This window comes from Meleagris gallopavo, chromosome 1, assembly GCF_905368555.1.
Source record: "Meleagris gallopavo chromosome 1, MGAL_WU_HG_1.1, whole genome shotgun sequence".
In the NCBI taxonomy this organism is placed as follows: domain Eukaryota; kingdom Metazoa; phylum Chordata; class Aves; order Galliformes; family Phasianidae; genus Meleagris; species Meleagris gallopavo.
The window spans coordinates 52,574,929-52,699,376 of record NC_139404.1 but is presented as its reverse complement, the minus strand read 5'-3'; the positions used below and the strand labels follow the sequence as shown (position 1 = coordinate 52,699,376).

The 124,448-nt window shown below is 42.0% G+C and overlaps 6 protein-coding genes across 9 annotated transcripts; 2 read left to right on the top strand and 4 right to left on the bottom strand.

Moving 5' to 3' along the window:
* The first annotated feature begins 10,149 nt into the window (after window positions 1-10,149).
* PWP1 (PWP1 homolog, endonuclein) lies at window positions 10,150-24,109 on the top strand. Of its 2 annotated transcripts, XM_085227560.1 has the most exons (16): window positions 10,150-10,299; window positions 10,388-10,446; window positions 11,850-12,034; window positions 12,449-12,534; window positions 13,892-13,988; window positions 14,513-14,623; window positions 15,275-15,405; window positions 16,301-16,374; window positions 18,006-18,102; window positions 18,749-18,810; window positions 19,490-19,601; window positions 20,080-20,170; window positions 21,271-21,392; window positions 21,860-21,965; window positions 22,667-22,806; window positions 22,898-24,109. In XM_085227560.1, exons 1-15 carry the CDS (start codon window positions 10,234-10,236, stop codon window positions 22,780-22,782), a joined length of 1,515 nt encoding a protein of 504 aa, XP_085083686.1. In that variant the 5' UTR covers window positions 10,150-10,233; the 3' UTR covers window positions 22,783-22,806; window positions 22,898-24,109. The 2 variants fall into 2 exon arrangements, with proteins under 2 accessions (XP_085083686.1, XP_019470919.2); XM_019615374.3 differs by having other exon boundaries at window positions 22,667-24,109.
* A 536-nt stretch (window positions 24,110-24,645) lies between these two features.
* On the bottom strand, window positions 24,646-41,991 carry PRDM4 (PR/SET domain 4). The gene is made up of 11 exons (XM_085227538.1): window positions 41,830-41,991; window positions 40,290-40,423; window positions 39,464-39,649; window positions 36,236-37,036; window positions 33,365-33,514; window positions 31,982-32,100; window positions 31,155-31,240; window positions 30,271-30,398; window positions 29,404-29,718; window positions 27,123-27,291; window positions 24,646-25,775 (listed from the first exon to the last, which is right to left on the bottom strand). The coding sequence occupies exons 1-11, from the start codon at window positions 41,838-41,840 to the stop codon at window positions 25,469-25,471; spliced, it is 2,406 nt and encodes an 801-aa protein (XP_085083664.1). The 5' UTR covers window positions 41,841-41,991; the 3' UTR covers window positions 24,646-25,468.
* A 116-nt stretch (window positions 41,992-42,107) lies between these two features.
* Window positions 42,108-49,806, top strand: ASCL4 (achaete-scute family bHLH transcription factor 4). The gene is made up of 2 exons (XM_085227571.1): window positions 42,108-42,245; window positions 45,770-49,806. The coding sequence occupies exon 2, from the start codon at window positions 47,913-47,915 to the stop codon at window positions 48,477-48,479; it is 567 nt and encodes a 188-aa protein (XP_085083697.1). The 5' UTR covers window positions 42,108-42,245; window positions 45,770-47,912; the 3' UTR covers window positions 48,480-49,806.
* Window positions 49,807-67,647: 17,841 nt separating this feature from the next.
* RTCB (RNA 2',3'-cyclic phosphate and 5'-OH ligase) lies at window positions 67,648-79,985 on the bottom strand. Its single transcript, XM_085227507.1, has 12 exons — window positions 79,788-79,985; window positions 79,632-79,710; window positions 78,853-78,920; window positions 77,102-77,201; window positions 75,771-75,927; window positions 75,397-75,553; window positions 74,156-74,315; window positions 73,191-73,366; window positions 71,369-71,557; window positions 70,784-70,894; window positions 69,769-69,888; window positions 67,648-68,721 (listed from the first exon to the last, which is right to left on the bottom strand). Exons 1-12 carry the CDS (start codon window positions 79,878-79,880, stop codon window positions 68,614-68,616), a joined length of 1,518 nt encoding a protein of 505 aa, XP_085083633.1. The 5' UTR covers window positions 79,881-79,985; the 3' UTR covers window positions 67,648-68,613.
* Window positions 79,986-80,268: 283 nt separating this feature from the next.
* LOC100540418 (BPI fold-containing family C protein-like) lies at window positions 80,269-95,277 on the bottom strand. Its single transcript, XM_010712572.4, has 16 exons — window positions 94,842-95,277; window positions 92,980-93,106; window positions 92,617-92,728; window positions 91,409-91,537; window positions 90,593-90,748; window positions 89,718-89,781; window positions 88,727-88,787; window positions 87,858-87,946; window positions 87,100-87,273; window positions 86,408-86,461; window positions 84,713-84,883; window positions 84,174-84,241; window positions 83,102-83,144; window positions 82,423-82,486; window positions 81,287-81,363; window positions 80,269-80,381 (listed from the first exon to the last, which is right to left on the bottom strand). Exons 2-16 carry the CDS (start codon window positions 93,083-93,085, stop codon window positions 80,340-80,342), a joined length of 1,410 nt encoding a protein of 469 aa, XP_010710874.2. The 5' UTR covers window positions 93,086-93,106; window positions 94,842-95,277; the 3' UTR covers window positions 80,269-80,339.
* Window positions 93,371-121,230, bottom strand: LOC104911477 (bactericidal permeability-increasing protein-like). 3 transcript variants are annotated; one of them, XM_085227514.1, is made up of 17 exons: window positions 120,873-121,220; window positions 119,630-119,755; window positions 118,610-118,735; window positions 116,473-116,584; window positions 114,031-114,159; window positions 111,251-111,406; window positions 110,502-110,565; window positions 110,354-110,414; window positions 108,521-108,612; window positions 107,046-107,219; window positions 105,902-105,955; window positions 104,779-104,949; window positions 104,094-104,161; window positions 102,507-102,549; window positions 101,417-101,480; window positions 100,358-100,434; window positions 93,371-99,817 (listed from the first exon to the last, which is right to left on the bottom strand). In XM_085227514.1, the coding sequence occupies exons 3-17, from the start codon at window positions 118,710-118,712 to the stop codon at window positions 99,740-99,742; spliced, it is 1,446 nt and encodes a 481-aa protein (XP_085083640.1). In that variant the 5' UTR covers window positions 118,713-118,735; window positions 119,630-119,755; window positions 120,873-121,220; the 3' UTR covers window positions 93,371-99,739. The 3 variants fall into 3 exon arrangements, with proteins under 3 accessions (XP_085083640.1, XP_085083641.1, XP_085083642.1); XM_085227515.1 differs by lacking the exon at window positions 114,031-114,159 and having other exon boundaries at window positions 120,873-121,230; XM_085227516.1 differs by lacking the exon at window positions 100,358-100,434.
* Between the last annotated feature and the right edge of the window lie 3,218 nt (window positions 121,231-124,448).

Below are 124,448 nucleotides of genomic sequence, written 5' to 3'. Positions count from 1 at the left end.
CAACCATTCTAATTTTAGACAATTTGCATTCCATATCCATCTGCTTAGTGGATCAGTCTGATGTTTACTGTTTTGCATTCAGTAAATTACATTTGATATTTTTTTGTTTAATGTTTCTTCGAGGGCATTGCCTGCCATCGGCTTGATGTAAAATAGTGCCAAGGACTTAAAAATATACCCTTAGGGCCAAACTGTGTAGCTTCACATGCCACAAATAGTCCTATCCAAAGCAAGGAGAGCTGAACTGGGCACATGAACTGCAACCCCTGTGATGTCCAGTTGCTTCATTTCCATCCTGCTTCATTTCATAGAGATTGATGACTTCCTGGAGAAAAAAAAACAACATATGTTGCCAATTCATCCCGTCTGAAATGTATTGAAGACAAAATATATATATTAGATCTGACTATAGTCTACCAAATCAGGTCTCGTGCACAGGGAGAACTCCAAGGGAAAGTAATGGGAGTTTCCATTCCAAAGCTTGCAGAACAAAGCCTACATAGTGAGCTATGACAAAATGTCAACTTTGTGTAAACTCTTCTGATGAGTTTGTATAAAGGTTTGTAAGAAATCTTCACTGGAATACACCAGAGAATAATAAACTTGCACCTTGATAGAATAGCTTTATCTGTATATACTCTATGTAAATTTTTAACCAGAGGAGACGTATCATTCCTTGTACATACCTGACTAGAACAGGGGCAGTGCTGTGCACTGCTGTTTAGGAGATCCAAGTTCTCTCTTCTTGGGTTTCCAACTGTAAAGGCTGCAGGAGACTACTTGGAACCAGCCAAAACACAGGATGGATAGATGCTCACCACTCACTGCTAGTGAACGTAAGAGTAGGATTGGAACAGGCGTTGGCTATGGAGAAGATTGCTTGCCTCCACTCCTGGTAAAGGACAAGTGCTTCCTTCCCCATCATCTCCAGCAGAAGCAATTTATGGTTCCAGATGGTGTGGAGAACATTCAGAGCCCTGTTTGAATGAGTCTTTTGTAGGGACCTGGGCTTATACGGAACCCACACTGCTCGTGTAACATGGAAAGGAAGGTCCACGAAAAAGCAGTGTGTACATACATCTACCTATCTGTCTGTCTGTCTATCTAATATCCCGGTGTTTCTGTATTGAATGGTTTCAGTAACCTGTAAACAAGTGATTGCTCCTGTTGTGTTACTGCTTTGAAATTCTTTGCATGCACTCCAGCATATAATTCTTTAAGAAAAGGTTATACATAATATATATATATATTGTAGCTTGCAAAATATTCATGTTGAAGAGCAATGTTTTGTGCAAATTGTACATTTATGTTGTGAGCAGTATTGCAATATGAACTTTTATTAGTTGTTGGCATTAAAACGTTTTTATTGATAGTAAATTTGTCACATTATTTTTGAGCATATGTACGCATCCCAAGCTTTCAAACTCAGGCATTAGGTCAACTACCGAAGGAGACTTTTCTGTGCAGTAGAAACAGCACAGACTTACTGTCAATAGGCAGGTATGCAATCCCATGCTGTTTCATGCCTGTTGCAAGGCTGATTATTCATAAAGTCTATCTGTTAGGCCAGTACTTCTCTTTTGTCAGTGCTGGAGTTTGTGTCGATAGAAGGATGCTGTTGCCCTCACCTTTAACAGAAGTAAAACCCCAACCTAGCAAAGCAAAGTGCTTAATTCCTACTGCCCTCTGTCTCTGCAGGTGCTTTAATATACATACAGTGAGGTACAATCAGGACCGAAGAAACTTCTAATTTCCTGTTGGATAGCAAATGTTATAATAATTTCAAATGTCCATGCTATGTAGTTTTCAATGTAGGGGCTAGATAAAAGTGTAATACCAGTATGGCTTTAGGAAAGCAACAGTATTTGGAGCTTGACCTTAAAACTTCTACCTGCCTTCTGAACATCATTGGTGGCTTTGTTTGCTCAATGTTTACCTCTGAGAAATGTATGCTGTTGATTTAAATGTTTAATATATTGACTGCCTTTTTGTATATTTGTTATCATAAAGGTTTGGTTTAAACGCTAACAACTGTAGTCTATTTTCAGACTTTAAATTACATATGGTTCTGTATTTGGAAGGCAAACTTATTAATGAATATAGCGATTTGGTATTTTATTCCTATTTTATACAGCTACTCCCATAGGTTATTATCAGATGGGAACAAATATTGCTGAATAGCAGGTGGAATTCTCTGGAGCGTGATAATGAGCCATCTCTGTTCAATAAAAATTCCATTGTTTTCTAGCCTAGGTGATGGCTGCTGCGAGTGTTTTTGTTCCTTCTCCTGCTCAGGTGTTTCTCCATGTGCTTCAGACAGCAGAATGAGGCTCTCCCAAGGAAACACCTCCCAGAAACTGCCTGTGTTTGGTGTTTCACATCTGGAAGATTTGGTGCTCCCACTCACTGCTGTCAGTATAGCTGCAGTGCTTGTGAAGAAGTGACAAAGAGGCCAAAAATCGCCTGAGACCTAATCTGTCAAAAAACATGCATGTAAGACTTGCATAATGGAGTGTCGTGATGCTTAAAATTGAGCATCTGCAGGTGTATGGTAGCCAATCAGTTTGAGTTCATGAAGACCCAAAAATCTGGGAGCTGGCTTTGTTACACAATATTGCTGCAAGAGCAGACAAGTAAGTGGCAAATATGTGTAACAAACTTGTAGCAAACTGAGCTGTCTCCTAAGCAGAATATTGATACTGGAGTAGTTCAATATTTCTGAGCATCTGAGCTAACTCTTCACTGAGAAAATAGCTAAGTTCAGACATACCCACTAATAACATTGTTCTGGGTTCTTTGCAAATTCATCTGTGTTTTTGTTATGGTCAGTTCACATTTTTGGAGGGTTTGTGGGCAATCATAACGCGTAGAGACAGCACGCGTAGAGACAGAGGGCTTTTGCAAGCACTCACAGAACTAATCGAGGCTTAGGACTGTCTTGTCCACTGCCATGTTTCTACCTCTACCAGGCAGAAGTAGGCAGCAATGTCTTAAACCACCGCTGCCACATCACAGACTCACAGAATGGCCCGGGTTGGAAGGGACATCAAGGATCATGAATCTCCAACCCCCCTGCCACAGGCTGGGCCACCAACCTCCACATTTAATACTAGACCGGGCTGCCGAGGGCCCCATCCAACCTGGCCTTGAATACCTCCAGGGACGGGGCATCCACAACCTCTCTGGGCAGCCTCTGGTGTGCCAGAGCCTCACCACTCTCATAGTAAAGAACTTAATACCGGGATTTATCTGACAGGAGCCTAAGGTATAGTCCAAACAAGAGACTGCTGTCCGAAGTGACTGATGGAGGCCTACAAGTGGCATCAGCAGTAAATGCCTCTGTTTAACTTCAAAAAAAAATATATATATAAATAAATAAATAATAATAATAATAATAAAAGCTCATTATATGTCTCAGTTTAAATAACTTAAGTTAGATCATTCAGACAGTAACATCTGATCTACTCAGAAAACACAGTTTTAAAAGTCTGCACAATGGCTTGTACAGGCATATTTCTAGGTGTGTGGCAATATCAGCCAAAAATGTCCATGTCAACAGAGCTTTATACTTTAATGAAAGCTTTTGCAATTACTTTCATTTTTTCTAATGCATGTTTCAAGGGAGATGTTGCAGAATACAAGTTTGGGCTGGCTCTCTGAGCTTTGTTACAAAGATCTAGGCCTGTAAGACAAATGATATCCATGAACACGCACCTTTGGAACTCAGTAAGCTGTCGTACATAGCACAGCCCCACTGCCTCTCTAGAGCTTCTTGGCCCATCTGCTCTACAAGCCCAGAGGTTTGTGTAAGGAGCTAGGATCTTCCTGAAAGCATGGGTATTTGAAACAACCAGAAATGACATATACTTAGACACTGAAGTAGTGTGTCCAACCACAGAGACAAACACTTGTTCTGTATCTCCCATTGCTCCCATGGTGCAGCACAGCTGGAGAGGTGGGAGTCTTTTTGTGTGTTCACAAGTGCATCTGGCTGTGGAGATGTGATGATGTCCTGACACACTCGCATGTGCCCCTTCCTTGCCAAGTGCTCACTCACATGTACACTGAAACAAAGGCACACAAGCTCCACTCCCCACTGTCCGTCTGTGAGAACAACTATAGAGTAAAACTTGCAAAACTGGGCAGAGCTTCAGTACTTGGAGCACTGCCAGTTGGGTTTTCCCATACCCATATGTTTGCTGACTTTCATTTACTAACGAATCCTTCGCATGTTGTATCATTCTATCCTTGTTTTCAACATTCTTCACTCTCTCTGAGTTGGCCAAGAATGGCATGCTTGACTGTGTCCACCTTCATGTACTTCTCGGTTCTTTCTCTCCCACACTCATTTTTTCCTCCCTACTGGATTTCTAACAATATATTTAAAGTCATTTTTCTCAATTGGATGGCAAACACGACTGTTCTCCACAGCCTGCATGCCTACCTCTAGCTTGCTGAGGGAACACTGACTGCATTTCTCTCTTCATGTTGACTCCAGCACTATCTTACAGCAGTTACTGCTGGCATTAAGGGATTCTTACACCTAAACTCTCAGCACACAATTTGGGAAAGCAGATGCTCCATAAGCAATACTTCTCACATAGAATATTTACTGCTTCAGTAGGCATTTAATGTCTTTTATGTGTATCTGGCTCACACTGAGATCATACTTTTTGCTAGACATAGTTAATTGATAAGGAACGGATCTGGTTTATTTCATAAAGGTTAGCAAATCTAAGATTTGGGAGAATAAGCCTTGCACTAAGAATGATTTATCCTCTAATGTGAGGAGGTTAGTGATCTCCCAGACAACTCTTAGAGGAGATGGTGAATGAAAAAAAAAAAAACAACAACAACAAAGCAGCTCCGTTTCAACTACCTAAAACTTTATGCCTAGCTATCACTTCAAGAGTTTTTCCCTCCAGGCTATGCTGCTATGTGCAAGCAGTGTACTTCTCTCCCCTGACAAGATGCTGCCCTATTGAGAACTGATCTTCCTTTGGTTTCCTCCAAATTCATGCTCTTTATCTCATGGAAACACCCAGGGAATGCAAATAGAGAATCAAAAGGTAACCTTGAGGACTTTTGTGGCTACCCTTGGTGTTTCAAATCCACTTGTAAGTAGTTCTTTATGTCTGTCTTAAGTTTCTTGATGTTGTGACTTTGCTTTTAGCTGTTCAGCATACCTGGGACTGCAACACGTATTTTGCAGCTCATTTGAGAATAGGAATTTTTTTCTGAGTGAGGTGGCATGCTTAGTGTGTAAGTCCCTTTACTCTCTTCTCATCTGAAGGGGTCAGCTGAACCCCAGCCATAAGCCTACAGCATAACTTCTCAAAACATAGAAAATTCTCTTTGTTTTCTTACTCTCAGCCTGTATGATTTGCAGTATGCACCATTTCATGGATTCATAGTACCTCCAGCTGTCATATTAGACCTGCTTACAGAGTCTCTGGCAGTTTCACAATTCAAGGTATTTCAAGACCTTTGCAGAGTCTTGGACACTGCAATAGCCTCTCTGCTATTTTCAAATCACTCCTGGAAAGCCTGTGCTTTCTGCATCACTTCTTCACCAACCAGCTCTCTTCTCTCCCCACCCTTACTTAGTGTGAAGAGTAATACTGTAGCTCTCTGGGTTTCTTGACATGTCCCCCCAGAAAAGAAGCTGACCCTTCCCTTAAGAGAACCCATTGATTTTCCTGTCTGATACTGTTTTTCTTGATCTGGTAAATCCATGCCGGAACAAAAGGTCCTTCTGCTCAGCTGGGTTCCATCACCCAGCTGAACCTTGCTGAATGTTTTTGATGCCACCTGGAACAAGACACACATTTCCTATTGATGAGAACTATCTGGCGTTTTCCTCCTCAGATGAAAAGCAGAAGGTTGGGGTGGGTCAAATGCCTCAAATTCTGCATAAGCAGATCCAGAAATAGGGACAGAGCTTTAGTGCTTTTCACTTCAGACAGGCAGGAGGTGCTGACAGCAGAAGAGGTGACTAAACTGAGATGGTGAAACTCATCGGTATCAAGTCTCGCCTTACTTTGCAGAGATCCCTCAGGAGAAAATGAAACTCAGCTCTGCTCATGCAAGGTTAACAAATGGGTCTAAAACAGATTTCAGGTACAAACCAGCTCTGGGGGAGACGTACTGCCATTTCTGATTGATCGCTGATGCAGAGGGAAGCCTTTAAGTTTTAGAAGTTCAGGTTTTGGAAAGGCCAGTCCAGAACATACTGTAGCATAGGAATGTTTGGTGAACATTCTTGTTAGAGTGTACTCACTGACATGGGACCTGAACTTGGTCCTTGCACAGTTTCTGGGACAGCCATTGGAGCCCTTGTCTCCTGTTGTATGTACCAGACTTCAAGGCCATTTCCTGCACCCAGCAGTAATTCAGATTTCTGACATCTATGTATCATTCTTTGTAGTTGAGGCAACATTTTAGGTTCATCCCAAAATTCCCCCAGTGATTGTGTCAGAATTCCATCCAAATTTAAGAAATAAACATCTGCTTTCTCCCATAAGCCTCACACCTCTGTGGACAAGCCATCTTTTGACACTAGATAACAATAAGACCATTTTTACAGCCTGAGACATCCTGGCTGCTTCTTTGGGGTGTGTGGGCCATATCTCACTAGAGCTCAGTCATTGTCCCAAATGACTGTGGGGAACTTCCTGCCTGGGGCAGCACACTTTCAACTCCATCTCTGTAATTGCCAAGGCACTGTGGAACAATGATGGATGTAAAAATCAGTCCAGTCCTTTCTATTCTTAAGAAGACAGAGGACCAGCTCCACATCTCCAGTAACCACATAAGAGATGAGAGTGTTGGAATCATTCAGTTTTTATGGACTGGCACTCAAATAAGAAAAATTATTTACTATTAATTCTACATTTGTTATCTGTAATCCATATGCAGACTTGTTACCTATTTTCCTTCCCACCTTCATCTTTAGATCTCTTTTCTAATATTTCTGTGGCTAAGTGTCACCACAGAATATTGCTGTTTTGTAATTACGTTTGTGCTGAGAAGGAAGATAGAGCATGTGTGCCCCCTCTGGGTATTGCTTTGGTAAAAACAGGTCTGGCTTGAAGGTTTGCTGTGGACCCATGCACAGTGTAAATGAACATATCTGCAAAAAACATATGCAGGAGCCACATTCATTGAAAATAACCTTTCTTCTTTGGCTGCTTAGCACTTCCCTCTGCCTGTCCTTTGGGGATAGCACTGGCTTGTGCAAACCTTGCCTCAGAATCTGGAGGAAGACTGACAGTGAAGCTGCAGCCAACCCATGTGTGGGAGGACAAGAAGGATTTCTTGAACACTGTTAAGACTTGACAAGCAAAACAAATAATAACAACAACAACAACAAAAAAAAAAAAAAAAAAAAAGGAAAGCATAACAAAACTCAAGGCTGGTAAGTATCTGTCAGTCCCTACCACAGACTCCAGGCTGGATGAAGATGCACATGCTACAAGGAACTGATAGCCAGATACAGCTTTTGCCTTGATATATTTTGCTTCTACATTAAGACAAAATACAGCAAATGGGTGAAATGAACCAAGTCAGGCAGCAATATTTTGATAATTATTTTTCTCTCATGCCAGAACCACAGAAGAACCAAACTGAAGAAAATTTAACAGTGGTGCTGTCTAGGGGGCATGGATTAGGTGACATGGCCACTCTATCTGCCAAGTTGAAATTCAGGTATCAAGTCCTCGAGTCACAGAATCACAGAATGGACAGGCTTGAAAGGGACCTCAAGGATCATGAATCTCCAACCCCCCTGCCACATGCTGGGCCACCAACCTCCACATTTAATACTAGACCAGGCTGCCCAGGGCCCCACCCAATCTGGCCTTGAACACTTCCAGGGACAGGGCATCCACAGCCTCTCTGGGCAGCCTGTTCCAGCACCTCACCACTCTCTCTGTAAAGAACTTCCCCCTGACATCCAACCTAAATCTTCCCTCCCTCAACTTAAAACCATTTCCCCTTGTCCTGCAGTTGTCAACCCTTTCAAAGAGTTGATTCCCCTCCTGTTTGTAGGCTCCCTTTAGGTACTGAAAGGCTGCAACGAGGTCACCCTGCAGCCTTCTTTTCTCCAGGCTGAACAAGCCCAGCTCCCTCAGCCTGTCTTCATAGGGAAGGTGCTCCAGTCCCCTGATCATCTTTGTCGCCCTTCTCTGGACCCTCTGCAAGAGCTCCCTGTCTTTTTTGTACTGGGGTCTCCACACTTGGACACAGTATTCCAGATGGGGCCCCACAAGAGCAGAGTAGAGGCGGACAATCACCTCCCTGTCCCTCCTGGCCACACCTCTTTTGATGGAGCCCAGGATACCATTTGCCTTCGTAGCCGCAAGGGCACACTGCTGGCTCATGTTAAGCTTTTCATCTATCAAGACCCGCAGGTCCCTCTCCACAGGGCTGCTCTCAAGGACCACTCTTTCCAGTCTGTATGGGTGACTGGGATTCCTTTGGCCGAAGTGCAAAACCTTGCACTTTGCCATGTTGAACCTCATCAGGTTTACCCAGGCCCACCTTTCTAGCCTCTCGAGGTCCCTCTGAATGGCATCCCTTCCTTCCACCGTGTCAACTGCACCACTCAGCTTGGTGTTGTCAGCAAACTTGCTGAAGGTGCACTCGATTCTGTCATCGATGTCATTGATAAAGATGTTAAAGAGTGCTGGTCCCAAGACAGACCCTTGGGGGACGCCATTCGATACCGGCCTCCACCTGGACATACAGCCATTGATAAATATAACCACCCTTTGTCTGTGGCCTTTCAACCAGTTTCTTATCCATTGACTGGTCCACCCATCAAATCCACATCCCTCCAATTTGCAGATAAGGATGTGGTGGGGGACCGTGTCAAAGGCCTTGCTCAAGTCCAGGTAAATGACATCGGTCGCCTTTCCCTTGTCCGCCGATGCCGTCACTCCATCATAGAAGGCCACCAGATTGGTCAAGCATGACCTTCCCCTGGTGAAGCCATGCTGGCTGTCTCGGATCACACTCCCATTCCTCATGTGATCAAGCATGTCATCCAGGATGATCTGTTCCATGATCTACCCAGGCACAGAGGTGAGACTCACCGGCCTGTAGTTCCCAGGGTCCTCCTTGCTCCCTTTTCTTGTAAATGGGAGTGACATGACCCTTACTCCAGTCATCCAGGACCTCATCAGATAGCCATGACTTTTCAAATATGACGGAGATGATGGACAAGAAATGCTCATTCCCTATCCCTGGATACATGGACACTGGACCAGGCTGCCCAGATGTTGTGGATGCCCTCACCCTTGAGGCATTCAAGGCCAGGCTGAATGGGGCTTTGAGCAACCTGGTCTAGAGGGAAGTGTCCCTGCCTATAGCTGGGGGGTTGGACCTACATCATCTTAAAGGTCCCTTTTAAGCCTAATCATTCTATGATTGATTCCATATGGAAAAACGGCACCCACTGATATTCACTGACGCTTTCTGAACATTGATGGAGACTAAACAGTGGATGTGATGACAGCCACATGAAAGATGAGCCACGTTCCAGCCAGCCACACAGACGTTTATATGCACAGCATGCATGCTCTTGTTCATTGCTGGCAAAAATGCATAGCCTCTGGTGGTGACTATGCCACTGGCTATCAGTTCTTATGAGAAAGTGCTTAACAAATGAGAATTTGCTCTATCAACTACCGTCATTGTGCCCTTTGTAGCTGTTACAATTCCCTTGGAAATAAACAGGAAGCATTACTTTCAAAGCAACCTACACACTCCCCCTAACACTCAGCGAGCTGGAAGCTTGCAGTCAGCGAGCTGCACAGAGCTCAGGGCACGTATGGATGCTGATACACAGATCCTCGTATTAAATCACTGCAGCTTGGGTTTTTTGTTGTGTTGCCTTTAATCGGAGGAGATTATCACTAGAATACTTCAGCGCCGAAGCACAACACCACGGGGAAACACAATGAGAAACTGCACAAGCCATAACACACGTTACAGCTCCCGAGCGAGCAGCGGGGCGCTACCAAAGCCCGGCCCCAAAGGACCGCCCCCAATGAACCACTGCCATTTCCCTTCTTCCTCCCCTCCTCCGACATTCCGGCCACTCCCGGCGCTTAGATATGACGTCGAAAACAAAGTCCCCGCCCCCTCCCTCTTCCCACAGGTTCTGCAGGTGGAGCCCCTCCCTCTGACATCACTCGGCGTGCGCCGCAGCCCTGCGCACGTGTCGCCGCCATGAGCTGCCCGGTGACGTGCGCCGCCTGGGTGCGCCGCGGCGTTGCCAAGGAGACGCCGGATAAGGTAAGGTGGGGGTGGAGTGGGGTTGAGGGACCCCCTGAGGGATCCTTGGTCTCCCCCTCTCTTCACGGTGCTGTGTGTCCGCCCGCAGGTGCAGCTCAGCCGGGAAGAGCTGAGGCGGCTCGTCGGGGAGGCTCGTGGCAGGCTGCGGTGAGCGGGGACCTCGGGGCGGGGGGCGGCTGGTGGCTGGGAGGCGGGCAGCCCAGGGTGCAGGGGGCGGGGGGCAGGAGGAGGTGGGCGTTCCAAAATCATCTTAAGCGTTTGGGAGAGGCTTCCCTTGTTTTCTTTGAATCATAGAGTTGTTAAGGTTGGAAAAGACCTCTAAGATCACCTAATGCCACCGCCAGCCCATCCCCACCATGCCCACTGACCATGTCCTCAGTGCCACATCCACACGGTTCTGGAACATCTCCAGGGATGGTGACTGCACCACCTCCCTGGGCAGCCTGTGCCACTGCAGCACCACAGTCTTTCAGAGAAGACACTTGTCTAATAACCAATCTGCAGACTGAACCATTGCTATGAAAGTTCAGAGTTCTTGAGATGTTGCAAACTTTGCTCTGTAAGGAGTGACCTGCAACATGACCCTATGCAGTGAGCTTTATGTTTTATTATCTTCTAATACAAGTATGGGAAGTATGAGGAAGTGTAGTCTTAAAAATCTTGAAGAAATACAAATGTTATTACCTGTGAGAAGGCCTATGGGTGGGGTGGGGTGGGGTGGGGTGGCAAAAAAAAGAGAAGGGAGGAATTAGACACCTGCAAACATGCAGAGTAGAGGTTGAAAAAATTGTATTCAACAAAAAGAGGGCAAGATAAACGATAAATGTGGAAGTCATTTGAAATCATGCATTGTCACAGAATAACAGAATATCCTGAGTTGGAAGGGACCGGAAGAATCATCAGAGTCCAGATCCTGGCTCCACACAGCATCACCAAAAATCAGACAGTATGCCTGAGAGCACTGCCCAGACACTCGCTGAACTCCAGTACTCAGTGCCATATCCACAGCCCTGGGCATTCTGTTCCATGCCCACCACCCTCCGGTGCAGACCCTGTCCCTGACATCCAGCGGCCCCTCCCCTGACACAGCTCCATGCCGTTCCCTCGGGCCCTGTCGCTGTCACACAGAGCAGAGCTCAGCGCTGCCTTCCACTCCCTGTGAGGAGCTGCAGCCGCCATGAGGGCTGTCCTCAGCTCCTCTGCTCTGTGCTGAGCAAAGCCAGGGCCCTCAGCCGCTCCTCATACAACTTACCCTCCAGACCCTTCACCATGTTTGTCAGCCTTCCTCTGCATGCTTGCTAATAGTTGTCAGGAAAATATGTGAGAAAAATATTCATCACAATTCTCAGGCAGCCTGAGAGAGCAGTGACTTGTATTTCAGGGAGAGGTAGGAAGGGAGTGGATAGATTTCCAAATGATTGGCTTAAAGGTTGTAATACAGTCTGTGTGAACAGCCAGGACTCTATGTGCTGAAGCCTTGCTAGCAGGCTGCTGAGCAGTCTCCCAGAAGCATTCTGTCTGGGTTTCTCAGGGGATGTGTCTTTAAACAGGGAGGGCTCTGATGGCAGCGATGAAGAGGATCAGGGCCAGCCAGCGGATGGCATGGATGTTGCCATTGCTGACAGGGCTGAGTCGCCTCCTGACAATGAAGAGCAGGAGGAAAGTGCTGAAAAACTGACTGATGATGAGCTGGCTGAGTATGATTTAGACAAGTATGATGAAGAGGAAGATGGAGGTAAGAGAAACTGAAATGTCAGATGTGTTGTAACTTAAGAACGTTCTTCACTTCTTTTTATGCTTAGGACACAAGTATATTAAAACCACATAGTGCTTAGTTTAAAGTGCTGGAAATTCACATTTTGAATTCTTTGCTTGTCTCAATTTAGAAAGTGATTTAGTGGGTGGAATAACTCCATGTCCGCTCCTTGCTGTGTTAGTACTGGGTGGTGTTGGAAGGGCTGTTGCTCCCTCTGTTGTTGTGTTGGAGCAGAGCAGCTCTCAACAGTGGAGCTGGCTGAGGTTCTCGCGTTTGAAAATTGGAAGTTCATGTAGCCCACTCCTGATATTTTACAGTGCATGGAGTGGTGCGGGAGTTTCTGACTGGGTGGTCATTGACACGTATGAGAAATACTTTGAAATTCCCACGTAGGTGATACCAAACTTGGAGAGACTTTGGCTGGTCTGGCAGTGTATGGAAGCAATGATCAGGATCCTTACATCACTCTGAAAAACACTGTAAGTACTGTAAAAATGTTAAACGTTTGCAATGGCATAAACTTAGAATTCATTTAGGTTTTCTACCCTCCCAAGCTGCCTTAGGGTGCTTGTGGTCCTTTAAAAAGTTTGCCAGATTTGTGCTCAGATAGAATTCTTTTCTTTTAAGATTGCTTTGTGCAATCCCCTTTATGTGTGCTTTTTATGTTTAAGTTAAATGTTGAGGTGAACTGACTGACGATTTAAGACATGTACTTCTGTATGTGGAGGGGCTTTGTGAGCTAGCTAATAGGACACAGAAAATGCTTGAAGAAATAACAAATCTCAGGTCACTAATGACCCTAATAAGACAGCTTCCCAGACTGCAAGACTCCTACGTGTTCCTTCCAGCCAGATGAACTCAGGCTAGTTTAGAAAACAACTAAAATGCAAAGTAATCATGTCAAACCAGTGTTGTGGCTTGAAGAAATACATCTGTTTATTTAGGATACTTTTTGGTGCTCCAGCATGCATTTTGTTGTTCTTGGTGTTTCCTACCACCATTGTTGAAGAGTTAGGTACTGTACAGTATTAATAGGACCAATTCAGAAAATTGCAATACTTGACAGAATGCAAATATCAAAAAATACTTGGAGTGAATGAATAAGAAATTATTGAAAGCTTGCAACATGGTGCCCAAAAGGTCTCCTGTGCATTGTTTATTTGAAGGATGGCAATCTGTGTAAGGCTACTGACTTTAATATGCAGTTCCTAGTTTTCCACTAACAAAAATTCCCTGAATGCCTTCCATTCCTCGGTAACAATGAGAACTGGATGGAGGCTACATCTGTTCTGGTGCAGCTGAATGCCAGTATAGCTGCAGGCAGTACTTCTCTGGAACTATTTTCCAGAATGTGGACAATGTTTTAATGCTCTGGGAATTGCTTCCTGCTTGTGAGGAGCAGTGCCTCAGTGTACTTATTGTGCAGACCGTTGTTATATGATGTAGATGCTCAAGGCATGAGAGACAAAGGGAAATAAGCTACAAAAGTGGGATCCTGGTGGTGATTTTCTTTTCAGTGATGGGTTGCATCTTGGTGGGCTCAAAAGATGGTTTCATGTGTGGTAATGAAACACTTTTCTAAATCCAATTACGTCCACATTAATGCTATCTCTGTAGTATTCAGAGATACGTTCAGCCTTCCCATGACAGAACCTGTTCTGCTTTTCTGCATTACCATTATATGCTTTTGGGTGGGTGGGTGGGCTGCAGGGTGTTGGTTGTTTTCTGTAACATTTAAAAACTGTTACAGATTCAGCCTTTGGAATTTGTGCAGTTCTGTTTGTATGTGTGTGTTCTTTGCTTAACATGTGTTGGCCTCTCCTTTTCACTGTTCAGGATCAATACGAACAGGAGGACTTTTTGATTAAGCCCAATGACAATCTTGTCCTTTGTGGCAGAGTCGATAAAGACTACTGTAGTTTGGAGGTCCATGGTAAGTAATGTAGGATTTGTGCCTTACAGAGAAACCTGTTGATTTTTTTCCATGTGTAGAAGATGAGGCTGTTTTTTTGGAGTCTTCAGCTTCCTCGGAAGTGAAAACTCTTCATCTGTTACCTGATGTCCCACGTTACTGAATCTGGACTTTCTTGTTTCTGTGAAATGAATGTTTCAAACTTCGTTAGTGTCTCCTCATGTAGAAAATTGAGATCGTGGGTACAGAGTATTTATATTGAAATGATTGTTTAAACAAAGTCATGCACATTGTGATGTCTGAATTTTGCTAACTTTTCACTTTGTCTCTAAAGTATGCAGGGTGGAGTTAGTTTTGTAGGATTTTGTGAGCTGTAGCAGTACTTTGAGGCTATGACTTCTACTTGGAAGCTCTGAACATATTGGAAATTTGCATTTCAAATCTCCTTTGGAATTTAGTATTTGCCATATCTTCTTTCTGCAGAGGTGAGCTGGTTTTCATTGCTTGCTTTTCCTCTTCACTGATGTCACATACATCTTTTTCAGTTTATAATCACGAAGAAGACTCATTTTATGTACATCATGATATTATATTGCCTGCTTATCCTCTGAGTTTGGAGTGGTTGAATTTTGATCCCAATCCTGAGGAGTCATCAGGTAAATGACAAAGGATACTGTAATTGTCCAATGAAAGTATTTGTACTTGAAAAGTACGTAAATGTAATGTTGTTATTAAGTAGTTTCCTTCACTGAAACTTAAGAAATAAACTCAAGATGTTAAGAAGGAAAAACTGAAGATCTTTTTTTTTTTTCTTTCATTTGGTGATAAGTTACCTTAGTGATGCTGGAATAACAAGTGATGCAACTGAAATATTGTCTTAATTAGAAATAGTTCAGTTATTGTTAAATTAGGAGAACAAAGCAAACTTTTTTGATGTTTACAAGTGAAAGGTTTCAAATTCATTATGGCACAGCACTGTTGCAACATTCATCTGTATTTATGTTTTTAGTAACATTTTTCCTGTGGTGCTTTAACAGGGCTTGTTTGAACAGTTACGTGTACTGAAAGGGAAGTGTACTAAAGGAGCACATCAGTTGTTGTTCTGGCAGCATCTGCTTTCAGCAGTTTTAAGCTCGTCCTTGTCAGTCATAATAATCAAAAACGTTGAAATAGAAAATTCTGGCACATAAATAGAAATTTTACTTGAAGAAATATGCAGCAGCTGGGTTGCCAAATACGCTGTTTTATAACTCTAAATGTGATTGCATTTGTTATTGGTTTGTTTTTTTGTGTATGTGTGTGTGCAGGAAATTATGTTGCAGTGGGTAACATGACCCCAGTTATTGATATTTGGGACCTTGATATAGTGGACTGCTTAGAACCTGTCTTTTCTCTTGGGAGCAAGAAAGAGAAAAAGAAGAAAAAGAAAGGGAAGAAAGTAAGTATTGGTTGAATTGAGGAAACTTAGAGCGAGGATAATGTTCTTACTTCTTTCCTGTAATGGAAAAAATAAAACTGTAGGTAGTCTGGTTTAATTCCCTCTGTTGTGTTGAAGGATGATGTCTGGACAGGTTACAGAAGATAGTGTCCTGGCTGTGTACAGGGGGCTGAAACTGCTATTTGCCTGTGACTCAGGGAGTTGAAATGGCATTGAGCAATAAGGGACAAGGTTTACTTTAATAAAACACAGCTTGTTTAGATTCACCTCTGTCAGCTTTATTCATCTGAAACTGAGGCATGTTTAAAGTAGTTATTGAGATAATACAGTGTGGGTACATAGAGGCACCCCCAGAGAGTGACTGAGGTACCAGAATTGCTATTAAAGACAACCATTCGTAAATGTTACTTCAGCTTGAAACACTCATTGCTCTATGCAGGGACAGTTAAAGCCTGGAGGAAAGAGCAGAGAAAGAGTGGGATAACTTATGGGTGCCTTCCAGTTGTTCTAGAAAAATCCTTCAAAGCTTAACCATTTAAAATTAGAATTTCTGGGAGCTGCTAATTAAAGGACCAAAAGTGCAGTTGATGGGGAAAAGAAGTAAATGCCAGGAGAGTTTAGAAAGAAGCTGCAAAAGCTGCGCGTTAGGTGGTGGAAATGAAGTTTCTTCTTCTGTAGCCTGAAGGGAGTAACTGGTTCTGTGAACTCTCCTGCTGTGAATGGAGTCTGAGAGCTGGGGTAAGAGAAGGTGCCTTGTTGCAGCAAGTAAGAGTGATTTTAAAAGTGTAGTTGTTTGTGAAGGCATTAAGGAGTTCATAGTAGTGTGTTGTGCTGCTTCATTTCCATTGAAGCTGTAACGTTCTGAAGTCTGCTTGTGCTGTATCTGCCTATCCAGGGTTCTTCTCAGGAAGGGACAATGGAAGGACATGCTGATGCTGTTCTCGATCTCTCGTGGAATAAACAAAGCAGGTAAAGGAGTATTTGAAAAACAATGCTTGGGTATGCATTGGCACAGTTAATCAGGCATGCTTTTTTCACTAGTTCAAAATCTTATGAAGTGTAGTGCTGAACTTGAAAGCAGTTCTGAAATGAATCAGTTCTCAAAAATATTTGTCCCTTTAAAAAACAGAACGGAACAAAACTAGGACACCAGATTTCTTCTTTATTTTTAAAATAAATGTTTATACACTGCTGCAGATAGCTTTTATTTCCAAGTTGTACAGATGAGGGCAAAACTAAGGTGGTTCCAAGCCATTCAATAAAGCAGCTGCATTTAAGCCAGATGAACAGACTGGAATAGCACAAGGTCTGGGCCAGTCCGCCATTGACCTAAAACAGCATTTCAGCAGATGGAGGTATCTTTATAGAAGGTAGTCCTTGCTGTGTATTATTTTCCTCTGGCTTTTGCCCTAGAGCAGTGAAGAGATAAGGCTGTAAAAACCCTCATAGCACCACTATAGATACACCTCTGACCTGTGGGAATTACCTGATGCCTGAGTGAGTTAGCAATCAAGTAGTGCTGTTGAAGGAACACAAAGCAGGCACATCTATGGGGAGAGGTTAAGGATGATGTGCATGCTGGAATAAAGAAGCCACTCGTTATTGCTTAGGTAGTTTGTAATGAATCAAATGTTAAAGGATTCTTAGGATGGATCTTGAAGTTGTCCCAATGATAGATTTTTTTTTTTTTTTAAATTCTCTGAAGATGCACACAATCAATTCTGCATTCTCTGATCAGCAGGTGTCAGCCTTTACTTAAAGCTCCTCGTCATCTAGGCACCAAAGGAGGAAGCACACTCACAGACATTCAATAAACGTGCAGAAGTTGTGCTCTTACAGTGTGTTGTCTGTTGATCTTAAATTATGCACACGCACGGTGTGGTATCATTCCATCAGTCTGACTCAAACGTAACTTTCACATTACTTAGAAGTGATTGTCTTGTGATAGGACAGAGATAAGTCACAAAATTACAGCTACAAGAGCTAAAGTGTCTGGAATGTACAGTGCAATAATATACTGGGTTATGAACTCCACGATACTGATGGAGCTTTCAGGAAATAAAACTTGTATAGTGTTGGGTCTTTGTTAGTTATATAAACACTCAGATACTGGAGAGCTGAGTTTTTTGTTAAAAATAGATTTGTCTGGATCTTGGCTGCAAGCGTATGCTTACAGACTGAAGTTGCATTAATGCTGAAAAATACCATCTTTATGTCAAATGGAAGGAAGCGCTTGAAGTCTTTCTCACTTTGTTTTGCTTATGAAGTCTTGCAGTAAGTTATATTTTCAAATGCCGTGGGGAGAAGATGTAAGCAGATCTTTACTTGTGATTACATAGACCAGTGTATTTGTGGGTGCCCCATGCCTGGAGGCCAGGTTGGATGGGGCCCTGGGCAGCCTGATCTGATGGGGAGCAGCCTTGCCCATGGCAGGGGGTGAGGCTGGGTGGGCTTTGAGTTCCCTTCCAGCCCCAGCCATTTCATGATTCTATGATACTTGATCTCCAAATCAGATCCTCCATGTATTTAGGATTTCTGACCATTATTAGGTTTTGTGTCTATAAGATTTTTTTAAACCTTATCTTTTGGCTTATTATCAGGAATGTTTTGGCAAGTGCTTCTGCTGACAGTACTGTGATTTTGTGGGATATGTCTGTGGGCAAACCAGCAGCCAGCCTGACACTACACACAGACAAGGTACGTAATAATTAATGTGTTTATTTCAGTGTAAAGCACAGAGGAAAAAAATACTGCAGTTTTTTTGTAGCTGCTCAGTGCTGAGCACATACAACAGCAGCTCTGTGGTTTTCCAATCAACTGTGCAGAGTTCTTTACATTTCTGAATCATTTGCTTTTGCAGACAACTCTATTTAGTTTCAAAAATGTTAATCAACTTATCCATTAGAAAATCATGGGAGACTTACAGCAATTTTGTGGTTTGTTGTTTTTTTAATGCCTTTTGTGTAAAAGCCCAAGAGGTTGGGAATCTAATAGTGCTGTGACGAAGCTTCAAAAAACAGGTCTCTGAGCATAGATCAAACTGTAAGTTTTGCTTAAGGAAACAATGAGTGTTGCCTGTAGTTTGTTCTAAGTAAGAAAGGTTTAAAATAAGCGATACCAAAATTCCATAGTGATGGATATTTGGGAAATGAAGTAATCTTGTAATTAGAATGTGGGAGTTAGTTATTCATAGCTATAACTTTATTTTGCTGTTAGCAAGGGAGGTACTGGTGATAGACAGACAATTGGACTGGATGATCTTAGAGGTCTTTTCCAACCTTGGTTGGTGATTCTATGATTCTATCTCAATGCTTATTCTTTAATAAAATCTTCTGTCACCTAGGTCCAGACATTGCAGTTTCATCCCTTTGAAACTCAGACCCTTATTTCTGGATCTTACGATAAGTATGTCAGAATGTTTTTAAATGTTACACTTAGCCCAATGTTAATGTCCATCTTAAGCCCATTAATTTGCCTCGGGCTTTCTTTTAATTTGCTTTTAAGATTTGAGTAAGATTGTTATTTCTTTCCAGTGAGGTAGCCAGATTTGTACGTGGCCAAAATACAGCTCTCCTTTCTCAGCTTAGCCAAATATTTTAACCATCTGGACTGAAATTTTCTGTGCAGGCATCTGCTCCAAACTGAACTTATTTCTTAATTTGTCTTTTTCTGCAGTAGAAATGTACCTCTGCTCATCCCCCTGTAAACTTCTCTGCGCTTTTCCAAGCTGTAAGACTAGGTCGGGCTTTACGTTGTCTGGCTTGTGTTATGCACTTGCTACGCTGGAGAAGAACCCCATGTTGTTGGGAGCTGGATTCTGCCCATTTTCCTCCCCAGAATTCCTTCTGTAAAAATAAGAAAAAATCTCCAAGCACTCAGACCAACATCCTGATCCATTGTTAGCTCTCTTTGTGACCTCTTGGCCACCTACATGCCAGTACACTGTCTGTTGACCAGCAGACTGCCTTTGTGGATTCATCCTGTAAAGCATCCGAGAACCATCTGTAGGTGCCAGTGGTAAAATGAACTTCACAGAGTTCTGTTGTGATTTTGCTTTTTTCCTTTCCTGTCTGTTTTCCCACAGATCAGCTGTGCTGTACGATTGCAGAAGCCCACAAGATAACCATCGAATCTGGCGGTTTAGTGGTCAGGTTGAAAGAGTAACTTGGAATCATTTTTCACCTTGTAATTTCTTAGTGAGTATACGCTCTTCTCTTCTTGGCCTGTTGGCTGCTTCATTTAACCTGTGTTTTTGTATTTTCTCTCAGTATGATGACACTTAACTTTGTGTAGGTCTGTGAGGCAGCTGTTAGATGGCTCCAAAGTTTGCAATGAGTTTAGAGACAAAAAGCTCAGTATTTCAGTGCTGAGCATGAGTTCTGAGCTCTGCAGCCGTATTCAATGCAAAATACAGTTAAAGAAATTTGCATACGATTAAGATTTCTGCAGAAGTCACTGCAATGTAGCTTATATACACAGAATAGTTCAAGTCCAGATGTATGAAGTCTGACTTTGGAGGTGAAGAGCTGTGTACGGGGGAACACGTCTTGCTAAGAAGCAGTGTAAATTTGTCTCAGATGACAGGGGTTTAATAGAGAATGGGTGTTACTGCATAGAACATTTTTAAACAAATGACTACAGCTGTTTGCTTTCAAAGTATTGTGGTTTCCTTAGGCGAGCACAGAGGATGGCTTTGTGTACTGCCTGGATGCCCGCTCTGATAAGCCGCTGTTTACTTTGAAGGCTCATGACGAAGAAGTATCAGGTAAATTACGTGTGTGTTGTGTTTGCCCCAGTGGGAAGGCTTATCTGGAAGATGTCTTCAGCTGATGTACTGAGATGTGGTGATTCCTTGCTTAACAAAAAAATAAACTAGTGCATAGTAATAGTGAGTAGCTGGCCCATGACACCATCTGTGCTGAGAACCACAGAATCCTAGAATGGCTTGGGTTGGAGGGAACCTTAAAGCCCACCCACTGCTACCCCCTGCCATGGGCAGGACTACCACCCACCAGCTCAGGCTGCCCAAGGCCCCATCCAACCTGGCCTTGAGCCTCCAGGGATGGGGCACCCACAGCTTCTCTGGGTATCTGTGCCAGTGCCTCACTGCCCTCTGAGTGAAATATTTCCTAACATCGAAATTTCTGCTCTTTTCGTTTAAAACCATTGTAAGCAAAGTATTTTAACAACAGTGAACTTGTCTCAGTGAATATCATGAATAATAAGCATTTTGAAACAGATTTGTTCATCTGGGATATGCTCTTTTTGCTTTTTGGGGTAAGAAAAGAACATAACTATGGAATCTGGTCCAGGACTATGAACCAGAACTTCTGTATCCGTAATATTTTATACTGGCATTTCACTCTGATGGTGACTTAGATGGGAAGGTTTCCACATGGGAAGGTTTCCACACAGTCTACTTTAGACTCCTTAAATTGTTTGACCAGTGTAGAAACTTCTAAAAAGCAACTTGAAGAGAATACCTGATTAGGTGCTCAAAATGAGATGTCAATATGTCCCATCATCTCAGATTGCTGAAGAGATGGAGTTGAATGAAGAAAACTGCCTGAGGAAGCCAGGTTATGTCAAGTGAAAAGCACAACAGCAAGTGCTCTGCGCTGTTACTGTCATGACATTGAGAGACAAAATAGGCTTACATGAAATTTGCTCTCAAAAGGTTCTTCTATTGCTGTAGGGAGCAGTGGTAGCACACACAACTGTCATTAACTTTTTGCTTTGTTTTGCTGGAACTGAGTTTAGTGTGTGAAGAATATTAGGTTTGTTCTGCTTTCACTCTAAATGTATCCTCATCTCTGAAACGGTGATTGATTGATGCTCTTACACTGATGCGTTCATATCTTCCAGGGCTACAACTAAGTAGTCAGGTCAAAGGGTGCCTTGTGACATCATCTGCTGACAAATATGTGAAAATTTGGGATATCCTGGGAGGCAAACCAAGTTTAATCCATTCCAGGGATATGAAAATGGTAATCTTTGATTACATTTCTTGCTTCTAAGGAGGTGTATGTATAACTGCTGAATCTGTTTTCTAATTTAATGTTGTTTTGTGTAACGTCTTAAAGAAACAACAACACAAATCCCACATCTGTGTACTCTGGGTAAAACATTCCTCATTACAACACAGTATTCAGTTCAAGACATAATTGGCAGGCTGCTTTGAAGGCTTGGATCTGAATGTCAGATACAGCATTCTGCAGTAGGACTATTAGTTCTCCAGCATGCATCTTTGAGGTTCAAGATGAATACATGATTTGTTAAATACAATTAACAGCTCTTACAATTATTTTGTAAGGACACAAAGTCAAGTTTCAAGAAACAAAGAGCTTACATTTGTTATAACTTGCCCAGTATAAGTATTTTCAGATGATAAAATCATTTTAACATGATATTTAGGAAAAAAAAAAACAAAACAACTTTTCTCCCTCCTTCCCAGGGTGTTCTCTTCTGCGCAGCTTGCTGCCCTGACTTCCCATTTGTTTTTGCCTTTGGAGGAGAGCGAGAAGGGCTGCGTGTCTGGGATATAAGCAGCATTTCTGCAGGTAAGATTCTCGTTTTCTGGGATCTCTAGGCTCTACCCCAGGGTGTATCTGTATATTCAGTAATACAGCGTGGCTCTGAGTGTGACACTTCTAAAGAAGTACACAAAGACTGAATGTTTTCACACTACCAGCTTAAAAATATCTTTTTTTTTTTTTTTTTTTCCACCTTGGAGAGCTGTATTTGCCACAATTTATTTTCTTGTAACTGAAATATAATACCTCATTGCTCGCAGTCTTCCTTTTTTCTTAATGTTCCTGGTATAAACAAGCAGTGCACAGAAGTGAGGACTGGTTTTGATCAGTCGTCTCAGTTGCATGTAGCTAAATGGTGTGAATTTTTTGAGGCTTTTAAGAGCTTGATGGAACCCAGAGAGAGTAAAACCAGAAATAAATAATTTAAACTGTTTTGCTGTACAAAACTCATCCATTTCACAGTGCTTCAGTAAGGGAATTACACACAGGGAAACATCTAGAGATTCTCTGGGGGAGAAATACCATGACTTGTAATTCAATTATCGTACATGGGGAAACAGATTGTTCTGACATGTAAGCTTACAACTCCCTGCTCTGGGTAATGGGGAAGGCTTTGAAGCTGCATCAGGTGAGGATTTCCGTTCTGTTGTATTTGCCTCGCTGTACTTGCTGCAGTGCTCTTGTCTCTGAGAAAGTAACATGTAAGCATTCCCTTACCTGTGTTGCAGTGAAGGAAGTTTTTGGAAACAGAGAGAGACTTGTTCTGGCTGGCACAAACTCTGTGGCTTGCAGCTCCTTGGCTGGTAGTAGCAGCGATAGTTCAGAGATGGCGATGGAATCGTGATGGACCAAACCTCACAAACTCAAAGTAACTGAAGGGACTACAGCTCAGGTGTATTCTACCAATTCCCCTGTTTGGAGAGCGTTTGTGAAAGTGACTCATGTCGTTCAAACTGCAGGCTTCTTTATCTCAAAGAAACAAGGATACGTGGGTCAGCTCCCAAATCTGCAGTTGCGAGTTCTGCCTCTCTCACCTGCTTCAAAAGACTGAATCGCTTCCATATGCTTGAATTTACAATCCCTGGATTAAGGTCTGCTGGGTGTAGAGTTGATATACAAGATGAAACCGTCGCCAGAAAAGCATTCTGCTGCTGTCAGAGGTTTGTCAAATACTGCAAAGAAGGTAAATATCTCTTGATGGTGTTAAGGAACAAAACTACGCAACTGTTGGCTGAAATGTCAGACAGATGCTGGGAGAAATGGCAGCTGTAAATAATCAGATAACTTATCCTTAATTTGAGACTGGATTGACTAAAATTCTAAAACAGATTTTAAGCTTTTTCATATTTAAGTTTTTTTTTAACTTTAAAGAGTATTTCTTGGGTAGTATGTAGTATGTCTGAGTCCCTGAGTAGAATCCTGAAATGTATCACTTGAGATCACTGAAATGAAACCAGAAACATCTCCGCACTGTCCCACCATGACCAAGGATTTCTTTCCTCTGGTTCCTCTTAAGTCAGGGGTTAGGTTGACACTCAATTGACTTGTAGGAGCAGGAACCTCTATAAGGCTCCTCACATTTAAAACGAGTACCAGGTGCCTTACTGTAGGCCAGAAGAAGTTAAGTTAAACGGATACTCTTCCCTTGCCACCTAGTGGAAGGTGTTTATATTAAAGGTGTCTATTAAAGCACTACTGCTGCAAAACCCCTAGTTATTAAAACAGCTGCTCTCACAGACAGTGGGGTCAGTGCACAGTTTACAGGCTGCTACAGCTGCTTTCCACCCTGGCTCATTGTAACTTCCTCTGGTCCTTAGCAGACAAATGATTGGCATAGGCCCCCCTAGGGAGGAAGTGGAGCTGTAGGTTTCTGTCCCAACCCTTGAAATAAGTGCCTGCTTCTAATTTCAACTTCAGAATGGCTTTTTCCAACATAAATGATTCAGCTGTTGCCAGGCTGGTGACAGGTGTTCAGAAGGGCTCTGCAGGAACAAACAAACAATTCTTGCATGTGCCAGGAGCCCTGCCCCACTCTGCCAGGCCCCAGTGAATGGGTTTGTGAATCTGAAGAAAGTCAAAGCACCAGAACCAACTCTGGTCATGTACTGTGCACTGAAAAGCTGCAAGCTTTTCCAAGCTTTATTTGAAATAAATGCTTCATGTTAAGCTCATTTGAGGGTAGTTGTTGCTTTGCCTCTGTAATTACTGGCTGTAGCAGCTGCTTTTTGTTTTAGTGAGAAACTGTGTCCCTACAACTAGGCACCTCTTCTCCCAGCTCTCCCTTGACCAAACAACATCTCTCACTCTGCCTCACTTACTGATCTCTGAGGGCAAGCGTGGTACGCTTCTGAGTTTGAAGCAGGAAGCTCAAACCACAAAGACTTTAAAGAAACCAGGCAATACAGTGTAGAGGGAGAGGTACAACTGAAATGAGGCTGTTCATGGCAAGACTCTAACAGGGTTAACCAAGCATCTTGTCAGGGAACAGTTCAGCTCACTGACCCCCACTTACAGCAGAGACAAACAAGCCATAAAACCAACCTACAAGGTTTAGAGAAAAGTTGTTAGTCTTCTCTTTGTGGAGGCATTGCTGTCCCTGCCTTGTCCCAGGAATGCTTGAGAGAGGCAGATGATGGGAAAAAAGTGCTGGCTTTTTTTTTTTTTCCCCAGAATGCTTAAATATTTAAAAAGAACATTAGAAAAGAGCCACATTTTAAATTTTTTTTTCCAAAAAGAAAACAAGTGAATGAATTACATTTTCATTCCATAAATAGTATTAGCAGCAAACCCTCCCATCACTTTTAAGTGGTAAAAGGTTTACAGCACACAAGGACATACTGTAAACGCTGTCTGATCACCTGTAAGCTTCTTCCTTACTGATTTGTACAGTCCTTACCTCTTCACAACATACCTAATAGCCAATTTTTTGTTTTCTGAACACTGCTGTAGTGGGCTAATTGCTTTATCTACAACTGTTGATTCCACTGCCTCCAAACCAAAGCATTATTTTTTTTAGAAGGAGCCCTGAGCATTGACATTCTTTGCTCTGTGCCAAACCACATCCTTCAGTTAACAAGTATTAAAAAGACAAATGCAACTAACTGCTACCACCATTTTTTTTTTGGTCTTGTTTGTTTTTCTTGCCGTCAGGACTGTGGCAGTTAAGGAAAAGATGGCTTACAGGTCATGGCCGTTACTCAACTACATCTCTGGGTTGTGGCTCTTCCCTCAAAGGACAGTGCAAGGTGTGTTATATATCCTAGCACTGGGTGGGTTATCTGAGTATGCACAGCATGTGTGAAAAAATCTGTTCCTCATGTTCCCTTTCTAGCAACTGTTCAATCTTAAGCACGTGATCCATTCTCATTCAGTGGCTAGAGTTTATTAAGTGGTGGTAGTGGGGAGACCAGAACGAAAGGAATACTCCTCATTTGACAACATACGCTGTTGACTGGGGAAACAAGGAAGAGATCTGTAGTTTTTTCCTTCCCCCGTTTTAACATCCATGAAAATTTCCCTCTCCTTTTTCTTCATTTGTGTCCCGTGAGGGCATCAACAGTTGAGTAGACTCCATTGTTAATCCTACAGTCCTCAGTCCTCAGTGAGTCTATCAATTCCTCCTCTGAATCCTCCTCTTCCTCCTCTGGGGCTGACAGACTGGATGTGGGGCCTTTACATATTTTTAAGTGGCGAGTGAGGTGATATTTGGTTAGATAAGCCTTGGTGCATTTTTCACAGACATAGTCCCTCTTTCCTTCATGTGAGTTGAGATGCTTCTTCAGATGATTCGTCCTCAGAAACAGCTTGTCACACTTGGGGCACTTGATCTGCCGTTCTCTGCAAGAGAAAAAAGTTAGTTTGCTTCTGCAGCAAGGCAGCTGATGTATTAAATCATAGGGAGGTGGGTGACAGTGCAAGTGGCAGAGTCAGCCTTGGTCCTAAATCTTGGTTCTGAAGCAGAAATAACAGCATTACCACAACACTGACATGTAAATGCTGTTTTCTCTCAAAAAGCAGCATGTTCACACAGCCCTTTTTGCTCCCTCCATGCCCCTGGCAAAAGTCAAACTTTTTGGATCAACTCCTAGCCTGCAACCAACCATTTATCTTTTCTGATACTAAATCAGAGAGGAAAAAAAAAAAAAGAATTCTGCAAGTTTTTTTGTTTTTTTTGTTTGCCTTTTAAGTGAGACCAAACTCTGGTTAAGCTCCATGTTTTGGCAGGACAGAGGAGTTGCCATGGTGGAAGGGTGAGCTCCCCCTTCTTTCCACCCTGCACAGACAGGAAGGGAAGGAAAGAAGAAAAAAAAAAAAAGAACAAAGCTGCTGAGTGTTAACAAACCTCAGCTGTAAATACTAAGCTGAGGCTTACCAGACTGCAACAGTCAAATTGCACATGACTGTGCAAAATGCCTCCCACCAGTAGTGTTCCTAGCTCTGGCTGTAAGAACAAGAAAAGCAAATCTTTGTCTCTCTCATGCTTGCTGCACTATGCTGTTTCCTAGGCAGCAGGAAAGCAGCAACAATCTGATTCCAAGTGCATACAAGAACCAGATGCTGAAAATGAAACAAGCAGAGGGATTAGATTTGGGCAAGCAGCCTTTAAGGGAGAGACTCGGGACTGGAAGTAATTCCAAACAGGATGGAGAAAATGCGCAAAGGGAAAGATCCGGCCTGGCAGGGCTGTAGGACTGGGTGAGACCTCCAGAAAAATGGAGGAGGGCCTGGGGGTGGCATCTCCCTGCACAGAAGAGACAAGTGCATGAATGAGAGTTGAGGGGGAAATGGTGGGTGGAAAGAAACAGCTGGGAACAGATGTACTCCCCAGGTGCAAACTGAGTAAGAGAATTAGCTAAAATGTAAGGACTCACGTTGTGACTTGGAAACAGTTCTCAGCATTGAACTAAACATAAATCAGCTGTAGTGATGAGTGCTCCAGAATGCTATTTCACAAGACGGGATGCATGCCTGGAATTTCCTTTGTCATTAAAAAATTGCAAACAAACACCAGAATAGTCCAACAGCAGCAGCAAGCCAGTAACAAGGCATTTGTCCAGACTTATTTCTCCCTTATTTTAGAAGGCGAACCTGTGCTCCCTAGGCCAAAATATTTGCACATTGAATTCTCAGGCCGTTAAGCTTCATTACTGACTGCAGCCCAGCATATCCCCAGAGCTCACTTACTGTGTGTGGGTAAGTACGTGCTGCTTGAGGTCCTGCCTCCGCATGAACAGCTTTTCACAGTAATCACACTTCAGATTCTTCTCTCCGGTGTGGATGACCATGTGTGACTCCAAGTGAGCCTTCTGGGTGAATGATTTGTCACAGAGGGTACACCGATAATTCTTCTGACCTACAGTTACACACATACATCCACAGTCAGCGTGCCAAGAGGAACAGTAAGCAAACAATCCTGACCACTCCTGAAGAATAAAAGTTTTACCCTGAAGAAAGGCAGATTCTTTATGAACAGGGCTTCTTTTCTCTCCTGCAGTTCTTTCAAGACCTCACCAGTTACAATCTCTATTTAGCTATTGGCACCTGACTTCATCATTCCCAAAGCATTTCACTTCCCACTCCAAGTCAAAAAAATGCACTTCATGCTACTGTTTCCAAGCACTGAACCCTTCATGTGGTGTGGGACACTGCACTTGGTAACTTCTATTAAACATAATCCTGTTCTTGTAGGGCTTGCACCCATTCAGTCTTTCCTGCAAGACTCTCTTTCCACTGCTTGTCTACACCAACCCCACCCCCACCTCCCTGGATCAGGTATTAAAGCCTGAACCAATATACTAGGAAATTTTCCAGCAAAGAAGATGAGGGTTTTCCAAGGTAAATTCTTGAATAAAAATAATGGTATCTCCTTTCTAATAGAGACCACCTAGTTACTGCACATCAGTACATTCCTTTCTCCACTAGTTCTCACTGCCTGGAGAAAAGAAGGCTGTGGGGTGACCTCATTGCAGCCTTTCAGTACCTAAAGGGAGCCTACAAACAGGAGAGGAGTCAACTCTTCGAAAGGGTTGACAACTGCAGGACAAGGGGAAATGGTTTTAAGTTCAGGGAGGGAAGATTTAGGTTGGATATCAGGGGGAAGTTCTTTACAGAGAGAGTGGTGAGGTGCTGGAACAGGCTGCCCAGAGAGGTTGTGGATGCCCCATCCCTGGAGGTGTTCAAGGCCAGACTGGATGGGGCCCTGGGCAGCCTGGTCTAGTATTAAATGTGGAGGTTGGTGGCCCAGCCTGTGGCAGGGGGGTTGGAGATTCATGATCCTTGAGGTCCCTTCCAGCCGTGATACCTTACTCAAACCCAAACACATGCATATGATACACCTCATTCTCTGTCTGAAATAAAAAAAAGAGAAAGCTAGCTCTCATATAACACCCATGTACAAAGCTCACTAAGTTTCTCCCTATCCCAGTGAGCTTTCTATGGTCACACACACGATACTTCCATTTCATCCGTTCACCACCAAGCCCACGGCTTCCTATGTTTGATTCAAGTGCACTGAACTCAAGAGTTTTACGCCCCCCTCCAGCTTTGTTATTTGCACTCCTTGATTTCCAACTGATATTTCAACCGTACTGAAAAAACAGGCAAAAATATCCACACTACCTCTTGCTGGACTGTACTTATCTATATCCTCTCCACTCTCCTCACCCTGAGTTAAATACACTTTCTTAATCCCTGTCATCTTCCTACAGAGCTGAAAAATTTCCCATTTTATTTTTCTCTTTTTTCATTCACTAATCTGGCAATTCTTCCTTTAGATCCAAAGGCCCTAGTGATATCAAAATGCACACATAGGCCATCAGCATGTTCAGACTTGGTGAGTTTTGATGAGTGAAACAGCTGAGTCTTACCCACTTCAGTCTGACCCCATAGTCACCAATTTCAGTCTTGTGCCATTTGCTTCAGATGAAAAATGAGTAAGAATGAGGGGAAAACATCTCAGCCCCACATTTAAGTGGGCAACTGTCCACATTACAAACTTTTAAACCCAGTTGGCTTTTTTTCCCTCATAAGCAGAAGGGAGCACTTGTTCTATCATAGCTGCCAACAGCAGAGCTGCTGTGAAGGAACAAGGGGTTTCTGTCTTGCAAATGAAGCCTCACGGTTCTTCCTAACTGTAATGTACTGCAGCTCATCAAATGCTCTTTTAAGCACGGCACAATCAAGCAGAACACAGGGCTAAATACTGTCCTACAAGCACTGAATCCATCTCAGTCCTATCCCACTCCGGTCAGCACTCTTCAGTGATGCCTGGCCATTAGCTGGGTTCAGCACAGACCAGAAATCATTCCTACCCACACTCAGGATGCTGCTAATCTTACAGGAAGGGGGCAAGAGCTCGGTTTTACGGACACGAGTCATACTCTGTGAGCTGGCCCAGGGATCAGAGAACAGGTCCTGCCTCAGTGTTTCCCCTTCAGAGGATACCCATGAAGTCCCCAGCCCTCACCTGTGTGTATCTTGAGGTGCGTGCGTAAGTTGCTAGGATCACTGAAAGCTTTGCTACAGAAATCGCACTTGTGTGGCTTCATGCCCATGTGCCCCATGAAGTGAACGTGAAGCTTGGAAGGGGAAATAAAAGCCTGGGGGCACATGGAGCACTTCCACTTCCTTTCCTTGCCGTGGCCTGGCCCGTGGCTGCTGCTGTGGCCCTGACTGGGGAGGTGGCTGTGAATATGGCTGCTCAAATGGGCCTTGAAGTCCGCATAGGAAGCACATTCCTTTCCACAGTGGCAGATGTGCACGTCCGGATGTTCAGGGACACCTTTGGGCACAAAAACATCGCTTTCAGTGAGGCACAGCCAGGCATAATTGGACAATGAACACGATCCACATTAACACTTTGTGGTAGTAAAACCAGCTGAAGAGGTTTGAAATGAATCACTGAAAATTCCAGCTCCCTTCAGCTCCGATGTTTGCTTTCCAGCTTTTTTCTATATAAGCCATTTCCACTGCTTTAGGGGGCAAGTTTTGGATGGGTTGGAGCACCACTAAATCTACATTAACACAACCAAAGCTGGGGGAGAGCGGGAACACTTTTCAGTGAACAAGACACTCTTAACATCAGACAGATAAACAGAAGAAAATCAGCCCTTTTTCTACAAAGCTCCAATCTTGTGCTCCTGATCAGTGGAATTAGATAATTAAATATTTCTTTCGAGCGATGGTATTCCCTTTGTAATGAAATAGAAACTATAGCGCACACTGCTGACAAGGGACATTAAGCACTCCCAAGTCACAGTACCCAGAGGTGGCACTAAAAGGAATTCATGCTGGGTAGTCCCTGCAAAGCCAGTGAAGGTGAGTGCTTACTTACCAAGCTGTCGTGCGTAGTCCCGACTGTAATAGAAGAACAGCTCGTGCTCAGGTGGGATGTCCCGAGAGGTGCAAAAGTAAATTTTTCCATCGTGAGGATAAGCCACCAGATTCTGCTCTTCCCGATTCCTACAGCAATATGGAGAGTTATGGAAAAAAAGTGCTCCAGGGATATCAGAAAAAAAAAAAATAATAAAAAGGAAACTCCTATAAATAAATAATGGGGGAACCTCAGTGCTTGCCAGCACATTAAAAAAAGAAAAAAGCAAAACGTCTGTCACTTCAATCATTCGTAGATTAGACATTAGGAGGAAACTATTTATTCAGAGAGTGGTGAAGAACTGGAACAGGTTGCTTAAAGAAGGGAGCCATCCCTAAGGAGGTGTTCCAGGCCAGGCTGGATGGAGCCCTGAGCAGCCTGAGCTGGTGAGTAGCAACTCTGCCCATGGTAGGCGGTTGCAATTGGGTGGGCTTTAAGGTCCCTTCCAACCCAAGTCATTCTATGATTCCATGAAAATAAATAAATAAATCAACACTGCCTTCACAAATATATCCAAAAGGAATGGGACAAAGGGAAGACTAATACAAGCTAATACACAGCAAACTAATATAAAAAAGAATCTGGTTTAAAGCATTAGAATGAGGTTTTACTACAGCACGTGTATTGGCTTCCCCAGAACACTCTCCATTGGGTACTTTGTCTCATTGCTCTTCACCCAGTCCAAGATGCCTAGATGCTTCCTGTGGGTCCCTTGATCCTGAGTTCATGACCTATTTGGGCAATCAGCATGACAGGCTGAGTCATCTCCCGCACAGCCTCCTATAAGCCCAGATTCCAAGACACTTATATATTCATATATACTCTGGTATATAGATGGCTCTCACCTGGCTTTGCGTACAAACATCATCCAGTTACATTCAGTTTCATCAGTTGTAATGATGCAGAACTCTAGGACACCATTGTGATAGATCTATTAGAAAAAAAAAACAAAAAACCAAAAACCACAAAGGCAATCTTAGGATAAAACACAGCAAACTACACAGTGAAAGAGCTTCTTTCTCTAAGAGAGGATATGTTTACCTAGAGCATGCCAGGAGGTCTCTATTGCCGCTGTCAAGGCCACAGCCTTGTTTTTATTCCTTATTTCCCCTTCAACAGAAATCTTGGCATCTCTGCTATCCAGGAGACTAGAAAAATTATTTATCAGCATCCTTCCCACTCATCACATTCAGCTCCCAGCAGAAATGCATCTGGCTATTTTTCTTACAAGCCAAATCTTGTAAATAATGCTGTCTGGGCAAACAATACGTGCTTTATTTATAAAGATCAATTTTGTTTTCTCAGTATGAAGTGATGTGGCAAAGAAACCTTTGAAGCAGCTTTCCTACAACAAATGATTTATCGCCAGTGGAAACTTTCAATAAACAACAATACCAAACAAACAAATGCTGCCTGGGAATATACAATCTCTGCTGGCACTCCACATAAATATGGGAAACCACAAAGGCATTAAAAGAAGCTCCGTGGTCAGGATTGATTACCAGAATACTACATGACACAGAGCTGTGATATGCTGATACTAAGCGTTAAGCAATCAAACTGCATTAGTTTCAGGTTTTGGCAAGGATGATAATGCACAAGCTGCTGTGTCATGTGGTGTCTTTCATCAGAGAAAGGCACACAGCAGTCTGCAAGCCGGGCACCCACTGACCTTCCAGATGTGACTAGCTGCTTTGTCTGTCCAGTCAGCCACCTCCAGAGAATGGCTCTGCTGCCCGATCAGAGGTCCAAAGCAAGTTCTTACAGGAATGGTTTCTCGTGTCCACACACCTATCAGTAGAAGACCAACATCTCAGAAATCAATGATTTAAGCAACTAAAAAAGCTTAACAAAAAGGTGGGAGATTTAGGAGATAATGCTCCGAGGGTAATATCTAGGCATAAGATCATCAAAGCTTCTATTTCACATGTAGAGCACACCTAATGCAGAGACAAGAACCACCACCACCACATGACACTACTGGGAGCCGCTCTGTTATAAATTGCAAATCTTTGTGTGTTTGCCAAAAGCAAGTCATTTACTTTTTAGTAAGCTACAAAACTAAGATCCTAGCCACTTGTACCAATAAAAGTTTTCGTGGCACTTTCTGCAGAAGCAGAAAATACTAGTTTCAGTTACTACATTTTGCCTACCTAATCCCCAGGAATTTCCAGAATTGTTGCTGGGCATTGTTAAGCAGCTTCTGCATTTCTCCCCAGAGGCAGCTGTATTTCTGTCATGGGCAGAGGGATTCCTGCATGTATATTATTCATTATTAAACATTTATATATAGATAGATCTACATGAATACACTGAACAGCTTTCAGGAATAAACTGGAAACTAGTGGAGCTTGAAAAAAAAAAAACAAAAAACAAAAAACCACAACAGATGTAATCTACTCTCAACAAGCAGTAATACTAAGCAAGCCAATAATCACATTCTTCTCTAGCCTTCAGATCCTTAGAGTATTACACTGTATTCTTCGATTTCCAGGAGACAATGGTGTGTAATACTGTTACAAGGTCCACATCCAATGACAAGGTCAGTCTATGTGCCAAATGTAGATGAAGGGAAAAGAAAAAAAAAAAAAAAAAGAGGCACTTTTGATCAATTCTCCAATGAGAGCATCCAGAAGACCCACAGGTAGCAAATGAAACTGATAAACAAGCAGGCAGAAATATCTTCTATTATTTCTACTTGTTATCTTCCCCCAAGCTGCAATTGCTGTGTGTTTTTTCTTATCAATGCTGTGCCCAGGAGATTTAGCACATGATAAAAATAAACATCATACCTTGCTGGCACTTGACCTTATCAAATGTTACAGTAATGCTGTGTGGCAGCACCCCTACAGGCTAGCTGAAGTCTAAAAAGTAACTGGGCACAAGAAGTTCTTGTACATTCAAAAACAATAGAAGCCAGGCTGATTATAGAAGAGGGAACCACTTCTCTCTTGCGGTGTTTTTTTCCCACATTCAAATCCCCACAGTTTAGCATTTCAGGCAGTGAGCATATTTTAAACTACTGCACAGAAGCACACAGTAATCAGATTCTTACCCACTTCAGCTCCCATGAGAGACTGTCGTAGGACAAGCTGCTTAGGGAGAGAAAGCCTGGCTCGGCTCTCTATTGGGGTGTCTGGGACAAAGGTGACAGGTCCATGGTCAGGGCAGTCTGATGGATACGCCTTGTCACACAGCGTGCACCCTGCAGAGAGAGGAAAGGGCAACAGGCATTAAAAAGATGGTCACTGAACTACAGCCAGCTCCCTGTCAATATGTTATAGATCAGCTTCTGCCAAAGGCTGCTTCTAGCTTGTTTAATTCAGTAGCTTTGGGAGCTTTTGCTCAGAATAGTGCGTGCAATTTTATTACGGTCAGGTGGGCACCAACATACATATCAAATTCCTATCAAATTCAGATCAAACATGCAGATCCCCACGTGCCTTCCTCTTCACCAAACTACAGCAAAACTGAGGGTGTTTTCCCCAGAGCTGGCAGTAAGGCTCATGGGAGAAGAGCCACGTTCGCTCTGATCACAAGTGACATAACCTTTAATGGAAGGTAGAAAAGCCAAGCCACAAGCTTTCTGAGCATGGTTTTGGAATTTACAAGGAGCACAAGAATTTTATGGCATGCAGAACCTCAAGGGTATTCATGTAGAGGGACAGTAAAGTGTTCTTCCTCAAGTTTTTCTGTATTGAACCCACGAACCCCCTCATTGCTGCTTAAATTCAGACAGTGCACTGTTTTTTTTGAAGGACCCACTGTAATACACTCACAGAGTACACCTTTACAAGATGCTACTGAATGGAACAAATTAAGTGTCCAAGAAGAGTCAGCATCACCCCCTTCCCAGTCCATCACTTGGCACACACAGTGCCAAAAAGCAAAGCGCTGAAAGTCCTTAGTCCAGTAACTTCAGGCAAAAACACATCATAAAATGCTCTCACCTCAAAAAAGGATGTCGCTTTAATTCTCCACAAATGGAGCAACCTCAGTGAACACACTCCTCATTTATCAAAATAGTTTATCTTCTAAATAAAGGTGCTCAGCTGATAAAGTCAGATCTCCACAAAGACCTTCTTCAGCCCCTTGGCAGCCCAAGTGCGGTTGTTTAAAACACCTTATCACAGAAGTGATCTTCAGTATGCATAAACAACAGGTCCATTATTAAGTCTTCAGAAGAGGTTTTTGGAGAGAGATGTTTGCATACCAGAATCTGATTCTGTACAAAGTACAGTTTGAGCAACTGTACAGTTACAGCTGGTAAGGCACTCAGGATATCATCAAGTAGAGCTTACATAGAATTACTTCATGTATGCAGATGGCATGTAAGAGTTCAGCAGCTACTCTCGACCCAAGCAACAAGAAATACTATTTCTAATACTAGTTTTTAAGCCTTGCCCACCACACACTGCTGATTTTAAAGAAGTTCTTCATTTCACAATCAGTTAGGACTGCAGCAAATGCACACCTTTTTCTTTCCGCTTAGGAACAGTGTAAAAAGTTTTCTGAAAAACCTTTTTTTTTTCTGCCTTCTCAGTGATGAAAAACCATCAAGAGGTTCTGATACAATTCTTCTTCCTTACTGTCACTTGCCTAGACACAAAGCCATGTTTTATTTAGAAAAAGCTATAAAAAGAACAAGTTACAACACAAACCTTCCCAAGCCAAAGATTATATTTCAAATCACATGAAATCACATGGCATGCAGTAGCCATTGTAACATCCTATTAATGAGGAACACCAGCTGGGAAACAGCTTAGGTCTCATGAGTGATAACAAGATTCTCAGCAGTGTAAATAAGTGACTTCATCACAAGCACGTTGTGTGTGATAGTATTTTGATCATTTTGTCTTCAACAGACAACAAATGTTAGTGGGAAATCCTGAGTGCATCAATGGCAGAACTTCTCATCTAGGAGTTGCAGCTTTATCACAGTCTAGAGCCATCTGATTTTAAAGTCAGAGCTTATTACAAAGAACAAAAATTGTAATTCAAGTACCTGACTAAACTCGGGAGACTACACGTTAAACTGCACCTCTCCCATTGCTGATCAGACACTATTTCTTTCAATTCCTTAAAAATTTTCTGCAAGCAAATCTTATCAGAAGACAAGCAGCTGCAAGTCCAGTTCACGTGCAAAAGTGGTGGTCAGCAATGCTACCACAGCTGACAGAACTGAGCATAAACACCACTGGCCTTTATACTTCAGGGGCAGGAAGCCATATATGTTGCGAGTAGAAGTTCAAATCTCCATCCCCAGGAATGAGAACTTGACAGTTCTCAAACACAACTCCTTTAACTATGAGAGGATTAAAAGAGTGCAATGTCCGCTGCTTCTCTTTTCCTAAAAGAGCAACTAACCTGTGTACTGAGTCCTCTGATGAGAATAATTAGAAATATTAAAAACTCCCCTCCCTCTTCCTGCTCTTTTTTTCCAATAGATCCTGTTGAGAACATTTCCACAGTGACTGTTCAAAGTTTAATAACAATTTTACGAACTGACACAACATCAAACTCAACAGCTATACCAATTGGTGAAATGCACAGCTCGTATTGTTGGTTTTCTTCTTTAAGCAGAGAAAAATGAGTCATTTGTTACGTGACTTTGAGAAACAAGAGTATCATTTGCAAAGGACAGCATCAGCGTACCCACAAAAGGCATGATCGTAAAGATCTAAACTTCCAACCTCGAGGGAGGAGGGGAAAGTGATACAAAGGGAACAATGCTATAACACTCTACTGTGGATACTGTTTGGAGGTTAATCTACCCCTGTCAATATTCCAGTTTCTGAGGGCTTGTTAAATAGCTACATTTCTTCCACCAGAAATCCACAAGACTGACAACAAGAGTTACGTTATCCCTCCCAACAACAGCTACAAAACAACTCCTGCCCAAAGCAAGCAGCAAATGCACACTCACATATGGTAAACAAGGTTGCCATGTTCTCCTTGTTTGAATTGGAGTCTTCCATTTGCAGAGAGGACGGTACGAAGGCAAGATTGTCTGCAGACACATCCACGTGACCCGGCCCCATGGCTACTTCCTGATTTATAGAAGACACCGCCACCGGCTCGAGGCTGAGGCCCACTTCGTGCAAGGCTACCGAGTCCAGGGAAGCGAGGTTGTGTGAGGTAGAGAGTGCCACGCTCACAGAGTTGGTGTTCATGGCCACTGTATGAATGGAGTCATTTAGTGTGCTGTCCGACATCCCTGCCACCCGCCCGGCGATGTGGTCGGGCTCCATGACGACAGGGACAGGAAGTTCCAAAGTGCTACTGTGAATGGGGATGACACCGCCGTGCCCCACTGTGTCTGGCGTCAAGTTACTTCCCACCGTGTCTACGGTCAAAGGTTCATGGCTTCGAGAGCCATTTGGGATCTGCGAATGATCCCTGGCTACGTCGTCCATTGTAAGCTCCTCTGTCATCCCATCTGTGGAGATGGGGCTGGTTACCCTCGAAACGCTCTCCATAGTGATTGTACTATCCAGAGCTACCTCGTGGCTGTCGCTAGGATGCATGTTTTGAGCACTGTGCGCATTGACTGTGCGGGAGTCCATGGACACAATCCCTGGTTCCAGCCCCACAGTTCCACTGGGCTGGTAGGGGTCCAGGGCTGAGGGATTGCTGGGCACCGACAATGCTGGATTGCTATCAACATTTATAGTGTTGGGATGGATGTACTGAGGCGGAGGTCTGTCAGCCAAGTAAGATAAGATACCTGGTAGAAAGAAAAAGGAGAAGAGGTAAGGTGTCATCATTATCAAATCTTAAGCAAAAATACCCCATCACCGCAGTGTAATATATTAAAACCTAAATCCCTACCAGTGTGTTCTGGTTCAGCTCCTGCCAATACGAGGAGACACACTCTTTATATTATGCCCAGTTAAAAACCTGCCTCACAAACATATGCCAGCCCTGACACTCCTTGCCAGAGTACTTTTGACAACAAAAGAAGACAGAGCTTCCATCCAACAATGTAAGTATCTGGTTATCTGTTAAACTCTCATTTGTCTCCTAGCTATTTGTCAAAGAGCCACATTTCTGGCAGCGTTTAGTCTGGACTCCTCAGTACATTGATCGAATCAGAAAAGGCTCTTTGCATTTTAGGTATAATTTTTCATTCCTAAGAGCCAGCCCAGAAGCAATGAAGGATTTCTAGTGGAATCTAATATTTGATTAAACCCTAGTTCATCTTTGCTAGAAGTAGAAACAGTTCCCCAAGATACATCCTTTCCAGCTCAAGTATTTAAATTGAAACAATAACTACTTCCTTCCTTTATCACTAAATTACACCTCCCTCCATCTCAGAGCTCATCAACTGCATTTCTGAAGGACTAATGTCTCTCGAAGGTATCTTGCATCACCCTCTCTTTTTCCTTAGAAAGAAAGTATGCTGTTTCTCCTTATAAACAATAGACTGGTTAAATTTAAATTAGAAACCCTAACATCTTCTCTGGTAGTCCAGGAAAGCTCCTAAACATCAAATAACCTCCAGACTTAAGATACGAAGAAACACTAAAGAAATTACTATATTTACATATCAACTATATCAACTTCTTCAGTCAGTCAAAGCTGAAAAATCTTTGGAGGAAATTCATTGGCACGATCAAGTAAACAGTGCCTCCAGTGTAGACAGAGAAAGATTTTGCAGATTTTGCAAGATCAGAGTTAGCACGCTTCTTTTTGGCCTTGAACCCTATGAGCCATTTGTACTGTAAAAATTTTCCGTTCCAACACATTCAGTATTTAAGCGTGAAATCATGGTTACTCTTTCTGCAACACAACCCCTCAGAAATGGCTAAGTGAAGAAATTAGTAGTAAATGGAAGGCTAATTTGATCAGCTGCATCAAACATTTCTACAAGTGACGCTGTCCTGTTGCCCAAACAAGGAAGATTCTTGAAGGCAGTAAGATGATTGACAGAAGAGCTCTATAAAACATCAGACTAAACATCAAGTAGGCTAGGGAAAAAAAAAAAAAAAGCTAAAGAATAAATAAATAAATAAAACAGAACACATTTCTGCATGAATTATATCAGTTCAAAAAGATGACAAATACCTCCGGCCCTCAGATGCACTGCCTCCTGCTCTACTCTTTGCCCACAAAATGGCAGGCATGTAAATGCAGTAGGGAAGGTTACTGCTAAGCAGCTGACAAATCCAGACATGAGTTGTCAGGTAGCCGGACGAGATCTGGACTGCTGTACTTCTTTTCCTCATCCAGGCTGAACCAACAACACCCACAGGGTGACCTTGAGGCTTATCTAACCCCTGCCACCCTGTCAATCTTAGCTACAAAACAAAAAGAGATCTACATTTTACAGCTCAGATTTCCATGTCTTGATATAGTAACATATAAAATTCTACATTTTTACTCTAGTATGCATGCTAATAGGGATTCAACATAGATATCAATATGTTTGGCAACCAACCTTGAACAAAAATGAAGAAAAACTACATCATGGACTAAAGGGGGGGGAAACAGACCATACTCCTTAGCTGCTGGCTTGCTCCTTTTGAGCACTGAAATACTGTAACCATTTTATACACATACCAAGTGCTACTTAGGACTACAGAAAAACAGCAACAACAACAAGACAACAGCAGTTTTCAAGCTCTACCAAGATATGTGACATCAAAACGAGGCATTCCTTGCATTCTCTTGATCTTAAAGCAGGAGCAGTAAGAGGTTCAGTTTAGAATCATAGAATGGCCTGGGTTGAAAAGGACCTCAATGATCATCAAGTTTCAACCCCCCTGCTATATGCCAGGTCACCAACCACCAGACCAGGCTGCCCAGAGCCACATCCAGCCTGGCCTTGAATGCCTCCAGGGATGGGGCATCCCCCAACATCCTTGGGTAACCTGTTCCAGTGCATCACCGCCCTCTGTATGAAGAACCTCCTCCTAATATCTATATCTAATATCATCTATAAATAAGTTTAAGTAGCTTATCTCCTACAATTCTCTTCATATACATATACACACATACACAACAGAGATCTAAAAGTGAAGGTCTGTAAACGACACATTAGACCACAAGAAAACTTAAGTTCTGCAAAATGTTTCAGCTGTTTCAGAACAGAAACCAAGGGGCTCTTAAAAAATTTCTCTTTGTTTCCATCCATCAGCAGCAGACCACTCACCAGGTAGAATGTGTCTGAAGTAGCTGCTCTCCAGGTGAGGGTATGGCGGTGGAGGTAGGGTGTAGTTTCTCTCTGGTATACCACACATCACTCCTCGATCCCCAATACCCATTGGGAGCATCAGAGACAGAGCAGAGGGCAAGGAACTCAAGGAGGGGCCCAAGTTTGGAATTGCAACCGGCAAACCTGTGAAAGAAAATGCCCAGTGAAAACTACAGGAGCTTATGGACAAACAAGCTAACAAAGAGGTCACTAATTCCTCAGCTCACTGTGGAAGTAAAACATGGTACTGTCAGCATAAGGCGACAGGCTTCAAAGAAAGGATCACAGTTATCACAGCACTGAGAGACATGTCTGCATGTGGCTAGACCTTCCTTTGAACACACTAGGAAGGATCTGAATCTACTTTGCAATTGTAATGAACTTGTGTCTGTGCAGTCTCCTGAACGAACACCTAGGAAAATACTTTTGCTTTATGGATGAAAGATTATTTTCACCTGAGTAAAGATGGACTGAAACAGGGGCAGATTTGCAGTGACAGGTCATATTTCAAAGGACTCTGCAGCCACACACCCATCCACAATATAAAAAACCCCACTAGAACTAAATGAGACCTCCACTAAGGCACAGACCTAGTAAGCACACATCCTTTTTGTCTTCCCACAAAAGCAGTTGGCTTGTGGTCTATCTTTCCACAGTTCTATTACCTGCAAAAGACATGACTTGCTAACAAGGCAAGCACTGCTTACCCAGTTAAGAACTTTCACAAGACAATAAAATAAAGAGCATCAGCTGCAATACCCTTAATGGGAGCTTCTCGTGTTACCTGGTGCCGGTATGGTGTTGTGAGTGGGTGATGCTGCCAATCCCAGGTGACTCCCTGAGACAGGCAAGGCATTGCTGACAGAGGACGAAGTCAGCTGGTCCATCCCTACAGGACTCAAGTTCATTTCATTCATTCTAGAGGGCAGGGAACAGAGAACGGAGGTCAAAAAAAGAGAAACAGAAACAAGAGCATTCCTGAGTACTGACTGCACTGTGTGGAAGGGATGAACAAACACAAACTCAAAATCAGGTACTGACATGTAAAAAGTCCATCTTAGAAAGCAAAGCATAAAATATACCAGCCACTCACACTGTGATCACGCCGTAGCCAAGATATATTACAGAATCACAGAATGGCCAGGGTTGGAAGGGACCTCAAGGATCATGAACCTCCAACCCCCCTGCCACAGGCAGGGCCACAACTTCCACATTTAATACTAGACCAGGCTGCCCAGGGTACCAACCAACCTGGCCTTGAACACCTTCAGGGACGGGGCATCCACAATCTCTCTGGGCAGCCTGTTCCAGCACCTCACCACTCTCTCTGTAAAGAACTTAATATATTAGTCTCATTTGATAGCAATGACTGAGAGTAGAAAGCCAGATCAAAAAGACAAATCAGAGCATAGCACTTTGCTTTCTATCCAGAATACAAAGTCTCATTTCTTCCAGTTGAAGCCAACTGTGAATAAAGTATTGTGATGGGAGATCAATCTGCAAGCTGAACATCACAATTACTTGGACAACCTCACCCAAATTGTATTTCATTACGTCTGTACTTCACATCTGAAGATTAAAACCAAGTAAGGGGAGGGAGGGAAGATGGCTTAAAATCGGTAACAGACACAAAATCCCCAATTCACCATTAATCCAAACTTGGCCCATGGTGACAAGAGCCACATCTGCAGAATAGCCATTTTACAGAGCTTTAACAGCCTAGTTCTGAAATGGTACGTGCTCTCACCTTATTGAAAACCGGCACCACGGGGGACGCAACCTCTGGCCGGGTGGCTGCACCTCCCGACCCACTCAAACAGCTGTAGAGCTGCAGAAAGGTCAGGGGCCGCCCGACAAACCAAATCCCCAGGCTGGGGAGAAGCCAGCCGTCACAGGGCACACCCCGGGGCGTGATGCCGCACGAGTGGCCCGAACCGGTCCTCGCACGATACCGACGGGACACCGTCGTCGCCTCCAGCTGCGGGCAGCTCCGCGAGCCTTCGCTCTGCGCCCATCGCGGCACCGCCGCCCGCGCACGGGCTCAGCGAACAGCGCGCCCTAGTACAGCTACGCGACCGCGATGGACCGCGGGCCTGGAAGCGGGGAAGAACGGCCGCAGCTCACACAGGCCCCGGCTCTGACCCCGCACGCGGGGCTGCCAACGTTCGTCGCACTTCAGCCCGGCTCCAGCGCGACGCTCTGTCCCACGGTCCCCCGTCCCCGGCGGGGCGGTGCTGCACGGCCGGCATCCCGTTCCCCCCTCCCGGGCCAGGCCCGAGCCTCCCGCGCACCTCCCCAGGCCCCTAAGCCCCAGCGCCGCTCACCTGGGGTACATGGAGCCCGGCGGCGGGGCGGGGCCTCTCCCGGCGGCGGAGCGGCCGCAGCCGCATCGGGGCCCTCAGCCCCGACCCGCCGCCGCCCCTCGGGCAGCCGCCTGCCCCGGCCGCAACCGCCGCCGCCGCCGCCGCCGCCGCCTCATGGGCGGGGCCCCGAGCGGCGCGGGCCCGGCCGCGGGCGGGGGAGCGCGGAGGAGGAGGAGGAGGCGGTGATGGCGGCGGGAGGGGGCCGGGGGCCGCTTCCGCCGCCGGGCGCCACAGCCAGGAAGCGGCCCCGCCAAGGAGCGGGGACGAGGATCGGCGCGGCGCCGGGCAGCGAGCTTGGAACGGCCGAGCCGCGTTTGAATCGGTTACAAAGCAGGCCCGGAGCTGCCGTTCCTTGTTTGGTTGTGATTTGTGGCTAAGTAACGTACTGTTCTGGCTAAGGCTGTGTTACAAAGGAATGTCTTGGCGTGTAGTCACCTGTGGCACGTGCATGTTAATCACATTTGCTGCTCAAATCAGGCTGCAAGTTGCTTAGCACAGAGGTGAACAGCTGCTTCCTGAAATGCTGTAATGTGCTTCTGCAATCGGATTGTGTCTGACACCTAAATTGTAGAATCCTTAGAGTTAGAAGGGACCTCTGAAGGCCATCTAACCCAACTCCCCTGCATGAACAGGGACACCACACCACAACTAGATCAGGCTGCCCAGGGCCTGATCCAGCCTTGCCTTGAAAGTCTCCAGGGATGGGGCATCAACCACATTGCTAGGCAACCCAACCTCATCACCCTCACTGTAAAAGTTTTTTTTCTTATATCTAACCTAAATCTCCCCTCTTTGATCTTGAAACCATTTCCCCTTGTTCTGTCACCACAGACCCTGCTGAAAAGTCTGTCCCCTTCTTTCCTGTAGCTCCCCTTTAGGTACTGAAAGACCACTCTCAGGTCACCTCATAGCCTTCTCATCTCCAGGCTGAACAGCCCCAGACTGTCCTCATGGGGGAGGTGTTCCATTCCATGGGTAAATGTTGCCTCACATAATGAGAGATGCCTTGATTGGGAGTCTGCACAAGAGGCAACACAAAGTATTTGTCTTCCTGCTGCCTTTTAATCCAAAATGACTGAATGTACAATCTGAAAAGATCACTCCAGTTCGATGCACAGCCGTCAGTTCTTTTAGGGGTGGAAACAGCTCCTCATTTGACTCTAGCAGTCTGAGAGCTGGGCACCTCTTATACGCTACTTCATAAAATTACAGAATCATTTGAGTTTAATGGCCTTAAGGGCCATCTGGTCCACCTCCTCTGCAATGAACAGGGACATCTACAGCTAGATCAGATGCTCAGAGCCCCTCCAGCATGACCCCTCCAGCTCAAAAGACTCTTTCATCACACTGAACTCCCTAAAACATAGGGAGACTGATTGGAGATCTCACATTTTCCCTTGTTGTCCTTACAACTTCACCGCTACTCTCAATACATCTCAGTTCTGCCCTGAAACACCAAGACCTGAGTTTGATGCCAATTTTGATAATGCACTCCTACTGGAGGACCATCCTGGTGCTGAAATCCTCGCTATCTGAGCTGAAAGTAATACTTTGAGCCTATGAGTCAGACTGGATGTAGTCATAAGCAGATAAGAGTTTTCTCTTGCTGGCAAGATCCAACATTCCAGATTTTTTTTGTAGGCTCTTTACACCCTTGAAGAAGTGATACTTTAACTACCAACTTAATGCACCAGTATCAAAGGAAACCAGGAAAACTATAAAGTGTCACTGGATGAGAAATTAATCTATGTCTACAGAGATGTGTTCTGCATGCCCAGAGTATTACAGCAAAATACATTTCAGAAATGTCTCTCTTTTGAAAGAGAAGATTTTTTTAGAGATGGCATTTGTAACATATATGAGTTGTTTCCATAAGACATGTGCGTGATGTCCCCTGAGAGCTTAGTTTATTGACTTGCATGGTACTTGCTGCACAAGAGCAAATGACACAGCTATTTTTCAAGCTGCACTAATACCCTGGAGATATGCTGAAAAATAAGAGAGCTCATGGAATCACAGGAAAAAAGATGCAGTTAGCGTGCATTAGTAATTCCAGGAGTTGAAATCCCCACTGGACCATGCCACATGTCATAGCCATTGGTTCTCTCCTACTGATACTAACATGCCCTTGGATTCTTCTCAGAGGGAGCAGAATTATGCTGTACAGGGATCACACAGACAACAGTGGCTCAGGTTAGCTGATTAACATTAAATATCCAGATATCCTTCCACCTTTTATTGGCTTGCCAGCGCTTTGCTGATGCACCTGTATCCTGGTGACAATCTTAGTATGCAGCCTTGTTAAGTCAGATGCAGCACTCACTGCCATCTAGAGAGCTAGAGAGATGACCCATGTGAAAGTACACAACTATTAACAATGCACAGAACTATTAAGTTACAGTTATAACTGTAATTCTGTGATATGCAGTTAATATGAGAAACTGTTAATTTCACATCTTTTAATAAATTATCTGTTAGTAAACTGCAACACCCAGACAAACCACAAAGTGTATAATAAATCACATTTTTTCAGTGTAATTACAGTACAGTAAAACATAAGAAAAGCATAATGGGTGAGGACTTCTTTTTTAACTCCTACTGTATTTTCTTCCTCCTCCTCCTCACTAATATGTTCACAGATAAAATAGTTGAGACCTCATCTGTTGGGAAATGGATGCACATGTTCAGCTGGTGTTTGAGTTTCTGCAGTTTTTCCAATGATGACTTTCATTTCAGCCGCAGGGGGATGTGGTGTCAAGGAGAATCTGTTGCTTTGAGTAATTCAGAGTAATTCAAAGCAATCACGGTGTAACACAAGGATGTCTGTAGTGTTATTCATGATTCTTGTGGGAGTGCGAACAGGCTGAGGGTTCTTTTGTACAGATTACATTCTTGTAGACAGTATTAGGGAATATGCAATTGAAACCACAACTAAGTTGCAAATAGAAACAGCACAGCTTCCAGAAACTCAGAGCCTGAACATCCTCTTGCAACAGCTCTGAAGCAGGATGATTCTGCCACAGAGCAGTGAATAATATCTGACTTCTACCAACCAAAGGCAAACCAGGCTTTCTGCTTCCTTTCAGCTTGAAGAGTCTTGTATTCAGGACATGGAAGGTAATTGGAGCAGCAGCATCAGAATTAAGAACAGTGGGTTTTCTTAGAGGAATATTGTCCACGGAGTCTTAATCTACTCATTACACTATGGTGCCCTAGTCCTGCTGCTGTTCCTATGCTCAGCTGTGTGGGTTGGTACAAGCACGATGCATCGCCCTTGTCCTGCTCGTGCTCTCATGAGAGTGTATTGCTTTGTGCTGGCTCCCTGCCCACGTTCAAAGCTCTGCCTGTGAGCATGACATTAGATTTGTCAATAAGATACAACATTCAGCAAGCACTTGTGGTGTGTTTTCTTCTCTTGCTCAGAAACACAATCTGCAGACTCTGACATGAGTTCAATTACACAGGTTAACAATTCACAAAAATGTTTTTTTTTTCCCCCATGTATTTCTTTAAGGAACTAACAGTGGGTTGTAATTTTATTTTATATTTTTCTGTAGGAGTAGTTTAGCACAGGTGGAGTTCTGACCCTTTGGGAAGTGCAGGTGACCTGCATTTATAGTAAAGATGGACAAGAGCTCAGGCAGCAAAGAGCAGTGTATTTGCATGACAGAACTGAAACATAGCCATGCCTTTTGAACTCAGCTGGACTTCTGGAGGAGTCATGGAGGGCTGTGAAAAATTTTGGCACCTGAGAGCCCCAGGAGGCATGTTGCCATTTACTTATATGCTTCTACAGAGATTGTAGAGACTGGGGAAGGTCTTTGCTTGTGCTCATTATGACAAAGAACAGAATTTTTCAATAGAAAAATGACAAACATCAAATGTCCTTTTCCTACTTCAGGTATTTGCTCAGAGGCAACATCCTCCTTGCTTCAAGAAAGCTTCAAGTCCTTGCCTACCTTAGTGCTACAGCAAATGTGCTATTTTCAGAATTCAGATCTGGAAATGTTTCTACTGGAAAACTCTCTGACAGCAAAATTTCTAGTGCAAGTGATGTTGAAAAGCCAATGCTGTTCTACAGTTTCCACACTTTTAAAAAAAAACAGAAAGGGTTCTTGATTATTTGATCTGAAACAAATTTTGCATGGATGTTCCTTCATACCTTGAGCTCTGCAGATGTTTTAGAAAGGCATTTAGGTGTGACTTGACTCAACTCCTCATGAAAGGCATTAGCTAACTGTTAGGCAACGCTGAAAACCTTCAGCTTGAATCACCAGCAATGCTGGTGATGGAGGTGAAAGTGGATGGATACTTCCCCTGGAGTTTCAGCCATTTTGGTGCTTTTCCAGCTGCTGGCATAAATCAGAGGCCAGGATTGTTCTCATTTACATCTGTCTGGAAGGGTCTCCCTGTACGTTCATCATATTTTGAAGATTACCATCTAGATTCCTCTTGTATCACTGTTTTTTGAAGCAGCAGAGTAGGCCAGCAGAGATACTGACTTGAAAGCGTGCACTGGCATCACTGCTGCTGGTTTCTGACTCAGCAGAGACACAGATGTGTTTCTCAGAGCAAAGGATGTTGTTTCAGTTACTCACATTTCTGAGACTGTTTGGCATGAAAGACCAAACAGGGTGGAAACTTTCACTTTGAGCAAAAGAACAGTTTTAATAGAGCCCACATGCTTGTACCTTTTCATCTCTGTCCTTTCCCACTGCTCTCCTGGGCCAAATGTTCAACTCACTGAAATGATGGTAGCAAAAAGAAGGCAATTCTGTTAACTGTGAAGATGTATTTCTGGGGAAAAAAAAAAATTATAACTATGGGCTTTTGAACAACAAAATGGGGAAAGATGCTCGTAGCACAGCAGATTTCTTAGAGGAAGCACACGGATGACCACATGGTGCCCTTGTGCTCTCAAAAGTCCTTGTCTTCTTTCTGCCCACCTCGTCTCCTTGGCAGGCTGCAGGTGAACTGGTAGATGCAGCACAGATCTGGCACAGCTGAGAGGGATTTTCAGCTCCCCAGTTGAAGTACTCTGGAGGATGCATCTAGAAAGCCAGCATTGATGTAAACATCTGGTAACAACTACACTGGGGCAATTAGGGCATAACCTCTGTATTTCATTGCCTGAGGAAGATGATTATAATGATGACCAGAACATCTCTGCAATGAGTAGAAATGAGCAAAATGTTGCAGGCTTTCTTGAAAATGTTCATGTTCAATTTGTGAAACTCATATTTCTTGAAAAAGCCTGTCTTCGGGTGAAGAGAACAGTTTTCCTCTTATCGTTCGCACGTATGCATTCTTGATCTGACATGACTTGCAACCACAAGAGAGCACTCTTTCCTTTGAAGATTTCTCTGCTTCTCCAGAAAGCGAGAGACATGCCATATAAGTTTGCAAACTGCTTGAGAGCTGTTTCAGTTAGACCAGAGCAGCCGAAACAACAAAGCTTGCAGTTGTCTTTTGGATTTCATTGTGGAAAGCCTTTGGGTAGTTTTCAGATGACAGAAGATCCTCAGTTCCTGAAAGGGAGGAGTTCTGCCAAAACTTTGAAGATCTCTGTAAACTTTGCAAATTACGCCGCTTTTGGAGACAATTATATCAAATGATATTGTGGATTACAATACATGAGAAGTGTTTAGAGCCTGGAAGATTATTTATGTTTGGCGTTAACTCGTATGGTCATAATTTCAACGGAGAAAAGGAATACACAGGAACCCTCTTATTATCTTTTGAAATATGAAGATCAGAGGAAAAGGAAGGTTTAAAAGTGTGGAGTGATGGTCCTCAAAACCTGTCTATAAATTAGCTGGCATCCTGCATCTATAAAAACAAGGCTTAGAGCTGATTTCCAGGCACGAGTGGACCTCCTGAGTCATCAGCAGTGCTTTGAGATCTGAGTTTCTACACTCTGCAGGAGAAAATTGCCACCCCTGGGGCAAAGTGCCTGTACAAATGTTTCCTTCTTGCCCGGATTGATACACGATTTGGAAGCCAAATTCGGGAGCTGACTTTGTGCTGGTGAGAAAAGACAAAGCATGGCCAGCAATAAAGATGATGATGGACTGTTGAACAGGATTGCATTTTCAGGAGCGATGCCCCTGGCTAACAGCCACATCCATCCCCACGGGGTTCCCCTGAGAGAACCCTTTGGGGTTCCCATCCACTTAGACCCGTCGTACTGGGAGCGAGCCTACAGTGGGCATGCAGGTCGCATCTCCTACATCCCATTCCCTGGCTACGTGGGCGTCTATGACTATTCCTTTGAGCCTGCCTTCATTCGGAAGAGGAACGAGAGAGAAAGGCAGCGGGTGCGCTGCGTGAACGAAGGCTACACACGCCTGAGAGAGCACCTGCCCAAGGAATTTGCTGACAAGCGCCTCAGCAAAGTGGAGACCCTGAGAGCAGCCATAAGCTACATCAAGCACTTGCAGAGCTTGCTGGACTGCTATCCCCTGGGGTCCAGCAGTAAGGAAACGCTCACCACCAAGGAGCTCCCGGATGATCCCAGTCCCGGTCCTCTGCGGGAGTGCAACAGTGATGGAGAGTCGAAAGCCTCCTCAGCCTCATCCCCCTACAGTGAATTCGAGGAGGTGGGTAGCTAGGAATTGGCCCCCTGGAGAAACAAGCCTTCAAGACCTTCTGAAAGCCAGAACTAAATCCCCTGGGATTTTTCTGTGGATTAAGATGAATACCAGGAAAAAGGAAAACAGCTAGGAGAAAAGATAAAGGTATTTTCTCTCTTTCAAAGGACAACTGTGTCCTCTGCACAGAACTTAAAGATGATTTGTAAGCACACAGACCTTGCTTCTCTTGTTCCACATGTGTTACTAAACTTCGGATTGTTAAAACTGAAGCAACTGTTTGAATTCTACTTTTCATTCAGCTTTTGTTCTATTTTCATTTGCCTTTCACGCAAGAAGAGAACAAAACCAGATAAATCCATTTCAGGAAATCCCCCTTCCCTTTCTCCCACTTTCTCTTTCAAGTTTTATTTTCCTGCTTGCTAGCTTGGAATATCCTGGGTTACAAACATTTTGACTGGGAAAGGTAAGATTTAGATAGCACATCCTTCCCTAAAATTGTTAGAACCCTCCCAGAAATGCTCCTGTTTCTGAAAGGACAGTATTTTTATAAACTTGTGAATGATTTTTTCTTTAATGGCATCTTCTAAAGCGAAAGTAGCAACTCATGCATTGGATTCCGGCTGTTTGGTGATCATGGGAGGGGTGATTTTCAGGAAAAGAAAGTCTGACAGTTTCACTCTAAAGTGTTCTAGAAAGTGGTAGACAGAGATTTGTAAAACTGCACCTAGAAAGGCACAGCTTCACTTCTGATAATGTAAAAATGTTGCTGGCCTATTTCTTTCTTTACTCAAAATTGAGTTTGTACACAAAGTCATCCTGAGTATTTTTGATCAGTGAGAACTTAGAAATAGGTTCCTGTGGCAGTTATGTAGTGGTATATACAAAAGGGGTAACATTAAATATATCAGTTTACATCTGTGTGAAGGTGTTTCTCCTTTTGATCAGAACATTGCATTACTTTTTCAAAGAATACACCTTTTCAAATGAATATCTCAAAGTATATGAAATACCTTTCATTTGGACAATATCTGAGAACTTTTCCCCAAGTTGCTCAAAAATCTTCCTTTCTCCACGGCCAGATTTAATTAACATTTAGCTATGAGCTCGAATCTCATTCTGAATACAAGGTAAACTTCTCACTCATACATCTTACACAAAGACCTTCCAAACTTCTGCTTTTTTGGCCTCACTTTGGTGAAATAGTTTTGTATCATTTTGTTTTTCCTTTGCAGTGTGCTGACTGAACACCCGAAAAAATACTTGTGTGTAAATGAGAATGCATACTGATTAAATACCTCAGATGTGTCCATAAATTTCATTTAAATAAAAAATGCAATACATCCAGGCTATGGGCTTTTTTGTTTTTGTTTTGTTTTGTTTTTTCCAGTAGATAATAAATGGAAAATGCGTAGGAAATGCACACAGAATGCTACCTATGAAATAAATTTTTAACCTAGATTTTTACATCTAGATGGTTAGCAGGTTTATAGTGTTGGTATCTAATAAGATCTATTAGATACAAAGATACTGTGCTGATTTCTAGCATATTGCTATGGACCTCTGTACACTTTTAGCTACTGAATGCCTGCTTTCAAGTACTTGCAGTGGAAGTACTTGGGTTGAGCTATTGCTACAGCTCTAAACCCAATTATTTCTTCTTAAGTCACATATGTGTTTCTCAATAATATTGAAAAGCAGACACTTAAGCAAATTGCATGCAACTCAGATATGGAAAAAAGCCTAAATGTGTTGTCCAGGTGGTTTCTGACAGATCATTCATTCAAAGATGTCAATGGCAGTCACAAACTTTGTCCTTTATTCTTTAAGTGGTAGCCAGGTCCCTTTTCTGACAATTTTAATTTAGTTTGTTTCTGTTTTCCAGACCCCAAATGTTTAACCCCTGTTACCTGAAAAGTTCTTGCTAAGGATCTAGAGCTTAGGCACTGATTTTTGGATGCATCAGTGTGGATTCTGACAATAGACTCAAACTCTCTGTGCCTCAGTTTTGATATTTCTGGAAATGGAGTGGCACTGGTGGTAACTCTGTGAGTAAGCCTGGGTTGCATTTCTCCCTTAAAGCAGAGATCAAATCTCTCTTATCTATGAAAAACATGCATTCAGTGTACCTGAGACAAATTCTGTGAAATGCTTTGTAAAGCTCTTTGAAGACTGAAAGCACTTAGCACACATTTAATGAAAGTAAGTATCCAAATCAAACCAAACCACTAGAAATCAAAATGAGCAGAATGCCTGTTTCTGTCTGGATGGGAGGCATCAGATAACTCCCCTAATACATTTTTATATCAGATGCTTCTCACGGAGGTTTGAGTCCTGCAGCAACACATCCAAGAGTTGTAATCCTGTGGTTTCAAATCCTGGAGACAGGGTACAGTGATCAGCTGGACAGATTGAGCTATGGATCTGCCCCTTGCCAGCTTCATCTCACTTGGGATGTGCCTCTAGGAGAGGCTCATCACAGGAGAACATCTCCCCTCTGTGGTCCTGGGCCTGCACTTGATCCGCACTGCTGTAAGGGTGACCCTTCCCATGTGAGTTGCAGGCTGATCAGCTGCACATCTAGATGGGGCTGGTTCATTTCTTGTGTGTCCTTAATGTTCTGTTCAAACCATGCCTGTATTTCTGAAATAATGTTCTGGAAATACCTCTGGACCTCGAGTCAAGGAGATGGATGAAAAAGCCTACATATGAATAAAAACACGCATGTATGTATATTTTAGATTGTACGTTTCACTCCTTTTAACAGCTCTGGAGATGTCCTTAAACTACCTTTTGATCCAACCTCAGTTCTGAAGGTGCAAAAGCTAGAGTCCATTTATTTTTAAAGGAAAACAAATTTCTGGATGAAAACCAAATTATTTCTGTGCAAAAAATCTGTGACGGGTTGAGCTCCCAGGAAAGCTGGAAACTATTTCTCACAGTTCTTGCGGCATGCAAACCTCTCACACAAGCTTCCTTTTAAGCACAAGGAAATAGAAGTCAGCTAAAGATCTCCCAAGTGTGGATCAGTGCTTCTTATTTGTGTCAGCAAAAGTTTCAAGTGAATGCTACATTTCAAAAACTTTCTTAAGCTGTTTCTGTGCAAAGTTTTTCTTCAAAGCTTCTAAAGTATATCATTATCAGACTTTGAAGGCAGACAATGATCCATCTTGTCACTCTGAGAATTAAAGTTTTAATAAAAATGGTGACCAGGAGAATTCTCTCCATGTGGCACAATCACCATTTACAAGGAAGTCAGCACTGATATCCCTAAGCAGCCGTGCTACAGCTTTATCAAACTCCTGCACACCAAATGCAGACTTTAATCTTTCTATCAAATGTGAAAAAGCGCACATCTGTCGTCTTCTGTCTTCTGCCATTAAATTACAAATCCATTTGCTCCTTGATATTATCAGCATTTTAAAGATGTGTAATCCTGGCCATGGGATTGCTTTTAATCCTCTAATAGCTATTTAGCTGATTTCTTTGTGAAAACCCATCTACTCTCCTTTCATGTTATATTACCAGTGTCAGTAATGTGGCCAAAGAAAACCAGAAGGCACTATGAAGAAACTGTGTTCAGGCAGCAAAGCAATCAGGGCCAATTCATCTCACTGAAATAAATGAACAGGAAATAGCCACACGAAAGCAAAGAATTTTTGAAAACCTTTAATGCCAGTGCACTCAGAAGGAAGCAAAAAAGGATGCAAAATGTTTGAGGTGGTACCAAGAGGAGAGCTCTGCTGCAGTTGGCCAAGGTCAGTCATAGAATTATAGAATAATTAAAATTTGAAACGACCACTAGGATCATGTAGTCCAGCTGCCAGCCCATCCCCACCATGCCCACTAACCATGTCCTCAGTACCACATTCTGGAACACCTCCAGGGATGGTGACTCCACCACCAGCATTCGCTGTCAACCCAGAGGCGTGCTTGCTGGCAAAAGTCTATAAATGCTCACTCATGTATTTCCCACATTATTTTTTCTTTATCTCATTGTGAGTACATCTGTTGGCAGAGTGACGGAAAGCTGACTTTGCTGGGCAAACCAGCCATGCTGGAAAAATAAACCAGACTGAAGGAATTTCTAAAGTTGGATGTCTCTCTCCATTACCTCAGTGGATCTCCACAATCAGTGGAGGATCAAAGATGGAGAGGAGTCTAGGATACTAGAGAAATAATCCAAGAGCATTTGTTTGCAATTTACAGCAGTTTGGCAAGGTAACACTGCATAGAAGATGCTCCAGAGCTGGCTGAAAACGTTATGACTAAAATTCATTTAACTCAAAAAAAACAAAAACAACCATACTTCTTCCAGTGAATCATGGCAGTTACCCTGAGCCAAGACCCTGAAAAGTGAACAGGGAACAATATGGTCATCTGTTGTGCTGTGCTAGAGGCTGGGAGAAGAAACAAGGTATTCAGCTCCACTGGGGTCTTCCCACAAAGACTTTACAAAGCAAATCTCTCACTGAAATCAAAAGAGCTGTTCTTGCTGGATAAAGCCTTGTGAGAAAGTTAGCTGGTGGCCCACCTCTGCTTGGCTATCAGCTTTGTTGCCAGAACTGTCTTTCCACAGCTTGAGTGCGCAACATGTGTGCAGGATACAATCAACAGCACAACATCTACTCAGAGCACATGAATGGTGCATCCTTACCTCTACCATGCCCGTGCAGAGGTGAGAGTAAAGGCTCAGAGCCTCACTTGGCAGTGTGGTACAGACTCAAGAAAAATAAAATAAAACAGAAAAATATTTCCTTAGTTTGCAAATTGAGTTGAAAAATAAATGAATAACAACAAAAACCTAGCTCAGGAATAGAAACTACAGGTATGTGCCCAGGCTGGGTTTACTGGATGCACTTCAAAGGAAAAACACAAGAAAAGCTAAGTTTAATTGGTTTCCTTTTATTTGTCTTAGCTTACAAAAGAACCATTTTCCTGAAAGGCTCAGAAGCTGCATGCATAAAAGCTGGAAATACTGGCTATCCATAGCCCAGCCCCTGGAACACAGAAGACAGGTGATGCTCCTACTTTTAGCCACCTCCAGTCATAACTTGCTGTATTTATGTAAACAAGGATCTTTGCCAAGGTCAATACATCCATCTGTGAATCTAAGTGGTTGAAGATCCTGATTCACTGTCATCACTGTCTGTAGATATGGCTGATAGTGTCAGTACTCCCAAACTGTGGGTTACAGATGCACGTAGCAACCAACGAGCTCATAGAATCATAGAATTACAGAATGATTAGGAAAAGGAAAGGACCTTAAATGTCATTTAGTTCCAACCCCCTGCTGTAGGCAGGGTTGCCAGTCACAAGATATTTCACTCTAAATTCCCTCTCACCCCTTTCACTGTGCTTTCATTTGGCTTTGAAGCCTCTGTTATGGGACCTACGTTGTCATTTTGGTTAGAGTCTGCATTTGGAGGAACACCAAGAGTTAAATCTGTGTTAGTGCAGACCTCAGATTGTATTGATTACGATTTTGCAGGTGCTGGAAATGAAAAGATGTGTTAGTATTAGATATTAGATATTAGGAAAAATAGTCTTGCTTGATCTTGATGCTGTGCAATTCTGGACATATGTAGCAGATCTTTGTGCTCCTGAGCTGTTCACCACCAGCATTTAATTCCAACCAACCTCTTCCATCTGCACCAAGATCATGAAGAGAACAAGTAGTTCCAGATAAATGGAATGTTCAGGCCTTTTTATGGATTTCCTTTACATTACACTGTACTGTGCTGCTTCCTAGATGGAGCTCTTTAAGAAGCACTGAAGAAGTCCCAGACTCAGCTACAGAGCATTTACCCCAGAGCAGCGCTCATGCAGAGATGATCTGTACTTCCACACACTCAGTGGTGTTAAAGCTCACTGGTGCTTAATAAATAAAACGGATGATAAACTATGCAATGTATAAATGAAATGAGGCAGATGTACAAACATGAGCATGCGTGCTGTGGTGTCTGCAAACGAGAGAAGGAGGAAGGATGGTAGAGGCAGGGAGGAGAAAAGGTGGTTTTGAAGTGTGGCACACTGTTTGACATCAAATTAACTGCATGGCTAAAACCGAGGAAATAAGAGTTAATTAGATGTGACACCTTTGAGGAGGATTAATTCCTGGAGGGAAAAAAAAAAAAGGAACTTAAAGAAAACATTTGTGGGTAAAGCCTGAGAAGATGTATAAAGGCTGTGAGGTCTTGCATGGCAGAAATGCTAGTGAGAGCAAGCAGAGCTTGGATCCTTGTGGACCAGCACATACAAGGAAGCATAAGTAGGGCTGGAGAAGTTGTGATGCCTCATTGGCTCCATCACCAGAAGGTGTGTATGTTTTCCAATACTAAAATTGCTTTCCTCATTCCCACTGCATATTTATAGGATGTCTTTGCTTTTTTGGCCCAGGGTACCATGAGCTTAGTGAGGACTCCGTTTCCTTCATTGAAGCTGTGCTCATTCTGGGCATCCCTCACAAGCTTGGCCATGGTCTGTGGCAGCTGTTGTCTCTGCTATGAGGCAGAAATGAGAGGTGGGGTGTGCTGGGACAGGACTATATCATCCTGGAGGAGGAAAAGAGAAAGGGTGAGTATGAAGAGCTCAGAACCATGATGAAAGCTGTGACGAAGAGCCCAGAGCATGGACAGAAGCCAAGCAGATGAGGTGTTTCTCCTGAATGAGAAATTTCTCTACGGTACTCCTCTTCCCCCTCCTTCACCTATGTTCCCCATGCCAGGAGTCAGGAGTGTTGCTGGAAAAGTGAAGACATTGAGCTGGACATCATGGGGAAAAAAGTAAGTGCTGGCTGTGTGAATGGGGGTAAGGGAATAGATGCAATGCCTGTAGCATGTAGTAGCATGGATATCCAACAACAATACACTCTTTGGAGAGAGGAACCACAGAGCCGTAGACTAGGCAGGCTCTGATGGTTGTAATGGAAGCTTCTCCAAATGACATAAAAATATCTACAAAGAAACAGCAATACAATTTCACTACTAGTCTCTGTGCAAAAATAGCTGAGACCACAGCATTTGCATGATGGTGTGTCTGTCTGCCTGAAACTCAGACACACCACCCCTCTCTTCCCACCACTGCTCCTCATTCTTCTTGCCCATCTCTGCTGAGCATCTGTGTATGCATTCCTTATCAAAGTGCTGAACCACCACAGCAGGCTGTGCTCACATGCCACCAGGAGGAACTGAGCGATAAGCCCAGGTGACTTCAGTCCAGGGTTTCCCCTTCATTTCAGCACCAGTGCAGCCCTCCTCTTGCCACTGTGTTAGGACCACCAGCAGATCATGCTGTGTCTCATTAGAAAATATCACTGGGCTGCCCTTCTGCCATTTCACCCTGAGTCCCCTGAACACATAGATAAATCTGCCCTTCAACATCACCCAGGCTGCTCCCTGTGTTATGGGAGCACTGATGCCCTGCAGAAGCTGCTCATCCCAATGGGCTTGCTGGACGGATCAAAGCTGAGCCACGCAGTGTGTTGGCACAAGGCATTCGCCTCTGTTTATATGCTGCATGCTCTATTGCTTTGCATTTTTCAGTGCTATCAAAGCTTCAAAAGATCCATTTACGTTAACAAGCCCATAAAGCATAAGGATATTAAATGTTGTTTATAGTACCCTGTCTGAGAAGCTCATTCAGTTAGCAGCTGGCTCAATTTTTAGTTAAGTGAGTTTGGTGAGAGTGCCAAGTTGTCTCTGTACGTGCTGTGGAAGCTCGTGTTGAAAGAGCAGGAAAAACAGCAGCAATCCCTGTGCAATGACTACATTACTCTGTGGTAAGAACAGTCAACATTTTCAGAGATGGCTTTGAGATTGTTAAATGTTGTGTTTTGAGGTCATTGTCTTAAAGAACATGTTTTGTATTTGAACCTTTGATGCGAAAAGGTATAGTTTAGGTCCGTTCCATCAGCTCATATATGCCACAAAACTACTAATGGTGTATGTGGAATGATAGTATCGGAAATTTCATCTGGGCAGCAGGTGGCTGTGTAGAACGAGGCCTAGGAGAGAGCAACTCAGCCACCACGGCATCCTGTGGAGCAGGCATTTTCAGACAGCAGCTGGACAAAGAATTATTAGAAGAGTTTAAACAGTTAAAGGCATCTCCTGAAAATACTGTGAAAGGAGCACAAGGTTTCATCCATATGGGCTTGAATTTAGACTACCAGTAAGGGGGCATTAAGAGCACATTCACCATTTCAGAGATTCTTCCCCAAGTAGGAAGCCTAAAGGATGGTGTCTCTGGGCAGACTTCCCTTAGCTGATACATGAGTTAAGAAGAGTACATCTAAGAAAGTCACTTTTTCTTATTCTAATTGCAAGAGATGAGGTAGCAGTTTAACAATTGTCTGACATAAAAGTATGGGCACAGACATGAATGCAGCGAATGCTATTGAGCATGTACTACAGCAAGCTCCTACAGTCTGGGAACTGGGGGCTTGGAGAGTTAGGCACAGTGATGAGGTACCCAGTATGAAGTGCTACTTGAGTGAGACAATGGCAGCAGCAACCTACATTCAGAAATCATTAGGATGGTGATTGTTGTTTTTTTTTTTTTTTAATACTTAAAAGGTATGAAGAGTATACAAGAATACAATAGGAAATACTGTAAGAAATGGATTTGTATTAAAACATGTCTGGAAAACAAAGGTAACTTTGATTTGTCAGTTCTTAGAGGGGGCTAAAAGACAGCTGCAGAGAGATTCTGTATCAGAGAATGTAGTGATAGGAGAAGGGATAATGGCTTGAAACTAAAAGAAGGCAGATTTAGCTTAGGCATTAGGAAGAAATTCTTTACTATGAGGGTGCTGAGACACTGGAGTATGTTTTGCAGAGAAGCTCTTGATGTGCCATTCCTGGAGGCATTCAAAGCCAGGCTGGATGGGGCCATGGGCAATCTGGTCTAGTAGAAGGTGTCCTTGCTCATGGCACAGGGTTGGAACTACACGGTTTTTCATGTCCCTTCCAACACAAGCCATTCTATGATTCTCTGATCTTATTATATTTTTTCCTGAAAGCATTCCTTTCTTCCAGCTGGCCTTGATTTTTAATTCAGTGAGCAAAGGCTGTAAGCTTATACTCAAATATTGTTAGGGATTTCATCACAATGATTACACAAGGGATTTGCAGCTTAGGCAGATCTGAAGGTTTAAGGCATGTAGACAACATGAAAAGTGTGAATGGAAATCCATTGGACTTAGAATTTACTTGGGAAGCTTTAAGGAAAGGCAGTTTATAGGGCTGAGTGAAAAAGCTCAAAAGCTTTGGAGAATCAGTGGGATCCCTGGAAGATCAGCTATACTATTTGTTTTTTTGAATCTCCTTGGGTTAGAGCTCTTTGGACAGTAGGTATTGTAAAGACATTTACAGTACCACTTGGTTTCAGCTAGATTTTAAATGCCATGAATAAGTGCAATAAATAAATAATCAGTTAAATGAAATTACATCACAAATGCTGCAAAAACAAACAAACAAAAAGAGGGTTTATAAGACAGGCTATAGGATACCACTGGGAGTATATCCTACCTAGCGCATCATATATGCAAGACAACACCTACACTGTTAAATCATATTCCTCTTTTCTTTCTTGCTTTTTATCCCAGATTCAGTGGGACATACTCACTCCTTCATGAAAGATTTGGCAGCTCCCTCTGAGTCCTGAACCTTATCCAAGTGATAATTATATCTGTTTGAAATCCAGGAGCTGAGAACTAGCCTCAGGCCACTCAACAAAGGCTTCTCCTGTGCTCTGAGGAAGAGATGCCGACACTTCCCTTCTCATTGTCTACCTCCTGCTGAAATGTATTTGCAGAGTTTCCCCAAGCCTTCAAGGCTTTTCAGGAGATCTGGTGGAACTAGACCTAATATCTCATGGAGCATCATCACATACAAAGGAACACCCCCATGGGCATAGTTAATGCAGACAAACCTAAACTTTTTTTTTTTTTTTTTAATTCTGTTGCAAGTGTATAATTAATCCCTGTTCAAATTTACATGTTTGATCTGCTTCTTTTTTCAGTCATTAGGCCTTAGATATCTGTGAAAGAAGGGGAAGACCTTATGATTTGACCTGGAGCACCTAGAATGTGCTCATGTTAACATAGGCAAATCTTTGTCCAGAGTGCTGAGGGCCTAGGGGGACATACTTAGCTTGGCTGCTGAAATGTATCCATAGGATGGTAATCCAGCAGCTGCTGGGCCAGCCTGGCTTTAAAAGGCATTAAGATGGTTGGGCGGTATCTCTAGAAGGCTGTGCATAGTGAGGGTGGTGGTAACAGCCATTCACTCCAACATGGTTTCTCACTGGATGAGGTACAAATTCTTCTTTTCATAGTCATAAGAAAAGTTTTCTCAGCAGAGCCTTGCAGCAACGCCTAGTGCAAACTTCCCAGCAATGCAACTGGAAGACCACCACTGATGCGTTCAGTGGGTCAACTGCTTCCTCAGCCCAGAGAGAAAGTAAAATTGAGTATTGCTCCACTCTAGGAAGGACCCCTTGTTTTTCCTTACCTCAGGTGACACACTGCATCCCATTTTCCACTGGACTTGTAGCTGGTGAGATGCTGGTTCCTCACTTAGGACAGAAGTTGAGGGGCATCCCAAGCTGAGCTGTCAAGGGGAAGTGCACAGGTACACTCAAAAGAAGAAATCACGGCACAGTGGGCAGCTCAGATGTGCACCAGAGTCAGATGCAACTCACTGTGGGTCTCTAGTTAATTCCTGTAGTGGGCCTGTGATGGGTCTCTGCAATGCCATAGAACACCTCCAGGGACAGTGACTCCACCACCTCCCTGGGCAGCCTGCACTACTGCAGCACCGCTCTTTCTGAGAATAAATTGTTCCTAACATCCAATGGGAACCTCCCCTGGCACAACGAAAGGCCTTTCCCTCTCATCCTATCTCTGTTACCTGGGAGAAGAGGCCAATCCCCACCTCAGTACAGCCTCTTTTCAGATCACTGTAGAGAGTTATAGGGTCTCCCTGGAAACTCCTCCAGACTGAATAACCCCAGTTCCCTCAGATGCTCCCCATAAGACATGGCACTGTGGTGGAAGCCTCTTGAAGACAAGAGCTGTGGCAGGAACTAATGCTCCCACAAACAAACTCTCTAAATCCTGCTCAGGTAGTTTGAAAAACAAGAAAGGAATAGAGATGAAAATGGATCCACTTCAAAAAGGGAAATTTCCATTTGAAGTGCTGAGAATTCAAAGCCCTGTTCAAGTCAAATCCTCCCCAGCAGCAGCAGCCCTTTTTCTCCCCTCAGTAGTGCATATCAATTTCTTCTGACAACAGTTTCATGGCTTCAGGATAAATAAGCGCAACTTTGCTGGTATTATATTTTACAACTACAGACAGAGAATGGAGATTAAAATTCCTGGGATGAGTCACCACAGGCAGGGAGGGGGAGGTGGACCTGTTGAAAAGCTGGTGTTGTGAAACACAAACTGAACATGAAAAAGCCAAATCCAGCCCCTCATCCCCTGGTCTGGAGCCTGGAGCTTCCTCATGCTGGGAGGAAAGTGGTTATGTGAGGGGCAACAAGGGCAGAGTGAAAGAGGCATCAGCCTCTGAGGACACTCGATGCACTGGGGCAGCCATTAGGTACAATATGGGGACACCCTATGGCATCTTCACCCCTCACAGCCCAATATCCAGACAGACACAAGAAGCTGAGGAAGAAAATCACTTTTGACTGAACAAAATGTTTGTGTTTTATTTCCCCTCTCAAATCAAAGGCCTCACCTGCATTGTCTTCCCGCAGTGTGCAATGTCTTGAATTGATCTCAGGGTTTTTTGAAATATTCCACAAGGTTCTCTTCCCAGAGAAGTTGTGGTGCCCCACTCCTGGAGGTTCAAGGCCAGGTTGGATAGGGTCCTGGGCAGCCTGAAATGGTGGTTGACAGCCCTGCCCACGGCACAGGGTTGGAAATGGGTGGGCTTTAAGGACCCTTCCAACCTAAGCCATTCTGTGATTCCACAGTTCTATGAAATAAACTGAAGCAAATCCCCATACACTGAAATGCATCGCTGAAATGCTTCCTGCTGAAAATGTCAGCCAGGTGCTGTCCCTTTGTTCACTTCACTCTCCTTTCTCACCTTCTAGTCAAAGCATCCTCATGAACTGGATGAGAATTCTGAGTCAAATAGGCTTCATCAGCAAAAGCTCTGCTGCAAGAACACCACCTCAACTTGCCTGAAAAATGGCCACTGCTGGGGGTGTAGCCAGAGAGAGCTGGGACAGGTCACCATGCAAGCCTTCCTGCTTAAGACTCTGTGCACAGAGACATATGGGGCAAGTCCTCCAGGTTCCTTTGCTGCCAGTCTGCACATTACTGATGCCCTACATATTTGTTATATTGTTTTACACCCAAAATGTGTCCAGGATCTAGGTAAAGAAGTAGTAGGGCTAACTCACAGAATTGCAGAATCATAAGGTTGGAAAAGACCACTAAGATCATCCAATCTGACCACCAACCCATCCCCACCATGCCCACTGACCATGTCCCTCAGTGCCACATCCACACGGTTCTGGAACACCTCCAGGGTTGGTGACTCCACCACCTATCTGGGCAGCCTGTGCCGCTGCAGCACTACTCTTTATGAGCATACATTTTTTCCTCATATCCAACCTGAACCTCCCCTGGCACAACTTGAAGCCATTTCCTCCCATCCTATCGCTGTTACCTGGGAGAACAGGTCTCCTCTGAGCCCCCTCTTCTCAAGACCAAACAACCTCAGTTCCATCAGTTGCTTGTACTCCAGACCCCTCACAGCTCCACTGCCCTTCTCTGGACACTCTCCAGGGTCTCAGTATCTTTTTGAATGAAGCTGTCCTTCCAGCAGTGCCAGAAGCGAGGGAGAAAACAGATTCTCAGGGCCACCACACGACTGCAATGCTGATGCTGAGCAAGAGCTGCTGGGTCTGGGGTCTGCAGAGAAGTACTGCCATATTAGGCAGTGCCCATAGATGTATATGGCAATGGTCCCTGAATCAGAATTTGTTTCCTTAATGGGAAAGAACCATAAAAGATCATTGGTTGAACAGAGCACTAAGACACAAGAAAATGAAATTACTTGGCACAGGTTGGACGAGTCCATGGTGGCTCAGAGCACCAAAAGCTGTTCTCTGGAGATGTACCCAAATGCTTCGGCCTTACGCCAAAATTTCCTCTCCAGGAATTGGTCTGCGACAGAAGGTTAACTTTCAGCCAGAGGAACAGAAAGGAAAGAACACAGCAATGATGCTCTTGCCTGCTATTGATAATCATCACATATTCTGAATTCCTGCCCAGGAGACAAGGAAATAAGTATTTGTCTCACAAACAAAGCTTCGTGTTTCTCAATCAAGATAAAACTTTTGCTTCATCCAATGACCATTAATGGAAGAGTTTGCAGGGTCTGGCAGGAGAAATGGCCAGAAGCCTGTGTGTTCTCTGAAATAGGCTGTTTTTGGAGGCCTTTTGGAGGCCCTTGGTCTGAGGCAGGGACAGGAGGGACAAACCCCAGCATCCCAAGTGTTTCTGCGCTATGGGGATGCCCAGTACACCCAAAAGTGCCCTTCTGTCAGCACAGCCCCACGTCCTGGCCTCCGGCTGGACAAGGAGGCATCCGCTCCTCTGCAGAGCTCAGTGCCCCACAGTGGACATGCACAGGCATACGATGGGAAGGGGACAGACAAAATTCTTGATAGGCTAGGCTCAAAATGGGGAAGAAAGTGCACAACCCAGCCCTTTTTCTATCTACCTGATTAAAAAAAGACTCCCATGAGAGGTGGGTGTAGAAAATCCCTTTGACAACAGCTACAATATAAATACCCTCTGGGGAAGAAATAATTTACAGTGATGTTTTTTCTTCCTCATCCAAGAAGTGGATAAGGATTTGGCAGGAAAATAGTGAAGGAACTGATCAGTCTATCTGTGATTTTAAAGCTTGATAACTTGTCTGTGAATGCTACAGATTTATAACCCTACAATAATAAGCATTAGTCAAAACTAAAACAACCAGCTTGCTTTCTTTTTTTCTTTTTAAAGATTAAAGTGCAAACAGGTTACAGTTCTTAAAAGCTGGGTAACGGAGTGATTTATTGGCAAGATGTTCTTCCAGCCAGGAAACCCACCTTTCCTTCTGCCTGAAACTGTAAAAAGGGCAATAAAGAGTTATGGGATGTAACTATTTCTGGCAGTACAGCATGGTGCCTGCTGCCTGGGGACCAAATGAGAAATGCACTCAGCACTGGTACTCCGGGACCTGAGTGCTGTAACCCAAAGCACTCCCAATTGCTTCCCAGTAGGGATGTAGCTGCCCACAGGTTTCCAGAGATCTCTGCTTTGATTCAGAGTGTTGGAAGAAAAGATGCAGATTGAAAAGGCTTTGGAAGCTCGTTTCGGTGGCCCTGCCTGTGTATGGGGGGGGGTGGAGCTTCATGATCCTTGAGGTCTCTTCCAACCCGGGCCATTCTGTGGTTCTGGTCTGAGTTGTACCACTGCCTGGGGGCAGCTCTCAGTCCCCATTAAGGGCAGCTCCTTGTGCCAGGAGCCAGCACTGCCACTGCCTTTGCTGTGAGCAGAATGTGTGGTACCCATGGCCTCGTGCATGCAAGTGACTAAACACATACTAAGAAAGGCAGAGAGCAACAGTTTGGGACAGAAGCATGCTCAGGTGCTAGTGTTAACACAGAAGAATTGAGGCCAGGCTATATGCAATCCTTCATTTACTCCAGGCAAGGAAGGTTTCAGAGATCTGAATCTTCCATTATAGAATCATAGAATATTAAGATTGGAAAAGACCTCTAAAACTATCTAGTCATACAATCAGCCCATCTCCACCATGCCCACTGACCACGTCCCTCAGTGCCACATCCACACTGTTCTGGAACACCTCCAGGGACGCTGATTCCACCACCTATCTGGGCAGCTTGTGCCACTGCAGCACCGCTCCTTCTGAGCATACATTTTTTCTTCATATCCAGCCTGGACCTCCCTTGGTACAACTTGATGCCATTCCCTCTCATCCTATCGCTGTTATCTGAGGGAAGATGTCAACTCCTACCTTGTCACAATCTCCTTTCATGTCTTTGTTGAGAGCGATGACCTCCTTCAGACTGAACAACCCCAGTTCCCTCAGCCACTCCCCATCAGACTTGTGCTCCAGACCCCTCACAGCTCCACTGCCCTCCTCTGGACAGGCTCCAGGGCCTCCAAGCCTTTCTAGTAGGGAGAGGGTCCAAAACTGGTGAGGTATGATCTCATCAGTGCTAAGTACACCTCCCTGCTCCTGATGGCTGCAGTATTTCTGATACAAACCAGGATGCTGTTGGCCTTCTTGGCCACCTGGACACACTGCTGGTTTATGTTCAGCCAGCTGCCAGCCAGCTAAGACCCCAGATCCTTTTCCTCCATGTATCTTTCCAGCCGCTCTGTCCCAATACTGTCCCAAACCTGCAGCGCTGCATGTAGTTGTGATTACAGCGCAGGACCCAGCACTTGGTCTTGTTGAAGCCCATACAACTGGCCTCAGCCCCTGATCTAGCCTGTCCAGATCCCTCTGTAGAGCTTTCATATCCTCAGGCAGATTAACACTTCCTCCAGCTTGGTGCCATCTGCAAAATTAGTGATTTCAAACACTGAACTTTCTTGCTTTCAGTCTCCCTCCTTTGCCTTTCAAACATTATAAAATTCCCATGTCCTCTAGCATGTACCTTCACAACTGCTGGCAGCCTGGTTTTCTCCCTGCCAGCATGCTCAGGTTTGATAATTTCCTACAGCTTCATTGACTCAGGTAACAAGCTGCTGATCTGTGCATCATGGCTTGGGCAGTACTCTGCATGCACCCACAGCCAAATCTTCACCTGCAGGAGCTGCAGCCCTCCCTCCCATCCGTTCCCTCTTCCCCTCCTGGCACGGGGCAGGTGAGCAGGTTCCCCAGGTTTTACTTCGAGGGTAGTGCAGGAGGCCCAGGCTGACATCTCAGCCCATATATGGGCTGAGGCAAAGAGCCCAGGCTGCTACCTCAGCTACCGGCACAGTTTGCAGTGTGAGAAAGGGATCAGGGCTTCAATTTCCCTGAAGGAGAGGAAGGAAGAAAATGCTTCTGCTTAGCTGTGCTAGGCAAAGACACGCAGAAAGCAGGGGAGGAGGGGCACTGCAACCCCAGCTGCACCAGCATCTCCTTTTAGGAGCAGGCATCAGTGCAAGGCTATCCATATATCTCGTGTGCGTATGAAAGGGAGGGCACATAGAATCATAGAATTGAGCTGAAAGAGATCCTTGAAGACCACCTGGTCCAACTCTCCTGTAATGAATAGAAACACCACAGCTCTATTAGGGTGCTCAGAGCTCCTCCAGCCTGACCTTGGGCGTCTGCAGGGACAGGGCATCTACCACCTCTCTGGGCAATCTCTGCCAGTGCCTTATTCAACCATATTGAAAAAAACATGATATCCAGTCTAAGTCTCTCCTCTCCACATCAACTTTCACGTTTTGTTTGCTGAGTTACTAAATGCTAGATGAAGTGCTGGCAGAAGATTCCATTTCCCTTTCCTGGTCCTAGTCTACGTAATTAAGATGAGTGATGATTTCAGTTTCTGAATTTTATACCCAACACGAACTGAAGAAGACTCCTGCGCTTTGGGAAGGAGCAAGCAGCGAGGGGGTGTGTGCTCAGCACTACCTCAGCTAACAGCAGCTCCAGGAGCACTTATCAGTGTTTTGAGGATGCCAGGAGGTTCCCACCGCCTCCTGCAGCACTGAGGACAATGCACCTGCTGCAGGTGCCTTCAGCATCACAGCCTGTCCCTTATCTGCCCCAAACCTTCCACTGCTGCCTCTCCAGGCAAAAAAACAAAAAACAAAAAACAACAAAACAAAACAACAAAACCCAAAAAAACCTGAGGCGGCAGCAATCAGAATCACTCAAGCTTGGACAGTGCTCAGGAGAGCAAAGCAAATGCCAGCTTCGGGCAGGGCCTGAATGTAATTGAAGCCTTCCCTGTGCGAGAGGGGAACGTGCTGGCACATGCTGTGGGAGCGATATCGCTTTCTCTGCCTGCTTTGAAGGTTGAAGTGGGGAGAGAGAGAGGAGAAGAGGCCAGTTAAGAGTGTTTATGTTTGGGAGGAACAAAGGAGAGCAGAGGAGAGAGAGGAGAGGCCTGTGCCAGAGATGTGTCAGAGATCACTTGTTCCTCCTGGGCCAGGCCACCAGCCCAGGACCACCGGCAGAGGAGGAAGCAGTGCATGTGAGGAGCAGCGTGTAAAGCAGAGAGAGCAGGGATATAGCAGAAAAACCTCCCCAAAGACTCAAGGTGGTGATAAAAGTGACGCTGGTTAGATGCCAGGTTCCCAAGCAGCTGGTGTGGGATGCAGAGCAAACACACCACAAGCCTGCAGCTTGCTGGGTCCTGGTATGAGACTCTTTCAGACATGAAAAAACCCAAAGTAGTTTTCTATTTGCTGCTTAATGCTGCACTAACGGTGTAGGAACAGCACCTGCACAAACCTCTGAGTGCACCATGAGCAGCGGGTTCCTGGCAAGGGAGGAAGCTGTATAGCCCATGCTGCACAGCACTGGCCCTGCAGTGAGCCCTGTAAGCAGACCGCAGGAAGGTGCTGTCACCAGAAATGATACCTCCCACTTCCTAGAGGCAGAAGTAGCACTGCTTTGGCAAGTCCATTAGTAAGCTGAGCCCCAAGGGCCAGCAAACTTTCTGCTGCAGGTCATCATACAGATGACTAAATCAACCAGTTAGGCACTGGATGCATGACTGATAGACAGTTCCAGCAGTGTAAGACAGACCCAGATCTCCTACCTACTGCTTCCCGACAAAAGAAGAAAAAAGAACCCCCAAAAATTGTTCACCAAAGGTTTGTCAGTCTTCTAGAGGAAGGAATGGAAGCATATCATATGATCACACATAAACAGATGCTTCTGAATTCCCTGTAACCTTTTACTGAGGCAGAGTTGGTTGAATAACCATGTGGGCCCTTTGGTGTTACAGAGATGTTTTGGCTGATTCAACCTTTTTTAGTAGGTATTTTAAAATAAGGTATTTTCCCTTTTTTTTTTTTTTTTTTTTTTTTACTGCATACTGAAAGAAGAACCTATGGACAGCTCTATCTGGAGAAAAAGACAGCCTTTAATCAGAACATCCAATTTTAAATACAAGTGACATAACTGGGAGACATCTTTCATTTTTACTTACTTTTCAGGTGGTTAGGAAACCAACAGTCATCTCTGTACAGCACAATATACAACCAAAACTAATAGTAGCTTTGCAATAGGAACCCAAAATTGCCCCCACTTTTTGATTTCTTGAAGGCTAATGCATGAATGTTGATGATCAGAAGAGGCTTATGGCATAGATATGAGAGCACCTACATGGTACAGAAGATCTGTGCTTGTAAGAAACTGAAATTTGTTTCAGCTGCAAAGCTGAGATCTAGCTGTAAATCTAAAATGGTAGGAAAGGAGAAGTGTTTGAGAAATGCTTCCTTGTTTTTAAACACAAGTTTTAAGAGCTCCTCTGCATTCCACATCAAAGAGTCTGCAGTATTTAGACAGAAACTGCAGAACAGAACATGTACTTCTGCAGAAGACTGCGACCAACAACTTGTCTTTCAGTCAGTGTCTCCACAACTCTATTTCACATCGTTAAGTGAAGTTTTTTTCTTTTGAAACCCAGTGAGTCCATCTCAAACCTCAGAGATGGAGCAATTCCACTTCAGAAAGCTAGAAACAAGACACCCTCTTTAAGCCAAAGATGGAATTAAAGGAATCAAGGTATGTACTGCTTCTTATAACTTGCAGCTAATATCATACTGAAGCTTAAGACACTGCTAAACATAATGATTAAGGCAACAAAATGCTGTTACGCCTCCTGAGATCAACCTAAACCTAAAGGGATGCTTCCTCAAAAGGCAGTCAAGTCCACTCATCACTATTTGCTTCCTTTACACGAATTTCTGGCAGGGATAGCTCCCTTCTTGCTTTTAGTTTTATGCTCCTCCTGCTGCCCTCTTGTGTCTGCATACAGAGGCTTCCTCCTCTGCATCCTGCAAAAAAATCTGTCACCTGCACATTTCTTTGCAAGGTCCATCAGCTGAAGTCACAAGATGTCCAGGGTTCCATGCTGGTATATGCACTTAGAAGTGGGCAACAGTCACAGAATAAACATGACACAGACACTGCAGTGTCCATCTTCCCATTTTATTTATAATATCCAATATGATCTAGTGGGGATGATCAGCTTCCACTCCAGCCTTATTTAATTAAAGAAAAGAAACAACATCAGCTGAAAGCAGTCTCATCCTACTGGGCCTGACCCTGCAACTGGACTCATTTCAATCTGTTGCTGGACACAGTGAATAACACTATCCAATCCAACTTTCACACACTTAGGACTTTTCAAAACACTGGATCTCTAAGCTGTGAAATTGCAATTCTATTGGGCAAACAAGACCTTTCAAAATAACATTTCTACCAGCTTTTACACAATACTGCAGACACCTACTTGGGCACAGCCAAGCACATCAAGTGCTGTGGTACATGGTAGAGGGTGGGGGGAGAGGAGAAGACTGCTCCTCAAACCTAGCTAGTGCCTCTCAGCCCAAGTGAGAGACCACTCCCAACTCTGTATTTTTTATTCAACTGCCAGAAAACATGCAACAATATAGATACCTGCAAACAGAGAGACCTCTCCCTGCCCAGAGGTGCTATACCCTGCCTATCAGGGTACTTCTGTACATGGAAAGAGCTCCAGGCACTCAGGTGCAGAGATGGGAGGTCTGGCTCATATGTCACCTTTGCTGATGGAGGTGGTCTTGCAGCACAGTAATTAGTGATAACTCAGGAAAATCAGAAGTTCTGCCTTGGGAACAACCAGCCAAATGGGGGGGAGAAACTGCATACAAAACAAAACAAGACGGATTTCTTTACCGTTTCCATAAGAAAAGAACGCCATATAACAAGGAGCTGGAGCCATTATTTATGTCTAGACATGGTTAAAAATAGGGGCATCTTCAACTGCTGTGTTTCCATAACAGTGATGCAATATCTGAGTAGATTATTGAGTCCAAAGTTCTGGGAAGATGATGATTTTGCAGAAATTTTGCAGAAGGCCTAAAGATGTTGGTGCGTTTCTGCTGCCTTGTCAGTTCCTAGCCTTTTATAACAGCAATAGGTCTCAACTTAATGGCTTTCTTGCTGATGCCAGCTGCATGGCAGGTATTAACAACATCTGTCACATTCTTATAAGACTCTGGTGCCTGGAGGGGGAAGAGAGAAAAAGAAAACATTGTAATAAGCCCAAAGTCATAGGAAGCTAGACACAGGCTTTGGATATCTCTTCATTTCTTCATAAAAACTGAATTATATGCATTAAGGTTGTAAAAGGAGGTGAACATATTGAAAATCTAGACATATTAGACATACTAGAACATATTCAAAAATCTAAGATATATTTGGTTTTAGAATTCAACTTTTACCACATTCCAGATAAGGTACTAGCTGTTTTGGTTCAGTTTTCCTAATATTCTCAGCTAATCCAATACACTAGCAGCCAGTAATGCTGGGACTCAGCATTTGGCAGGAAGTCATTCCAGCTTCCTCTTTCCAGATAGCCCTTGGGATTAATCTTCACTGCCTCTCAATGACAAGAAACAGGGTTGAATTCTTGAGCTCCTCCTCCATCATTTTATTAGGAAGCCACCCTTAAATGGAGATTTTAATAGGACCAACAGGGTTGTACAACACTAACACCCATAAAAGCATAGTTATGATTGACATGTTTTCACAAATGAAGCCGTGTTCACAAGAGACATGTTAATCATAATAAATCATAACTGAAGTCATAACAATCAAAGTTTTCTAGTCAAAGTTCTCCTCTTCTTGAGGAGAAAGAGGAATTTGTCTTAAAAGGCAGACCTCTCATACACTGCAGTGAATTTAATAACAACTACAGTATATGCTAAATTCAAAACTGGGAGAACATCATTTAGAAGGAAGATAACCCACAAAAGGTAACAACTTCTGTGGTCCCACAAAGATTTTTCAGAGTAGATGGTTACTATCTCTATTTCTCTATGCAGGAAAAGAGGGAAAAAAAGTATCCCTTGAACCTGTCAAATAATCTACTTCTGGCAGGACTGTGGGGACAAGGAAAACTTGTTTATAGTTTATCAGAAATTGCAGAAGCTGTATATATAGGCAAGTGATGATTAATCAGCTCAGTCAAAAATCAAGTGACAGAGGGTCATTCAGCCAAGGAGCATGATTCTCTTCTCCCCTTTCAGATAACAAAGTATTAAACTCACTTCTTCCATGACCAGTTTGGGAGAAGCAACACGGATGGCAATGCCCATGTCAGCCAGTTTGTCCAGTACATCCTGGAAGTCCAAGTTACGTCGAGATTTGGCTCGAGACAGTGCACGACCCTAGAAAGTAGATCAGTTAGTTCTGCTTTTTTTTTTTTTCTTGTAGTTTGGAAAAACAGCACTCTTTCTTACTACATAAAAAAGAAATCAACAGATATGCACAAGAAAGGTAAGCTGCATTTCCAACTGTGTTGAACAAAATGAAAGACCTTCTGTCAGGACTACCATGTAAACCCTGACCATGTAAGTAGTTGTAACTGCTGACAAGGAAGCAGACTTCTAGGACAGACCCCCCGGAATAGTATTGGGTGAAGTTTGACATCTGGTGCTATATCTAGCACATAATCTCTAATCAGTACACATTATAAGCAAACAGAATAGCTGATGACACAGACCATAGCAAACCACTAAATGGGAAATGAACTTAGATTTCAGATGACAAACTTCTGCAAAATCTGTTAGTATGGCTAGGAAAGTTCTGTATGTAAAACACACTAGCCTTTTTGCCCAAACCATGTCAGACAGTGCTCATAATGCAGAGTTTTACTGGAAACCGTTTCTCTTCCTCAGTCATCCTTATCACACAACATAAGGAAAAAGGGAGAAAAATATCTTCTTCCAGCTACTGAGGAATTTTATATAAACAATCTCAGCATCGTGAATTGTTCTTGTTAGCTCAGATACCAGGATTTTGAAAAAGGAGATCACTCTCGACATAGTCATATCAACCTTTGCTTCATATAAAGAAGCACCCCTTAAATTTTCTGTAGGAGCAGTCAAAACTACTCAAAAAAGGACAAAGAAAACTTCCAGCCTGCAATCCTCCTGGGCTTGGACAGTGGTAAGAACCCCTGTATTACCAACAAATGAATCAGACACTGAATGACCCTTTAAAAACCCTGTTCACTGGATGATATTCCCATCCAAACATCTTCCTGAAATGCTTTTCACTTACAGCTCCGTGGCAAGTAGTTCCAAATGTCTCAGTCATGCCTTGCTCTGTGCCAGTAAGAACATAGCTACACGTGCCCATAGTCCCACCAATCAGAACAGGCTGTCCAGTCAGCTGTGGATGCAAACAAGTCTTAATTCACCAAGGAAAAGCCCAAACAACTCATTAATAAATGTCTGAGGGGAACTACATCTCCAAAAAAAGAGGCTAGATTTACATTCCGTCAGAGCATCCCCACTTGCCTTAGTTGCCTGGAATCAAGGATTCTGGAGACCAAAATGCACTGAAAATATACACCAGTATATCAAAAAGACTTGGGTCCAACAGACAGACAAGGCAAATGACTGCAGCCTGCCATAGATATAAAACCTTCATGGCTTTTCAGCCACTGTAATTGTGAAGTGCAAGACTGAGTTCAGTATCTCAAAGATCAAATAAACACACAAGCAGAATTTTGCCATTCCATAAGGTTTCCAGTGCTATTAGTTCAAAAAGAGGAACTCAACGAGTTTAGATCTCCGTTAAACACACTAAACTTATCTGATTCATCCAAAAATTCTGTTTTCCTTCTCCTACAGCTAAACTTACTTGATAATCAACAGCAATAAGAGGATGGTGAGGAGGGAAGGCTCTGGTTGATCCTTTTCTGTGCACCAGTAGAGTCCGTTCCTTCCCATCCACTACGTGTTGCTCCACTTTGGCAATGTTGTGAGACACATCATAGATAACATGCATATCGAGGTCATCTGGGGTTGTGTTAAAGACTTTGGCAAAAGCCTAAAACGAGAACAAACCGTGACATGGAATACAAGAGGAGAACTGCAGTGTACACACAGAAGCTAAACAATGCTTTTAAAAATTAAAATCATAGAATGGCCTGGGTTGAAAAGGACCACAATGATCATCGAGTTTCAACCCTCCTACTATGTGCAGGGCTGCCAGCCACCAGACCAGGCTGCCCAGAGCCACATCCAGCCTGGTCTTGAATGCCTCCAGGGATGGGGCATCCACAACCTCCTTGGGCAACCTGTGCCAACACATCACCACCCTCTGTGTGAAAAACTTCCTCCTAATATCTAATCTAAACCTCCCCTGTCTCAGTTTAAAACCATTCTCCCTTGTCCTGTCACTATCCACCCTCGTAAACAGCCATTCTCCTTCCTGTTTATGCACTCCCTTTAACTATTGGAAGGCCACAGTGAGATCTCCATGCACCTTCTCTTCTCCAAGCTAAACAAGCCCAGTTCCCTCGACCTTTCTTCATAGGAGAGGTGCTCCAGCCCTCTGATCATCTTAGTGGCCCTCCTCTGGACTCGTTCCAAGAGTGCTGCATCTTTCTTGTACTGGGGGCCCCAGGCCTGGATGCAGTACTCCAGATGGGGCCTCACAAGAGCTGAGTAGAGGGGGACAATCACTTCCCTCTCCCTGCTGGCCACTCCTCTTTTAATGCAGCCCAAAACACAGTTGACCTTCCAGGCTGCAAACGCACACTGCTGGCTCACGTCCAGCTTCTCATCCACCAGGGCCCCCAAGTCCTTCTCTGCAGGGCTGCCCTCAAGGGGTTCTTCACCCAGTTGGTATAAACACCCAGGAACAGATTTGCTTGAAAATGTCTCTTACTGATAAGGCAGTGATAAACCATGACCTAAACACTTGACATGGCCGGTAAGAACCCTCAGTCAATTTTAGCCATGAAGAAATTGAGTGCAGAGTGTGACAGAAATGGACTGTCTAGACTTACCTGCCCATCAACAGTTTTAACATTAGAATTTAATCTGTTACCATCTGGCAACTCTGAAAAAGATGGTTTTGGTAGTTTAAAAAGGAGAATCTTCTTTCATCTTCCTCTTCCAGTTTGAGGCATTTTAGAAAATACTGCTTGAATGGCTTCTGAAAGTTCAATCCAGTGATGCTGAGAGGTTTTACCAGACCTAGTACCAGATCTGGAGGTTGGTGGCCCTGCCTATGACGGTGGGTTGGAGCTTGATGATCTTTGGGGCCCCTTCCAACCCAAGCCATTCCATGATTCTATGAATTACAAAGACTGCCTTAATTACAGTTCTGTGTAAGCTGCATTTTCTGGACAGACTTAAGAAGCACAAAAATGAAAGTTACATATTAGGAAAAATTTCTTCTCTGAAAGATCAGATGCTGATACAGGCTGCCCAGAGAGGGGGCTGAGTCACCATTCCTGGAGGTGTTCAAGAAACGTTTAGATGTTGTACTGAGAGGCATGGTGTAGTGAGGAAATACTGGTGACAGAAAGACAGTTGGACTGGATGACCCTGGCAGTCTTTTCCAACCTTGGTGATTCTATGATTCTGTTACGCAGCTACTGTGTATTCCACATGCCTTGGATAAAGCATGATGTGCACCAGAACATTTACATCAGAGGCAATTCTGCTCATACCTGTCTTGTTAAGAAAGTCATAGAAGAGCGGTTGACCCACGCATAGTTTCCAGCAGCTGCCATTCCCTTCAAGTAATCCTGCCCCTCCACAGAGGCAATCCTGGCACACGCTAGCTGGCGATCGTTCACTATGATTTTGTCCCGTTTCATAGCTTTTTCCATAGCCACCAATGCATCTAGGAGATAAGCAGATTTCTAAGTGATTTCATTTTGTTTCAGTCTATGGGATTAACACATATACAATTTATATTCAAAAACTGAACACATCTCTCCAGTGGTCAAGCCTACAGCTTCCTCTCAAACAGTAGAGTAATTTTGTGGCAGAATATTATTGTTTGCAAACAGCATTCCCTATGACTGTTTTTAGAAAGAAAAGTTCAGGGTCTGAGGTGTACCAGAAAGAATTCTCCGTTTATACAAATTCAGCCTGTTGATATGTGCTAATAATCTAAGCACTTAATTACATTCAAAACAATAAAGGCAACTGTAAAATCTTCTTGTGACCCAATAGTTTAGTCTTTTATTTTTCTGCCACAAGAGTGTCTGCCTTTGTTATACTACATATTAAGACTTCACAATCCTAAGCAAGTATGTTTGAAGAGAGCCCCTGAACCAGACAAAGGATCCCTCCACTCTCAATCATACAAGAACTGAGTTTAGAAGGGACTTCTGGGAGTTACTTAGTTCTGTCACTTGCTCAGAGCAGCTCCAGCTGGACAAGGCTCTTCAGGGACTGAGTCAAGTTCTGAATATCTCCAAGAATGCTGGTTCTACAACTTCTGTACGCAACCTTTTCCAGCATTTGAGTAAAGGGAAAACAGAGGAAGACAACCTTTGCCAAGATAACTCAGAATAGACTGGCAATTTTAAGAAAAAGCTTTTTGGTGTTGGAGTTTACAAGCCAGTGACAAGAACATGCTGAAGAGTTTGTTTTACTCCAGGTACCCATGCCAGTCGGACCATACCTGTGGCAACTTGGTGGCCCAAACCTCTGCTGCCACTATGGATCATGACGCAAACCTGTCCTTTGTGGTCGATGCCCATCTTCCTGGCAGCATATTCATTGTAAATGTCATCCACAACCTGGATCTCAGCATAGTGATTTCCTGCTCCCAGGGTCCCCAGCTGCCAATCACAACACAAAGATCAGACAGTGCTTAGCAAGGCAGCTATGGGAATATGGGCGAAAGGGCAAATTGCTAGAAAGTTTTTAGTTTTAGAAGCTTTCCCAGGAAAAACAAACAAACGTAAACTAAAAGGAAGCAGAACACAGTAGCATTATCATAGCCCTCTTTTTCGGATTCATAACAACTTCTACTGTTTGAACAAGACCAGGATTAAACAAAAGGACTAGAATCTACAGTCTGTGTAGCCACTCTTTTTGCAACTTACTTAGGTCTAGTCAAAAGACAGGGAAAGTAGAGTACTGAGAATCCATCCTGTTTGTAGAGACAAGCCAGACATTGCCTTACACTTGTTTCTAACCTCATGAGGAAGCTAAAACATCCTATTCACTACATCATAAAGCCTTTTCAGCAGATTAAAGCAAGATATTCCATTTTTAAGACCCATTTTTTTCTGACTTGGTAATAAGTGATTACTTATTTGATAGGTAAAATGAGAAATTTGAGGACCTAACATCATTTTTACAAAATCCTGTAATGTATTGCAGCACAATTCATAAAACTCAAATCATACAAAATAAAGTTTCAGTAACTGAAGCATTGTCATAGCTACCTCAAAAGCATTCCACCCAGAGCAATGACACAGTGACATACTATACATAGAAACAAAATCAACCCTTGAACTGTAATTCAAAGTTCTGAGTTAGTCACATTTATTGTGGTATCTTTCCTTGCCCTGCTATTAACTTGCTATGCAAACAAGGAGAAAAGTTACAGAACAGCTTGCCTGTCTCTCAACAAAACTACATCTGGATGGGGAAATGCCAGCAAACATGAATCCCAGTGTTAACTGGTGAAAACCTGATGCCCCCAGGGACTTTGGGTACGCTCAATGTTTATCATGTTTCCCTGTGTTCAAACTCTGCCAAGAATTAATCAGAAATAGCACCACTGTCTCACCTTTCCACTTGCCAAGAACCGTTAGGCAAAGGTTCAAGAAAAGACAAAGTCAGAAAAACCACCCGCTATCTTTCACTTTGAACCCTGGGAGCACTAAAAACCCTTCTGAAACACAGCTTTACCTGAGGCAGGCCCCTCTTCTTTGCTCTCGAAGAGACTTTGTTGGGATCAGCCTGCAGCATTCTTCCATACTCCTCACAGTGTTCCTTGTCCTCTGCCCAGGCATAGCCTTCCCGGAGAGACCAGTCTACACCCATCTCTAGAGCCTCTTCCAAATCCCTGCAATTAGCAAACACATACTTGCATTTTATTCTTGGAAATATTCAAAACTCAACTAGGTATGGTCCTGAGAAACTTGATGGTTCTCCTCCTGGAGAAGCACATGTATAGAAAGGCTTAGATTTTTTTCTCTGTCATAAAGTCTCCCACCTTTGAATCTTTCATAAAAACAAGAGATGACCACTGCAGTGACGTGCACACAAAGTTGTTCTCTTACTTGGCATTCATGGGGATGACACCCTTTGAACCAACACCGACAGGAATGTGGTCAAACATAGCCTGGGCAAGCTGCTCCTTCACAGGCTGCACATCACTTTCATCCAAATTTGTACGCAGTAAACGGACACCGCAGTTGATGTCAAATCCGACACCACCTAGCAGTGCAAGAAGAGCCATACAGTTAATAGTGTGCTAATGCTGTTTGCTAAACATGAATATTAAAATATTAAAGATGGGATTCATATTAGTCTTAAATCAACGTCCTTGCTGACAGGGAGCACGTATCAAATGATGTGATCTTACGTCTTCTTTCTAAGACAATATTGGGAATTGTATTAAGTTACGTTTTAATAGATTTACAAGAAGTCATAGATTTCAAGAGAGCCAAATAGTTTTGCAAAGACAAACCTGACCACTCTTTAGAAAACCCCACACACAGCTTTTCCATCTCAAACACATACTCTATGCATCTGCTAGTTGCTCCAGCAAGTGTATAGTGCTTTAATTAAATACATATACAGAAATTGAAGGGGACACTCAGCTGCCTCAGGACACAAGGAAAGTGACAGATGAAAATCTTAGCACAGATCCCAAAAGCAAGTCCTTGAAAGCAAATCGTTTTTCAATCTTCACTGAAATAAATACTATATAATAAGCAGTAAATATTTAAAAGTAATATGAAATTTTAGTTTTGCTTAATTCTCAGCATTTAATATAAACTATCACCACAGAGCGAGGCTGAGTGTGAGAGACCAATCACGCCACCTTTACTAGTGCCAGAGTGGGGACACTAGACAAGGAGATCTTCAGTTTGAGTCCATTGGGAACACGTGATTTGAATAAAGTAAGGCCTAAAACATGAATGTCAGGTACAACCACAAAAGCGCCTGTAGACCATCAGTTACTAAAGACCAAGGTATATATAAAAAAGTCAGAAATATAAGAAAGTCATGTTTTTAACAAAATACAGAAATATTCTTAAAAAGGGGCATCAAATCTTGCTCAAAGAGAAGAGTCAATTCTTTATCAACATGGTGAAACCCAAGTCCAAAGTCTTGTACTCTCTCTTCAAGACTGAGGGATACAAGCCCAAGCCAAAAACATAATGGTAAATTTTTCTGTACTGTTTAAATGCTGACAGAATAACCATTCACTCTGTGAAGAATAAAGATTCTGAGCACAGAAATTTAAGTGTCTCTTATACTCTGTGTAATACAGTCATCTTTTGTCTTTGTTCTGCATATAAAGTACAAATCTGCCATTTTGTCATGTATTTTTAAGCCAAGACCTTTCTCAGTGCAGATTAAGTCAGTCTTGAAGTAATCTTACCTGGTGACACCACTGCTTCAGGATCATTCATATCAAAGGCTGCCATGTTGCCAATGGCAAAGCCATAGCCAGAGTGGACATCTGGCAGGCCTATGGATCTCTAAAAGAAAACAAAGGAAATTTCAAAGTTCTGCAAACTTTGTACCGCACTAAGAGTCATCTTGGTTATGCTCTGACTTGTGATAGTGGTTGTCACATGTACAGACCAGTACAACAGACAGAGAAAGGATGTTCTGATGGAGTAGACAGCTGAATTCAGGAAAGTAACTAAACTCCTACAGTTTATAGGAGAAACCATCAAAGAAAGCAGAGAGCAGTTCATTGCACCCTGAAGCAAGCTCTAGAGGCTAGTCAGCTGAGTAGCCCCTCCTGAGATTGACCCAGTCTCAAGAAAACTTACAGAACAACCAAACACCTACGTGTAAGAACTGTGATCGCAAACTGAAATCTAGCTTATCCCTGGATTCAAGAGCCTTTGCACCGATATCTTTGTAGGCAATAACTTATGAATGGCACAGAGCAGAGACATAAGACTGAAGACGAGTTTTGTCCCTGTTAGGTGCCATCTACAGCAATACTTAAATGCAGTAAATTTAGCAAAGAAAGAAGTCAGTGCAATGGAATAAGATCACACAACAGTCAGCACTTTCCTTTCTTAGCTACGTCACTGGATGTTGACCTAAAACTGCATGCTATGGGTGGAAAAAGTCATTCTTTCGATATGACATGATAAGTTAGGAGCTGAATCAATTCATAAAAGAATTACTTTTAACTGAACCTTTCTCTGCCAATTAAAGAAAGAGTGTGCATCTACACAACTCTACAAGTTTGAAGCATGGCAAATTTAGATTATGACACTGCAAATAGGTCTCAAAACATTGTCTGTTTTCTGAAGCCCACTGAATGTGTTAAACTGTTGCTATACATGAAAAGGAGAACTTTTTCAGGAGCTTATATGCTTCTTCTCCTTCCCCTTACCATCAACAAGAAATCTTATTAAAAAGAATGAAGATGTGAATAGAAAAATAATAATAATATCTCTCATACAAACTATCAGCCATAATTCCCATTTTAACAGGTTGCTTCAATTTTCCCTCGCCCTCTTCTTAGTTGATCACTAGGGCACTTTAGCAAATTGATGGTTAGCCTTTTACTGTAGGCAGAAATTGAAAACTTTTGCTGAGTCACCATCAGAAACAACTGAAAAAAAAAAAAAAAAGACAGTTCTGGTACTTATTAATGTAAGCAACACTGAACATAAAAAGATCATTTCCACATTGTACTTAATGTTTCTTGAAAAGCGATGTTCTTCCTGCAACACTGTATTTGATGCTTCATTTCCAAAACGCATGGGGACAGAGAAAACAGTGCATGAGAAGGCTCACACCAACAGTAGGGCAGCAACAGTAACAGAAATAACATCACCTCCTGCTCTCTCCTCTCTTCTTCATGCATTGCAGGTCAGCAGAGAGGATTCAAAAACAACAGAGAGTGGAAAAACAGTGGCTAAAGCAACGGGAATAGCATAAAGCAAAGCCAACAAGGCTTCACGTCAAAAGGCAGTCAGTGAAATAAGTAGATACTCCCCTTTCTGACAATTTCACAGCCTGTCCTTGCAAATACTCAGAACCAGCTTCCCAACACACCAACTGTCCTAGAGAGATCTCTGATCCAAACACCTTCTCGCAGCAGTATTCCCATGATCAATGACAAGCAGGAACACAAAGCAACTTTTCAGAACAACGACTCACATGAACGATTCCAGGCAATGCAGCCACATTCCCAATCTGTTTCATAGCAGGCAAAAAGCCACCCGCACCTTAAAACCAAAAGAAGAAAAACAAAATACATCAGTAATCAGATAGCTTACCAAGGCAATCACGATGAGGCACTTTCTGAAGGGCCTGCTCAACATACCAGCTCACCACAAATCACAAGCAAGTGCTCAGATCTGGTCAGAACTAAGCAAGATCTGACATATCATTATGTTGATATGACAGAACGAAGGGAAGTCCTCCAGAGGGACTGCACAGGCTTGAAGATTGGTTCCATGTGAACCTAATGAGGTTCAACACAACCAAGTGCACAGTGTTGCACTTGGATCAAGGCAATCCCAGATATGTGTACAGACTGGGAGAAGGACTCATTGACAGCAGCCTTGCCGTGGTCTTTGGGGTCCTGATAGGTGAAAAGTTTAATGTGAGCCACCAGTGTGTGATGCAGGCCAGAAGGCCAATTGTACCCTGGGCTGCATCAGAGGAGTAGTGGCAGCAGGGAGAGGGAGGGAACTGTCCTCCTCCACTCTGCAACACTGCATCCAGGCCTGGGGCCCCCAGCACAAGAAGGATGTGGAGCTGTTAGAGCAGGACCAGAGGAGGTCCATGAAGGTGCTCAGAGGGCTGGAGCACCTCTTCTGTGAAGATATGCTGAGAGAGCTGGGCCTGTTCGGCCTGGATAAAAGAAAGCTGTGGGCAAACCAGCGCGCTGCCAGCCCAGCGCAAACGTCAGCGTGAAGGCCCTGCAGACGCACCTCCGCCACGGCAGGCGTTGCGCAGCTCCTCGAACATCAGCTTCTCCAGCGGGTCGTTCACGTAGAAAACTCCCTCCACCTGCGGGTACAGCGGTCAGAGCGGCCGGGCTCTCCCCTTCTCCCCCTCCCTTCTCCTTTCTCCCCCTCCCCACGCACGTGCATGTTGGGCACGAAGCCCTTCTTGATCCGCCAGCAGTTCTTGTCGATCTTGTCCAGGTACTGCAGCTCATCGTTGTAGCTGCGGCTCATGGTTGCTCCGCTCGCGCTGAACCCCTCCGGCAGCGCCCGGCCAACAGAGACACACGACGGCGGCTGCCGAGGGCCACGACACCTCAGCGGAGGCGGAAGGCGGACGGGAGCCGCCGAGGGACAAACTTCCTCCGCCCGCGCGCGCCCTCTGGCGAAGCAGCCGGGCTTTCCCTCAGTTCGTTGGGACCGAGAGCCGCGTTGAGGGACGCGGGGAAGGGCTGTGTGCGGCGAGCCGGGTCGCTGGGGATGCAGAGAAGCGCAGGCCGTGCTGCGCCACTGTCCCTCCGAGCGCCCTAGCCTGCTCAATGCGTAGAGCTGTACTCACAGAACTGACAATGTACTTCTTGTGAGAGGCGGCGGTACCTTTCAGGAAGACAGACACAAGAAGTGTGTAGACAAGGCTTTATTAGTCCCTTATTAATTTGAGGTTCATGCCTAACAGGTGGTAATTTTTCTCCTTCAGTGCTTGTAGTGAGCATCGGTAGAAATCAACACATATCCCTGTGGGGAGAAGAACGGTCACAGAAATGCTATGAAGTACAAAATAAAAAAAAAAAGGAAGTTTTTTTTTTTCAAATTCAACTCTTACTGTTGAAAGTCAGAAAGTCTACTGAAGACAGCTGGGACTTGGGAGTAATGAGCTCTATTAAATTCTTGCCTTTCAAACTGCAAGAGAGCCCCATCTTTGCCCATTTGTTATCCCTTTGCAATATGCTGGCAATGGAATCATTAAGGTTATAAAGGATCACGAAGATCACCTGGTCCAACTACCAGCCTAGTTCACCCATGTCCTCTCATTCCTAGCTAATGATGAGAAAACTGACTAGAGAAAGTGAGGTGGGAAATGGGTCCCACAGAACCATTAAAATCCTTTGTACATAATTAGCTTGTAAGGTGATTGGCAGCTAGAGTCACTGAAAGCAACTTCCAAACAATTATTTTTTTGTAGGGATTGCATACCTGGGTGCTTCAAGGTATGTGGGATGCAAAAAAAGATTTTAAAACACCCTTTGCATTGCCTTTCCTGAGTTGTGCATTGTGCCTGACCCCAAAGAAGCATTTGGGGCTGACTGTGCAAAGCAGAAAATATCTGAGAAGCTGGCAAGCAAATGGAGAAATGAACCATGCTTACCCATCTTCCGGAAATTCATTTGTCAGCAATAGCATTGTACTGACTGACTGTCTAGCAACAATCTCTATGTTCAAACTGAGATCTAGAGAGTATTTCAAGAGATAGATTCAAGGGATAGATTTGTATCTAAGGATTTTACCATTATTACAGATCTCAGTTTAGACCCAGTTTTTTTTACTGCTTAACTAGTTCAAAATCCAAAAAATTCCCTGTACTAGCGGAAGGTAAATAAGTGCCCACCATCATGCAAAAATAATAATAAAAGAAATCTCACCTGTGCGATTGTAATACGAGGCCTTGTGAAGGTAACATTGGCCAAATTGGGAAGAGGGAATCCTTTGGATAGTTTAACTTAGGAAAAGACAAACACAGTGATTTAGGGATGCATGAGAAAGATAATAAATATCTGCCCTTCAACAACCTCCTGTTTATTCAGAAATTAGAACCTTACAAATCTGGCTTCCTGTTTTGCTGCTTACTAGCTGATGGTCACATTCCACCTGAGTTAATAGGAACCAGAAACTTCAGCAGAAAGTCAAAAGTTCCTAGAATCACCCACTCAGCTGAAAGCTTTTAGCTGATTCTTAGAAGAACAGAATCATAGAATCGAATGAATTGTTTAAAGAGACCTTTAAAGGACATCTAGTCCAACTCCCCTGCAATGAACAGGGACATCTACAGCTTGAGCAGGGTGCTAAGGGCCCCATCAGCCTGACCTTGGTTGTCTCCAAGGATCTGCTTCACTACCTTGCTTCACTTCACTGCTATAACTATCATTGTATTTTTCTCAGTTTAAATTTCCCCTTGTCTGATGGGACAACAGTCTCTGCTAAAGATTCTGTCCCATTTCTTCTTACAGCTCCCCTTTAGATACTGAAAAGCCACTCTCATGTCTCCATGGACCCTTCTTTTCTCCAGCTACACAGCTCTCTCAGCCTATCCTCATAGGAGGGGTGTTTCATCCTTTGGACCATTTTTGTGGACGTGATCCACATCTTTCCTGTACAGAGGACTCCACATCTGGACACAGTACTCCAGGTGAGGTCTCACCAGTGCAGAGCAGAGATGCAGGATCACCTCCCTTGCCCTGCTGGCTATGCTGCTTTGGATGCAGGCCTGGACACAGTTGGCTTTCTGGGCTGTGAGGGCACACTGCTGGCTCATGTCCAGCTGTTATGCACCAGTACCTCCAAATCTTTTTCAGCAAGGCTGTGCTCCATCCTTTCATCTCCCAGCTCATACTGATAGTAGGGGATGACACAACCCAGGTGAAAGACCCCACACTTGGATTTGCTGAACCTCATGAGGTTCTCCTGTGCCCACTCTTTGAGCCTGTCTGGATCCCCCTGAATGGCATCCCATCCCTCAGGTGTTTCAACCACATGATACAGGTTGGCATTACAGCCTTACCATTGGCTGATGGAATTACTTCAGTTTGTAAAATATAAGACAGGATGTTCTCCAGAAATGAGATCTGTCATAAACAAAAAAACTGAGTTAGGCATCACTTTCTGATAGTGGCAGAATCATCATTCCCACATTCTGGGTGAGGTCTGTAGGCTTCCATTCATCTTTTGGCTCTCATTTAGCTCCAGAGAGCCATAAGCTAAAGTAACCTTTGGATCTTAAGTCTTTGAAAAGATGCAGAAGAAGTGAGATGCAAAATGCAAATGGCTCACAGTTCTACATGTGATTGCCTAGACTGCAGCACACTGCTCCATCTACTGCCAGAGTTCAGGTTGCTGCTATGTGCAGATTCCACGGCTGTGATTTGAGACATCACTCTAGTTACTGATAAAATGTGATACATTAGTCAGGAAAACTTCAGAATATTTAATTTTCAGAACACTGACTTGCCTCAAAGAATAAACTTATTATTATTTTTTTATTTTTTAATCGACAGCAGAGAGGTGGCTGCTAGAAGACAGGAAAAGAGACATCAAAAGAGACAGGAATGAAGCCAAATGGTTCAGAAATACAGATAAAATTTAGCTGCTTAGCCTTGATATCTTTACTCTTTACTACTTTAGCCTTTTTATCATTGATAGGCCCGGTTTGTATTTCCTATGTGTTTAAACTATCTGCTTACCTCAAAAGAGCCAACATTGGAATGGGCGAGGGAGAACTGGAGCCTGAGGGAAAGAAGTGAAATGAGATGAGTCACTAGAAAGGACAAACAGATATTATTCTACATGTACAGTCACTGCTTCAGAGCTCTAGGCCTTATAAAACATCTGTAAGGAGACTCTTGAAGCAATATCTTTTACTTGAGAAAAATGTGATTCTCTTAGGGCACAGCTAAGCATGCATGCAGAAAAATCCTAGAAGGGCTGTAGCCAGGGATGTGCACTTCTTCTGTGCTGTGTCTTGGAAATCCAATCAGTATTTGATGTTACCAGAGCCAGCATTATGGATGTTCATGCTCTCAGAACATTTGCAAGGATTTGGTATAAGCATAATACTTTGATGTGCGCCTTTCTAGGGATGGGATGAATGACTGTTCACAGTATGGTACTGCAGCTGATGGCTATGCTGCTCATGTCAATGTTTCCAACTTCAAATACTTATACTTTTCCATACATATTCAAGTATCCAATTATTTGCATGCTTCAGATTTTTGTTCTCTTAATTTTGCTGGAAAAAAAATTCTCAAATACTATCAACACTATCCTCTTTACATTCCTAACATTGCTGTGTCCTGAAAGAATCTGCATATTCTTTTTGTTCCCAAGGAGTCTTTTGTGAAGTAAGTGTCCCAATTCCCAGCTATACGGTTGTGGTTTACAGAGCCTCTCTCTATAAAAAGTAATACTGTAGATTTTAAATGTCCAAGTCTCTCTGCTTTGGCTTTCTGAAGTCTAGACATTACGGTGCTTCTCTTGGGGCATCTCTTTCTATCTCAACATAGGGAAAACTGCAGGTGTCTATGTTCTTTTCTGTGTCCTGGACCCCTGCACAGGCAGACTAGAGAGTGGATGTATCTTAACTAGTTGGAAAGGAATGAGGAAGCTCTCAAATTATTCATGATTATCATAACTGCCCTGCATATCTAGCTCACAGGAGAGAGTAAATTATGGTTAGCTGATCGCATGTAAAAACTGCAATGCTGAGATTGCTAGTGTTGTTTTCCAGACGGGCTCAGGCCAACCTTGTTGAATTACCTGTTCAGACATAGTGAGCCTGTGAGTTTCTGGTTAAAGACATTCAGAGCAATGCTGATGTTGGCTGCCTGCAGAAGAAAGAAATCATGGGTTTACAAACACAGAAAACAGAACCCTTGCTGAGAATTAGTCACAAATGCAGAAGCACCGTTTTCCTGGCTCTGTATAGGAGCTCTTTTGTGTATGTGGGTTTCTCCATGGCAAGGTGAAATGTGGATAATGAGATTTCACTAATCAAGACCATTTTCAGTTAGAAGAACAAGATGTCATGGGACATGACCCATGCCTACAAAAGTCATTTCAGAGAACAAATCTTTGGTTAATCAGTGTCAATTTATTTGGCTTCTCATTTATCTACAGGAAAATTTTCTTCCCCTTCCTGTAGGTTAAGTGGGGCCATACAGCATCACCAGTGACTAAAGGGAACTTGCACGTTTAAATGCTAAAAATATGGTACTTTGTTGTAGAGAATTTTAACAGCAGGAAAGAACAAGTATTTTTAGCCCTGAGTTAAATGTTACCTTGTTTATTGTACTTACTGCATTCACTGTGAACAATGACTGAGTGGTTGAGTCTGACAGAACAGCAAACACCTCCATGGATTCCTGAATCTCTAGAGTAAATGAATCCTGCTGCAAGCTGATGAGAGGTATTTCAGTGGCTATTAGCTTCATCATAACTGGATACGGTATAATGGAGTACTTGGCCATCTGCATGATTCCAAGGCAAAATCAAAAAAGTCAGAGAAATGCTCTTCTTGTAGAACAGGTCAGAATACTACATTTTCTGTTTCTGAAAGCTATTGGTTGTTTAAAATGAGGTTAAGAACAGCTGCTAACATAAAATTCTTTAACATAAGCTGGAAATAGAAACTTTCAGTGATGATAAATCACCAACCTTGGCTAAATCAGGAATGCAATGTTAAGTTTTTTCCACCCTAGAAATATTATTTCCTCTGTATCACTTTTAGAGAAATTAAATTAAATATTAGTCTGTGAACACAGGAAAGGAATGGAACAAAATATGACATTTAAGTAACAATAAAGGAGCTCAGAGGTCATTCACTTTGAGATTAATCCATCTCATAAGACAGGTACCTGCTGTGGACTGTCCACTGAGGAGCCTCAGACTCTCCATTGCCCAAAGAGCACATAGGTTCACAAGTTCATTAATTAGAATAATTAGTGTAAATGTTCATGGCATTTTATTAAGAAGATCATATGACAATTGCTCTTGAAGCAATCTCAGATTTCTAAGGAGGGAACCTAGTATCATACAGGAAGCAGACAACTATATGAAGTTCTTACAGTTGCCTGTTAAGAAAAAAATTATTCTCAGAAGGAGTGGTGCTGCAGTGGCACAGGCTGCCCAGGGAGGTGGTGGAGTCACCGTCCTTGGAGGTGCTCCAGAACAGTGTGGATGTGGCACTGAGGGATGTGATCAGTGGGTATCATGGGGTGGTTGAACCAAGTGATCTTAATGGTCTTTTCCAAACTTAATGATTCTATGATTCTGTGATTCTTAGAAGCACAAATCCAGAATTATCCATCCTAGCCATTCAGGGGCTGGGGTCTCTAATGCTCATTTTGGTTTCTCATTCTGTTTGAGAATGCTGGTAGAAGCCATGCATGCTTATATCTCTTATATCTCTTCTATTATATTCTTCTCCTCTTCCTAAAATAAATGGAAATCCTGTACATCTGCCTTCTCTTTTCAATGGATGTAATGTTTTGCCCATCTGTTAGCTCACTTTAGTGCATGTGGGCACTACAGTCCCTTCCCAGGTCTTTACTGTATTGCTTTCTGCTAGTCAGTCACAGGCTAGCAGTGAAACAAAGGCAATTAGGTACATATGGGCAGGAGAAATAAGTTACTTCTGACTGGAGGCTCTGGCAGAGGTCTCCCAGATCAGGACTTAGACTGGGAACTTTTCCCTGTCTAGGACTAGTTTGATGTGGGAACAGCTGTAAGCGTTGAAACAGTGCCTGGAGTAAAGATGCAACGATTAAAGATTAAAGTAAAGATTATGGCCAAGTTTGATAATGAGTCATTCAGTTGTGGGGATGGGAGGTGACAAGGTCCATCTCCTCCACTGCTACCATGCATGCATATGCCCATTTCTCCAGAGCTTGAGCCCCACTGTACCTACAAAGCCTTTGGGACATACAGTATTGAGGTGTCTAAGACTCACACTGGGCAGTTTTCTAACAGTTTGTGAAAGTAATGATACTCACCTCGGGGATGATACTACCAAACATCTCAGTGCTTATATTCAAATCTCTGCAAGTCTGGGGGGAAAATTAATGATAAAAGAGATCAGTTTACCAGGTTTGACCACCATTCTCAACTTTTCTTTAATGCATTATTACTGTCATTTCAATGGATCTTTGGTTTTGTGCCTTTTGTTCTCAGAAATATGCTTAAGAGACTCAGCATACTTAAATCTTATTCCCAGTAACTCAGGTCAAGGTACTTCCTGGGAAAGCAAATGCTTCATACCATCTTAGTTTGGGTTGCAGTCTATAGGTCTGGGGACTTAGTGAACCTCCTGTAGACTACATATCCAAGTTTGCCTAGCTCCAAGCCATAGTTGTTTTGTCATATGCTTTGCTTCCATGGTCCCTGTAGCATTTTTACTCTGTAAAGATCCCTCAGGAAAAAGCCACTAAGGCAGCTAAATTGCCCAGAATAAGTTATGTAACCATCTCTTGACTATTCCACAGGTCTACAAAAAATTTATTTTATGGACTGAGGAATCTGTACAGAACATAAAATGAGCATTGCAATACCCTAGCGTTTGTGCTCTACTGTCTCAGGACTTCACAGCCCAATTAGCAGTGAATCTATTGCATACTGACAATTGGCAGGTCAAAGCTCCACACTGAATGACCGAACCACTCTGACCCCATTCCTGTGTCCTACTTACTTCCTTTGCAATGGTGATGTTGAAGGCCCCTGCTGTGTAGTAAGAAAATAAGGATGTCTGAAAGAAATACTCGGAGAAGGCAAGGTAGAGCATGGAGTCACTTTGGTCCGGGATAGCAAAGGGAGTTGCCACATAGGGAGGGCCAGTATAATTTCCAGCTGGGTAGACTATCCCCTGAAATGTATATTCAGAGATTTAATACAAAAAGTCAGAATCAAAACATGACTTTGAAGTGGTTTTTTTTTTTCCCTTTGCTTAAGTTACGCATTTTTTGTATAAGTAAGTACATAGGACTTGTATTACACCCTGGAGCTCCGGTGCTTTCAAGCAGGTGGTGAAGACAAATTCCAGAGACTGGACACCTTCACAGATGACACATGAGACTTCTCTTTTCAGAGGCTGATCACCTACTGAAGACAGTCTACCACTTCAGAAAACGAAGGACTTATGTATTGAATGATCTCCTTATTGAAAAGCTTTACTATCTCCTTTCCCCATTTCCAAGAATTTAGATTTGAAAACTGTTGCCCAGAGCCAGCCAATGATTACAAGATGGATCTTTAAAATGACAAAGGTCAAAATCAGCAAATAATGTGTGCAGATGAAAGAATGTACAAGAGAAAAAGTTAGCTCAGACAATCCTAAAATCACTCACATTATCTTTTGCAGTATCAGTGACATTACCCAAGACTTGCATATCAAATACTCATTTTTCTGTTTTCTCTTGCAATCCTGACAAATAACACTACAGCAGTTACCTTTAAGTCCATGTCAATGTATGGTCGGAATACTTCCAAGCTGTTTAAGGAGTAATCAATTTCAGCCAAATCATCAATTCGCACTGGGACTGTATATGTGGGAAACAAAGCAAAATACCCAATATTATACAACCACAGAATGAATTTTATGTGCATTAAAACTAAGTCAGCACCTGAAGGAAAATGACACGTGTTCCAAAGGGTAGAGAAAAAGAACCTGTGACATCCTAACACATATTCTGACCTAAGGCTTGACATTTTACTGTTTCGTTCTTCGAAGCATCTTTTTTAGCTTGTCTAATGTTTTCTCAGTGTAGAAAAGTAAATTTTATTTAACCAAATGAAAAAGGAAATAGCTGTACTGGGTTTTCTTGTTAAGCAGCATGAGAGCATTTGAAGTACCTCTGATTTGCAAATATTTCCCCAGAAAAATGTGGTTACCTTGTCTGTTTAGGCAGTTGTGTTTTGCAGATTGTGTCTGCTCAACAATTTGGCTGCTTCCTACAAATCTAGACTAAAATGGTTAACATAAGAAAATATTTTTTCTTTCTTTTCTTTTAAGCATAAGAGTCATTAGAGGCCACATAACACTGATAATAAATGCTGTGTGATCTCTAAGCTGCATTCGTAACATCAAAAATACAACTTAAGAATAGTTCCCAAGTCCTTGGCTTCTCAGAAATGTCCTTTTCTTGTCCAAGTATCATTTATTTTATTTACCTGTGGTCTTCTAAGTAAAGGAGCAGACAGAATGTGGGGTCTGATACAGCTCCTGGAGGCTTTGCTATCCAGCTGCTGTTAAGGAAACTAGAGAATTACACTGGACAGAAGATCAGAGGCAGAAAGAAAAGATATCACAGGTGACTCACCATTCAGTGATTGGAGGTCCTTAGCTATCAACTGGATCCCAGATCTGATGTTGGGACAAGACTGCATAAAAGCATACTCAAGTTACAGCATGATTATCATGGAACTGTATACACCCCTTGCCTGTGTGCTAGCAAATCTGTCTCCTTATGTTACAATTTCAGCAATTGTCAAAATACCTAAGGCTGTTTTTCTTCAGCTATCAGGTCCAGGAGGTGATTCAATGCACTAAAAATCTGTTTCTAAAGGAACATGTTTTTTTCCAGTCACTTTAAAAAGAGCTCCAATAATAAAGCTCCTCGCTGCATTTTATCTGGTTGGACTAGATGATCCTAGTGGTCTTTCCCAACCTAAATGATTCTATGACTCTATGGTTATCTATTCTGTGCAATGCAAGCATGGCCCGTGTCAGAGCTGCCTTTAGGCAATGAAGTGAGAAGTTGCAAAGGCAGCCTGATGGAGGTGACAAATCCACAGTTTAGAAGTGTGAGAAGGAGATCTCATATTGGTCTCAGAGCAGATCCCTGTCTTGGAGAAGAATCATACCCACCTCAAGCTCTACCTTCTTAGAGGTGATTGGCAGGATGTTGTCACAACTGCTCATCTCTTAGAAACCATGAGGTTTAAATAAGTCATACTATCCAATGGTGTATCATGAGATCTGTGTGTCACACAGTACTGATTATGAACATTACCCGACAACCAGGATGTCTGTAGGTACACAGGCACAGTCCTGTTCTGCACTGGAATGGGAAAATAACTGCACATTTTGCTCTGGTTGAAACTCACCTATCTCTGGATCAGTTAATATCTCAGCCACAAACACAACATTTTATTTGGAAGTTTCTCGGTCTGGCAAAGCAATAACTATATAAATAAATCAGGCCAGAACCAAACTATAATTTTTCTAGTTCACTCTTTGCCAAGTTCCCAGCGCTGACATCTGAAAGTGATATTCCTTAAACGCTCCCCTACACAATCTGAAAGGCTTACATTAGTGGCCAAGTTCCTGTGAATGGGTTTCTTCAGATATTTGATAAAGAAATCATGCAGGAAGCTACAGGAGAAGAAAAAAACAATTCATGGGTCAAGTACTACAGTCATTAACAGGAAATCAGATATCTCTGTGGAACATGACTTCAATGGTCTCTAAGTGTGATATACCAGTACATGTGGGAGCTTTCTGAAATTCAATATCTATCAGGGAGCTACCACAGAAAAGGAGGTAATTTTACCCAGTGATTAGACTGGGCTCATCCTTATGAATAATAATTTGTTTATATTAGCACCATCGTGTATGTATAAATACAAAATAAATAGTCTGTGCAGTAGGAACTTCCAATGCAAGTAAAAAAAACCCCAACCAAACAGAAAAACAAAGCCAGGAAACAAGAACTATATTCAGACAGTGAGAGAAATACAAGAAAACAATGAAATCACAGTGCACAGGTTTATATCCAGAGGAACGACAGACAGCAGTCTGGTTAAGTTTTTATAGCTTTCTGATCTAAAGTACATAAAGCATAGTATAAGCATGTTTGTATGGCATAGTATAAGCAGGTATGTAGCTTCTACCTAGAGTTGAAGATTAGAGCTGTATTTGGAAAGAATTCTGTGTTGAAGAAGCACGGGAATATTTGATTTGACAGAAGTTGCTGTATTTATTCTCTACTCAAATGACAGTGCACATAGACAAGAACAGAGGTTAAACTTGGCCACTTGAGCACTAGATTAGGGCCCTGATACTCACCTGTATTGTTTATAGACACCTAAAAGCAATTCTAGTTGTTCTGTTTTGTGAAGTTGTCTTTGCGCCATTCATTGACATTTATTTTCTCCCAGCATGTACACAGATCTCTTGCACTTACCCACTTTTTCCATTCAACTTGATGTCTGTATCACCAGAAGTTGTATGACAGCTGCTAAGTGATATTGAAGTATGACCCATACTATCCAGGGGTGTTGAAAAGGTTGCAGTAACAAACACCTTGGAAATGTGCACTATGCTTCTTCCACCGTCTTTGCTGCATGAAGTAAAAGTACATAAACAACTGAAAAACCTATTTTAGTGAACATTAAAGGCTCTCTAAGGATTCTTGCTGTTCACTGAAGATGAAGATGTTTATCTGAATACTTTTCATTGTATTGCTCATAGAGAAAACAATCATGTATTCTACACAAATTTCCATGCTAGAAGTTTTGAGACGTGTGGAATTAGGAAAAATAGGTAACTCACTGTTCTAAAGTAGTTTGTGTACAGTTACAAGACATGCCCACAGCAAAGGCAACTGGATTATGTCTGTTAAAGGGCAAACCTATTTCAGGGCCTGGAGTGCCCTCCTCCCCACAGCCATCCCAGGGGTTTGGCAGCCCGTGCTCAAGACCAGCTCCAATGTGGTGAAGCTATGGTATCTTTGATCAAACTGTTCATAGCCTGGTTGTGAGAAAGAGCTGTGCAAAGCCTCAGTGAGGGTCTCTACCCTTTGTGAGCTGCACTGAAGCTCATGCCATGTTGTAGGTACACCTTCTGCCCCTTCTGTCGATGAGAACCAGACTGTTACTGGATTTTTGCTCTGAGCTGTTAAAGAGCACCTCTCCCATGAAGAGCTCACAGAACAAACCAATCTTTGCTTTTTTATGTTTTTCATCAAGAAAAATCCCAGAACGCATGAGGCTACACGTACAACATCCAAGTCCTTATATTCCAGTTCATATCGATGGTGAGAGAAGCATTTCTAATCATCAGTTTTATCCCGCTCCTGGGTGTGAGGGAGATGGAAACATTGGGGAATTCGACAGCAGTGACTCTTATTCTAGAGCATGAGAAAGATAAGGGAAAAAAATAAAAATAAGAATGAGTATTTCAGTTAACCTCAAATGTTACTTGATTTGTCCTGCTCACACTTTTTTAGGCTACAATAACTGCTACTGCACTCTTATGGTATCATTTAGTTTTACACTTACATCACACAAATAAGTCATTAAGGCATATTTGTCAAGTGCTGAGCAGCCAACAAGGCACCTAATGAACTTAATAACACTGCAAACTAAACGCCTAAAAGTGTTATATCTAAACACTGACCTGTGTGTTTATGCATGGAGACTCCGCATATTTTGCAGTTTTGTCCCTTTTAGTATTTCAAAACATGTAATATTTCTGTGTGATTTGTGCATCATAAGGCTGGCTGCCTTAGAAGGACTTAATATTTGTTTGCTAGTATGTGTACTTGCATTCAGAACCGTACTACGCAGTGGGATAATTTATTCAGGTGGAAGTCCTGATGGTTTTAGCAAGGGCAACTGCAACAAGCAGAATAAAGTGAAAATGTCCTTTCATTCAGCAGCTGTTCCAGGGAGTCTCTAACTCCAGTGACCAAATGGTGGGGATAGTTACCAGGGCCAGGAGCTATGTTACATTGCGCAGCATTTTAAAATCCATTCTCACACATGTACTCATGGTCCGCAGCTAATTCTGATCTAGCTTCCACCTTGGTCTGCTCCAGCCACCTGGAAGCTGGAAAGCTGTTCCTCTGGGCTCCCCCTGTGGTCAGTGGAGAAACATCGATACCTAAAGAGGATGTTTAAACTCATTTAATCTAAAAATAGGTGTCTAAGTCATAGGTGTAACTGCCTTCTGGGTATGTAAATCTTAGCAAGGGGTTCATAGCAAGGGGTTAGCTGACTAAATTAGATCAGATAACTTTATCCAAACAGAGGTTAATAGAGAGAGTTTTTGCTTTGACTTCATCAGGCTTTGGATGTAAGCCACACGTGCCCTCGTTTAAGCGACAATTACTGTAAAACACATCAACATTCCCATTATAATCCATGCACAGAGCTAAATATAACAGTAGCATATTACCAGAACTATTTTTCTAGGATTGTTACTTACCTTGAGATGTTGTAGTTGACGTTACCAAGCCCAGATCTCTCATAGCCAGTCAAATCAGGGAATTGCTCCTTCTCCATATTCTTCTTCAGGATCTCTAACCCAACCTTCTTGGCTGCAGGAAGAGAAAGACTAGTTCAATTGCCTTTGATACTGACAGTGGGTTTATATTCATGTGCTTCCACATTAGCAGATTTTAAAACATTGCCTGCTGACGGGATGGATGTGAATGAATTGTTGTGCTCTTAACCATTCCTTTTCTCTATAGCCTTTGACTAGCTCATTTCCTCCCACTGCCCTCACTACTGAAGATGTCTGTCATATCAGGATTCAGCACAATATCACCACATGCTTCAGGACACCTACCATACTCCAAGGCCTTCTGAGTGATTCTCACTTTGAGTCCGGGGTTGGCTTTTAGCTGCACACTGAGCAAACTTAAGAGGAGAAGAGAACAGCAAATCTTCACCATCGTCTTTGCTTTTTAAAGAACCTGTTAAGAAATATTTGAAACGGTAGTAGAATTGTGGTTTTCATTCCTGTTAAACAACTCTTTTGCCTGGAATAGAGTTGTATTTCTGACTCTTTTAGTGTCTTGTGGGAAACTTGTAAAGTGTTGAAACAAATGGACCGTTTCTACTTTATCTGTTATTTTAGTTACTTCACCTCATGACCAAGCTTCTCAAACTGGCTATTTTGGAATCCCTAAAGGTAGGTATTTTATCTTTTTTATCATGTGTTTTATCATGTTTTTCCCTTTCTTCTTCTTGTTGTGCTTATGTATGTCATCACTTAGGTGCATCTGAGGTTTCCAGCCTTTTGTCCAAAGCACACTCTAGCTAGTTTCTCCATTTACAGAGAGGGACATCAGTGTTGAAAGTACTATATAACCAAATTAATAATGGCAAAATAAATGCTTTTAATAATTATTTACATATTAGTGGCTGTCACTTGTTTCCCTTGTTTGGGGTAATCAGCAATAGAGTCTATCTACTCTTCCATTATCCCCTTTCAGAAAATAGGAGATACTCAGAGCTGAGGACAGTGACTTGCAGCTGAGGACAAAGAAGTCATTTACTGTTCACTTGTTGCCTTTCTCCAGTGCAGTTGGGTGGGATTGGTCTTATTTAATTACAACCATTCAAAAGTTAGGTCTCTTGTTTACAACAGCCATATTTATAGTGAAGAGGGACATAGCCCATAGCCCACCTATCTTAAAACAAATTGCTCTGTGAGGAGTGCTTATAATCCTCCTGTGGCTACAGGATTCAAAGTCTTCTTGTGAGGAGGTTAAGGTAGGTAGCCTGAACTTGTACTAGTTATGTACTTAACCCCTGGTTAAGAGAATTATGGCAGGGCAGTGAACAAGTAAAACAAACTCCCATTCCAGGGGCTTCTGTGGGGGTTTAAATTCAGATGGAACTATGCTGCATGAACCCCAAGCTGCATGTTGTGTGATAGCCAGAATCTATGGCTGTCAGCAAAGTCTCCAGGGAGAGTGGGAGAAGCCACCTTGATGGAAGATTAATAGGCAAAACCAGGAAATATTTTTTTTTCCTAGATCTAGAAAGAGTTCTCTGTGGAGTCATTTGTTGTCTGAAGTACAAAACATGAGTGATACATGGATCATATTGTGATTATTTTCCTTATTCCCTGCTACAATGCCACATTATGGACAGCTGAAGATATTAGCTGAAGATATGTCTTTCCTAGCATTACTTTTATGTAAAAAATCTCTTTAGTTACCACAGGGCAGAGCTGGGATGAAACCATCTGTTAGAAGAAGACTGCACTCTCTCCTAACACGTGAAAAATTGTTAGATGTTGCTCTATCTTTCACTACCTATTTCATCACCTATTAGAGATAATAATATATCTCAAAACTGAAGAATTTCAGTCATGATCACAATTTAAGCAAGCTGCAAAATTATGATATTACATTGGCTTAATTTTGCTGTAAAGTTTTAAATAATCCCACAAAACACTTTTGCCTTTTGGTAAGACCAGTATTTTCTTTCTAATTTTCACTGTCAGAGACTGAGAGGCAAATGAAACATCTCTTTCTTGTGCACAACTACAACAAAATGCTGGAAGGAAATGTGTTTTCTATGCAGGCACAGTTCTCATAATTTAAAATCCCCAAATCTTGCCAGTTTTATCTACATCTATCCCTTCCCAACAAAAGCACTCCACAGCAAAGAACAGTCACAAATTCTTTGTTACCATACCTCTTCTCTGAAGGCTGAAAAGAGGAGTCTTGCTGTATCAGACCACAGGGTTGAGGACGCTGCAAGAAAACCCTCTGTAGCCACAGCACTGTCTTTTAAAAGAAGGAGCTGAGAGCTTGACTACAGCCAATTGCTGCCACCTTCAGCAGTATCACACAGGGAGTGGCCTCTCCGATAACCATGTCTTGAGCTATTTTGAGTGTCATAGGTTAAAAGTATCACTCTAATTTAATTTAGGGACAAAGCAGAGGGCAGTGTTAACTGTAGGTGGAGGACCTCAGGCACTGGGATGCTGAGCTCACAGTGGTTGTTGCATTTGTGGCATGCTGTTTCTGCACTGGCTTTTCAGATGGACCTGACAAGATACCCCAGTGAAGAATATATTCCAGTAGTTCCACAGGACTAAAATTCATAACCAAATTTGTACTGAGAAAGAAAGAAAGAAAGAAAGAAAGAAAGAAAGAAAGAAAGAAAGAAAGAAAGAAAGAAAGAAAGAAGAAGAAGAAAGAAAGAAAGAAAGAAAGAAAGAAAGAAAGAAAGAAAGAAAAAAAGAAAGAAAGAAAGAAAGAAAGAAAGAAAGAAAGAAATGTGTAGCTGCTAGGAAGAACAGATGGAAAACAACTGTCTAGGCCCATCTGTTCTGAAATTGGTCAAAATAGAAAATAATAAATTATGTAGTATTTAAACTATTGTTTATATATACTAATGTAGTGTCAACATATGGTGTCAAGTACTTTCAGTCAGTATTTTCTCTTTCTTCTGCTTGCTCGTCCTTCCACTGACCAGTACTACCTGGCTTGTGAAAGAGGTGATTTAATCAATTAGCTTGTGTGTATTCCCTCAGGCATGGAGCACTTAGCTGGAAGATCTGAGTCACTTCATTGTGCAATCACAAATAGAAAAGGGAAAAAACATTTGTCAGACAACAAATACTCAGACTACATACAGATCTAATATTCACCACAGGCAGTCACGTGCATAACCATTCCATTATTTATACCTCTGGCTACTGAAGATGAATAAAAATCACATCCTCGTGTATGTAAACCTCTCCTTACACTTTTTTTGTACAAGTTCTGCTGTTCCTTCAGAGCAAGGGACAAGCGCCATTGTTTCCATCATGTAAATCTCCAAGATCTACAGACAACTTAAAATTGTCCAATAACTATCGCAGCTTATGCTCATTTTAGCCCTCTAACATTTTATGGTTCTTCTAAAGGAGTATCACTAGTTTAGATAAAACTTTCAGCAAAAGTTAGCAAAGAAAAAAATAACACTTCCAGAACAGTTTCATCATTTTTTTCTACAAATATCCCAGTAAAAGCCAAATATCTGCTTACAGACATATTCAGATAGTATACTAACATACCCTGCAAATTGTTTCTACTAACTTTATGCCTTTTAAGGTATTAGAAAGAGCTTCTAAAAAGAATGTTTAAATTTTATTTTCTTATAGAGCAACAAAAAATTTGCTTCAATCTAAATGCTAATGGAGATACAGATTGCAATCCTTTTTACCTAATATACAGGAAACAAAATGAACTTATCAGTGTAGCAGTGAAGACTTGTTGCTGTTTCTCTGCAGATCACTTTGGTTTGTACAATGCCAGCCATTGCCTGTACCTTGGTGCTCCAGCAGTCCCCTTTCCCTGCTTCCCTAATTCTCTCCTTTCTCCACGCTCTTTAGTCTGCAGCATGCTGAGGTACAGGTTTCAGTTATTCTGTCAGTTAAGAAGTAATACCAGATCAAAAATGGTATTTTGGCCAGTAGGCAAGAATAGGATGATACAGGGGAACATTTGCTATATACAGCATCTTCTTTAGTCATCAAAGAAACAACTGCAACAACTGCTTTACCACTTTGTTAACAACAGTCTCAGAACTAGGGCTTCAGGGACAACATCACACTGAGGCATGGCTTTGGCTTGGAAAGGCCCATCCAGCCATGGCTCTTGTTGGCTGGTACTGGAGCACATATCGCATTGGAAGAGAGAAGAGATGGGCAGCAGGGCTTTCGTTCTCTTTTTCCCCTATCTCATGAATCCCCAAATAGGCAGAAAGAAGTGCCAGGAGTATTATCAGTGAGGGACATCAAACTATTTAAAAGCTTTTTTTCAGTTCTTCTGTTCTTTTTCTAGTCGCTCTTCTCCCACTATATAATACAATGAGTTGAAAGCCCTGCAGTGATTTACTTCTCTTTGGTTTCAGGATGTTTTTTTAATTAAGAAAAAGAGCATCAACATATATGGATTCAGGAAAAAATCAACCCCAAGTTACATTTCTGTCCCAAGTTGGAACAGAACTTTCTGTAGTATAACATTTGCAGACATTTTTCCTTTTTCATGCACTTTCAGTAACTCCTCTGTGGTGACAATGGCATAGGGAAAAATAAGCTCTTCAGTTCCAGAAATTTGAGAGTTACAGAATTAAAGAATTACGTGGAGCCTGATCCCCTCAAAGAGCTGCAGCTACTCACAAACAAGGAAAAACTGTGGGATGACAATCAAGGACGGGACAGTCTTGGTTGCAGTGAGCACAAGACTGTGGAGTTTCAGAACCTGAGAGGAGTGAGCAAGACAAAAAACAGAATTACAGCTGTAGACTGTAGATGTGAAGATTTCAGGAGCCTGCTTGGCAAGATCTGTGGGAAAATACCCTGCAGAGCAAAGGCCCAGAGCTGGCTAATCTTCAAGGACAACCTCCTCAGAGCACAAGAACAATGTTCAGATGGTTGAGCAACCGTGGCAGAAGGCCAGAGTAGATGAACACAGAGCTCTTGAGTGACCTCAGACACGAAAAGGAAGCATACAGAAGATGGAAACTGGGACCAGCTACTTGAAAGGAGCGCTAAGACATTGCTTGCACATGTAGAAATGAAGTCAGGAAAGCCAAAACTCATTAGGAGCTGAAACAATTATGGGAGGTGAAGGGCTTTGTAAATATATCAATAGCAAAAGAAAGTTTAAGAAGAGGGTGGGTCCATTGCTCAGCAGGCCAGGGACTTGTGACAAGAGATGCAGAAAAAGATGTCTTCGCTAGTAAGATCTGTTGTCAGGGCTCACAGGTCCTTGAGCTCCTTGCAGAGCCTGTGGGAACGAAGCATAACCCACAGCAGAGAAAGCCAGTGTTTGGGATCGCTTAACCCACATGGGTGTACGCAAATCCATGGGACCAGACAGGAAGCACCCAAAGGTGTTGGCTGACTGATCACAGAAATATGCTGCTTTCTATCAAAGTCATGGCAGTCAGAAGTTCCTCATGACTGGAAAAAAGGCGGACATCACACTGCTTTCAAGATAGGCAAGGAGAATGATGCAGGGAAATACAAGACAGTCAATCTCACCTCTGACGCTGGGATGGATATGGAGTAAAATATCTTAGAAGCCATTTCTAAAGCACACAAAGGATAATGAAGCAGCCAGCATGGGTATACCAGAGGCAGATCACACCTGGCCAGCTTCACGGCTTTCTACGATCAGCTGACTGGTGCTGTGGACAACGGAAGGGCAATGGATATGGTATTCTCTGATTTCAGTAAGGACTCTGAAACAGTCTCCATTAGTCTCATCAAACTGGTGATTTATAGGGTGGAGAAGGAACGTGGAAAATTGGCTGTGTGGCCAGAATCAGAGTTGTGTTTAACAAAGTCAGGATGTTGACTGGCAATTAGTGGGTGTCCCACAGGAATCAATATTGCGATTAGCACTGCTTAATTCCTTCACTGATGATGTGGATGATGGGACAGTGTGCACTCTTGGCAAGTTTGTACCCAACACCAACCTGTGAGGAGCAGTCAGTGCACTCCTCACATCTGGGAGGGAGTAATGCCCTGCATCAGTCCAGCCTAGGGGATCTTTAGAAACAAGCTATGCAGAAAAGGATCTGTGAATCTTAGTGGACAGCAAGGTTGAACATAAAGCTGCATGTGAAGGTAAGTGTTTCTTCCTTTCTATTTGGCACTTGCAAGACTGTGAATTACTGTGTCCAATTTGGGCTCCCCACTGATATTGAATGATATTGACATCCTGGATCAAGTCCAGCAGGTATCACGAAAATGGTTATGAGGCTGGAGAACATGATCTACTAGGACAGTATGAGAGATCAAGTATGCTTAGCTTGGAAAAGAGAGAGCCTGCCAAGACCTTTTTCTTTTCTACAACTTTCTGATCTGAGGATACAGAAAAGATGGAGCTGGGCTCTTCTTGGAAGTGCACAGTGCAGAGAAAAAAGGAAGTGGACACAAATTGGAACATGGGAAATTCTGATTCGATATCAGGAAAATAAATTTACTCTGAAGCTGGTTAAACAGCAGAAAATGTTGCCCAGAAAGGTTGTGGAATCTCTGCCCTTGGAGAGGTTCAAAACTCACATGAACACAGTCTGCAGCAACATGATCTGATTAGTCCTGTTCTTAGGTGATCTCTGGACTAGATGGCCTTTGGAGGTTACTTCAACACAAATTTTGATTCTATAATTCTATGATAATTCACTAGATTTTATAAATCTGTTCCCACTCATGGTATCCAGTTACAAAGGGACAAACTGTAAAAATACTACAAAAAATAAGATCTCTGCACATAAAACGTTGCTAACACTAACGGAGATAAGCTGAATAATGCAATAACTGGTTCCTGAAATTAATAAAACTTGGTGTTTATAACACAGGAAGACCCAGTCACTCCTTCCCATCAGACTGAAACAAGTTTTCTAAAGCATCAATAAAAGTCAGCTATACCCACTGTACTAAAAAAACAACAGATTTGGTTTATGAAAAGTGAAGGAACATAAAAAAAATAGTGACCAAGATCCATGCTTCTAATGTTATAGCATCTATTCCATACAAGCCAAAAGAAGGAAGACCTCTTTTTTCTCTATTATTATTTGAAAGAAAAGGGGCATTAGGGGTGTCTGTGAAGGTCCTCATCTTCCCCTTGCTCATGTTTGTAGTGAACGTCAGTGAAAATCACAAGATGACCCTGAGGAAACAAGAACATGTAAAATTACCTTAAATTTCAGACGGACATATTCAGGGTTAGTAGATTTGACAATTAGTCCCTCAGCAGTGCAGGAAACAAGCATGGCTTTGTGCTTCCTGAAATTCAGTTGACTTCAGGGTACAGATAGGCTCTGATGCTAGCAGCCCTCCAGAATGCTGGGTAATGCTAACCACAAGGACACTGAGGTTGCATCTTAGCTTTCCAGTACTATGGAAAGGTCACAGTAGTGAGAGCTCATTTGATGCACCTAAGACCTGCTGGGGATAGCACAGCTGTCTCTGTGGTGTTTCCACTTTGCTGGAATTCCCCCAAAAGGCTAGAGGACTCTTTATAAAGCACCCTGGTCTGATGGGGTGTGTGTGTGTGTACATTTTTCATCCAGAGTGTGGATTTTCAATCTACTGTATAGTTAAAGCTTTAATATTAGCTATCTTTAGAATGACTGAACACAGCAATATGCACAAATTTACAGACCTAAAAAAGAATCAATATTATTTAACTAAAAGTGAGACTTCTCACCTGGTTCATTTTTATTACAGGTCCAACCAGGCTGGTGTGGGCCAAGTTAGGAAGAGAAAATCCTTTTCCTAATTTATCTTAAAAAAGGACAAATATAAGTAAAATACTTCAGATGCATTTTTCAGTAGGAACGCAGTTAGTTTTAAGATTTCCCTTTAATCAGTCACCACTGTATCTGTGATGCTTGTATTTGCTAAGAAGCAACAATTCCCACGAAAAAGTAGTGGACAGACCTCTCAAAATTTCTCAGTTGTCTGACACTGCAATCTGCCTTTGGTCCTTTTCAGACATCTACTCCACGGGATGTGGTTTCTGGTGTTTCCCACTCTGACTTATTTGCCATCTTCCTTTCATTTTATTCTCTATATGGTCATCTAAGCCCATGGATCCCTCTTATTTTCATCCATTCCTACTTCCCTGGGTCAAGCCCGAGGTTTTGTCCTACTTGCTTTTTCAACCATTTGACTTTTGCATCCCTCCTTTCCCCTCATTAATATTTCACCTCCTTCCTAGCAGTCTCCTTGCCCTTGCTTATCCCACAGGCACCTTCTATACTATTCCATATGTTTCTTTTCACTTTCACCTCTTTCTTCATCATCCCTCACTCTCTACATCTCACTGAGCTGATTTTCTACTTTGTCCTGCCTGGGGTAGCAGGCAGAGCATAAATGCAGAGGGAAGTGATAATGTTACACTATCCCAAAGTCACAAGATGCAGATGTGCTTCTGAGCTTCCCAGATCTGGACTGTTCTCTGGTTATGGCTTGACTCTGTTGAGATGAGATTGAGTCTCATCTCAAGCATGTCTGACCTCTGCTGCTGCACTTCTTTCAGTGAGATGGAAACTCATGCACATTGTTTGGAAAGGAGCTGAGATTTGCTCTGTTCCAGTCTTTGTCTGATTCAGGTGATTGAGGGATCAGTACAGACAGCTGTCCAGGTGTAGTCAAACTGACAGAAAACCTCTCACACTACAGCCCTTGAAGCTGTGCACTCTCTTTAATGGTTTCAGACTTGCTTTCCCACCCACTGTGCTCAGGAACTGGCCATAATTCTTACCATTGATTACTGGGATCACTACCCTTCGTAAAGTGTAAGACAGAAAATTCTCCACCAGTGAGACCTGCAATAAGGGGGAAAACACATTTGGTGATTATTGCATGATGCCTAGGGGACTGCAGCTTGAGGGTGAAAGGCAAGGGTTAGAACTGCAAAAGATTAGAAACAACATTTTTCATTGCTAAGAAAACTGGCAAAGAAAATCTCGGGTTAAAAAAAAAAAGATGCTTTTTTGTTTTAAACGGCACCTGGATGATGTGAATATACAAGGCAATGCAGTGTTTATTTTTCTTGCAATACTATTTTTTTTTTCCTGTATGTTAAGTACCTGAACTCAACCTTAAGTGTAGGAATGCAATCTGTTTAACTCCTTTTCAGCTTTCAAGTCTAAGTTTTCAGAAATGAACAGTGTTCTGGGTGGCAATAAATGCCTCCTCTCTGGTACTCTGTCTTATCCTGCTGTGCTTGGTGTTTTCCTTCCTTCACTTAAAGGTGTAGGTTGAGTTGAGCTGCTGTAGTTGCCCTGACCAATTCTTGGTATATGATGAATGACCAATCCAGTGGCATGCTGTTTCTTTTACTCTCTGTTTTTTACCCTCCTTTTATTTGCTGGAGTGATTCAAGATAATTCCTGAAGCTGAGCTTAAGCTTGACTTTGTACTTATTCCTACTATTATGTATACTTAATCAGCTGTGAATTCAGACTGGCTGTCAGAAACAGCTAGGAAAAGTGCTACCCCACTCCTGCCTTTGTCCTGCTGGATGCAGAAGCCAGTAAAATCAATTTTGATGGCAGACTAGATGATGCAGTCTAGGCAGACACTTCTCCCTATTTCAATTAATGTTGCATGGTAATAATAATATTTGGTGTCTCTGTTGACAAAAGAAACACCCCAAGAGTTATTTCCTCGTACTAGAAAGAAAAACAAACAAACAAACAAAACAGGTAATGTATTTGAAAGCAGAAAGAGCAGTGGCAGATGGCATTTCGAATTCAGATGGAGAATTGTCCAGCAACAAGTTTGGCTGAAGTGCTTTTAACTCTGAAGGGCTCAGCTACCTGTCCTAGGCACTGAAACTGTTAACTTACCTGAGAGAATCTAACAGCAGAGTGCAGCAGGGAGAACTGGAGCCTAAAGCGAAGAAGTAAAAACGGATTCAGTAAAAATGGTTTTGCATAGTCATTGTTGGAAGTGAACAGTCTTGAAGAAAAACACCTTTGCTCTCCAGAAAACAGAATATACGTTTTGTTTTTTTTCTCTTAAGGTGCTGCAGAATGCGTGTACAAAAATTGAATCCAGAAGTAAAGTAGGTAGTCAGAATTTGCATTTCCTTTTATATTTCATTTGTGCAACTTCTTACTGATTTCATGCTGATTAACATATTTAATTTTGCCAGAGACTCTGATTCTTAACAGTGTTTTTATCAAAACAGACGACTATCCACTTGTTATAGAATCAGTGGGATCTTTCTGAAATCAACCTACTTCTATAGTCATCTGTAGTCTTGGGCTACAACTACAAGATTAGTAAAGAAAAATTCTCTGGAATTGCTACTTCCCATAATGGCTAAACTACACTTTCCTCAACTGTTTGCTATGATTTGGATGAACTCTTATTCAGTCCCAGCCCAGTCTAACTTTTCTTGATGATGTCTGTGATACACACTCAGATAATTGTAAACATAATTCTGGAGGAAAAAAAAAAAGCAAACAACAAACACATCATACAGATGAGCAGAAGAACACAATCTCATGTCAAAAGTTTTGCGTGGCAACATTCTTTTTTGAACTCATGCTGACAGGCTCTGATCATTCCAAGTCCTCTTTGCCTGTTAAAAAGGACCAGTGACCAAAACTCAAAAAAGGCTGCCTACGTTTTTCTCTAATGGATATGTAATAAGTTAAAAAATACAATATACTCTGGAATTCTGATCCAGCTTGCAGAGCAGGGCTACCAAGAAGAAACATGGATATGCCTGAAAGTCAATTCTACACAATTACACATTTAGGGAGAAAGTGGCTCTAAAACATAACTGAGTTTGAAGTGTGAATAAAATTTGCTGAAAGCCAGCTGACAACACATGTAGCTGTAGGTACCAGAAAACCAGCAAAATGTAAGCAGAATCTAAAATGTTCTGAGCACTGTTTCAAATTACAGAGACACTTCTAGTCTCTTTTTTTGATGGCATGTTATAGTATCAGCTATTTAGTGTCACTTTTCCCTTCCCCACATGTAAAGGTGTACAGAGAGCTTGTTATACTGCTCCTCCAAAGCGTTTTCGTGGTGGCATCTGTTTATGATGTTCAGACATGCCAAGGCAGCAACATGTAAAGGGTGCAGAATAAACAACTGAACCTCATTCTCTAGCATCAGCACAGACTTAAACAGATGACTTTAAGATATTGAATATGAACAGTCATTTGGAGGGGTATTTAACCTTGAGAATGTGGTAATATCACGTTGTACATGAGACATGGGTATTCCACAATATTATTATATTTTATCTGCACAATATAGATTAAGTAGTTAAAAGTATTTTAGAGCCCCTGTGAGAAAGAAGGTAACCACTGCTCTTCTCTTGGTGAAACAAGTGCTGTTAGATTCTGTTAGACAGAATGATGTTCTGGTGGGTCCTAGCGTTTGAATCATTAATGTTGCTTTCTGAATTTAATTACCTCTTCAGAAGTAACGAGATGATCAGCTTCTGTTTGATTACTGTCAAATTGCCTCTGGTACTTGTTGTCTGCGGGGAAAATACAAAACAATCTTCTGTGACTGTATACGTTTGTGCCTGTGTCTGAGCTACAGGCACAAATGCAACTGCTTTTTGTCATTGGAAACAACACCTAAACATTATATTTAGTCAGTATGTATATACAGTGAAATCATTTGTGAATTTGCTGCTTTCTGAGTGCAGCAGGGAATACCTGAGTGAAGTGATAATACTGCCCTGATTCCTTCCTTATCATTAGTGTCATTTAAATCCCTGCATAGCTGACTTAATTGGATCACTTTCAACCTAATGAAAAGATGTCTGGGAACACACTGAACAAGAACGAACAAGTTAGGAACATCAGATAATCCCATTAATATATATTACAATTTATTCTCAAAGAATCACTCAACTTCCCACATGGGAAGAATGAGTTTCATAAATTGCTTGCTGTACCTGCATATTAAATTCTACAGTATGTAGTGCACATTTTCTCCCTGTGAAATGCAACAGAACAATATGCATATTTGTGACAGACTTGTATACGGTGTATTATGCTGACGTCTGATTTCAGAAGACTTGAAAGATTACTGTATAATTTGTTCAGCCTCAGCACTGAATGTTATCTTCTAGTTCACGCTACTTACTAGATTCCCTGTAAAGATGTACTGGATGGTTGAATTTGGCAGAACAGCAAACACCTCTACAGATCCAGTGATCCATAGTCTGCATGTGTCTGACTGCAAACTGACAACAGGTGGTGATGTAGCCATCAGTTTCAGAAGCACTGGGCACGCTGTCGGGCAGCGCGGAGCAATCTGTGGGATTTCAGAGAAAAAAAGTTGAATGTGCAGTTCCTGTAGCTTAAGTTTTTTTTAAACACAGTTTCTGTGGCTATATCACAACAAGGTGCTATATAACAATACTCTTGTTAAACTCAAGAGTAACTTCAAAATAGTCAATTTTTATTACACCAGTTTAAATGTTGAAGTTAGCATGGCATACACGCTGAGTTGCAGAGACCACAAAGCAAATGAAGAAGCTTTAGACCCACAAACATTGAACATATCTGGAGAAAGAATTTAAGAGACTTCAAAAGGAGAGGACTGGTAACACATGATAAAGAAGTGAAGGAATGAGGAAATGAACAATTCCCCCCCCACACGCACAAGAAAAGTGACAACCCTGACAATATGACAATACAGAAAACTGGAAGAGCAGCATTCCAGAGAGTCATTTAAAAAAAAAAAAAAAAAAAAAAAAGATAAACTCTTAGAGGACAAAAAATGTCACAACTTCATAGCAAATGTTGCCATATTAGGTATTTTTAAAGCATAAGTATCTTAATATCTTGCATTGCATTTATAAACTGTGCTCCTCATGACTATTCCCACTGTATATAATTTCCTGCAGCCAGAAGGTGTCTTGAAATAGAGAAGTCAGGCTAGCACAACAGAGATGCCTTTACTTCAACAGGAATAAAAGGAGACTGATCTTGCAGATGTCCAGCACATAGTCTTTATAACTGTTTCAGAGAGTGAATTTGCCACTCATGGGGGCAGAGAATGACTTCAGAGTAGTGTGATATAGTTAGGAAGAACATGGAGTTATGAGGAGAGGACATGTATGTTTGAATCTTCCACTACTTGTAAACAAGCTCAGCTTCCTTGTCTTCTCCAAACTTTTGCAAATATGTTACACAAATAATATCCACAGCAGACATCAGCTACTGCTCTTTCTTAAAAGATCTGTTCAGGCAGAAGTACCCACCTCAGGAACAAAATCTTTCAGCATGGCTGTAGTTAGGTTAAAAGTAGTAGCAAGCTGTGAACAAACGAAATAAGTCAGGTCATTATATGAGCTTAAAAATGAAGGCTTCCTTGAGAAAAGCATACTCTATTTACTTTGATTCTAGATAATCCATGTTTGAATTTACTATTTCCTTGGCCCAGTATGATTCCTAGGGGAGCCACAGTAATCTGTGGAAGAGAGGAGAGAAAGATTTCTTTCTCATGGACCTATCTCAGAGGCACCTACCAGACAGTCAGTACATGTTATGCTTTGAAAGAACAGATCTGGCATCCTGCTTTCTTCCTACCTTTGGGACTTTCTTAAATGGAATACACTGAATCTGTCAGATAGGACTCAAAAATCTTATTTGCCCTTTTTCTGCTGACCACTGTGACAATGTTTGCCAATGCCAGACCCTCTTAGCAATGTTTCAGCAAGCAAAACTTCTTGCAATCCCTGTCTACTAATGCTTGTGGAAACAGCATTTCTGAGACAAGTCTTACATGTTCTTCACCCACAACTGAAAGCTTACTTTCCTTATACCTGCTTCTTGCCTCATTTTGCTGCTTTCAGCACAGCCAATACATATGCTGTGGGCCTTTATGCAGCAGATGGTGGACTAAGTGTTCTTTTTCCTATTTTGCCTTTTCCATTGTTGTTTGGAACTCATGCAGAGGAAAGCTTTCTTTGGTTATTTCATGCACGCTTTGCCCGCCAGCTCTGTGACATTCATCTTTGCCATTTACTGCTAGAACTGCCAGTAAGTTCAGGCCTGAGGGAGACTTTGACTATCTAAAATGATGAAATGAAGAAAAAATGTCCTGGTTCAGTCATATAAGCAGTAGAATTCTGATCCAGCCCAGTGTGATATGGCAAACATAATCACAGCATCATAGAATCATTAAGGTTGGAAAAGACCACTAAGATCACCTGGTCCAACTGACTACCCACCCCACCATGTCCACTGACCACGTCCCTCTGTGCCACATTCATACATTTCTTGAGCAGCTCCAGGGATGGCGACTCCATCACTTTCCTGGGCAGCCTGTAAAGTATTAACCCCGTTTGCTGACCATTCATGCTACTGGTATTTGTAATTCTATTACATACAAATTATACTCACGTCTTTGGAGATGGTGATGTTAAAGACCCCTGCTTTGTAGTAAGCCAATGTAGCAGTCTTAAGAAAATAACTGGAGACTCCTAAGTAGAGCATGGAATCACCTTTGCTTGGGAGACCAAACGGAGCAGGCACAAGGGGAGGGTCTGTGTGATTTCCTACTGGATAGACTGTGCCCTGCAAAGTCATTAACAAGTATTTCTACTTGTAAGCGTCTGTGTTTGTCAGAATGCATTAGCAGTGGTTGAACAGAGGGAATTCTTATTCTATCTTCTTAACCTGAAGATAAAATTGACAAGTAAAACCTGAAGCAAGCAAGAGTTTCTTATACGCCTTGAAAATCAGCAAAGCAAAGTTCTTTTGGAAAAAACAAAACAAAACAAAAAACAAAAAACAAACAAACCAGGAATCACAGAGAACCTGGCCTCCACCCTTTCAAAATTTGAATTTGAGCAGTCAAGTGAATGTTCTGAACTGCCAGCATGAGTCAGAATAAAAATCCTATAGACCACAGTTTCCTTCTGTTGCAAAGATACAGTTGTTCACTTAATCTAAGAGTGACATTTAAGGAAATTCTTCGGGAACTCTTCCTCACCTCCTGACAAGCAGTGTAAGAGAGAGACAAAGCAAACACCTAACCCTGATAAAAAAAGATTGAGAGCTGGAAAATGGCAACTCAAAACCATCAAGAATCAGCGTGTTCCAAGGAACACTGAAGACCAATCACTTCTTTACCTGACTCATCTGTAATCTCATGATAAGTGTCAGCACGTTAAAGTTTAACTTGTGAATTCTAACTAGCCATAGTTGCAGAATTAATGATATTGCTAAATACTCTTAAACTGTGTATATCTTCCTTGTAGAAGGTGTCCAAAGAACTTTGGTGTGTTTCTTTTATTTTTTCCTGTGGATGGTGTTTCTTGAATAAAATAAGCAGAGAGAGTTTCGACTGTTACTCTACATGTCTTTCTAAACTGAAGCCAATTGAGAGCAATAGGGATGCTCTACCTTACAAAGATGGTTGAAGTTGCTGGATCAGCTGAGTGTTCCTGGGATATCTCTTGCCAGAAAAGGTGAAAAACTAGTGAGAAAGGAACTGCTGTGTGCTGCTTCTCTGTGAGAAGTCTTTTTTGGGTGTGACCTCTCCATATACAAGAAATGGACTCATCCCAAAACAAACACTTTGAATTGTAATCACAGTAGGCATCATAGATTATGTATCACTCATTATAAAGCACGTCTGAAGGGATTCAACTGAAATAATTTATTTTGGTGAATTAACCAATGCAGTTACTATATTAAATAAACACTTGTGTCTGGTTTCTAAAACAGCCGTTACCCGAAACATCCCAAATTCTTATTTCTTTTCTAATTGAATAGTGGAGAGGCTGAGTAAGACTGTAGTGAAAGAAAATGAAAAAAGGCAGAAGAATATCAGAACAGACTTCGAGAGCACAGAGGTATTCATGTCAAATTACCTTCAAATCCAAGTTAATGTGTGATTTGAAGACTGCTGGAGAACTAACTAGGGAATAGTCTATTTGTGCAAAGGCATCTATTTGGCTTAAGACTAGAAAAAATAATAGACAAAAACAAAATAGGCATTATTACAAAAGCATCATAGCAGCTTTTATTTAGTTAAAGGCAAAGATGTTCTAGAAATGATGAATCTGATGAGGGGGAATAGTGGGAGAAGGAAGAAGAAAATAAAAAACTTGCAGTAAGGGAAAGGTTCCTCCAGTTACAGGCCTACTTCTCTTGTTTCACAACTGAATTGACCCCTCAGAAATCTACTCTCACGCAGCACAGTACCAAGGGCAGGATCCCCTTAATTGTTTTGTGTTTGCATTAGAGAACTGAACTTCCATATGATTAGTGCAGTAAAGGAAAACGTACTAAATACTTTGGAAGATGACATTAGCATTTTACGCATATCAGTGTTGAAGATAATTTGTTTGTTATCAGACAGTGTGATCAAAGACTTCTTTTTCTGAAAAGTACTCACATACAACTTCAGTCTGACTTTTTTTTGATTGGATTGTAAGTTCTGTTCACATTGCATAAATAATTAGATGGCTTTAAAGAGAAATGGTGAATTCACAGAGATTATGAACTCCTCAGTATGATAGCACAGCCTTCAGCAACCTTGGGCCTGAACTGTTTGGGTACCTGCTATGCAAACAATGTTCTTGATAACTATGATGTTCAGTATATTTCCCAGTGTATGGCACATAGCCTTTTTGGGGAAAGAAAACAAACACAAGTCTGCTTCTGAATATGTGGCTATATCTGCAATACAAACTGAAGAGTTGGAAAGAAATCTCTGACATTAATACAAAATAATATATATTATATATTATGTTTATTACTATGAGAGTGGTGAGGTGCTGGAACAGGCTGCCCAGGGAGGTTGTGGCTGCCCCATCCCTGCAGGTGTTCTAGGCCAGGTTGGATGGGGCTCTGGGCAGCCTGGTCTAGTATTAAATGCAGAGGTGGTGGCCCTGCCTGGGGGGTTGGAGATTCATGATCCTTGAGGTCTCTTTCAACCCGGGCCATTCTATGATTCTGTGATTCTGTGTGTATATCATATATAATACATATAATATATGTAATAACGTAGGAGAATTATGTGAATTCAAATTAGTGAGAACTACAGACAAATATTCTTGCAGAAAAAAGAAAAAAAAAGAAAGAAAAAGAGAAGGTGTAGGATACTTATTAATTATAGTTGTGAAAATCTTAAATGCTTTTTGAGCGTCTATATCTACTGTCTTCATGCCTCTGTGACATGAGTGACACAGGAATTGCTACTGCTGTGAAGAGAAATATGCTTAGGGTGACTCTGTCTTTCTGCATCATCTCATTATCTCACTGACCTCAAGTTTAAAACATGATGTGCTAGGCTTGTGAGATCTTGCAGAACTACAGTGCAAGACTGGATATTTGTTAGCTTTTTAGTGGATTACTGCTTACATTTTCTTATGTCCACTGTAGCAAGAGCATAAAGGATCACTGGGAAAATTTCATCTTGAAAATCTAAGGAAATAACATTTGTTAGCTATAACAAACTCAAAGATTTCAGGTGACCTGCTCTGGGGACAGAAGAAATCTGAATGTTGTCTATAAGGTTCTTGCAAGAGATTTCTAAGAATCTGAGATGGACTAATGTAGAGAACAATGGCTCAGTCGTTATCTCTTTGCTTTTTTTTTTTTTTTTGTACTGTGAACACAGAAATGGATTGGCAAGTCATTAAAACACCACAAACAGCACACTGTGAAAACTAGTCAAAAATCTCAAATCAGCAGCTCACCTTTCTGCTTTCTAAGCTGTGCATCCATCATTTGTATTTTGTATTTGATATTTAGGCATATCTATAGGAAAAGAGAGAGAAGTCAGCAATGCAAGGGCTGTATTTGAATTCCTCCCTTCACTAGCTGAAATTATCTTTTCAAACTTACATTTTCCTCCAGTTTGGAATGAATGGCCTTCTCAAGATAACCAGATAGGAAGCTATAGATCCAGCTGAAGAAAAGGAAATGAACACAAACACTTTTTACGATGGATTGAAGTCTTTGAAATATAAAATCATAGAATATTCCAAGCTAGGGCATCAGTGTCATTTAGATTAATGAAAACCAATTACCAATATTGGTAGACTGCACCAATACTATGAGTTCTGAGTCTCATTGGAGCTATTTAGAAGGCAATCTGCAAAGCTGTGAATGTTAATCTTAACATGCTGATAACAGCCACATTGTCTCTTTAAATATAACAAAAAGCTCTCTAGAAAATCAAAACAAGGAGAACTACAAAAATTATGTCATATTTTCTTTTGAAATATAAAGTTTTATACTTAAATTGTAGGTCATCTTGTCAAAATGTATAATGAATCTAGATCCCTTCCTGCAAATTTCCATTTGCCATCTTGTACCTTTTAATATACGCAAGTGTCAAGTTTTTCAAATGCAGTATGTCTAGTCAGCTCATTTTTTTGCATGTGCACAAAGAAATGTAGATTAACCACCCTTCATGCACTCAGCAAAGGAGGCTCTTTACAAAAAACAGGCCTTTATAAATCTAATTTGATCCTTCACTAGTTAGCTGGATTTCTGAAAGGCAAAATTTGAAAAGTGGCCCTTATGTGACAAACTCCACTATTTCCCTCAGAGTAATTAGAAAATCTTCTATACATACCTAGCATACATACCTAGATCCTTCATTTAATTTGACTTTTACACTACCAATGCTCAGCTGGCAACTGTGCAGCAACACAGACAAGTGGCCTGTGCTGTCCCGTGATACTTTGAAGACACTTGCAATGAATAATTCTGAGATGGACAGGGTAAATCCTCCTTGGTCTTTGCTAAAAACAAAGTAAAATAAAATAAAAACAAACCTCAGTCAGGGAAACATGTTCTCCAAGGGAATAATTTAAGATACTACCTGTAAATCGGTTTCAAAAGGACTTTTGGCTTCTATCATCTAGAGTGAATGATGTTTTTCTTTAGTGACTAAAGTCAATCAGGCACATGCATTGCATTTAAAACAGGTTATATGTGTGTGTTTCCAAGATATGAATTTTTCAGTGTTGTGCAGAATTTGAAGAGTTTGCAAAAGCGTCAGAATTTTACAGTGACAGAAGACGTTTCAGTCCCTCATGACAGGTCATCCTGAAGGCCTTTGGGATTGCAGCACTAGAAGTCAGTTAGCTAACAAATATATAACCTACTGGTTCTCAACTTCTTAATTGTTCTGATTCTTGTTTTCCTGTCTAAAATTTCAATAATCTTTTCTAATGTATATGTTCATCCCTTTTATTCTTTCTCCAAACACATTCATTCTTTCTCCTTTCTGTAAAAATCCCTACTAAGACATACACCCCTCTCCAATTTCCTTATTCACGATTTCTAGCAAATTTAGGTACTATTACTACTATGGAGAAAGAGCCCAGCCCAATAGCATGCACTAACCATGAGTCTTTCAGGTTTCTTCTCTATTATTCAGGCTAAGAACAATTGTGGGAAAACACACTGTCATGCTCAGAGAATAATCTCAATCCAGCTCCAAAGCACAGGCTACCTGTGACAAGACCAGTAAGTACCATTCCCTGCCATAACATCCCTCCTACCACAACCATTTTCAAATACGTTTCTCAATCAATATATGTGCATTAAGTGACTATCTAGAGGAAACACCATTCTTCATACCCTCATTTTTCCTACAAGCCATCAGGAAAAACATTTTCACAAGGAGAGTAATTCAGCACTGGCAGAAATGATGTGGAGAGGTAATGGTATCATCATCCTTGCCTGAACATCACCAGTGCATAGCTCACCCAATGTGTTGACCAATCTGTTTTGAGCAGAACAAAATGACCTCTAGAGCTTCCAAACTAGCCTTACCCATACTTCAGTGATAGAGATCACTGTGAAAGGATCTCAGACCATCTGCCTTTTTGGACTGCTTGGGAGATGGGGAAAAGTTTAGCTACTTAGATCTCTGTTGCTGCATCCTTAACTGCTCTTCTTTAGGAGGAATCCGGATTCACTGGTTTAGGAGCAAAGTGTCTGCCATGAGGTTCTGGGACTGGCAGAGTGCACTGGGACACAGTGGAAACAGAGGAGGGCTACAGTGAGATTTGGAAACTCAGGAATAATATTGAAAAAGCTGGGATAAAACCCATCTTACTGACCCTAGAAATGGCCCAATAGGCCTGGATTGTCAAGGGTCTCCCTTGAAAAGCTGACTTTCAGTTGGGATCTCTTATTTTAAGCTGAAAGCAATGTTTTAGGATGAAGGAGTGGAGGGGTTGAAAAGTAAGGCATATTCAGAATTTGTTTAAACTTACAGCTATGTACAAAACATAATATGGAACAGAACATAATAGATTGTTCCCTATGTCCCTCAAAAAGGAAAGAAAATTCCTTAATAACCTTGCACTTCACCAAAGCTGGCTTTGACTCCCTTCCCCATATCCTGCATGCCAGTTCCTCATCTCCCTTGCAGTTGGTGAAGTCCTCAGAGTTTTTGTATTTCTGGTGTTTTCTTTAGATCATGCCCCAGTCCTTATCCTCAGCAGGAGGGAGAGGTAAATTAGTGTTTGGGAACAGCTGATGTGCTCTGCTGAAGTATCCTTTTCCTCACAATGCCAGTATGAAAACTACATACAGATTGGGACCACAGTGACAGTGCTTTCCAGGCACCAGTACTAAAACTGAATGCAAAACTGCATGTACGTGCTCCTTTGAAATCAGGACATACTGTGAAATGTGCAGCCTGGTGATCCATCTTGCTGTACTATCTGGCTTGCAAACAGAACAATGCCTACTGCTGTTAGCAGATACTCTATTAACCCCAGTTGTAGAGATTAGCACCTTGAAACCTTTTCTGATATCCCAGATGTTTTAGCCCTCCCTTTTAGGAAAAAAAAAAAAAAAAATATTGTGTTAAAGATATGTAAGAAAAATGCTGAGATAGAAAAGTGGAAAAATCTGAATGTGATGATGTCATTGAAGACAATTTCATACTGCACAGGCTCATGAAGCCAAGTCATTAATCCACAGTGACTTGAATTGTAGAATTTTTTAACTTCTGTATGTTTGGCATTGTGACAGTACTCTCCTTATAAAAATGATCACCTTAGAAGACAATACACATTGTAGCAGCAAACAGATAATTAACTATGGAGTCAACCTACTGGTTATGCTCTACAAAAAAAATTAACAATTGCTGTAATTAAAATACTGTGGTCCTGCATATACAAATCGTACAGTCTGGACAAACTGTGCATGCTAACATGACTCAATAACTCCCGGAGAGACATACCTGCATTAGTTAGCAGGGAATGTTTCCTTCTTGAGAAGTTCATGCAAACTGTTTTTTAAATGCTAAAGCATATCAGACTTTAAAAAAAATGGTAACTAGCAACTAAATTTCTGACTTACAATTCTATTTCCACTCCCAGAACTCCAACTGCACTGTACTTACAGTAGCCATGTTTTCACTCTCCAGTCTGCACTGATTATAGCAGAAGCATGTGCCACTGATAAACTAACGCCAGTGCCAGGAATAAAAGAAGCAGAAGTTTCTGGTATATCTACAGCATCAACTCTGAATCTACAGAAAAAAGGAAGCAGGATGTTAGATTGCATGTTAAAAGGTTAAGAAGGAATACTTATGATTGAATTCTTCTGCTATTAAAGGCAAAGTCTACGATTTGTTAAAAGAATTTCCCAGGAAGTTTAGAAAAGTATTTGTACCGTTATACTGAGTAGCATCCTTGCAAAAAACATCCTCAATACAATGCTAGGGAAAAAAGATGCCCAGTCAAAACAAAAACTTCCCACTGGGAGAAAAACAAAGTCCTTGAAGTGAAATTTGCTTACTGAGGGAAAATAAGTCTGTCTGTTATACCCAGATGCTGCATCTATTTAAAAAACCTAGGTTGTGTGAATGCTAGCATTCGCTGACAAAGACCAAAGTTTCTCCTTCCCCTTCCGTATCCCCTTCCTCATCTCCCCTTCCTCATCTCAGCAAAAAATTCATTTTCAAAATACAGTCTTATTTAAAGACTTCCCCATGAAAACAATTTTTCCTGATATTCAAAGACATTGTGTTGCAAATGGGTGTGTTGAACTGCACATTGTAAAGGTATCAGCTGCAATCTTATCATGAACTGGACATTCCTCATTGTTTCCTGCTATCTGGCAGAGATCTCTGAAACAACTGACTTTCATCTACTTACCTGGGACTGGAGGCACTAGCTAGTTTTAGTGAAAATGGACATACTTTTTCAAAAACATCTTGGGCAAAATTAAGGTTGGCCTAATTAGTCCTGTTTTCAGGGAAGTGAGATCAGACTGTGTATTGGGAAGGGAATAACGGGTTGGGAGAATGAATTGTGATTTTGAAGATCACCCCAACTTAGTTGAAAGGACCCTTAAGATCTTCTGGATCATGCCCTAATCCAGCCCAGGCCAAGTAAGGGCCCTGTTCATTTGAGTGTGAACATCTCCAAGGATGGAGATTCCCCAACCTCTCTGTTCTTGCTCTGCTTCTCCTCAGCAATTTTCTTAACTTCTAATTGAAGATTTTCTTGATGTAACTTGTGTCTGCTGCCCATTATCTCCTCACTGGGTACCTCCAGGAAGAATCTGTCTCCACATTCTCCATAATCAACACCCAGCAGACAGTGAAAGATGTGAAGTAAGACATCCCATCACCCCCCATAATTTTTTCTTATTCAGGCTGTCCAAGTCCAGCTTTCTCAGATGTGCAAAAATTAAGGTCTCAAGGATACTATAATACAATGAATATTAGTAATATATTAGTATATTAGGACATTACTGAAATATTAGATGTTAGTAGAGGATGTGGAGCCTATCCAGCACAAAGTATGTGAAGTCTCCCAGATTGTTATTTTTTGCTTTGGGTAATTTATAAGTAAATGAAAATGATACGAAGAAAAAATGAAGTAAAATACTACTGGGCAGCAGAACTTTACTTGGAAGTAGTATTAAAAGGTCAGAAGTTACTGTTTTTTTGGTTACAGTATATTGAAAAATCTTAAACAGAAAGATGGGAATGAAGGCTGTAAAACAACGTGTTTTTCTATTACTTTCCTTGTTTGGAAATATTGTAGAAAGCTCCATAGATCTTTTACTCTACAGGCTGTTCCCAGTACACTTTCCTCCACAGGATCCTCCAAGTTCCACAACTTTCCTCAGCAGGAAATCAAAGTAGAGCCTTACCTAATGAAAATGCTATTTTAGCCATTGTATATCTACCCAAAAAGATTCTGCAAAAGTCATCTTCCTGTGCCATTAACTCAGATACATCATCTCCATACACACATTTTCATCTTACTCTTTCGTGATGGCTTTTCCCTCATGAAACTCAAACAATTCACCTTCACTGCTACATCTCCTTCATAGTAGCAGATGGTTAAGAACACCAGTTTTCCCCTTTATTCCATCCATTTTTCCCACCGTGTCATATCCACATGTACAACTGCCTTTGCCCCAAACTCTGAAACAGATCAACTAATAAAACAGCCAAACTGCTCTTTCAAAGGCCCTCTAAATGTCATTTTTGAGTATGGTAGAAGGAAAAAATATGAACATGAGAAAAAAATTCTCTGGAAGAAGCTACCCAGAGGGGCTGTGGAGTCTTATTCTCTGGAAATATTCAAAACCCACCCAGATACTTTCCTGTGGAACCTACTGTGGGCAACCTGCCTTAGCAGGGGGTGTCTCCAGGGGTCTCTTCCAACCTCTATGATTCTGTGATTCTGTGAAATACTTTTAAAACTGTTTCAGCAGTTAGAGGAACCATTAAAGTTTTGTACTGAACAACAATAAAAAAGGCTGTGTAATTATTAGTATGGAGCTGTTTCATTCTAAAACTTTTAAATGCATTTCCTTCACTTACCTTGAGATTGTATAATTCACCTTCACAATGGAGAAACTCTCCTGCCCACTCCAGCTTGGGAAGGTCTCCTTCAGTAGTCTTCGCTTCAGTAGTTCTATCCCAATCTTCCTGCCTACAATGGGACAGAGGAAATCAGATACCTTGTAGGCCAGATTATGGCATGCAAAGGACCAGATATACTGACAAATAATTCAATCACTTTTAACATAGTTCTGAAAACTCTCCCGTTCTTAAACCCTTACCTAGACCTCTTTCCAACTACTTACATATCTGCATCTGTTGTCCCCATATGAATCATTTAATTCAAGATCACAATGATCTTGACTTGCATTTTACATTCTAGAACTCTTACCAATTATTTGAAACTGTTATACTTCCTTCACTTTACACACAGTATGGATAACCTTGGAAATACTTGGTCATCACATTTCTCTCAGATTGTCTTCTACCTGTTGAATGAAGAGGCCTGTTAAGAAGTGACAAGATGACCAACATGCATAGTCCTTACTTATGTAAGAAGTGTGAACATATGCATATGAAGTGTTGGTATGTCAAATACTTTTTTACAGGAGTTTCTTTAGCTTTAGAGCCTCATAGCTGCTGAATTAAAAAAAAAAAAACTTTTTTTCCCTCTCTAGAATTCAGTACGTTAAAATCAAACAATGACAATAAATGATAACTCACTATGATTCCCTGGAAATTCCTTCTTCAAAAGCAAAAACGTAGACTCTGTTTGACAGAAATACCCTCAAGCTCACTTGTGGTTCTAAATGAGAGCAGCCAGTGACCTCAAACGGAGCTTCTCTCAAGGTTCTCTCAAACAGAGCAAGTGAGCAGGGAGGATCTATTGACTCAACCTTCAAATCTCATGTTAAAGGAAAATACATGATTTAGCTGAGGTTTGTTAGAGTTAGGATAGTATGCTTAGGTTGCAGCTGGACTTGATGATCTTTAAGGTCTTTTCTAACCTCAGTGATTCTATGACAGGCACCACACTTTTCAAATACAAGAAATACCATTGGCAGTCACTGTCTATGTCTGTTCTTATCCCCAACGGCTAACACAGGGTTAGTCTATAACTTTGGCACTTGAAAGCCATGCTTACTGCTAGGCTCATATTAAAAAACAGCAGACTGAATTTTCATTTCTGAAGGCAACAGAGACGCCTACGGAGTGCTTTTCATAGTATTTCATAAAAAGATACAAAGAACAGTTCTGTTTTGGATACCTGATGTTTGCCCTGCACTTAACTCCTCAAAAGTCTTAACAACAATGTTCATACAGAGAAATAAGTAGACCTGATCCTCACTTTCATCTCGAACTCATAAGCCCCAAGCTTCTACTTTTCATCTCACAAGTCCATTGTCTAGCTGTCAGTGTGTTCAGTACATAAATAATGATTAATACTTAGCATGACCCAGCCTTTGTTGAATCTGTACCTTGTTAACCTTTATTATTAATATTAATTCTGTAAACAATTGAAATTGTACTGAGTGCCCTCCACACCCACAGATTACACCTTCAGCAGGAGGCAGTGAGAGCTAGCCTGAATAGAAAGAGTAAGGAAAATATACTGTAGAGGTTAGGAGTGCCATGTACAAGATCACTGATGTTCTGTTAGGGTCAAAATTACAGCAAATGGTTGCTAGATTTTTTTTTTTTTTAAGAACAGCACATGCAGGTTCTATCTCACCTCAAATAGAAGAATGACAGTAAAAGTGTGCAGTTACATGCCCATTCCAAGATCGTAAGCTTTCTTTTTTTTCTATTATATGTTGATTATTTTCAATTCAATATCACACTTTTAATCAAGATTTTAGCACTTTTTAAAAAGAAACAATTATATGACCATCCCATTCTAGTTCTAAGACAGTAGATAAATATGAGAATGTAATAGAAACACTGTTGGACTGCAGGAGCATGCAGTCCCAAATTCTACGATAAATTTGTACCTTGAGTCCAAAAAAGAGATTCAGAGAGAGAAGGGACAAAGGGTGTTCTGTTGCAAGGTGACAAAAGGAATATATTGTTTCAATATTTAAGGTCCAGGCTTCTACACTGCACCCTTTTTAAAGAATTATATTCTGTATACCTAGAATATTTATCATAAATTAATTTCTGGTAATGACAAACATACCATAATCCAGCCCTTTCTGAGTAATTCTCACTTTAAGACCAGGATTAGCTTCAAGTTGTAAAAAGAGCAAACAGGGCAGGAAAGAATACCACATCTTTTGCATCTTCTCACCTTTGTCACTGGGACCTGTTAACAACATTTATGATGCAAATGTGATTGCAAATGATGCATACCATTAGTCACAAAAAATCTTTATCTGTCATTGTTCCCTCAAAGAAACGAGGACAAGGGTGGATAACCATGAGAGGTTTAGTTGGTGATTTTACTGCATAGAGTGGTCGTTGTGGGAGCAGTGATTAACTGGATACCACTCCAGTAGGCATCACCTATTGGTGAGATTGCATGGTTCTGCTCCACTATGCTTTCCTCTCACCCATGTTTCAGCTGGTTTATTTTACCATGTCCTAGCTCCTGCAGATTGAACATGACAGAGCTGAGAAACATGTCTGTCCTCCTAAAAGCCAACACCCTTTTCATATACATAGACAAACTTCTGACTTAATCCAAACACTGATCATATCAGCTCATAAGAGGGGAGTGGAATGGTTAATTCAAAACATGTACAAGAATTACATAGTGATCACATGGCATACTTCAGTATTGCGAGTGTGTCTGAAGGCAAAGCAAGTAAGCCACTACGTGGTGGGACACGAACATGAAACAGCTTCAGAAGAGCAGTGACTAATCAGTTTTTTTTTTTTTTTTTTATTTTTACACTTACAGAAGTAAGGTTTCTTTGTTCAAAACTTGCATTCATCATGATTTTCACTACCAGTGACAGGCACTGTTTGATTCTCTAGAAATTGAATGTTGTTTCTCATGATAACTCAAGTGTTCCAAGTGCTGAGTGGAATTTTTATTAGGGGTCTGTTTGGTGATTTTACACTGGCCGTAACACTGAGGAGACTGGATCACACTTTTCCAACATGTAAGACTGTGATCATAATATCTGCCTATGTACAAAACTAGAAAACACACAAATGTATAACAAAACAAAAAAAGAAACATATAACTCCCTACCTCCAAACCTTTGGTAGTCTTACTTCTTTGCTGGAATTAATACTGATGAGGCCAGACTTCAAACAGCTACAAATCCAGTATCTACTCAGTAGCTCATAAAATACTGCTCTTCATGGGACTTCTGAACTGTAAAATAGACAAAATGCTTTATCAGTATTGTTCTGATAATAGTTACATGAAGGAATCCTTAAAAATCATAGAAATCATAGATAAAAATAATAGAAAATCGTGTAAATCATGAAATACTTCTGAAATGGCCCCAGAAATTCTGTGCAAGAAAAAGTGGCTTCAGGAAAAAAAAAAACAGATAAATCTGAAAATATGATCCAAATTGAGACAAATTTGGAAAATCCTTCTTTACGTGGTCTTTCCATCTAGTTTTTATGCTTCTTTGATTTTCTCTACTATAATCAACACAACATGAAGAATTAATTTAAGGTAGCAATGTTACGTAAAACAGCCAGCTGGAGTCACAAACTCTAACATTTTTCCAAAAAGTCGTAGCTTTTCTTGCAAATGTCACCTTTTCTAGCCTAATTCTATGGAGTCGATTAAAAATCAATATAAAACCAAAAAAACAGATTTTTCTATCATTAAATAACACAGATATATAGTAGATAGTTACCTAATTTATCTAAAAGGATTGCTAGCAGCACTAACATAAGTGAGGTACCTCACTGTCATTGAATTTCACTCCCACTGAGAAACAGAAAACAGCAACCTTCGTTACTATTTCTCTTTGTAGTTATATGCTTTTGCTAGGCTCTTAAATGTATCCCAAGTGCGAAACTGAAAGAACAAAGAACTTTCATGGTGCTAGAAGACGGTATCACTTCATATTGTTTTCTCAAATCAACAAGCTTTACATTCACACTCCAAGGCTGATATTCTTGATTTCATCAAAGACCAAAGCCTCTGTTATATGCCTGGGTTGATTGTACAAGCTTAGTCAGATGAGCACAACAGACAAAACTAAAGAGATGGAAGATGTCAGCTGCCTGATAATCTAAATCAGAGCTGCCAATTTCATTGATGATGACAACAGATGATAGACAAATTGCTCTGATTTTTATCTTCAGTAACTGAGCACGTATCAAGCAATTCCTCTCTATAAACAATTCTCTTAATTCTTTTGTCTTTTCAGAGATAGAGTGTTCAAGTATCTTAAATAAAGAAAAAAGATGAAAAACTGTTTTGCTTCAGCCTGTGTACTTGTCTCACCCTGATGAAGTACTCTACTCACCAGAATGCAGATATTAGAGCTCTCCCTTGTGAAGTCTGCAAAACAGTTTAAATGAAACTTGCAATAAAGATAACAGCTGAAGTCTGACTGAGAATCAAAGCCTTTGATACCAAAAAAAAAAAAAAAGGTCACTATTATTGTCTTACACTGTCAGATTTAACACAGCCACAAAACACACTATCTTAAATTGATCAACCTTTTGAATATCCCTGAGAAAGAATGTTGTCAATGTCTTGTCTTGGCCCTGCACAAACTTTTCAGTCACTGCCCGCAGAAAAATTTTTTTCACTTACAAAAATTCAGCGAAGAATAGTTAAGAAACACAAAACAGTTCTCAATCACTACAGTAAAAAACAGCATTAATCCAACCTCCTCTCCAGAACGATGATTTAGTTTTCCTTTCCTTCTTCTGTTAGCACAGAACTGGAATTAGACTTTTCAGCTTCTTCCTTGTTCCGTTTCTTTCATTGACTCAATAGCACGCTCAGGATTAGGTATACTTTCTGCAACTCGCTATCCAATATCAAATCAAAATGACTCAATAGTTCCATGTTTTTAACCCTTCCTATGGAAGGAGATTCCATACAGGAAATCACTCAAGAGAAAAGTAATACAACATTTATATGTTGACTGGGAGGGAGATATTGCTAGGAATGCTTGAAGTATCCAACAGATGATACAGACAGAAGTCTGCTATAGCACATAAAAGCAGGTGATCTGCTGCTCTCTACTGCCACTGAGAAGCCTTGGAGCGTAGCTGCCAGAGAGCTACTAATCTGTGCTGGGCCACAAAGAAAACAGCCAAACCAAACCAACACCCATAGTTGCAGTGCCTACACAGAACTCATTGATGATGTATAATTATGTTGAAAGGCAGTTGTCTGATGAGCTGATGGAAAACGAACATACACTTTCCACTGTTTTAATCCATTTAGTTTGCATTCCTGACCACTGTAACTGTCCTGTCCTAGCACCTGAACCAGGACTACTTGATTCACTTTTAACAAAGTTCATTTAACAAAGTCAGTGTTCTCACACTGCACACTGGCCTCACAGATAAGAATTGCAAGGGTGCTGCTAATGCAAAGATATCAAACTCTGTTTCTGAGGTGTAACTCCAAATAATTTTGCTCTGCACATAGCTCTCAGTAGTTCAATAGTGAAAAGAAATATATAAAGAACAAAAGCGTTAAGGTGCTTGTGAGGGGTAGTCTGATCTTCAAGGACCTTAAGATTTCCTTATAAACTTATAAAATCTTACATAGAACATGACTGCCTAAGATATGTAAGATCATATATTCTGCGACTCAGGATCCTCTCCAATCTAAGGTTCTCACATCATAGCTGACAGCACTGGAGAAAAGACAGTATAGTGACCAATTGGTCCTGAAGGATGTCCTGAAGGACATTCCTGATTCGGACACCTCTGTCAAATTTTTAACAGCCTCCATTGATCTTTGGTCAAGAATGATGAAGGAAAGCAAAATAAATTATACAGTAGTGTTTTTCTACCAGCATAGTAGACAGATTTCCCACGAGTAGATTCCTGGATGCCAATTCTGGCATGGAGTTACCTATTAACAGCAAAATGAAGACACTATCCCAATTCATTGCAATTGCAGATAATAATGGACAACTCTTTCCTGTGCTGCCTAAGACATGCACCTACCACCACTGGAAGCTGTGCTTTTTGTGATACCTTTCCTAGGTTCTACCTGTACAAGGATCTTACATGTAATTAATACAAGTGGGTTTGCCTAAGGTAACATGCAATCATATATCAGATGCTACTCTGCAGTGTTTGATATAATCAATCACAGTAAGCAATCCCTTTTTTGGATTATCCGTTATTTGCAGCAAAATTGCTTTTAGATTTGTGCAGACATGTTCACAATTACTCTGTTTGGGGGTATTTTCTCACCTACTAGCCCACATGGCAGTGCAACATACCTATAATCTTGCCTGTGTAGTTGTCTACCATGCAGTGCTGCTGGGTCACCCTAAATCAGAGACAAATTCCCAATGTTTATGTTGACAGGCAGCACTGGGTGCTGCTTTTTCATGTGCATTAATAATTAAGTCTGTCACTGATGGCCACTTTGGAATGTGACACATTCAGTTCCTTCCGAGGAGGAGTCATTCACAGAAATGGTGACACTCACGAGACCTTATGCAAGAAGCACTATGAGTAAGTCTCCGTGCTAAGTGAAAGCACAAAAAAGTGCTTTCTGTAGGCTTAGGAAACAGAATAAGGCTGTCAATGGCCCCACTGCCTCCTCTTACTATAAAAATCTACACTGCAATCTCTTAAGTCACAAACTGAGGAAAACATGGTGGTAGCAAAAAGGGCTTAAAGAAATGTAGCAAGCCCTTGAAAGCCCATTGGAAGGTCCTGTCCTCCATATGGCTAAGATTTTCATCGGGAGTAGAGCAGTTAAGAGTCACATGAAGAAATGTCAGATGCTGAGTAAGGGCCAACAGCCAACCTGAGATGTTGTAAAGCAGAGCTTCACTAGAGGTATGAGCTATCAACACTAGTATAAAGGATTTCAAATACATTTTAGGACTAAGGTTGACTGTCATCAAGCTGCAAGAAGCCAGGAGGTTCTTTCCACTGGCTTAGATTTGAACATCCCTGCCAGTGTCACACTCAGAATGGTACCCTGGATTTTCAGATTTCCCGATGATACTGCTTTCTCCATGCCCATCTGCTCATCCTACCATTTCTGCCATCTTTTGGTGTGACCTTTGTCATTCAAAATATCAGAATCCTGTAGCTTAATGTATGTACACATATACATTTTCTATATTTTATAAAACACACTCTTTGCAGTAGTAAGTATAGAAAGAAAAACACTGGAAAAGGTCCGCTGGTTCACTCTTTATTACTGCACTCAGCTTTCAGAAGAAAATATTCCATACGGTATGCAAATGATCCAAAGAGACCTTTACTTTTTATATATAAAAGAATATATATATACTTTTTATATAAGAAAAATTTTACCATTGGGGCTCTCAATAGTTTTACTTCTTTGGTGAAATTCTTTCTATTATTTTTTACACTGATCATGTGTGTGGGGTACTTGAATTGCAAAACTATGTTGATTTCATGAAAACCATGAAAATCACATTTTCAGCTACTTAATCTTGACAAAGAACTTTCTTTTGTCACTATATTGTATAGTCTTTTTTTAAAGGATTAGACTAATAAAAGTTACCAATTCTGATAAAGTGAACCATGCTGAAAGTCAAAACTCTTGTAAACAACCATTTATTCAAACTTGCAAGCACAGAAGTACTGCATGCAGACCTGGGGTCCCGAGCACAAGAAGAATCTGGAACTGTTGAAGTGGGTCCCAAGAAGAGCCACAAAGATTAGAGGGCTGGAGTACCTTTTCTGCAAAGAAAGGCTGAGGGAGTTGGGCTTGTTCAGCCTGCAGAAAGCTCCAGGCTGAACTCATTGCAGCCTTCCAGTATTTGAAGGGAGGTTATAAGCAGGACGAGGAGCAACTTCTTACAGGACAAGGGAAAATGTCTTTAAAGTAAAGAAGGAAGATTTAGGTTAGATGTTAGGAA

Excerpts from the sequence above, each read along its gene's own strand:
- PWP1 (XM_085227560.1), top strand. The coding sequence starts at position 10,234 with ATGAGCTGCCCGGTGACGTGCGCCGCCTGGGTGCGCCGCGGCGTTGCC. Across the intron at positions 16,375-18,005 it reads TCGTGGAATAAACAAAGCAG|GAATGTTTTGGCAAGTGCTT; the intron begins GTAAAGGAGTAT and ends GCTTATTATCAG. Across the intron at positions 21,393-21,859 it reads ATTCCAGGGATATGAAAATG|GGTGTTCTCTTCTGCGCAGC; the intron begins GTAATCTTTGAT and ends CCTCCTTCCCAG.
- PRDM4 (XM_085227538.1), bottom strand. Across the intron at positions 39,650-40,289 it reads CAACACCATACCGGCACCAG|GTTTGCCGGTTGCAATTCCA; the intron begins GTAACACGAGAA and ends TTTCTTTCACAG. Across the intron at positions 29,719-30,270 it reads GGACTACGCACGACAGCTTG|GTGTCCCTGAACATCCGGAC; the intron begins GTAAGTAAGCAC and ends TTGTGCCCAAAG.
- ASCL4 (XM_085227571.1), top strand. The coding sequence starts at position 47,913 with ATGGCCAGCAATAAAGATGATGATGGACTGTTGAACAGGATTGCATTT.
- RTCB (XM_085227507.1), bottom strand. The coding sequence starts at position 79,880 with ATGAGCCGCAGCTACAACGATGAGCTGCAGTACCTGGACAAGATCGAC. Across the intron at positions 75,554-75,770 it reads GTCATCCCCATGAATGCCAA|GGATTTGGAAGAGGCTCTAG; the intron begins GTAAGAGAACAA and ends TGCTAATTGCAG. Across the intron at positions 71,558-73,190 it reads TGACTTTCTTAACAAGACAG|GCTTTTGCCAAAGTCTTTAA; the intron begins GTATGAGCAGAA and ends TTCTCGTTTTAG.
- LOC100540418 (XM_010712572.4), bottom strand. The coding sequence starts at position 93,085 with ATGGTGAAGATTTGCTGTTCTCTTCTCCTCTTAAGTTTGCTCAGTGTG. Across the intron at positions 84,884-86,407 it reads TTGGTAGTATCATCCCCGAG|ATGGCCAAGTACTCCATTAT; the intron begins GTGAGTATCATT and ends GGAATCATGCAG. Across the intron at positions 83,145-84,173 it reads GGCTCACTATGTCTGAACAG|GCTCCAGTTCTCCCTCGCCC; the intron begins GTAATTCAACAA and ends TCTTTCCCTCAG.
- LOC104911477 (XM_085227514.1), bottom strand. The coding sequence starts at position 118,712 with ATGCAAAAGATGTGGTATTCTTTCCTGCCCTGTTTGCTCTTTTTACAA. Across the intron at positions 110,415-110,501 it reads ATTCCAAACTGGAGGAAAAT|ATATGCCTAAATATCAAATA; the intron begins GTAAGTTTGAAA and ends CTTTTCCTATAG. Across the intron at positions 107,220-108,520 it reads ACATTAACTTGGATTTGAAG|GGCACAGTCTATCCAGTAGG; the intron begins GTAATTTGACAT and ends ATGACTTTGCAG.